This window comes from Anabas testudineus, chromosome 6 (genome assembly GCF_900324465.2).
Source record: "Anabas testudineus chromosome 6, fAnaTes1.2, whole genome shotgun sequence".
In the NCBI taxonomy this organism is placed as follows: domain Eukaryota; kingdom Metazoa; phylum Chordata; class Actinopteri; order Anabantiformes; family Anabantidae; genus Anabas; species Anabas testudineus.
Window position 1 is genome coordinate 5,578,120 of NC_046615.1, and position 129,976 is coordinate 5,708,095.

The following is a 129,976-nucleotide window of genomic DNA, read 5'->3' on the forward strand; positions in this document are numbered from 1 at the left end:
CCATTCTTCTGTGATCTCTTATTGCCTTTATCCTTTATTTGCTCCTTACTTTCAACTCCTTCCTTCCTCCTGCCTTGCTTTTATCCCATTTTATCCCTCTCTGCACCATCCCTCAGTCCATCCATACAAACCTCCCTCTCATTGATTGTGGTGCCCTCTTCACCCCATCTCTCTCATTCATAATTGAACAGCATTAACTGCCACTGAGGCCAAGCAGTCGTTTAATTAGCTGCCCAGCTTGCAGAGACTCGGCCTTTTCTGTGCTAAAAATCATACATTACACTGCTGCTCAGAATATTCAAAGTGCAGAGAATGGGCCCTTGGTGTGTTTGAACATGAGGATGCTGCTGTACAGTCAACAAAATGCCCACTAAAGTTCTTTTCACTCTAGGAAGATGGTTGCTTTAGTTGATTAATTTATCAGCATTGTAAGTATTTCTGTGTACTGTAGAGCTAATTGTTAACGTCAGTATGCATTAAGAACATGGGATGACTTTAGCTGGGAATTGGTCATAATGTGTAAACATAAATATGTAACAAATTTCACTGAGTATTTAATAGTTACTGAGATTTTTCCAGTACAACAAGCATAACAATGTCAATGCATTGGCGAAGCAATGTCTCATCGCCAAAGATCCATGAAAACAAGTTTATTTCCAAAACGATCAACAGTCAAACTGACAGAAAAACATTTTGATACTCCAGTGTGGTTTTGATCATTGATAAACTGTTTAGATTTGGGTGGCCAAAGGTCAAAGGGCACAGTCACCTCATGTTCACCCAATTCCTGTTGGGACTGTGATGTCTTGACGGAATCTCTTCAAATTTGGCACAAATTGTCACTTGGGGTCGTGAATGAATTGATTAGGTTTTGGTGGTCAAAGGTCAAGGTTACTGTGACCTCATGTATGTCCCGTTCTCAGTTAATGTTATATCTCAGAAACGCCTGGAAGGACTTTTATTACATCTGGCAGAAGCATGTGCTTGGACTCGTGCATAAATGTATTACAATATGAGTCTGGACACACATGTACGTAAACCACAATGTCACTGGTTAGAACAGGCGAACAGCCACAATCCTGTAATTTTAGTTAAATGTAATGTGATGTGGGAAATTATTATTTCCCCACTGACTTCATACGTGGAGTATTGTTACAACTAACATGAAAACGACTTTTTTTTAAACAAATTATTCGTAGACAGAAAGGAAAAAATAAGTATTAATCACTGCCAAAAAACATTCAAATTAGATAAGAAATGAGACTGAAGGAGTGATTCTGGTGAAAATGCAAAAAAAACCTCAGCCTGTTATTAACGTTTACAGTTAACCTGTGCATAACGTGGCTTGACGTAAGTGGTTTAAATTACAGTATATGTATAAAGAGGCTTTGAAACAAATGTATATATTATGAAGTTTAGTGCAAAATGAATTAAACTGAAACCAAAACAGAAATAAGTCCCTGAAAGATAAACTAAACTTAAATTATTTAAATTGCTGGTGAATGTATCAAAAACTGAAACTGAAATCAATGGTGAATCAAAAATATATATAATAATAATTATTATTATTGAATTATTTACTGTTAAAATAAAAATCTTAAAATGTAAAACATGCACAGTCTCGCTTCATAAAAGAAGCACAGACAAATGTACATATCAGCAAACATCTAAAGTGAATCGAATAACGAAATATTGCATATTGTGAATGTTGTATCGACCACCGCTCTCCATGAACTGGATTCAGTAATAGACATATTTTCAAATGACATATTCTCAGAAACTGATTTTCGAACCCTGCTAAGGTGCAATGCGTCTGCTCACAGCGCCAGGTTAAAACCTGGTTAAAAACAGGTTTATTTCTGCCTTCTGGCTCTTGCGGTTGGTTGCCACTCAACACTTGATCGCACATTCATTTTTCCTCATTATCGCTCTGGCTGAGGAGGTGAGACTCCAGATTCCCCTTGATTTCCTCACCTGTGTGAACTTGCATCTACTGATGGAGGTTTGGTTTGATTTAATAACTTCAAAAGCTGATGTGATGGCCAAGTGTCTAGATGGAGGCAGTCTACTGTAAGCCTGTAAATGTATTGTGCACAATACAAAAAAGGACGTTTTGCAAAGTTTGAAACAGACTCTGGGTACATTAACACATCGAGCTTCTTCTGCTTTGGGATTTTGAATTCTGTCTGTATTATTAGGTAGTATGTGTTAATATACCGTAGCTGCTTCCTCACCCAGTGCTGCTAACAGTAGAAGAATTACAGCCTCCTCGTTTGCGACTTATTTTTAGATCTTATTTAACATAAGTTGTGAAAAACAAGTGTTAAGTACTGTTTTATTATTATTTATCTCTTTCATTAACTAGTTTTGTTTTGGTGTTTACCTCTAACTGTGGTAATTGATGCATAATTTCAACAATATGTTGTTTTCAGACACCAGAGATTGATGTGCCATCCTGTGAAGACATCCAGGTTTCACCTCATGGTACCAGTACTGACACTGACCCTAAACCAGACCAAACTTAAAGCGTCTTCTTCAAAAGTGTAGCATGTGCAGCACGTAAAGTTGTCCCTCACACTACCTACCTCATGCTAAATGTGTGTTTGTGTCTACACCATGTAATGGAAGTGCTTTGTTCAAAAAGGTCAAACAAATAAGCCACAGGAAAACCTTGAAACTATTGGATGGAGCACTTTGCAAATCAATAGGTGATGGGCTATCACAAGGTTACTCTTGGGGGGCCACAGTCAGTTACAGAATGTGAAGTGGGATGGGTGTGACGTAAGGTGACAGTTTTTATTTGTCATGTCCGGTATCGGACTGTGACACTGTCGGCAGACTTGAAGAAAAACTAGCTTCAGGCCACAGTTGCGCGCACAGAGCATGAGACGCATGAAATGTACACTGATGTGTGTAGGACTACTCTAGGACTGCTACTGTCTTGAGTGCATCTGTGGCTGAAGCACATTATTTTAGGTCTATTTTAAAGCTCTTAAAACGCACTGTACAGTACCTGCCTCGACAGCTTGTCCTGCATTTCGAGTCGTTAAACTGTTCCTGCAGTTTCTGTCAGAGCATTTCTCCGTTGTCTGTCTTTAATAACATGCATTTATTTAATTATTTGATGGGAACCTCCCAGTGATGTTTACTCAAATCAAATTTAATTATTTTTTACTTTTGATTGTGTAGATTTGTAACAAGTAATTTTACCGTATCAACAATACTTTTGCTTAAGTAAAATATTTTACTTTATATATATTTTATTTTATTTTATTTACCTCTGTTTTGAAATATGCTCAGATCCTTACTATACAGGTGCATTGAATGTTCACATTATTTCTTTCTTTTGGTCTGTAGCTTCCCTTGAGTGGAGAATATATTATTCTAGAGTTATTTTGGTCTCATTGTAAAGGATTCATCTGCTTTCTGCTTGCTTCTGTGTGTACAAATAATTACTACACAGCCTGTAATGTATAACCACCATTACAACTCTCTGGTCTGTAACAAACCACACACTCACACACTGTCTGCCTCACCTTGCTGCACTGTGGTTTTAATCCAATAAATCTGACCCCACCATCAGATCAACAAGTAGTGGTTATTTACCCACAATACTCGGGGGAGCAGAAGGGTGAACTGCGTGATCTCTCATTAGGCTCGTAGGAGATGAACTGCACCTCGTCTGGAAAGCAGACGAGAGCAGGTGGCAGCAGCAGGGGGCAGAGGCAAAAAGCTGCAATCAAGACGGACAATATCCAACTTTTTCAACTGCATCAAGGCTACCATCTGGGCAGGAAGTCATTTTTATAAAATTCGTATTTTTCAAATTAAAATTTTTCTGTGTCATTAAATCAACATTGTCCCTCCAAGAATCTGTGACGTTGCTGTTTATTAAGTAAAAATCCAAATTAAGCAAATTCACTGCTAAAGCTAATGTTCTGCACGAAACTGGGGATAAATCATTTTGCACTACATGACAAACCACAAACCTGGCACGTTGGGCCGCAACAATCCCAGAATAGTCAGCAAAATCCTAAAGGGACTGCTAAGAATTTCTACACACACACTACTCCCTGGTACGAATTCTTGTTCTAAGGATAACTTTGGTAATTTCCTAGTTAAGCTGCAATAACTGTGGAAACCAACGTACATTATATAACATCATCATGTATGTCTTTAGAATGAGTTATGTGTTAAAACTATCGTCATAATATAAAAGTTATATACAAAAGTGTCAATAAAATTTAGTGTTAATGTTGACATGGAACCAACAAGAGAGCACCGAAGACCAAGCGCTCTGCCTGCTTTGGACTGCCTCTTTTCATGCATCTTACCACAGTAGATAAGTACTAATACTACTCTGCCAACTCTGATTAACCTAGAAATCTTTGATGCCACTGTCTTGGTAATGTGTCATTAGAGGTGGCAGCAGCAACACGTACTGTAAATCAGCCAGCGTGTGCACACAGGGTGTCTCTTTCTCAAATCTTCAGTGTGCAGTAGCTACTGTTGGCCATGGAAATGGAAGAAGATAGATCCAAACAGCACAGGGCTCTGACTAAATGTTGACAAGTTGGTGCAGATGTAGTTGTGATCACCTCAACAATAGCAGGCGTACTGTATGGCTGTTACCATGACAGTTTGAACTTTTGTACTGTACATCTCTTGTACTTGTACACTCACATTACCTTCAGTACACCCTTTGGTCGGCTTGTTACAGTGTTTGCTTTGTCACATCCCTCTAGGACACAGGTTTAAACTGATAATTGCTCCAATGAAAGGGACATTATTTGCTTGAAATTCTTATTCATGGCAACCTCATTCAATCTGTCATTGGTGACTAAATCACCTTGGATCCAACTAGACCCACTGATTCAGAAAAACCTGCCTGCACCCACACCCACCCACGCAATCCCTCCAGCTTCAGAGAAAAGTGAGCGAGACGAGGTTAAATGAAGACAAGAAGTATAACTGACACCTCCAGATCACGAAGGGGGATCAAAATAGACACACAAACACCCACGTAGTGACACCACCCACAGGGTGTCATAGTAGTAATAACCCCTCGAAGACACCAAACGGAAAATCCACTCCCAAAGACAAAAAAGAAATAATAAACGATGTGTGTGGTTCTAATAATTTAACAGATGACGCTGTGAGGGGAAAGTGATCCATTTCCCCATGAAACCCCCCGAGAGCATCTGTGTGGTCACTCCACATTCAGCAGTGTGAGCAGCTCTAGTATTTAATAATTTATCCCTTAATTGTAAATTCCACCGATAAATGCAACAAAAGCTAAGAAGTACAAGGTTTAGCATCTTCGTTTTCAGTTTTCAGCTGGACGTCCCTTTTGATTTTTCATTCTCAATCTACCTTTACTTGTTTCACGGTCATATGAGGCTGACAGTAAGTGGAATAAACAGACACTTACATCCAACAACGGCGAGTTTCAATGAACGTTGACATAAAATTGAGTTGATGCTTCGCTCGACTTACTGCACCAGTTCAGTCTCGAGTTCTTCTTGATTAAGTCACACAAATAAAGTAGACAACGAATATATTGTCAACAAAAGGTACAACTGAGGCTCGGGTTCATTAGAGGAGCAGACTTGTTTCACGCTGACACTTTTATAACTTTCTTTTATAACACAGGTTGCTTTACGTCATTGATCCGGGGTCTTTCACATCCAGAGAATGTAGTTTTACAAATTAATAAGTTAATTATTAGTTTAGCTGCAGCATGCAAACTCACCACGGGAACAGAGGGCTATGCTTCACAATTATTATTATGCCTGTAGCCAGTGCATTATACATTCAGACATATACATGTACATGTACCTGTGATTCGTTACACAGAACTTGCATATTGGGTAGAAGTGCTGCCTCTGTGTGTATGTCTTTGAATGGGTGTAGGTTGCACGGTGATGTGTGTGTGTGTGTGTGTTTGTGTGTGTGGGCGCGCCCGCGTGTCCTGTGAACACCTATGAAAAGAGTTTGTCCTTCATGCAAGGCAGACAAGGATAGAATTGAATCCTTCCTATTTCGTTGCCACTGAATGTTTGAATAGAGTAATATGCTTCGCTCTTTCTTTCCCTCTCCTCAGCACTACACCAAACAAAGGACTGCTTTCAGCCTTTAATTGAAATGCTGGGTTGTATAAAAGGTGATGCGCACACTCACACACACACACAAACACACGCAGACGAATGTATTCCAACATACAAAAAGCATGTCACAGACATTGAGCACACACACATTTAAAAACATATTCGGTGCAATCTCTCTAACGCGCACAAGAAAAGCATACCGAGATGTATCTTGCAGATGGGAAACACATATCCTCTGCTGCCTGCCCTGTCTTTGACCTGTTAAAATCAGTTGTGAATTCTCATATTTTCTCATATATACTGTCTCACCATTTTATATAAAATCTGCCCCCTGATCCAGCTTATTCTCTGCGTCTCTTTCCTTTACGCTCGGTTTTTGCCTCCCCTTCCTTCCTCTCTTCTTTCTCGTCTATCTGATACCTTGCTTCCTCTCTCCTCATTATCCTCCTCTGCCACAGTGGACATTAAGCAACGCTGGAATAAAAACGGAGCGAGGACACACTCAGTGACCCTCCTCTCCTCTTCATATGTCTCTCCTCCCATTCCCTATTCCTCCTACTGCTTGTCTTTTTTTAAGGATTTCTAAAGGGATTGCTAACTGTGCCCCTTTAGCTTCAGTGTGGCATTCTACTGATGCTAACAAGTCATTCTGAGGAAAGGGAAACTTTTTTCCCCAGTACAATATGACAAGTGTCTGGTGAAGAAAAATAACCAGGCAAAATTCAAAATGCCAAGGTGTAGCTTTAAGACGACAAGGCTAAATTGGCTATTATTTTTCCTTCCTGTCTGTGCTGTCCTGTCCTGTCTGTCCCTCTCTACCTCTCCTACTCCCAGTCATTTTCTTTATTAATGAATGTAGGCGACCACACATATGCTGTGTCTGTGTGTGTGTGTGTGTGTGTGTGTGTGTGAGGACTTGCGCTTTACATCTTAATCGGAGAGAGCTTCGATGCTGTAAGTATTCTGGAGAAAGTATTAAACTGATTATCATAACTTTAAATTGTTTTAAGTTCAACAACAAAGCAACATATCTTAAACTAAACGATAAGTTCATCATTCAGCATTTGAGAAAAAAACCTTTCATACTTGTCGACTTGCAAACAAAGTAATAAAATAAAGAATCTCACTGTTCTTGCACTTAGTGGCTGTCAGAGATGATCTCTGATGTTCTCACAAATACAGAGGGATAGTTGAAACCGTTGCAACTCATGGTCACTGGCACAATGCAGTTCATTGGCAGAAGGCACTCTGCTGTCATGGTTACAATAATAATCGTGTTAAAGTTACGGAAGAGTCACGCTTTGATTGGCTTTAGGCACAAGAACAACTTGGATACGTTCAGGGAAATGTGTGAGAAAGTAAGTCACTCATTAAGGATAGAGGACATTGAATGATTATGGATTGAAAACTGTTCAGTAGGGTCGCCTTTCACGAGGACACTATTTAGACATTTTCTTATAATTTACCTCTTTATGCCACAGATTTTACCACTTTTTTCAGGTTCCGTGGGTATTTCTTTATATTTTCAGCCCCTTGACAGAAACACATTAACACACATACTACATGAGCTCCTCTCCTTGTTAGTTTAGGACACCAGCATCCTTACAGTAAGACTGCCTCTAATTAACAAGCCCTGATGATGGCGGTGGAGAGCACTGTGAAGGCCACACACAAGATTCGCAGAGGATCGTCATTGTCATCAAATCACTTACTGACCTCCCGTGCCTTCTGAGGAGGGATCTTCTTTGAGTTTTTCCTTCAATTTGTTTATCGACGTGTGTGAATGGAGCATGTTCACACTCTGACCTCCGCACCCTTAACCCTTGACAGCTTGATGTTTGGCCTCAGCAGAGCTACGTCAATTTCAGAAGTCACAAAGAGCAAACCGAGGGATGACAGCAAACCCACGGGGGGAGGAGGTGGAGGGGGGCGTGGAGACGCGTAGAGAATGTGTCCATGTCACAGTCTGAGAACGGCTGTTCGGAGGAGAGAAGAGACACAAAACTTTCCTTAAGAGCAGATGGGTAACAGATGGATGTGTGTTTAATTACACTAGTCTAAACCAGTTCACAATTTAAGACAAAGTTAAATTAGGACATTTTATTAAATCCAATTTTTTTTCTTAAATAAAAATACCCTGCATACTTCTCTGTATCACAGTGTAATTACTGTCAAAATAGCCAAACTTCAAAGTGCCATTTTTTATGGATGAGATCATTCACGATCACTTATTGTGCTGTAACCATTTGGCCTGTTTCTCATATGACTTTGTCCGATTGTTTTCTAATCAGATTGCTGGTAATAATTCTATCTCCATGCCTGTCTATGTGTAGAATAACTAACATATTGGTTGAATTTCCTGGGAGAAGAAGAGGCTCAGCTTTGTTCCAACATCACAAATCATTCTTAATTATTATCCTGCAGATCCACAACAAAGAGAAAATATTGTAATGAGGTGCTTCGCTACTTTCCTCTGCACATTGCAACGGAGGTGAACACTCATTTTTCAGCCCTCCATTTGCATAAATTCTCTTCTTTTTTAAGTTGGTGCTGCCAAAAGTGATAAAGTGCATGCAGCACCAGGGAGGGGAATCAGGGAGAGGGAGGGGGTGGGACAAAGAAAGCAAAGGGGGAACGGGGTTATAGGTAGCAGGAGGGGAAAGGAAAGTAAGTTTAAAATAACAGAAAATGCAGAAAATCTGCAGAGACGGTCTGCAAAGAGACAAAAATAGGTGGGTAAGAAAAGTGGCTGGACCACGCGAGGTGGTGGGGACACAAGCAGCGAGACAAATAGAAAGACAAATGAAGAACCCATAGTCAAGCGATGGTGAAAGAACATCAAATCTGATTTTACCAATATAATGAAGAGAGAGATGAGAGTCAAAGGGAGCGGCAGAGATAATGTGAGTGGGACAGATAAACAGAGCACGCTGCAGGAAGGTGGCTATAATGGACTTTTGAGTAGAGAGAACGAGAGATAGATTTACAAGGAGAGAGGGATGAGTGTGGGGAAGTACAGAGATAGCGTGATAGAGTGCTAAGTGGAAGGAGTAAATCGTAGCCCTGCCTGTGTTCTGTTTTTACAAAGCCCGTCATAAAAGCAGTGTTTAAATTTAATAGGTGGCTGGAGCGAAACACACACTCGCACACACTGAAGCGCTCATACGACATACTGTGCACGATCCCACTGTGGTGCAGGTTGCATGTTCTGTTCCCAGACAGCTAAGCGTATAGAAGTAGCATTTTAGCACGAGAGGATATGAACACATTGCTTGGTGGAACAAATGTGCCCCCAAAAAATCCATTCTTTAAGTAAAAATACGTGAAATGAATAATAAAATTAAAGACAAATGAAATGAAAAAATGATGAAAGAAGAAAGAATGAAAGAGACCGTATATGTTTCATGTCACGTTGTCACCGTCTTACTGACCACAAACAAAAATGGACAACAGAAACACAAAGGAATCATCTTAATAATAAATGTTGCTATAAATAAACAGATCCATTTTATAAATCAGCATGAACCTTCGTCATTTGCATTGCTTTTATGGAATCTTAGGAGGTGTCAGTGTGAAAGGCAGGCATTTCAAGTACGGCTCCTGCAGGTTAAATAACACTTCATGCCAAGTGAAACAAAAACACCTCCCCACACCCCCCCCCTACACACAGCAGCACATCTCTCAACTTAAGCTCTCATGAGTTATCTCACAAACACTTAAAGGCTGGAAACACAACCACGCCATCCATTCTCATAAACATTCACGTGTAACACACACACACACACACACACACACATATACAGAGATACAGGCGAACTGAGAGCTTGGAGCTTGGCCTTGTCTGGTGCACTCATGGCTGCCTGTGGTCTAACAGAGATATATGAGAGAAGCAAGCTGTGTGGAGAACAGCATTTATCTGCAGCCCCCTTCCCTTTAGTATGCAAGGACACCTACCAACAGAAACACTTGAGACACACGGCTCTCTGTACCTTTTCTACTGTTAGCTCCATCAACTGCACGTCATTGTCAGAGAGATGCTGGCATCTCAATTGTTTTTTATATTTATTGTACAGTGTCTACACAAAATTATTCCCATCACTTTTTTATCTTTGTTAACACGTAGGATAAAATTGACTTGACTGCTTCAAGAGATTAGTTAGACAATCTACCTTTGGCATTGAGCCTGTGCATCCACCTGCTTTGCAAATCTACATACTGGAATTTCTTTCCAACTTTTCTTCTTCTAAACATTAAAGTTCATAACATTAACCATTTGTGTGCAGCTCTCCATGCATGCTAATCTCCTGTTTATGAGTATTATGACTAACTGGAGTTTGAAAGATCACATACCTGTGCTTTCATACCCTTATACTTTCATATCCTCTGTGTTTGTGTGTGTGGGCATGCATTTAAGGGTTTAACAAACACCTTTCAATTCCTTCATTTAAGCTCCCTGCTGTTCCCCTGTCACTCACACACACACTGACAGACACACACAAACACAGCGGTGCGCTCTCAGTGTGTGAGTGACCCAGACATTTGGCATCTTTTACGTCGGGGTGCAAAGCTCTCTTCTTCCCTCGCATTCTCTCATCGAACAGAGAGAAGAGCAGAATGGAGTGAGGAAGGAAAGCAGGGGAACGCAGAAGGTCAACAGAGGAGGGGGAGATGGATAGGGCGCAATGATGATCCAAAGAACAAAGTAACAAAGACAGATGACAAGCAGTGAGGGTGGTGGGAGAAGGCGGAAGCGCAATGAAGAAATATGGGAAGTAGAAAAGTGGGAATTGGGCAGGAGAAATATGGAGATGCACTGAAGCGGGCGAAGAAAGAGATTATAAAAGACAGATAAAGGAGCATCTTTTTTTTTTCTAAGTATTCTACTTAAGTGAAGCCCCCTAGTGGCTCAATTGTGCTATAGTTATTAATGCCTCAAACTTAAATACAGAAGGTTCAGTAGTTACAGTATTCCTCATCTGAAAGTTGTATCCTACTTCTGTTTCCTGAATAAAGGATATTTGATTTTCATCTTATCCACAGTCATGCGTGGATAAGGTTAACCTGTTAGTACAAAGACAGGCAGCAGGATCATGAGCCGTCTTATGGTTGTGTCACTGTAGCCGTTACAGCAGTCTGACTAAACTCTTATTCGGATTATTTTGAATTTGGCTTTCGATTTCTTCTGGCTGACTTAGCTTTTTTTTTTTTTTCTTTAAACTTCACTTGTACCTTGCTTTGGATAAAAGCATCTGCCAAAAGACTAAAATCTCCCACTGAACCCCTGTGTTTTTTAAGTATTTTTTAGTTTTTTCTTTTTCTCCAAACTGTTTTTCTCTTAACATCCGTTTAACTGTGTAGTGACAAATCAACTTTTAACATTGTTTAGAGTTTAACTTGTCACAGTTAAGGTCACTTGACAGCTTGTCAACATTTCCCAGTGAGAGGTTATCCAATAATCACAGGGTTGGTGGTCCAATCCCAGGTTCATCCCGTCCACATGTCAAGACAATCAACCTCAAGCTGCTCCCAGCAGGCAGGCCGGCCATTTGCATGGTAGCTGCCACAAATGGGAAGCAAATTGTAAAGCACTTTGGATAAAAGCACTGCTTGCAAACATGCAATAGTGTAGTGACAATTTGCAGGGCGTTTGAATTTGCTCTCATGTCTAAACTGACAGTGAGTAGAGGGAGCAGCAGCGTGACGGGTCGGCCAATGACGAGCCATTACAGAACCATGAATGAGCTGTGAATGTGCGTACCTAACAACCAATCACTGATCACTATGATTAGTTCCTGGAGCTTGGTTAACTTTAATGTTTTTTTTCTTGGACAACACAGATTTTGGTAAGAGTACATGTGATCCTCTCTATTCATGAACCCTCACTCTATACAACACCATCCTGCATAAAATGGTTTTGAAATTAGAGCTATTGCTATATGATACAGTAAATGTACATGTATTACCATATGGAAAAAAAAGACGTTTAATCTTTAAAGACTGATGAAATAAACCTTTTAAGAGTAAATCAATGTAGTTACAGAAGCTGGTGGTATTAAAACTAGAAAGAGCAGACTTACATTATTGTGCACAATGGATGATTTTACACTTTTAGTTAACTGTGTTTTCTCAATTTGTTTGAACAGGGTTGACCCAGATTCTGAAATAATGTGATAGCCTAGGAAAGTATGTACAAGGAGAAACGACTGCCTCTGTAGTGGAAGTACAATTACCACCTAACAGAAAATTCCTGTTGATAAACAATAACACCAAAATGCTCAGCTCCGTTAAAGTAATTGGAATAAATCTAGTTTAATTCTACCTGTACCTAGCAGTCTAAGTGAAGATTTCACACACACACACACACGTATATATACACACAAGGAATCAGGATTTAAGAAGAAAAAAAAAAATCCAGCTTTGAAGAGAGTTTTTCTCAGCTTTCTGGTGAGGCAGCAAGTTTATCTGTGCCTGTGAAACATGGACATTCATTAGAGCTGCTTCAAAGATGCTGGAGTCAAACACTCACTTTAAGAATCCCGCTTTAACTCTTCCCATTACACCAGAATGTGATTATGGTGCCTTATGGCTATAGACAGTTCACTCAACTGAGAATCAATGCTGAAACGATGAAGAGGCTCCGTTACTATATAAGAAACCTGCAGCTGAGTAGACATGGCAGGAGCGCCTGGTCCTTAGGCTGTGTTACTGTATTTCACTGAGTCCTCTCAGTACACTTTCTTTAAGCAGCTTGCAGGTCTATTTAATTGTACAGATCTAAGACCATAATAGATAGATCTTCTGAGATGTTGTTCAGGCAGGTTCTTCCATTTCTCTCATTCATCAACTCTTCATAGTACTGCTTCCACCTTCCCATCACCCTCCTGGCACGTGTCAATACACTTCCAACCCTATCTTTAATCACCCTGTCCTGCTCCACATCTTTCCCATCTGTACGTCTTTAAGCTCTACCTGTCTTCCTGAACGTCAGCACAAGATGTAGTCCACCTGACTACTTCTCCCTCTGCTCTTATATGTCACCCTATATTCCTGCCTCCTCTAGGAGAAAGTATTCTCTACAGCCATTTCCATGCTTTTTTCAAAGTCTACCACCATCTGTCCTTCCCGTCCTGAAGACCAAGCCTGTCCTTCACAATCTCATCACCTCTGTTCCCTTCACCAACATGTCAACCGAAATCTGCACCAATCACCACTCTCTCACTTCTGCAGATGCTCTGCATCACATCATCTAACTCACTCCTGAATTTCTCCTTTTCCTCTAACTCACTCTACCTGTAGGACATAACTACTAACAACATTGAACATCAAACCTTCAATTTCCAGCTCTAGACTCATCACCCTATCTGATACTCACCTCCAAAACGTTCCTGACACACTCCTCTTTCAGAATAATTCCTCCGCCATTTCTCTTCCCATCTACACCATAGTAAAACAACTTGAACCCTGATCCTAAGCTTGTAGCCTTGCTACCTTTCCACCTGGTCTCCTGGACACACAGTATGTCCACTTCCTTCTCTGTATCATCATCAACCAACTCTCCAACCTTTCCTGTCATAGTCTCCACATTCAAAGTCTCTACTGTCAGTCCTACACTCCTGCCGTTACTCTTCTCTCTCTTCCTTCAGTTTCCACCGGCACCCTGTCCGTCAGCAGCACCAGTGGCTGCTGACCGATGAAAGTCGTGCTGATGATTTGCACGTTTGGTTGAGTTTTTCGTCGGCTGCCCTTCGTGACACAACCCTCTGCATTTATCCAGACTTGAGACTGGCACAAGATGACACTGGATTTTCCCATTTTGTGGTTGCAATAGTTTTGGATGTTTAATAAGTTTCCTAGAACACTATTAATCTATCAATGTGGGCTGTATGGTGTAGACTGATGGTCAAAAATCTTATTAATATCAGTTTGAAATTTAAAATAACACAAATTGTGCAAAAAAGTCTGAGTACAGGTCTCTGTACATAGATGAATTGTCTTTTTCTCCCACAAACAACAATGGGTGGAAGCTAAATCCAAGGTGACATGCTGACTAAACCGCTCCCCGCTGTTGGCCAGCTACTGATCATGAGGTCAGAATATAAACATACACACACACACACACACACACACACACACACTGCGTGTTGTTTCCTGCCAACTGTTGGCTGCCATTCGCACACATCTGCAAACACAGAGACTCACACAGCTTCAGGTGACAGAGATTAATAGCCTTAGTGACTGACAGAGTAACTTCCACTTCTTTTGTGTCACTGTCAGCCCCCAGCTGCATGCGTGTGTCTCAGTGTGTGTATGTGTGTGAAGCCATTATTAGAAGTATAATTGCGGAGACATTTAAAGTGTTTCCCCTCAAGGGCTCTACCAGTATCCAATAAAGTTTTCATACCGCAGGAGAGACAGAGGGTGAGTGGAGACGGAGTGACAGGAAGGACAGGAGGAAGAAGGAGAGGAAAGAAAAACGGAAAGACAGAGGAGGTGTTGAGAAAGGTGCCTCACTGTACTCAGACTCCACTCTAACCTTGACATCGTTCATGTCTTTATATTCACAGTTCATTACATTTTGACGGAAGAATAACAGCTGCCTGTTATGTTCAGTGACACTTTTTTAACCAGACGTGTTAATGTTTTATCCCAAATTCATAAAGTTTCATCAAGGTCTGTTCATCTAACCACAATCCGTCTCCTTAATCAACAGTTTTGTTCAAATGAATTACTCTTACATTGTAATTTTATTCATAAAGCCTGATATCAGTAACTCAAGGGGCTTTACAATCTCTACAGCCAACCCTGTCTCCTAAAGACTGTGTCTCTAAGGCCCCAAACAACAACTGGAAATATGTTTTTATAGGAAACAAACATACAGTACAGCTAATGTCAATATCAATCAATCAACTATTGATGCTTCTTTTTCTGATTGCAATAAAATTGGTAAAATGACAGCTGATTTGTGAGTTCAGGTTCAGATTTGGCAAAACAACAGGGACAACAACATCACTGCATATTAAACTGAGAACAATGAATCCAAGTTAGGACCTGGAAATAGTTCTATTAGCACTTAAGCACATAGCAAACAGTTGTTAACAGTTAGATACATTGACACTGGAAACTTTTCCTTATTTTATTGGTAACACAAACTTTCTCGTGTCCTCTCAAAGTCATAGTTGCTGTTTAAGCTAGTCATGGCGAGACATGGCTTGCACAGGACATACATCAGCCGGGCTGACGTCTAAGCTGATGTGCAGAAATGAGTGGGATCAATTCCAAATCCATTTTACATTTTAATCAGACGCTCCTCTAGATTTTAGCTAGCATGCAATAATCAGCAATACTTTTATTTGCATGGTATTTCTGTGATAGAGACAAACAGTCGTCCTCAGGTGTCCTCTTCAGCTTAATTTCCGTGTTTGTAGAGTTAAGTGATGACTGTATACGTATCTTTAAATAAACTGCATTCAGATTTCAGTACAACCTATTGCTTAAAGGCAACAATCTCATCAAAAACAACTTCACAGCTTGACTCAAATTTGCTTTGCGTATATGAACCATCAGTGTTTATGCATTTCCGCTGCTCATAGTTAGATATAAAGTCAAAGTGGTGTGGAAGTTGAGAGACGGAGAGAAAAAAAAAGCCGAGGCAGAGGAAATGAGGAAGGGTGATTACTGGTGCAGTGAATCTCGGAGGATGAAGGGTTTTTATTAAAAACAGATGAGAAGAATGCATGACAACTACTCTCGCTCTCATTGCCTCCCTCTCATGCGTTTTTCTTTGTCTCTCGCCCGTCTCTCTCGCTCCCCCCTCCCCTCTGACTCTCGGTATGCCACCCACCTCAGGGATTTACATGTCATATTGAGACTGGATAGACTGTACCTGAGAAGTTTACCAAACTAAACATCGCATAGTACAGCTTGTCCATTTAGATGAGATGGTGCGAGAATGGGAAAGACGCACCGCCTCCCCTCGCCTGTCCAACTCTGCCTCTCCCCCTTTACAGAGAGCTGTGTTTTCACCCTGTAACTCTGGAAGAGCAGCTCCTACCTGCTTTACAGATTCAGCTCATTTTTTTCTTTCACGTTCACTTCTCTTGTGATGTCTTTTGCACAGACTGGAACATTATAGCATTTTGTGGAGCCTATCTCGGCTAAAGAGACAAATATTTGCCTGTTGTGATATGCTGTAGTGATCGCAGTAGATTGTACAGGGGTACAGATGATGTCATCTTGAGTAGTTCTAAAATTTAGAGTACTTTATTTTACATAATACTCTAAATAGACTAAAGAGTAAATAGTCATGAATAGAACACTTTCATACATTTACTTGAGTAAACAATTTGAATTGGTACCTCTCGTTGTAAGTGTTCCTTAAGCAGGTACATGACCATTGAGTTTCTGTACTCTTTAGTAGTTTTTTTTGGTACTTATTAATGTTGTAGTGGTGGAGATGTGGGGTTTCAGAAATAGCCCCACTGGCCTTCAGCCACAAAACCTAACATTTCAAAAGCGCAAACTGCTTTTTTCCTTTTTCTTTCATCAAGGTTTTGTGCATTTTATAAGATACTGTGGATCTAGTTATTTTTTTACAACAATAATTCAAATCAGCTAAATACTTGAAAATAAAAACTCCTTCCTGATATGACAATAAATTCCATTGTTTATATTGAAACTTTCTTTCTTATATATGTAAAATGAATAAGCCTCTTCCAAGTATAGAATAATAAATTGTTGTTTGCATTTTTTATATAATGTTCACATAATAATAATTCCTATGGTAGCATATATACAAAATTCACATGTTTTGTGTGCATAGAAATGTTTGCATCTTTGTATAGTAGTTAAATCCATTTAGGCTGTCTAAAAGCAATTTCTCATTTAAATTTCAAGGTCAGGCAAAGTCATGCACAGAATAATAAATAAAATAAGGAACCATTAAGGAAACACTGATTATGAATGCCCAGTTAGGGTTTAGTGTTTGTGTGTGTATGCATATGTGTGTCATGCATGTTAATGCATCCTTTCTGTTTCTGTTTTGTTACAACTGCAGATGTGTGTATGCAAATGTATACTGCATGTGTGAGTCTGTATTAAAGTCAAACTGAATTTTTAATTATCTATATCTTTCAAGTAACAGAACATAAACTGTAATGATGCTGCAGCTATTGAACATATTTTTCAATTTTTCAGAATGGGATAAAAAACTATTTTAGACATATTTGTGGAAAGCTTTAATCCTGTGTAAACACTTTCAATGCCAGCTATTGACTGATTTTGAGGGTCACAGTTCCTGGCAGTGTTTCCAAAGTCAAGTGACTTTCTGCAGTTAGAAACTTTCAAATTCAAACCCAGGTTCTTTTAGCTTCGAGGCAACAGTGCTAGCCACTGCACCACCCTGCCACCCTTAACTCGACAATATTAGGTTTATTTTTTCTCAAAATAGAGTTTACTAGAATAAGTTGTTTGTCCATCAGCTACATTATACCTACTGAATATTTAGCACTCAAAAAGTAAAAATCTGGTTCACTAATTTGATAACTTTTTAAATTTTACTAAACTTTGCATTTTGTCTATATTATCTGAGCACACTTTGTAAAAGCAGGGCTTTTCTTCAAAGATCGTACTGTGGTGGCGAACGGTCAGATTATCAATGCAGAATAAGACATAATTATACACTTTTGAATAGGAATATTAATCAAGTCTAAATGTAGCCTGCTGGTAAATTTAATAGAATGTCTTTTTCCACATGATGAAGGGTATTTTTCAAAGTTCTTTTTATTTTGTAAACACTGTCTTGTTATTTGTCTGTTATATAAAAATAAGTTTAGAAGTGTGCTGCCAGAGATTTTCATGTCATTATAATCTTTGGTCACACGGTGGCACTTGTACTTAATGAGTAAAACGTTATTCTGTCATTTGCATGTTGGCTAAATCTAGATTGAATGATAAAACTGATGATGGTTTGGATAAAATAGGAGCAGATGTCAGTAATATACAGTGTTGAGTTATGTTGTGGGCTTAGTGATGGACAGTGTGTTCATAGCCCTGCTAGTGTATTTTTTTTGCATATATCTATTTTGTTGACATTATTGTATCTCATATCTCAACTAATTTTACTACATAAACACTAATAATGCGGCAAATATCAGTTTAATATTAATTCAGTTAGCATGGTGAGCTACGTAAACTGTTGACATCTGTAAAGTGCACTCCATGCTCTTGCTTTTACATCAAGTTTCAATCTGATTTCTTTTACCACTACTGTGTTACATAATAAAATCGAATCTTCAGTCACCACTTTTTCCTACGCGGTGCAGGAAGGCTGCATCACAGGAGCACAACAATCTGACTTCCTTCTGCTGCAGCCACTGATCATTTTCAGTCAGGTTAGCTAAAACAAGAAAATGATGACTGTCATCCAGGTTATGACATAAAGACATGCAGCACAACACAAAAAAAAATGCAATTGCACATAAAGCACCTCACAAAATTAAAAACACCCATTGAGCCACACAGAACAACAGAGCAGCACCAGCAGGAGGTTGATCCCAACAGTCGGGATGACTGAACAGTACTTTAAATGATTTTTTACAACATTGAACAGCGCTTTTCTTTTGATTAGATATAAAGATATAATATCTGAACTACTTTTTTTCTTATTTTTAGCTGTAAACATTAACAATTGAGCTGAAGTCAACTTAGCTAATGTTTGTTTAATTATCTAGTCAGCTAAAGCTGAGTCGGATCAAATCAGTTGTTCTTACAGTCTGCACACCTGAGAAGCTTGTGATGGCTGATAGTGAAACACCCAGGTTTCAATCTGGTCAACACATGAATTGTGTTCAACCCATAACTGTTCAGGCCATTCTTTTCGGTTTCCAAACCCCCCACAGCACTTTCAGGTTAGCTGGCACCAGTCCACTCGTGGCCAGTGCTGGTTCAACACTCAAGAGTTTCAGTGTTTTTATCAGGTCAAGGTGCCTAATGGACGATTCTTTCACAACCAGCCCAAGCTGCATCACTTCTAGTTGTTACTAGGTGGTTACTGAAAGACGATGCTGTCTTAACCGTACCTGTGTTTCCAAATTCCATTTAGAAAATATGAATTAAAGCTATTTTCGGAAAGAAAAAAAACTGTTCCCTGTGTTTTGCCCTTCTTCAGGTCCAACTATTCTTTGTAGCCTGTGTCTATTGCTCAGTTCTTTTCTCGCATGTTGCCAGGTGATAAATTGGTTGACACCAGACATTTAGGCTGGCGATGGAAATATCACACCCAAATATCACGCTGACCCTCAGCAGCCCTCTCATCACCCACCGGACAACGTCCTTCTTTGTTCTTCACACACAGAGCACAAGACGCAAATACAGGAAGGAAGGGAAAGGTAGAGAGAGAGAGAGAGAGAGAGAGAGAGGAGTTGATTTGTTGAAAGAGGAGACCTGGACATACAGGTGGAGACAGCAGGAGAGGAGATTTCAAGGTAACAGAGCCAAACGATGTAAAAAAATAGGTATTTTATTATCGTAGTTTTCTCTTTTTTCTCTCTCTCTCTCTCTGAGGAATCCATACAACACATCATTAAAAGCTCATTTATACTTTCCCCAAACTCCTCCCGCTCTAGGTGTCTCATTGGTCCTCAGGTGATTAAGACAATGATTGTCATTCATTGGCACATTGACCTTTCAATCAGCACAGTTGTCCTGATGAGCAAACTTCTTCATATCCAAGTCCTCACATAGGATATAATTTAATGTGTATACATGTACAGATTCAAGCATCATGCCTTATCTCTTATTTCTTTTCTAATTCCTGCAGAATCCTGTGAGGCACAGAAATGTTGATTAGGCTTTATGCACTGGAAGCTTTAGTCACTGCTTGTGTTTTTCTTTTCCTTTATCCATCAAAATAAAAGGAAAGTGACAACAGATAATGATAATGTTTCATTAATTAGTTTTAAATTACACCTATATTAGATTAAACATGCAGTCAACATTACTTCATTATACTATCAACAACGTGAGAGAAAAAAGACGTAGTGTTGTACTTAATGTCTCAAAGTAAACTGTTACCTTAACAGCTGCTGAAGCCTTACACACAGTGTATGTAGCTACAAACCAGTGGACACTGGATGCACTGGAGGCTCCATTGCAAATGCCAAAGACATGTAAACAGAGCATTTCCCTCACAGGCACAGCTAAATTCTTATAACTTCAATATCCTCATGGTCTATTTTTACATATTTTTGTCGGAGCAGCAAATGCATCTACAGTTAATATGTGAACATAAACTTGGAAATTAATGTTAAAATAAAATACAACCACAAACCAAACACCTCATTTTAAAGCAAATGCATTTGAGCTTGAACGCTTTAGGCAAAGCCTCTATAATATATAACGGAAATATAACCGCTTCTGAAGAAGAGATGCTGCACTTCTGAAAGAACTTCAAGTGGAAACATGCACCACAGTGGAGAGGTGGAACAATCAAAACACAACTTGGGATTATCTAATGGATCCTGTGATTACCTGTTTCTTCCTTGCATGAGGGACACGTTATCAGTATAGCAGCTCTGTCTATGTCTAATATGTATAGTGTATGTACATATACAGGTATGTTTATGCAACATAATGATGAAAATAAACCTGTAAGCATAGAAATATGCTTAAGGTCATGGATACATTGATTTTCTGATAAATTGTGTGAAGGGGAAAGAGTTGATTGTGATGTAACACAATGCAATCATGATTTCGCAGAAGGCTGCAGAGGAACAAATTGTTTCTTTTCTTTTTTGCATTGCTTTGTGTTGCTGCATTTGATCTGTTTTGATTCCTTGACAGTTGGATTGAATCTGATGACAGCTCGGGGCCTGCGATGCTCTGTGTGTGTCTCCTGTAATTGGCGATGCTTGATTTTCCTGTTTGGGAGGCAGAAAACCAGAGAACCATTCTGTCTGTGCACCGGCAGTCAAACCAATAAGACAAGATGCAAGAAGTAAGAAGAGGGAGTATTGCCACTAATAGATCAAACCTGAGATCAATGAAGTCAGCTTGGGACAGAAATTCTCTCTCTCTATTACTCTGTAACACATGCACACAAGTACACGGGCTAATTAAAGCAAAGCCTGAGTGGAAGAGAATCAGACAGGCAGGTATGCCGTCGGGATGCAGGAGACTTTAGACTTCATAAAGGCAAGAGAGCAAATTGACCTCCTGAATGAGGGAACTGTTTCATTACACGTCCCTCGGGTGTGCAGGGTAATAAGGTTAAAGCTAGGGGCACGCAGTACAGGATTATAAGACACAAAGGCAGGATGGAGTGAAGATGGAGATGAAGCCATTGTAGCACGGTAATAACCATGTTGTAGAACACCCACAAACACATCCCTCACTCCCTCTAGTTGGATTTCAACTCTCAAGAATAACCAAAACTCAGATAAGACAGGTTGTAGACAAGAATCTGATTTTTGCAGCACAGGTTAGATAAGGTTATATAAATGTAGCACAAAACCTTTATTCGTCCCCTATGTCCTGTGGAAAGTTTAGCAGATTGAGTTCATTTGTTTGGAAGGAAAGAGAGTACTCTCCATGGACCCGGACAGGGTTGCAACAGTAAGTAAGATGTTTACAGTCTGATAATCACCTCAGAAAATGTCACAGTATCTCTATACTATTACAAAAATAGCAGCCAATTGAATGCAGTTGAAAGTCATCAGTTTCTTACGTGTTAACTGTTTTAGGTTATGAGCAGGACACAAACTTTGATCAGCACAGAGCCTGAAGACAGGCTGCAGGCAGCTGCTTAAATCATACGTTGTGAATTTGTTTTTATGTGTTTCCCATTTAGTTAAAAGCGTAAAAGAAACCAAATTAGAAGACAACACGACACAACCCAAAGAAAACTACTGATCTATAGGGGAGGTGTGGTCAACTATAAACGACAGTGCTGTGAAAGATGTGCTTCTCTTATTACTGGTTTATGTTTTAGATATTCAACAAAATCTAACATAAAACAAAGGCAACCTGTTTTAATTGATAGTTATAATTTTTTGAAGCAAAAAACGTGTCCACGTGAACATGCCACCTCCATGTAGGTATTTCTTTCTTATGGAATTCTGTGTTTGGTTTTCACCAGGACAGTCAGCGCAGTGTGGTAGGTTTTAAGATGTTGTAGGAGGCAATTAAAAAGCACCTCTGTACTTCAAAAAATATAAATAACAGATTAAAACGTGTATTTCGTGTTTGTTCAAGTCACTTTTTTATGTTGAAACAGTTCAGATACACACAAAAAGAGAAGAAAACATGACTTTACATAACAAAGCTTTCCTATAAACACTAGCAACTAGCAGAATAAAATTCACTGGTGCAAAATGTGAACTAGCCTAGATAGTGTAGTGACAGTACATCATATGTCCCCTGAGAGTTCCCGCTAATTGCATTAAGACAATGTCTCTGGTGGGAACTGCAGTTGTACAAACAACAACTACCGCATTTAATTTCCCATTTATTACAAATACACCTCAAAGCCTTGTGAATCTTGTTAAGCTCAGACACAGCTATGCATGCAAATACTCAAACATTAGCTGCTCAGATACAATGTACCGACACAAATTAACTTACTAACTAACTTATTTTGTTAGCTTCTCATGTTCCATAAAGATGTTTGCATCTTACAAACAAGTCCAGTGCAACCCTGCTTTTTTGTACTGCATTGATGGTTCGCCTCTACGCAGGGTGCAGTGAACAAAGAGAATTTTTGATGATGTGTTTTCTTTGTCCAAGCAAAGGTTAATAAAAAAAAAAAAAAAAAACACAAAGTCTCCCAAAAAAAGAAAGGCCATTTGAAAAAGTGAGAGCTTTTCAGTTGGCACAGGGTCATCAGTCAGTCCTGAATCTTTTATAGCACAGCTGAATGACCTACTGCTCTCACCACCACCATCTCCCTCTCACACACACACACACACACACACACACACACACACACACATACTGAAGACGGGCAGAAGCAGTAAATTGCACACACACTGGCCCACATGGGCAGTCCGTAAAGATGGGCATGCACACAGCAGCCTGCTGTTACCCCTGCACACATGCAGCCCCTGGCTAGATGGGCATTAAGAGTTCACCACACTCACACTCTCGGAAACACATACAGTATGCCCCCAGAGTGAATAGTATTGGTTTGAAGGGCAGAGGGGCGGGTTGAGAGGTGACCACTGTCCAGGTGTGCCTCTCCAATTATCTGCTGCCGCTGCCTCTAAAAAGCACCACACACACACACACACACACACACACACAGAAAAACATTCCCTCCCATCTCGTATTCCCTTCTCATCTCACCCCACCACACAATTAAAGCATCTCCCTGCTCCAGCACCTGGTCTCCTGCTGTAGAGCAGTGAGGGAGGCAGGTACAGGAGGAGAAAGATCAATTTGATATCCTGTTTGTATTGTATGCGCCTCTCTTGTCTGCATCACAGCCTGTGTCTTGTATTTCTTCTTTTTTTGTTTGAAGTGAGATGGCAACCTGCGAGAGTCGACCCGTGTGTGTCTGCGGTGCTATTTGGCATGCCAGCGACTGCTATTTGACTTTGAAAATATGAAATCTGTGAGGAACACTGGGATACGGCAGTGGAGGAGGAGGAGGATGGGGAAGGAGCGGGGAGAATAAGGCGAGATTGAGAAGAGAGAGAGAGAGGGGTCTAGATGAACACTGATGGGTTCGTGTGAAGAGGAGAAAGGAAAAAATGTGGAGGAGGTACGAGAGAGGAGAGGTGGAGGTGAGCGGGGAGAAAACTGTTAAACAAACAGAGAAAGTAATAACAGAAGCTGAATGTGAGAACGTTGTGGGGGATGAAAAGAAAAGAGGGGATAGGAGCAGATCAAAACGCCGGGGGGGCGACGAGTGAAATAGCGAGATGAAACAGGAGGCTGAAGAAAAAAAAAATGCGAGGAACATATAGCAGGAGAGGCAGCAGCATCCAGGAAAGAGAGCGTGGAGGGACGCCATCCACGGGGTCACAGGTTGAGAAAGCACACACACTTGATTGTAGGCTGCAGCCAGACTCATAGTCCAGAGTGGCCTGAGCCTCAGGAGCACTTACCGAGTTGTAAAAGGTTTTCTGTTAGTATATTTATATGGATGAAAATGTAATCAACAGTCAGTTTGTCTATGTTTGTGTTAAGCGCTCATTTATTTTATTTCTGAAATACTGTGAGGTTTCGTTTCCCCACCTGTGTCAGTTTGGTACTTTGTCGACTTCCCACATAAATGTGGAAACAGGGAGGGCGTCACTTCAACACTGGTCGTCTTTTGCGCCATCTGCTGCCCATCTGCTCGGACGAGGTCAGCGCGGACCGCACACCTGCGTTCAGCGATATTCTTGTCACCACAATTGGTTCCAGAGTCTTCTTTTATTTCTGTTTTGCTAAAGGAGCAGATACGCAAAAAAGATATTTGTTAAGATTATGACAAAAATGGCAGCAGGAGAAAACGAACGTGTGACTCTTGTCACTATCGCTCATGCACATTGTGCCACATGAAGATTTTTTCAAATACCTCGTTAGGCTTTCTTCAGCTCTAACACTCTAAAAAAGACTAAAAGTAGACACATTAGGCTCCGTCCCCTGTGTGCTTGTCTCAGTTTACAGTTAGCCTTTAGCTATTTAGCTATTTATTTCTAACTCTTATTGGGCTCCATTTTTTCATATATAACGATGGATGAAGCGCAGCTTGTCGTCACCCATTAGTTTGCATTGGAGTTGGATGCAAGCATTAGTATTATTACTCTGATATTTACTGTCACTAATTGTAATTCAACTTTTTAATTGTAAAGTTACTCTTTCTTTCTTGTCTGGCACTTACCAAAAAGCGCAAATGGAGCCTTGTGGTGATATCTACTGTCGAACTGCAGCTACACACAACAAATCCCCTGGTTAGTTGATTAAATGTTTTGCAGCCCCAGCACTAGACTGTTGCAAATTAACAACTCAACCGTGTGTCTCTGTGATTGATCATGAGTCACGAGTTGTCACAGTCGCCCAGTTTATGCAGTGCAAATTAACAGGAGTGTTCCAGGCAACAGGAGCAAGTTCACACAGAGTGGTGAAGAATCAGAAGACAGTTGAAACTTCTCTTAACGTCGCTGAAACGCATCAAGACTCTGAGATGTACTGTCTTATAGCGTGAAGAAATAAAAATCCACACCCTAAAAGCTCATAGCGTTTGGTCCCGTTTCGGCTCGGTACATATTCTCACCAGGAGGACCACACCAGAGTTCACTAGGTGATTGACGTTGCGGTTGTTTTGGTGAGCACTCAAGTGCGATTACCGTGTTCACACTAGACAAAACGAACTGCACGAAGAGGGAAAACGAACTTGACTTCGATTTAAACAAACTAAAGCCTGTAGGTGTGAAAGCACCCTTAGAGCTTTACCTGAGACTGTCAATAGTGCAGCACATCATCTGCATATATGAACTGCTGCAGCCTCCGTCTACTCTTTCTAGCTTCTAGGAGTAGCAGGCCTTGACATGGCTGTTGTGTATAACTTGACTGGCTCCCTTTGAATTGTCAGAAATACAGTGTTGGTTTATTTTATGAGTTAGTTTTCGATTTATAATCATTTCTTTGACTCTTTACCAGGCAGCTCTTTTGTGGAGAGCTGCTATTTCACTTCATTGTCTCTTCACTCATTGGGAGTTTAGATAGTGGTTGGTAGTTTTTCAGAACTGATCCTTTCACTTCTTTTCTTGGGCACTGTGGTTTTATTTCTAGCCAGAGCTGGCAGTCTTGTTATTTTGGCCTCGACTATCCCCGAAGTTCAGTTTAGACCTTTCAATCTGGCAATAAAAGATTGAGGAGCTGAACCAACATTAATTGATCCCACATTTCTTCATCTGGTTTTATGTTACTCCCCTCTCCTTAGACCAACGTGGGGTCGTAACAGTCGTGACATGAGAGCGATTGTTTTAAATTAGGTGAGAGAAGCTGACTTGATTGGTGATAACTCGTACACTGCGAACACAAACACACTCACATTCACCCTACTACAACCAGCCATAACAAAAGTGCACTGCCACTCTGAGTGGGCACAGCACACTTGACGGCATTTTTCACCTCGCATCTCGACTCCTGAAAATAACATCATAGCATATCAAGTGCATCTTGCTAACACAGGGGCATACTAAGTGTTATTCTGCGCTTTACCCATCTTCCTCGTATATATACGCGCAGCTGGTAGCTGCAGGTATGGTGATGTGTGTCTTGGTAATGCAGGTGTGATTACAGTGTAAATCAGCCTTCTGAAGTGGCACGGTCCTTGTCGCTTTAAGTTATTAATAACAGACCTTAATCTTGGTGCCATATGTGTGTGCACATATTTATTTGTCTTTATTTGTCTGCCATCTGCAGTGTGAGCGTGTAGGGGTGTGTGCGTGTGTGTCCATGCGTGCGTGTGTGTATGCGCATAACGTCATTAACAACGGCACCGTCGTCTCAGGCAAGTGAAGTGGTCCATCTCTGTCAGCTTAGCTTCTCACCTGCCCCCTCTCCACCTCCCAGCTCCCACTGCTACACACACACACACACACACACACACACACACATGCTGTACAGCATGGACACATTCATACATAAACAGCACTGAAAATGAAGCAGAGAAAACAGGATTAATGAAATGAATTGAAACCATGTGAATGGACAAATGCTGTACAGCCTCAATGACTATTTGGTTTTGTGTGTGTTCGGCTGCTGGTGCATTTCGGTGGCAGATAAAACATTAAACACAATTTCTTACACAATATGCTTCAAAATGCTTTTTCTTTATTTTTACATGCACGTGTTGAAAATGACATTGTCAGCTCTTATTGAGGTAGATTCTGTATCCCAGACTTCAATACATACTGCTCTGTATGTCTTTAATTACTGTACCCTAGCTGTTTTCCTCATGTTTGTGTGTTTCTCATCAATGTATGTGAAATGTGCATAATGTTTGTAATATTCTCTGTGAACTGTGTGCGTACACACGTGGTTTTTCCACCTACTAAATGTTCAGTGAGGAATAATGGACAAGGAAAACAAAGCCCACAGGGTAAAGAGCTTAATGTGAGGTGTAGACAAAAGACATGAATCATTTGATTCTGAGAGTGGTTTTAAATGTATTTTTGTTACAAGCTGATAAAACGCAATAGCTCAGCGGAGCTGCAACTTGGTGAACTGCTGCTAATGCAGAGGATCTGGTTTGTGGTATATTACTCTCTTACTCATCATCCACTGCTGCTCATCGAAACAAGGAAGCAGAAGCTCAGATCAAGAACAAAGAGAAAACTTGACAGGAAACGTAAAAACTCTGGAAAGTTATCTCAGCAGCAGTCACTGCTGGAAACCCTCAACAATTTTGCTGATGTGAATCATTTTGTCTAATTCAGTCCACCTCGGAGTTTGTTGAAATGCAGTTAGCGAGATTGTTCCATTGGGTTCAGGACGAAGCCAACAGTATAATCGCAGTTAACCAGGTAAGTAGCAGTTACCTGCAACACACCTATCACATCATAATTGTTTCTGAGGCCTTTTTGGTCTTTGAATGAGCTTCAAACCACAATGTAATGCGCTCTCAGTCACCAGGGAGGGAAGTTTGCTGCAAAAAGCTCACGGTTCAGTCACTCAGTGCAGTTTGAGGATTTTGTGTTATGCCAGGATCAGACTAAAGAGTGATTTCGGCTTTTGAGACAGCAGCTGTGTCATAGTCATAAATATTTGCTGTGGATGAGAGCGTCCCAGAGAACAGGCACACTGCATGATCAGAAGTTGCTCTCTTTACCATATGACAGGATCTGCAACATTAGTTCTTTGTGCTCTGTGCTCTCATGGGAACACGTCGTAGACACAAAACAGCCTGACGTCATGTGTTTTTGTTGCAACTTGATATGAATTTAACCCATATTGAATCATTTTGAACATGTCTGATGCCAACACACAATGAATGTGAATGAGTGTTAAGTCCAAGGTGGTTTCATAATGTTTTACAAAGACCATTTGCAGAATAATTATAATTGTTTCTAAAATGAAATAAAAAACTAAAATCTGTGATTTCTTCATTTATCTGACAAGAAGTATAAAGAAAACATTTTTAGTGTTTTTTACAGAACAAATTCTCGTATTTTGTAAACGGAAGCAAATTTAGAGTTTGAAGCCTTCAACACACAGTCAAAGCAGAGCGGGACAGAGTTTCCCACTGTGTTACATCAAATGTGCTTTTATTTGTACTATTACATGTTTTTTTTATCATGTGGGAACTGAGATTACTTGATAATTATTTGTTATTATTTGTATATTCTCACTGGAAATAGGACAGCAGCTGCTCTACACTCTATGATCACAGTTATCTGATTCCCCTCTTCACGGTACGCCATACATTATCAATGCATTTACATTTAGTCATTTGGAAGACGACTTTATCCAAAGTGTCTTACAACTGAGGCAAAAAGCAAACAAAAAAAGCGAAGTCAGGGTGAAGACATTTGAGGCGAACTCCCGTGAGAAGTGATGGTTCAGTTTCTTGAGTTAAAGCGCCAGGTGGGGGCACAGGAAGTTCTGTCTTTAATGTTTCTCTTTTACTTTCGGACGGATCTTAAAAGCCTTGCTCGGGATCTTCCAAATATTTCTGCTTCACGGCTAAGTTTTGTAGCCTCTTATTTATTGGGTATTTCATAAGGAGGGGAAGCAGATCAGGGAGAGGGAGGGCTGAGGTCTAGCCTGTTTCCCCCAGATCTGCATATTGTAGCTTTAAATTAACTTGCTAAAGTTTAGCCCAGAACCGACGACCTTGTGTCCTTTTGCTAGAGCCTGCTGTGTTGGGACTTAGGAGGTAGCAGTTCTCAAAGATTGTTAATCTTAATGCAGCTGCAACATGGTGGTTTTACATAACACACCAAGTCTCACCAGTTTCTAATTAAATGTATTACTGCACCTACTGTGGTAGTAGTGGTTTCAGAGCACATACCTGTAACAATGGCAACAAACAGACTTAGACGTAAAAATACATATTTATCCAACCATTATTTTCACCATTAATCAGGAACTGACTGTTTTGAAATGTCAGCCTTGATAGATTCTTTATAATAGATGTCACCCGGTATCTGTTTGTATGTCCTGCAGCAGGCACTGATATTAGAAGTTATATGTCATAAATTCTTAATGCATAAGGAGAAAGCAGACAGCCACAACGCGCACACACACACCACAGAGCTCTGTAGGTCTTTATTTAATGAGCTTCAAATGCAGCTCTCCCCTGCTGCGCTGAATAGGGGGAGAAAGATGGACGCATTAGAGAGGAGATGAGGGAGGAGGAGACCCAAAGATGGAGGAAGGGAGGGAGGGAGAGGTGTGGATGAGGCAAAATGGAGGAAGAATAGATGAGGGAAATAAGTAAGGGGGGGAAGGAGAGGGGAGAATGTGATGTCTGGATGAGTTATCACCATATTTATATTTGTTGGCCTTTCTGTTGTGTTGTTGAGAGCTGTTAAAAAGAGTTCTTTTCCTCTGTGTAATTTGAACTTCTCACGTGAATCTCCATGTGAAAGGGAAGTACACTGTGTACTGGAGTTCCTTTGATTGTTAACAAATACTACAGTTTTACATATACATGAGGCTGAAAGGTCCCAAAACCCTTAGAAAATCCAGGTAGCAGCAAAGCAACACTGAAACCGGATTACTGTTTTCAATCTCGAGTTATTTTCATATACACATGCATGTTATACTATACAGCCTTTACACTGATGAATGTGGATAAACTGTCTGACTGTGTAAATACGATGACAATCCTGGTTTCAAAGTAGGTTTGGACTGCAACAGTGACACTACATTACAAGTTGTTTTCCAGACAGCGTCCACTAATGACTGGTGCTCTAATTTACGGTGTAAGCCTGACGAGGCCTCAATATTTTACTCACACTAAAATATTAACTTAAGTTTATGAGAGTGATTCCCAAACAGCTTTTCTACATAGTCTTTAATTCAGCTGATGTTACAGTCTGACGCTTTCTATGTTTCAGTCGATGTCTACCTAATATGTCTCTGCAGTAAAAGCTGCTGCTGTGTCACTTTAATACTCCATGTTTCAACACAAAATGTTTTACAGTGTAAATAGCAGGATTTTTTCACACACATTCCACTCACAGATAAATTGTGAAACAAGGCAAACACAATCATTACTTAAATACTACTAGTTTTTAAAAAATGACTTTATCCACTTTATAAATAGGGTTTGTTTCACAAATCCCAAAGTGAATTGTCAATTAACTGATCACTAATGACAAACGATGAAATGAATAAACAAGCAGATGAAGACAGAGGATTGAATTATATCATGTTCCTGTGTTATAGTTAAGCAGATTTAAGTTTAAAAATTATCAGAGCATTATTATAAGAAAATAACTTAAAGGAGCAGAGGTTTCTTAGAACAAGTTTTGAGACAAAGTGTAACTGAATCAATTGATTAATTGATTACATTTTTAATCATTTCAGGCAGTTTTCTGTCAAAATTGCCACAGATTTGTTAATTCTGTCAAAATTTGCTCATTTCCTAATTGATTTTCCACAGTTAATATAAAAAATGCTAATTAAAGATGTCGCACTGGAACATTGCGACAGACACTTTCCACCTTTTTATAGATCAGATGATTAATCATTTTAATGAGAAGACTAATACTCTTATATTTTAATTACGCTAGAATGTCACAATAGTTTATTGTAAATATTTGCATTGATGTATTTATTTTGAATTTTTTAAATGTCACCAGCCTCGGTGTGTGTGTGTTATAAAAGTTGCTGCTCTGATTATTTGCTCTTTGTCGTCTGTAGCAGCTGACTAACATGTGAAAATCACGGTGGTGGGCCGTAGCAGCCTTGACATGCTCCAACACATGTGTGGTTAGGGTGCGTCTCTTCTTTTGTTTCTCCTCTGTCTCTTCTTTGCTCCTTCCCTCTGTTTTCTCTCTCTTCTCTCTTCTTTCGGCTCTGCGTGCACCAACAGACAAACACACACATACACACAAATATTTTCGACCCCCCTGTCCCGTGTTCTCTGTGCTGGTCCTGGCTTCAGCTCCAATTACCTGGTGACTACGGCAGCAGGGCCCTAAATGGGTTGTAGCACCGAAGAGGCATGTCTGCAACAGCTCGCCCAGTGGGAGGGGAGGGAGTGCAGGAGAGAGGGAGATGAAGAGGACAATGCTCGGGAGAGACTGGGCAGAAGATGAAGAGGAAGAAGCAAGGGGATGATAGACAGCAAGGTTGCAATGTAGAAAGAGGAAAGAAATGCTGGAGAAGAGGAGGAGAATCAGCAGCAAGGCAGAGGAAGAGGAGAAGAAACAGTGAGCTTGCAAAAAAACAACAATGGGCACAAGGAGGAGCAACAAGGCAAATCTATGTCAGTTCTGTTAAGTGTGTTTGATGCTTGTGCATTTGCTATTCCTCAGGTGTCCATTATGCTTATATCATTCTTAATTTTTCCTCTTGTCACGCACTTTCAAATATTTAATCTCTCTGTGTTTTCTGTCACATTTCGACCATCCAGCGTGTTTTTCACCAGTTTTTTCTCCTAATACCTCCTTTCTCATCCCTTTGGTCTTGTCTCTTTTCAGCTTGTGAGGAGAAGAAGGATAAGAGGAGGAGGAGGAGGAGGAGGAGGAAGAGGAGACAGAGGCGGAGGAAAGCAAGCAGAAGAAAGGCCGGGAGTGGGTGAGAATGAAAAGAAGCTGTCATTTCCTGCACAGCTTAAGAAATGATCTTACTGAGCTTAATGCAAGATACAATTTGTGTGATTTATACTACATAGAATTAAAAGCAAATGTGCATTATTGGTCTATTTTTGTATCCAGAGACAAAAATGATCAGACGTACAGCAGCTTGACAACCTGCTGGATACCATCAACAGTCTTAAGAAAACTGTAACATTGGATTAAGTCAAAATGACTAGCTTAAATAATGTGTTTTTAAAAACCATTAGCTTAGCACAATTTTATTAGTTTCTTTGATAATGTATTGATATAGCTCATTCTCACATATCCTCATTTAGCATTCATAAATATAGTATATAAACACTTAATAAATGTTTTAACCCATCATGTTGTTGCAGAGCAGGTATTTCAGTGATTACTGATGCATTCATTAAATATTATAACTTTCCTTTATGAAGTATCCATACTTACATACTTACATACATTTTATTTAAACTGAAGGTCCACTTGCTATGGTTTCACATGTTGCTTTTAGTCCCATCTCATGGCTCTCATCAACAGATAGTCATGAGAAGCAAGAAAATGGATTTTCAAATAAATAAATAAAGTTTCACAGTGAAAACACTCCCAATATTTTATTAATTCTGCTTTTTAAAGAAAAAAATCTAAATCTAAATCTAAAAGGCAAGTTTTGATTGGTGCCCAGAAGGACATGACATATATCTTTTTCATCTCTCATTTCAAACCAACAACACTTCAGATAAAAATAAAAGTAAATATTCCTTTAAGTGGGGTTAAACAGGGTTTTTTCAGCATGTTCTAAATTAAAAGACCTGGTCCAACACATTAGTTATCAATGAGTACAACTTATTCCAAGTTGTCAGTGTCACAACAACCTCTCGTTTTTAAAAAAAACAGCAGGTTCAAAGATCCAGGAGCTCATTATTCAGTGTTAGATCAATTCATGCAGCATCCAGTGAGAACTTTACTTGTTAACTGTTTAACACTGACATCCAACACTTTACTACTTCCTCCCCATAAGTTCTTATAAACTGAGGCATGTTAAGTGCTGTGGTGATTTGTCTTTTGTTTGTATTGTATTTATAGTGTTATTACCGCCTAACTTGTGTTTTGTGTTGCGTCTCCCAACCACACGTCTTTTACAAGCACAATAAAGTGCTGAATTAACCTGATGGATTCCTCCGGAAAATAAAAGTTGCTTTGACCCACAGATATTTCTCACCGCTTCTACAAACAGGACAAGAGCAAGAAAAATGTTGGCGTTATGTTAACGTCAGAGCGTAATACATTCAATTTGCATGTGTACAAACAAACACATAAGGCAGTTTATTGTAACACAGAGAACATAATGCGTCACTCAAGTTGTAGCTTTCATCACATCACATCTAAAGCAGCTTCATTCCTGGTGTGTGAACACGGTATATCTTTTTTTTTTTTTTTTTTTTTTATCGGCTCATTTCTGTTAGCTTCACATGCCTTTCAGTGCTTCTTTCATCCCATTACATATTAATTCAGTATATACATGATTTCAAATTTCACATGAAATTATACTAGAATAAATTATTGAGTAATCATCAAATTACAGCACAAGAAACAAATGTAATGTATTGAATGACACTGAGGAAATGAGCTCTAATTAGTTCAGTCAGATTCAGCCGCTTCGCACATGTCAAACGTACACCTGAGAAGAGAAGCTGTTTGGACTTTTTTCAAGGTCCTGAAGATTTGACATTTCGAACTTTACTAATCATTTATCATTTTCAAATCAGAATAATTAAAGCTGCCATCTGTATTTGTAAGTGTCTCAGAGACATGTTTTGTTATTTTTGTTCTGTCTTGTCAACCTTTTATTACATTTCTATTGAAAATTCATAATTGCTTAGTAATTCAACTGGACACTTCTAAATTAACCTTATTCTGCACATGTTTGCCGTCTCTGTTGTCTCCAGATACATTCACACGACGCAGCACCACACAGGCAGAGTAAGCGATTGGCCAGATGCATAACTTCAAGTGACTTCTAATGTTGCTCTGTCTTTTGAATATGTAAATAACTGTTTGCTAACATCTATCACATGACATCAAATGATGTAATAAAAATGGAATACTCATTCAATTTATTAAAAAAAACGCACATTTTTGTACAGGAAACTTTATGTGAAACTTATTATGAAACTTGAACCTGATCAACTTGATATAAAGCTCTTCCCGGTGTCACCGAAGTCACTGTGTAACTCATTAACTGGGTTTCCATCCAAATGTATTTCTTATTTTACCTCAGTATTTCATATTTTAGCTCAGAAAATGCAAATGTCTGCGCACTTCTATGAACTACCACTATGCAAAATTGTTGGTCTCTCGAGATAAAGAGATGGTGTGCCATGCTTTCTACTAAGGTACATTAAAACCACTGCAGAGGAGTATGGTGTGTGAAGTTACATGCCAGTCAAACCTCAAACTATACATAGAAAACACAATGGAAATGCTTTTCATTTAATGAAAATAAAAATTTCAAAATGTCTCCAAATTTCTGGCGCTGCTGAGATTACAAATGCAAACTGCTTGCTGGAAAACCTGCGTACTGCGTGTCCCTCTTTTTACAGCATGTCTTCTTGTTAATTAGTTCAGATTCAGTCAAGAAATTCTCGGAGGGTCTGTAGTTTTCTCCTGATATGTACCTCATCAGAAGTGAGAGGCTGTTATCACAGTTTGCTTTGTTTAGTCTCCGTCATTTCAGAAGAAGATGCACTGTTGCACTTTAGATCACTTTCCCAGTTCATGTTGTTTTTCTGTATCAACCTCGAACTGCGAGCATGAGGTCACGTGGCAGGAAGCTGCTCTAGTGACCTCTCACGCTGTGCACTGCTACAGATTAGTGATCTTCTCTATGAGCTCGGCCATCGTCTCCATCAGCCACACTGCCTCTGACTTCTCTCCGTCTTCTCACCCTCCGCTGAACCAGTGTGAGTGCCTGTTTTTCCACGTCTCCATATTTTCAGCATGAATCTCTTGTGTTCTTCTTTAGCACGAGTGGGTGGGTGTCTGTCTGGGTGTGTGTCCAACACCAGTCCCACGTTCTGCATCACCATTCATCTCAATTTAACAGTGCTCAATGTGTGACTCGCTGCCTCGGTGTGTGTGTGTGTGTGTGTGTGTGTGGCCATCAGAGACTGTAGATGTATAAATCATTGGTCGAGATTACGGCTGTTTTATTATTCATGATGCAGGCCTTTTATTGCCAGTGATATTTATCTCTTCCTATCTCCCATGACCTGCAAGAAAAAGAGGGATGAGGGAGGGAGGAGGAGAAAGAACGAAGGAGAAACAAGGAGGGAGGGAGAAACCAGTGTGTCTGTGGGCTCGGAGGGGGTGGGAGGCTTTAGCTGAGCCGTACATAAATAAATTTGTTAAGTGGGAGGGTGTGGTTGAGTATGTGTGTGTGTGTGTGAGCGTGTGTGTTACCTTCGATTCTCCCACCATGAGGTCTAGAGACTCCACCACATGCAGCAGTCCTGCCTAACACGTTTTGCTTCTCCCTCTCTTTGTCTTCTCTTGCTCTTCATTTATGCATCTTCTTCTCATTGCTTTGAGTTCATTTACCAGATTAGATTGAATGATTCTATAAAATAAAACGATATGTATATTTATTTATTAAAAACATAAGGCAACATAAGATCCAGTGGCAAAGTAATAATCTTGCTTTGTGCAGTATCTGGTTAAGGGTAGGAAAAGTCTGTGGTTCGTAACAACATAAGCATTACGACGTGCACAGGCGGGAAACTAAACCACCACTCCAACCTCCAACACACCATGACGCCTCTTCTTACCACTGTTCATACTACAGGACGCACTTCCTGTGTTGGCACTAAATGCAGGTTCTGCCATGCAACATAAATCGTGAGGCACACAATGGTCCAGTTTGGGCAGTGTCCACTTGATGCATGGGCCGAGCATCCGCTCCTTTTTGCTATCTTCTTGCACCGCATCTATTTTTGCTGGACTAGCTCGCAGCTAAAGTGTCACTTGTCAGTGTTTACTAATGACTCTGGTTCTCGCCAGTTGGCATCAAATGAACACTTTGTTTCAGTCAGAGACCCTTAAACGTTCGCTCATTATTTGAAGGAGCTCTTAAAGCGTATCAGCACACTGGGTGTCTGCCTGGTCCGTTTCATCCAAGGTATTTAAAAATGTGATGTGCAGACTAATCGTTGGGCACGTGCAGTAGTGGCTGGAGGGGCTGGTAGGGTAAATAACATGACAGTTATTTTTAATTATTTTATGACCCAAAATATTCTATTAACTCAAACCATGAAGTCAGTCCCAAATGCTTCCAGTGGACATCTGATCTGTGGTAGACACACGTTGGAAATGAATTCACCCAGAAAGCAACAAGGCCACAGTCGGTGGACGTGAATGATGAGGTTCCTGTGTTTTGCTTGAAGGTTGATTCGCATACAAATAAATAATGCCAGCTTCCTCTGGGCTCTCTTTAATGTTTTTCTCTTTCGTTATATTTGCTTTTTGATTCATTTTCAAGTGCAACCAAAATTTAAGCAATTATTTATTAAGATCTAAGACCCAATTCTGCCTAACGGCCGTTTGCTTGCATCTTCGTTTGGATATTCAAACCATCTCTCCAACATCCAACCCACAAGGATTCTGCTGGGTTTTCATTTCATGTGGCGAGGCCATTTCAACTAAGTGGTCCCCAAGATACTGTGTCAGTCTCTCTCTATCTCTATCACACACACTCGCGCACACACACACACACACAGTCATGCAGAACTAAAGAGGAGCATGTGTCGCAGGTCAATCTCCCTTTCACCTCACAGGTTGCAGTCACAGCTGTTCACACACACACACACACACACAAATGCGCACATACATACATACGTCTGTAGCTGCATTGTGGAGCCCCCTGGTGAAGCACTGACTCATTGGCTCATGTCCCGTTGGTGGTCCTATTTTTTACATTTTAAGAACGACACTGACACAATTTGTGTGACAACTTAACCTGAATCTGTTTTTTATTTTGATGCTGTAAAAAGCTTGTTTTTCAATGGGCCTTATGAATTATGATGAATAAACACACTTTTCTTTTGGGCTTTTGTATAACTCTAAAATAGAAAAGAGGATAATCTATTCAGCACAAATCCACTGGCTGCTTCTAAAAACTCCATGGACTTGCAGCACAACACAACACATCACTTACGCAGAACCAAGACTACAGTAAAACTCAACAGTACAGTACAGTCTGACTGTGGATATTGCTGTCACCTGCGTCTCTGTCTTTCTTCTCCCCCTTTCTCCACATAATAGAACACAATGAACTTTAATAAAGACTATATTCCTTTGCTGTGTGCGTCTGGATCTCAAATAATGAAAAATATTGATTTGAAACATCTTTAAGTCGATATTACTCTCTGTCATCAGGGAACACGGATAGAAGAGAGCCCAGTACCAAGCTGCCATTCTGAGGCTTACACCACCATCTAGTGGCTGTGAATGGTGGGGTTGTAGCCACAACTGCTTTAAGCCTGTTTTGCATGTTGAAACATTAAATGCATACATAATAACTGATTGTAGTATTTTTCAGTTACTTACCACATGTCAGATATGTACATTTACAAATCTATAAATTGTTCCTTAATAACAAATTATTTAATGTTAGATTGTTGTCTACCACTTTAAATGAGATCCCATCCTGTCCTCTTCCATAAATGTACACAAGTTCCGTCTTACATCCTCTTAAAATGCTGAGATCTAAAAGAATCACTCATATTAAGAACCAAAAATTCATATGGTTCTTCATTTAAATCCATCACGAAATCCATAAACCCATCTTTTATTTATCTAAAGGAAATATATCTTTTATTAGCCTTGTTCCCAAGGAGAGGGACTAAAAATAATTTAGCACTGTCTAAAAGCTTCATTTTCCATGAAGTCCTTTTTTAATGGAAGGGACTCATTTAACTCACCCAGATGGTTGCAGCTGGTTTATTCTGGTTTATTAAATAGTTAAGAAAGTGAACACAATCAAGCTTTATCTACAATTCACTGGTCTGCTGGCACTGAATAGCAGTGACGCAGCAGGTCACAGGTTCCTGGGAACACTGTAATGACAGCACATACAGAAATGAAAAATGTTCGACAGTGAAATAACATTTTGCTAAGCACAAGTAGTAAACATTACTATGACAACACTCCCACTTACCAGAAACATCAACAGTCCATTAAAAAAGAAATAATTTAAATACATTCAGTCTATTAACCTAACAGACTTAGGTAGGAATATTATTAATGTTGGCAGGGGGGCTGAACCTTGTTAATGGTCCAACACTCTCTTATTTGTACTTGACCATTCAGTTAAATTAGAGAAAAGTATTTTCAATATTATTAACATTATTAAGTTTGTAGTCGAGAATCACAGTTAAATTTGTTATACATTAATGAATAACAATTTTCACAGTAGCCCCCATGAATCAAAAAGACAACAGGAAATTATTTATGATTTCATTTATATGGAATGTGACAAAAGAAAATTTTATGTTCCGTTTTTCCAGAAGTTCTCTATTTCTGAGACACGACACTGAATGAAATGTTTTGTACTCTACGGGTGCTACCAAATGAATGAATCACAGACAAATATTCTGTTGATGTAATTACATTATGAAATGAATGAATGCTACATAATGCTACTGATTTTATATTATTTTCAGTAAAATATATACAACCACATAATCCTACTTGTACTCTGAACTCACCTCACCCCAATAAGTCCCTAGAAATATATTAATACCAGTCCCTTAGCTATGTTTGGGCTTTCTGGCTCACTGGTAAAAATAATAAAAGCTATTTTGATAGGAAATGTGCTGGCAAATAATAGATTTATAATAAAAGAATATTATGGCTGAATGCCTGCTGGTTCACTATTGTGCTTTTTTTGGGACAGTTGAATAGAAAAGACACCTATGTTTTCCCACTGTGACATGTCAAAATGTCTGATAAGAAAAACATCAGCTTTTTTAATCTTTTCGGGGTCAAATGCTCTCATAAAGCAGAAGTTTCAAGAGTGATGGTAAGGGTGGAAAAAGGTGGGTGACGCTTAGAACGTGTAGGTCTAAAGTGTAGGTGCATTGTCAGTGTGGAGATGATGAGCTTCTGAGCTCTGACTGTACTTAGTGGAGGATGTGGCTTTACAAAAAAAAAAGAAAAGAAAAGATTTTTCTATTCAACCTTTTGTACCTGACTGTTAAACCATGTGGGATGGCACATACTAGCCTGGCAACTGCACAGTTTCACTCACCTTCCTACCCTTTCCTTTAACTATTACTGTTTTCCTTTAAAGCTTGACAGTCTAACTTTTGAAAAAAAAAAAAAAAAAAAAACGTGCATGATCCGTATCTGTGTATTTGGTTTAGCACAGGTTGTGTTCACATTTATGTGGGCTTGGGAACAGCACTAGTGCGCTGTTTCATGTAGCCTCAGTGGCTGAGTTGTTTCTTTACTGAAATTATCATTAAGTTACTGAAAAACGTGTGCTATGTGGAGCTGGTGGAGTTGTAGTAGATCAGGAAATAGAGTGGGTCATCCAACTCCTCCCTTCAATGAAAGATTTTTGTTTTTCTTGCTTCAATATCTACTGCTGCTTTGCTATAGACAATATAAAAAAAGGTTTCAGCTAACAAATACGCTCTGTGTTGGCCCATGAATGCATAAGTATTAATAAAGTAAAGAACTTCATATGTATATGGGATATTTCGCTGCTCAATGTGCAATGTAGAATTTTGAATATCGCACTTGTCAAAGAGTATCACTGGTTCTATCTTAATGAAGTATAAGTTATAATCCTTTCAATTAACATCACTTCTTCTTCTTCTTTCCTTTTGGCTCCTCTCTTTCAGGGGTCACCACTGTGAATCATCGGCCTCCACTATTTATTATTTAGGCTGTACAACATCACTGGTCTCACCACCGTCTTGAACACCTTTCCTTTCATTCTCACTGATATTCTTTTATCACACAACACACTTTTCTCCACCCATTCCATCCTGCCTGCACAGCCTCTTCACTTCTTTTCCACACTCTCCATTGCTCTGAACTTAAGTACTAAAGTACTTAAAGTCCTGCACCTTCTTTACCTCTGCTCCCTGTAACTTAATCGTTCCACTTGGTTCCCTCTCATTCACACACATATATTCTGTCTTGCTGCGGTTAATCTTCAGTCCTCAACTTTCCACAGCACACCTCCACCTCTCTAGATTTTCCTCCACCTGCTCTCTGCTTTCGCCACAGATCACCATGTCATCTGTGAACATCATAGTCCATGGAGATTTCTGTCTAACCTCATCTGTCAGCCTGTACATTACCAGAGCAAACAAGAAGGGGCTCAGAGCTGATCCTTGATGTAGACCCACCTCCACCTTGAACTGTTCTGTCACACCTACAGTACACCTCACCACTGTCTTACAGCTCTCATACATGTCCTGCACTACTCTGACATACATCTGTGCCACTCCAGACTCCCTCATACAGTATGAGAAATTGTGTGCACAGACCAAATGATTTTTCACAGACGTAGGACATTAAGGCAATGTGTGAGGATCAGAGGAGAATGTCGGTTATAAGGGAAGTGCTTGCCTGTCCATTGCAGAAATACTACATTACTGCACAGTAGTGGATTCACTTTTATTACCAATGTCATTTATTAACTATTAAATGTTATACAGTTACTTTGATAAAAATAATTACATTAAATTAATAATTAAAACATGCAGTGCGAACGTGTTTGCAAATGTATTTAGCCCAAATAGGTTAGCCGAATAGGTACTATTGTCATATGGGTGAAACTGAAGTCAAGTACAGCTGCAGTTTTTATTACAATAATAGTGTAATAATACTTCAAAATCTGTCATAACATCGGTGCTATGATGTATGACGGTCTATTGTTGCGTTTGATACCCAAAATAATTGTAATGTTTGTATATGTACATGTCTGTGGGAATTTGGAGGGTTTCTCTCATTGACTAGACATAAACATCATCAGACCTTTATATAAGTCTACGTTTTTGAGAGGAGAGGAGAGTTTGGGAAATTATGAAAATAACTGAAAATCAAGAAAATACAGAGATGCTTTGGAGTTTGTGAACCTTTTAGACTTATTCTCTAATTCTGCATAAAACAGCAATAAAGTCCTTAAGGTTGATAAACCTCTAGGATTTTTTTGTTTAATTGGAAGGGGAAATTGAGAGTGACGTGTTTCAGTCAATGTGTGTTGACAGATCTTGACAAGGGATTTTTGAATCCCTTCTGAATCCCTTAGAAGATGACATGTTAATGCTCACCAGACTGGAATGGATTACAAAAGAAGAGATCTGACACCACCCGATTGTCAGAGTGTGTACAAATGGAGAACGTTCAACAACATTGTTACCCTCCCCAGGAAGAGCTGACCAACAAACATCACACCAACAGCAAAGCACATAATAGTCCAGGAGGTCACAACCCCAATATAACATCTAGAAATGCCTCTCTAGCAGCTACTAATGTCCATGTTCATGACTATACCATCAGAAGAACAACAATAACAATGGTGTGAGTGGCAGCGTAGGAAGAATATTGCTACTCATCTACATTTTGCACAAGGCCATGTTGACAAGACAGAAGTCAAGTGGAAGGACCAGGAGCACACAGTTCAGTAAAGAAATCCTGCTTATGTGCATATTTTCATGTGAACTAAAATGTTTAAGTTTAAGTTTATTTAATCAAATTATAAATACATGCAGTGAACCAGGAGCTTTTGGGGTACCCAGCAAGTCGCCGGCTTCTCCCAGCTGGCAATCCCCGCTAGTGAACACTAAATCTAAAAAGTTTATAGGGGGCTGTCCTAATTAAACTACTAAACATTTTAGAGTGACACAGCACAATTCGCAGTCTCATCTCACACAATCTGCATCAAAGCTTTGACGTCGTAGTATTAATGTCTCTCTACGTCTTTGTTTTCACAACAGATAACCATCTTCGGCTCGTAAATGAAAAGCGCACTTGACTGTCGTGTTTTGATGACGTCATCGCGGGGACTTTCCGGATACGTCACTCGGGGCTTCCGAATTCTTAAGCTAGCTCTACCTCTGTGTTCATGTTGTCAGACACCGTAAACGTCGCTGCGTTGCTGGGGAGTACACACCACAAGAGACCATGAAAACGCCAAAGACCCCCAACAGAGCCAAAAGGTCTGAATATTGAGGCGACGTTGTCAGAAGCGACAATCAGTCTGAGAGGCGGAATGTCAACAACGCGGCCCCTGCTCGGAATGAGACGAGTCACCGAGCTAACGTGCCCGGAGCAGCCGACCAGCAGGCTCCCTGCGTCGGCCGGCAGACAGCAGCAAGAGCCCCCCACCGTGGACGAGTTTACAGTCCTGGAGGACAAGGAAGAGGAGCTGAAATGTGCCAAGCCTCGAGTGGAGCAGGTTTTTAGGGTAACATTCACCATCATCGGTTTGTTGGACCACACAGGACAGTCGCACGGCAGCAAAACATCACGGCAGATATGGCTGCAGCTCAGAGGGAACAGAGACGACGTGTCAAAGGCAAAGGTAAAGTTTTGTCATACAGTTGTACTTGTATTTCCTACAAATGAATCAAAATACACTACGGCAGCGTCACGTTAGTCCAAAACTAAGAGCAAATAACCGCCGTGCAAACCGCTCATTGTGTGCGTCTGGTGGACAGGTGGAACAGGGCTGCGTGATTAGCTCTGCTCTCACAGGTCACACATCTCATCTCAATATCCAAGCTGCAGCTGGGAGCTGATACTGTGCTGAGATGAGATATGGGCCAAATATTTTATTGATCACTATGTAAAGGCCACACCTCTATGTGATAACTTCCTATAATATCACCCATTCCTAATTTTAATCAGATATGTTCTGAAAGTGACAGTAGTCATAACACGGCCGAAGCTTCACCACACTATTGACAATGTGGTGCGTAGTCACAAATGTCATGACATTTATTTTATCCAATTTATAGATGCCCTATGTCACAAACAGATAATTTCACTTTCAGAATGATTACTCGTCTGCCCTAGCTGTGCATTCAAATATCAACACATATTGTTATCAAGGGATCACAATTTATTAAGAAACATATTAGTCTGTAATTGGGGGAGGAAAATGGAAGCAAAACCACAACACAGGATAAATTGTATCACATTACAGACAGACTGTGGGAGGCTCTATTACTACACATTTCAAAGCATATCAAGATATGGAAGAATTAAGTTTGGTGCAAGTGCAAGAATACTTTTTATCTGAATTTTAAATGTCAAGCAACCATAAACACACACGGAACCTGGGAGTCAGAAACAAAGTACAGATCGCTTGTCTTCAGCGGGGTAAGCAAACATAATTCATAAATGAATGTCAAGCTATGGTTATGTATTTTGTAGATGATAACTTTAAACACTTGGAAATTTAATTTTACCAATTTGGGGATCCATGCACATGCATCTGATTATATCATGTGATTGGCTTTTTTTATTTCTCTCTCTTCACTCTTGCTGCAATGACAGATTTGTCAAGAGCAGTACGCAACTGTGTCTTCCAAATAACCATTTTCTGGCTATCGTATAGGATTTTTGCTAATGGGGATCTCCACACAGGAAGTTAAGTTGTTGCAATTTTGACACGAAACTGTACATGACTTCTATGAATCTGCGATTACAAGTTGTATGTTAGTAGTGAGACATGGAGTGGTTCAGAATTTCAGCTTTTATTAGTTGGTATTTACATCTAGATGTCCAACAAAGTAGAACATATCACCTAAATTTTAATTGAGCAAAACTATGGGAACAGATACTTTTAATGTCAATAAAATTAGCATTTGGTTATAAATCCCTTGTTTGCAATAATTTTGTCAAGCCTGTGATTAACTGGCATCATTTTAATCCTTGGTTGATTTTAAAGACTGTTGCTGCATGCACTGTTTGTTTTGGGGGGTTTCTCTTTAGTCTCCTATTCAGCAAGTAAAACATATGTTCAGTTGATCTGAAAGTTGAGTCATGGCAACAAGACTTCCTTCTTGTTAGGTCCAGTTTCCATGAGTCAACTTTCAGATAACTTCACCTGAATGACAGAGAATCATCACCGATGGTCAGTTGGGTTAAAGTCTGGTTATTGACTTTTGGATTGTTGTCTAATTGCATGATGGAGCTCCTTCTAAAAAAATATATAAAATGAAAGTGAAACAACAAAATGTTTATCTGAATTCATTCTGCTGCTTTGATCATGAATTATATTATCAATAAAGATTAGTTAGCTTAATCCAGAAGCAGCCATGTAAGCCCAAATCATGACACTGTGCTTCACAGATAAGCTTGTATCATTTGGATCTTGAGCAGATACATTCCCCCTACACACTTTGGTAGAGGATTCATTACTCCACCGAACCAGAACTGGTTCATCTCTGTACTTTTCTCCAAATGTCAACCCAGCTTTCTGATTCTTCCTGACAATGAGGGGTTTGTTTAATGTGGTATGGCCTCTGTATTTCTGCTCATGAAGGATTGTGATACCTTCATCACTGCCCATGTTGTTCATGATGTTGCTGACTGTTTTCTGCTTTTTCCTTCATAGCTCTCACAATGCTTTTGTAATCATCTTTTTTTTTTATGTGACTATGCTGTTTTATGTATGTTGCTCTGTACCCCGGTGTTTTGTTGCAAATCGTTTGCATTGGCTATGATTGATTTTCCATCTTTTCTCAGATTCCCAACAGCTTTTTTTTCTACCTTAGATGAGTAGCCATTTAGTAGCTGTTCATTGTTTGAACAATAAGTCTCACTGGACACACCTGGGTAACAAGAAACACTTTTGCTCACTTATAAATTGGGTGATCTTGGGTCAATTTATTCGCACATGCAAAGACAAGTGGTTTGAGAGAGGTGTGATAGCAGCTTTGCTTGTGCCAATAAACACCCCCTTATTTAACAGCGGTGGAGGCCTTGACACAACCTGTCTTCCATTTGTCATGCTGCCCTTTCATCCATTCCTGGAAAGGCCCAATTCACACATCCACCAGGTTGGCCACACTTAACAACCCGCTTTAGGGGGTAAGAGGTTGGCATAGGTGTTACATCCTCCCCCTGAAACATTTTGACCTAACAAGAAGGAAGTCCATTTGCCATGACTCAACTTCCAGATCAGCATGCGTTGTTTAAAGCCAGGCAAACACAAAATTAAAACAGCACATATACACGTCATCACAATGATGATATGACAAAATTCTTATAATGGGGAGGAATCATCACAATATATCATGGACCATATAATGTGGCACAGCCCTACGTCAGTGTACAGCAAACAAAAATGAATGAAAGACTTGTGTATCTATGGTTGATTAGATTATATACTGCACTGTATCACGCAAAATAACTGTTAACATCTGCAGCATTTTCTTTATTCCTGTGTGATTTCCCATTTAACAAAGTCTTTCACACTTCTGCATCTTGTGTCATGAGTCTCTCTTATGTGTGCTAGTTGCTCTGTCCGTAACCAGCTGTTCTGAGCTCTGCTAGTCAACCGAGAATGTCATGTGGAAATGGTAATTTCACTATTGGCCTGTTGAACTAATGATAAGAATGACACAGAAGCCACAAATATCTTTGTGAGTTGGCAGTAGTAATCACATGTACAGCTCGTGCTTCCTCCAGTTTGGGAAAACACTGCAGGTATTCCCATGACAACTTTTTAGTTGCAGTTTTACATGTCTTCACCTGTAGTTTCACAAGTTTACATGTAACCTGCATGGAATTCAACTGGTATTTCTCATACCATCAGCAATGTGAAGCTGTTTGCTTGACCTATAGAAGAGAAATTCAGTTTGTGACTGTGAATTGGTGAATGGGTGGCTGTTGCTTTTGAGTATATTTTGCTTTAGTTAAAAATGAAAGATTTTGATTGAATAGCATCTCACAGCTATATAGGAGCTAGAGCCAGAAGATGTTTAGCAATTAGCTGAGCTCAAACATTGAAAACACAGGTAACCAGCTACTCTTCCCAAAGTAAACACATCTCACCTCTAGGGCTTGCTTGTTAACACAAGCATTACATGCCCAACTATATCTTATCCAGAGGAATGACTCACTTAAATCTTTACTTGTTGTCTCCCAGCAGGTTCTGGCCAAAGGTATAAGAACTTGTTTTTCTCCCAAGATTTCCTCTCTGAAATCTTTGCCTTCACCCTATAACAATAGTAAATGGAATTTCATTGTGGGAATCTCAGCTATAGAAACTAAACTAAGTGTATCATCTCTCACCAGAAACATTAGCCACATTACTCTGGATAAACTGAATTCACTAGCAGCAGTTTTCCTTTCTAGAAATTAGTAATAGTATTATTTTCTGCTGAATGAAAACAGTACAGATTAACTTTATGTTCACAAAAGCAAAAGCTAAGTAGATATACAACTGAAAACTTTGCTGCCAAAATTAAAAAAAAAAAAAATCCTACATTATGTTGTTCTTTCCCATTTCATTATTGCACAGGGTGAGTCTCATTGAGAATCACCACTTATTTTATTTGCCACACCCAGACATTTACAGTTGGGTTCTTTCTGTCTGACATGCTCACACTTTCTTTTCACTCCCACTACGTCATTGCTGAGTCACTTTACATTGTAAGTAATGTGTTTTTGTGTTTGTTTATTTTATGCATTGACGATAAACCAATGTCATACAGTATCTGTGAGGAAGTAACCTCACCCACCTGCAGCTGATTCATCCAAGCATTTCCCATAGCCAGGAGATTCCCTGAATCAATGACAAGTGTTGAGTTTCATCACATGTCAACCCTGCCTTGAGCTATGAGAGTGTGTAAATGTCTGCTTCTTGTGTATAAAGCACACTAATTCTTAATTTTACCAAATTAAATAAATATGTGTATATAATTATCCTTAATGTGCTTCTTCCTTAGACATTAGATTTATTTAAGTGTCATGGGTGTTGATAAGTTTTGTAGTATGTAGGACTTGGCTAGTTAATGTGGTTTTATTAGGCATTTTAAAATTTAACATTTCCCACTGTCTTCAAAAACGCCACAGTTTATTAATCTACAAAATAAACATTTTCATTGTTTTATTAATGAGGGTTTGGTTCAGCGTCATGATGTAACAGCTTATCGTTTTGTTGTCTTGTAGGAATATGTTCGAGGACTGTGTGACCCAGAACTGCACAAAGAAGAGCGCTACCCAGTGGACATGCACTGTATCTTTTCTGGTGCCCGGGGCCTCTTTCTTGACAGGCTCATTCGGGACACAAGTGCAGAGGTTCTGGTGCTCGAGCCAGGTCGCCTGCGGCTGTTGGGCCAGGCTGAACCGGTAGTTATGGCCCAGAGCAGAGTTCAGCAGTTTGTTGCTCTTTTCCAGGTAAGCAGCCTGTCATGTTATCTGTCTTGTATTACACAGTAGTTTAGTCCAAAAATGGATGGACATTTTATGTAAGTGCCCATAGAAAACCCACTTAACTTAAATGACACAGGACTGTTTATCATCTGGATTCAAGCCTGCCAGCTGTCTGAGGCTTTTCTGCGTGGAGTTTTCTTGTTCTCTTCCTGCCTGTGTGGGTTTTCTCTGGGTAATCTGGTTTAGTCTCTTTCCTCTCTTACAGTACAAATACATGCAGAATGGGTTAATTGGTGATTCTGAGTGTGAGTGTGAGAGGTCCTATGATTGATTCACAGGACCTTTCACATGGTGTACCCTTTCCCTGGGTTATTATTGCACCATTTTTTAAAGGAAAGGAAAATATTCTCAGGTTTGCTGCCCTATTGAGTAGCACAATCTAATCTCACTGTGTGTTTTTTGTTGTATCCAGGAAAAGAGAAGTCTACCAAGTGACAGAGAGCCAGCAGTGAAACGAGCATTCAAGTCCTTTGTGGAGGAAAGAGATGACAAGTACACTATGGAGCTTCTACTGCTGCCCAGTGCACTGAAGGAAGAGTTACTAGGACTGGCTCATAGCCCCACTAGCACAAACACATCCTCCCTGGTTAGTGGACATCTTTTTTTAAATGTGGAACATTGCTGCAGTTGAAAATGTAGCAGTATGTTAAGTCCCTGGACGGTTGGCCACAGCTCAGTCAAAAAGGGAAAATATCTGTGTCATAAAAAGTCAAAATACTCAACAAAAGTTGAAAGCTTAATAATAAAATTAATTTACAATATCTTCTTTTATTAATTTTGTTCAAAAAGCTGCTACAAAACCAGTGTATCCCCTTCTGTACATACAGTGGTTAAACATAGAATGAGATGTCTCACCTTGACTGACAGGAATGAACTTCCTGCTTTGTTTGTCTTTACGTGTGTGTCCTTTGTATGTTTATAGTTATCATAGGACGTCTGGCTGTTAGGAATCATGTTCCACTAATCTGTATTGCTTTCTTTTTAACTTCGTTTTATTTACATTTTAGCCTAATCTCAGTCAGAAATATAATATATTTATTATTATTATATACTGAATAATCACATGATAGGTAGTTTAAACATAATGGCGTCCAAAGTTAATTCAACAAATCTGCTCATGCTAAAATGTTATTGATTGTAAATGGAACTTGTAGCTTTATAAAAGTCTTGCTGAAATTGAAACAAACATATGAAGAACATCCTAAATACTGAAAGCTGTGAAGTAAGTAAAAAAAACTCTGTCTTTATTTGTGACACCACTTCTGGTTTTATGAGGAGAACCACACAGGGCTCAAAGGGAAGTGCAGTCAGAGCCACAGTCATGCCAATAGTTCATGTTTAAAGGGAACCTGTACTTTCCTAACAGAGGTGATTGACTTTTGTTTCCTCCCCGAGGCTCAACCCAACCAGACACTGCCCCCGAGCGTGGCAGAGGTGGACCAGGACCGCTCACAAAGTAGCACCCCTGTGACAGAGCTCTCCAACCGGATCCTGGACACCAGCTTTGAGGAGAAAGGAGCCACAGCAATATCTGTCAGTGGAGGGGGTAAAACAGGAGGAGGGATAGGTTTAGGTCCCGAGGCTGTCCTGCTCAATGGCACTCGACCCTCACACAAGCGGCGCTCATCTGAGAGCGAGACTCGTGACACAAAGAGACAGTACTCTCTGGAACGAAGGGACGAATCACCAGAGAGAGCACGAGAGAGGGAGCGACAGAGGGACAAAGAGGGCCGGGGGGGCGGAAGCAGCTGTAGATCCAAAACCCCTTCTGCATCAGCATCCTTCTCTTCCTCAACGAAAGCAAACACAGTCGGTCCCATCATGCTAGACTCCAGCGAGGGCATCTCAGATGACGGAGAGGCTGTCAGTCCAGAAACCAACCTGCGCTGCTTGGTTAATTTCTTCAGGTAAAGGCCATAAGACTTAAAAATGTTTCCAATTTAATCTGTAGTCTGTAGGTTTATTAGAACCCATCTGTTTACTGAATTATAGTAATTATAGTAATATGGAAGGTTTGACTTGGTTTTGTATCATACAGGGTTTTATATAACTTCATTTGTGTTATCTAGAGCTGCATCAGTTGGACAATTAATTGGTTAGTCAGTAAACACAAAATAAATCTTCATCATTTATTTTACTGAATTAAGCTTCATTTAAAGTCCTTTTTCAAGAAGAGCGCCAAATAGTTTGTAGCTTTAAATACCTGCTTCTGGGAGTCACATTGTGCACAACAAATATTATTCCATTTTGAGCTCTACAATAAATGTATTATTTCATGGATTAAACAGATAACTAATGGAAAAACTATCAACAGGATGGAAATTGAAACTTCAAAGGATAGCCATTTTTGCCTATTAATCTACATTCAGTATCATATAATGACACAGTGAAAACATAGTTGTTCTTTTTTTAAATTTAGGGTGTCTTTATTGGTAATGTGTGTGTATGGCTATTAGACCAACACAATGAAGGGATTTGGGGGTTAAAACTAAACTAAACTTAGGGTTAGGGTTGGAGACCATTTGTGGCTAATTTAGTTGATTGGACATAGTTTAGAAGAGGGACGACCTCAACAGCACTCCTTCAATCAGGTCTGGAACACGTTAAATGAAATATTGTCAAAACTGACTTTCTTCAGAACCATGGGTTACCAGCAGGATGTGGTGGAGCGTGTTGTCAAGGAGACAGGGCAAACAGAAGATACCTTTCTTGTCTTGGAGAAGATTGTTGAAGAAACCAAGCGTTGTGAAGAAGGGTCCAAAGCAGGGGAAAAAAGTCATTTGAACTTTGTGCGCTCTCCGGACAACCTCTCTTCATCCTCCTCCTCCTCTACCGTCTCTCGGTTCAGAGAGAAAGATCGCGAGCTGAGCAGAGCACTGGTAGACCCAGGACGGTCTAAAGAGAACATTAAGCCCAACCAGCATGGAGGCAGTAGTAACGGTCTGGGACACCGGAGGCAGTGCAGTGGCAGTGAGACCAGCACTCAACAGGTATACTCTTCCATAAAAAAAAAGATTTTCACTTCCAAGTTTGACTTATTTTATTCTTCTTTGTAAAACTCTGGAACTCCTGGATTATGACGTTCCTAGCTTACTTTGAAGGTTTGAAATCTGCAGATCCAGTCTAGTTGCTTCATTGCATGATGTGTTTCAGATAATATGACAGGAAGTACTTAACCATCTGGTTCCCGTATCTCACCTGTGTCAACTTGTGTCACATTTACATTTCTCATATCTTTATTTCCATGAAACATTGCTTTCAGATCTCTTGATCTGTTCATCTCAAATCATTTCCAGTAAATATTTTTTTTGTGGCTCATGTTACAGCATCTAAAAGATTACTTTGTATTACATTTAAATTTGGAATTATCTATAATATACAACAACTGTATAATGAAAATGTAATTTCCAAATGGTCATTTCTTTCATTATTTGTAATGGTATTTGTTATATATCATTATTTAACACAATTGTAAAAAAATGTCACTTTGCATCTGCAATTTAAAAAAATATGGGCTCTGATTTCAGACCATCACTATAAAGAGAAGCTCCAGTGCTCAAGGTGGTGCGGGAAATTACGAGGTGATTACCATTGACGATGATGATGAAGTGATCCCTTCAGAAATCAAACCAGCAGACAGCAGGACATCCCAGATGATAACGATGGCACACCTCGACCAGTCTGGGTCCAGAACAGACTATTTGGCGCGGGGAGGGAACAGCGTCTCACAGAGGGACTACCTGTCGAGGGGTGGGACTCAGACTTTGGGAGCATCAGTCAAGGTTGAGAATGTGACAGCACTGCGCAGCACACCTCAGTGGCTCAGTGTAGGTATTACTGTAATATGCTGGGTTTCTTTGCATGTTGCCATGACTTCTGACTACTGTGCTGACTCACTGTGTTGATGATACCGTGTTTACGAGGTTTATAGAGTGTGTGTTTTCCAGGATAGCTAGTCCTGTAGAATATCCTACTGTTATATTGAATGTTGGGGAATTTAGCGAAGTGGTAGTAATGGTATTTTAGTTTAGCCTATATTCCTACAGATGGAAAAACCTCTGGTTGTCAACTACATGTTTAAAAAGTCGGTCTAACTGGATCTGGCTGAAACTGATAAACATTAAAATGCATTAGATGGAACCAAACTAAATGTTACTTTTAGTAAGGTTAATTGAGCTCATAGCACAAAAATGCCTTTAATATAGCCTGACAATATGGTTTGTCACCATATCACTTTCCCCCCCCCGAGAGGATCAATAAAGTATGTGATTATTTTCCACGCCCAAATTCTGGCTAATAGAGCTGGGAATATCCTTACATATCTGCACAAAGGAAGGACTTGAATTGGTTTTGTTCTCATTCATGCCAAAAATCAAATCCTTCACCTCTTTGTCTTTTTGTTACTTTACAGACTTTATTTTTGTTTTTTTTCTTTAGTCAACTCAGCCAGCCACACGGACCACTGCCTCTGCCTATCAGACCATTGGCCACATGGGGAGCACAGCCAGAACTCCTCCTGCAAACGACCCCCCAGTACCCCTGGTGACTGGTTTGGCTCGTTTCCATCAGTCACTAAGAACTCCTTATACTCTGAAGTTGCCAAATGAACCAGGACACCCAGAGCTCAGACACATCATCATAGATGGCAGCAATGTGGCCATGGCGTGAGTCTACACACCCGCACCCACATGCAAATAAGCGAAAATAAACTGTCTTGGTGTCATTGTGCACAAACGGTGTACTAAAGTAGGATCTGGCTTTAAATGGATGCATGAGATACCATGAGATTCCTTGTTATTAATTTTAAAAAGGTATTTAATGGTTGTGGTTGTTGTACATCAGTGATTTGAATATTGTCAGATCTAACAAATCAGATCTAAAGGTTGTCTTATTTAAATCATACTTGGAGTGAGTGTGCAGAAGTTTCCTTTTTCACTGAAGTGTTTTAGAACACCTTGACACCTGTAGTGAGAAAAAAAGGCAATGTGCGTAAAATAACTCCTACTTCTTCCGAAAAAAAAAAATCACAACCAAAATGAAAACTCAAAATCTTTCACATACATCTCAGATCAAGACTGAGACCTGAGACAGCCTTAAATTCAGCACCTTATCGATAGCAAAGTGTCAAGTTGTCTAAAGGTTAAAAGAAAACAGTCTTTGAACTTGGGCACTTATCACACTTCTTGATCAGGTGCCGTTCTGACAGCACCGTGGGTTTTGTTAGGGGATTTTAAAAGATTTTCACTTGCTGTGCGCATGCAGAGCATTGGTGTGTTTTACAATGTTACGACAGCTCTTAATCACTTTTTTTTGCAAAGCACATTTGGATCAACCTGTTTATGGACTTAAATATTCCTTTAGCTATCTGAATATCAACAGCAGTAAACAGACTCAGGCAAATAGTGGTTAGGTGCTTTGATATCAACATGCAAAGCACACAATGCCCCCTACAGCAGGACCTGTAACCATAGTAATGGCGCAACAGACAACAATACAGGTATAGACCGGCGTTTACTGGCACTTAATAACAAGGCTGCAATTATTTCCAGTGGCCTTGTTGTGACTGTAATCATTCACTGTTTTAAGTGAGATTTTTGATGAATGAATCATTCGTATGTTTCAGAGAATAAAACTATGTCAATTAAGTTACAAAACAGAATTTTCTTCAACTTACTGGCATTAGTGTAAAGACGGATATTCCCATAATAGGTCCTATAAAGACAATAACACTATGTGTTTTGGTTGGTGCCTCTTCCCACACCTGTCGTACATGCACCACGTTTTCCATTTATATACAAAAGTCATCGCCTTTCCCATAAACATCGCCATCACCAGTTAGGGTCACACACACACGCTCGCACTCTTTCACTCTCTTACACTCTCTCAGCAATACGTTCAAACTAAATGAGCCATCTGTTAAAAAGCGTAGGTCGCAGGCTACAACCTTTGTTGTGTAGGTGCACCAAAACCTTCCCACGCATTCACATAAGGTTGTTGCTCATCAGCTTTTGTGTGTGAGTGTGTTGTGTGTGCCTGGCAGAGCGAAAGCAGTTGTAGCGGCATGATATTAGTGTATGGGGGTGTACCACGGAGGTGTTTTTGAGAAGGAAGGCCTTTTCTAGTAATAATGTCTGTATCTGAAGTTTCAGCGATTCTGATTTATCCAGAACTTGCAATTATTGAGCTCTTTGCCATCGTTTGTGTGTATGTGTGTATCACACAATAGTGTATGGCGTAAATGGAGTAGAGGCTGTTGTATCCTCACTCTGTGTCAGAGTCTTCATCCCAGGGCGACCTTGGCTTGACTTCTCACTTCCTTTCATGTTGAGTGTTGCTCCCATATTCTCTCCCTCTTCCTTTTGCACTTCCCTCCTTCCTTACCAGAAGTATGCCTAAACAGAAGACTGACTCAACACCTATCACGCAGGGTGAATGACTGTTTTCTGAAAACTCTTAATCAGTACTGTATTGGGGCGGCAGTTGGCAGAGCAGTATCGCCTCCATGTACTGCAGCTCAATAATCAGATCAGTAAAGTATGTCATCATTATATTTTCTTAGGTCATACAAACTGAGACACAGAATGTTAAGAAAATGAAGAAGCAGTTATTAGTTTTAGTGAAGTTATTGCACTGAGCTCCTAGACGTCATCTAGTGTTCCCGGTTTCCACACTGATTTTACTAGTTGCGTAATGCCTTCTTGCTGTGATGTCACTCATCACTTTCTTTTTCAACACTTAGTGAAACTTCCTGTGAGTGTTTCACTGCGGCTCTGGCCATAAACTAAAAATGTTCTTGTTCTGTAGCGTGTGTAAGGTGTGTGTGATCCACCTTGTGTTTGTATACTTGTGAATGTATTGCTGTCACAGAAAACAAGTGTGGAATTAGATGGGCGTGCTATACAAGTCAGTGGACGTTGAGAGTGCAACAGGTCTGTGTAAACACCTCAGTGGTATGACTGTCAAAGAGTGTATTCAGGTCTCAGCAATATCAGACTTCCACAATTTTCCTTTTGTTGTCTAGAAAGAACTGCTCTAGATGTGAGTGATGAATGTCATTACTGCATTAATGTGTTACTGTTACTTAATATGTTATTAATGTGTTAAGATAAAAATGATCCTGTCCATGATTAGATTTACCTACCTTAAAAATAGGTTAAAAGATAATCATGAAAAAAGACAGATGTCAGCAGGTGTTCTGTCTGCAGGTGGTAATGATATCATTACATACGGTACTGAAATACACTAATTGAAAAAATTTAAACATACTTTAGAAGATTGCCCAAGGTCATCGAGGGGCATTTTGGGTTTGTGGCTCTCAGCAGCAGCTTCCTGCTCAGAAAGGCTGTCTGCTACCAGGGAGTTTCTCATCTGTGTTGCTTTTTGCTATTTGTGTTGTTTTGTGGTTTGTATCACAGCTGTCTGACGTTCGTGTAACAACGGTGCACGTCACTGTCAACAATCTGGGTCAGCTGGTGTTGTTACATACGTGTGTGTGTGTGTGTGTGTGTGTGTGTGTGTGTGTGTGTGTGTGTGTGTGTGTGTGTGTTTCAGTGAGGTTTTGTATAGACAGCTACACTAATTGCCAGATTTGTCATTACAACTAATGCCAGGGGAGAGCACAACCAGTTCTGCTGAAATTGGTAGGAAATTCTGTGCAAATAAAATATATATAATCATTCATTTAAAAGCTGTCCACATATGATTCTCTACTACTCATTTATTTATTGTGAAAAAATATCTAATTTATAAATATTTATTTTGCAAAAGAATGTCAAATATATCTTTTGTAACTGCTGTGCCCCCTGTGGCTAGCAGCAATAACTTAACCAACTAAATGTTTCCAGTAACTGTGTCTTATCAAGGGATGCTGTATGGTGTCCCCGTCTGTGATAATGATCCCTGAAATTTCTTTAAGTTGGGCAGGGCCTCCCAGACATCTGAATATCACCCCATTTATTGAAATTCCTGAATCTAATTTGTGACTTGATCATCTTTGAGGTTCACATGTTTGCCACATAAAAAAAATTATAATTTTCCAAAATGAATAAATTAATACTTTTTTGTCAGACTTTTGTAATTGGGTTACCTTTACTAGCTTTAGAACTGGTGAAAGTTGGCTAATATGTCATATTCATAAAAACAAAGTGTTCATAAACATTTAAAAACAACTTTATTTCCAATTAATCTTGATAATCCTTCTGTTCTCGCATCTCACTGTTTCACTCCTCCTCCCTTTGTCTCCAGACACGGCCTTCATCGGTTCTTCTCCTGTCGTGGCATTGCACTAGCTGTGGAGACATTTTGGAAGCGAGGTCACAGAGAGATCACAGTATTTGTCCCTCAGTGGCGTCAGAAGAGAGACAGACTCACAACAGGTACATTTATAGTGACATTTCCTCTCCGTACTCACCGTATTAAAATGAAACACTGACTAGCCAGTATAAATTGTAATAAAAAAGAATTAGGCAGCTGTTACATATACATCATATTGCATCAGTTTAAAAGCTTAGAAGTTTCCATCTCAAACCTCACGTGTGACCTTCAAATACATGTTGTTTGGATTTCTACCTTGTGTACATCCTTTGTAAGAAGATCAGAAGTAGTAAGAATAACAGAACTGTCCCTGAAGTTGGAAAAACATGGTGAAACAAACGTGTGAAGTGTGAAATGTTTGAATAAGAGAAACGAAACTAGATTTGAATCAAACTCTTAAAAAAATATACCCATCATGAGTATTCATGCAAGAAAAAAAAAGTCCACCAGCTCTGTTTGACATGAGTAATATCAGATAATAAGGGAACATCTAGTGCAGAAGTAGAAAACCAAACAAATCATTAGTTTTTAACTAAATATTTTAAATATAAGCTCCAACTGGAATATATTCATTATTTTCTTTAAGACATATGTAAATTGTGAAAACTACTGCCAGTGTTGGATATACCTACTTACTTATAAAGTAGTATTGTAATGATAAGCTCACCCAATCATATTAGAAAGCTGGGTCACCAAAAGGAGTACAAGGTCATGTGACCCTTCTCATGAGTGTCTCCCAGTTTGACCATGCAGGATCGAAACACGTTTTCTGTGTGTGTGTGTGTGTGTGTGTGTGTGTGTGTGTGTGTGTGTGTTCCATTGCTTTTTCATCTTACTGTCATGAAATAATCATCAAAATGTTGGTATGTTATTACAGAGCAGCATTTTCTAAACCAACTAGAAGACCTGAGGCTTCTCTCCTTCACTCCCTCCAGAGAGGTCTGTGGCCAGAGGATTTCCTCACATGACGACAGGTAATGTGAATGTTTTATAGGCAAAACGACCCGATTTTCAACACTTCAAAATAAAAGTAGTAGAGATTTCGTTTTAGAAAAGCAGGGGAACCGTGCACATCTGCAGTGCCAGAGACTTAACCACTCACTTATCTCTTTGGTTTCAATTATGAACGCACCTCCTCCCACACACATCTTTAACACTGTGTCCCTTACCCATTACCACTATAGTTATAGTGTGTTTTCATAATAGAGATGAGTAAGCTCACTAACCCGAAGACCGTATCAATAAAATGTGGTAGCTACAGTACATATGTCTGTGTGAATTTGTGTAGATGTTTGGGCTCAATAATGACTTTTAAAAGCAGAATTTCTCTGCGACTTGAAATGTGTTCACCATTGCTTTATGTCAGTCGTCACACATTTTAGGTCATTTTGCGTAAGACACAGCAAAAATAAATAAATAAACCCTGACTCAGAGCGGTATTCCTCTGGCGGTGGATTCCCCGCGGCCAGGCCAGGAACAAGCTTTTGACCTTTGACTACAGGGAAAATCCAGACACACACTCTCTCTTTATCTCTCATTCAGGTTCCTGCTCCACCTTGCTGAAAAAACAGATGGGATCATTGTAACTAATGACAACCTGAGAGACTTTGTCGATGCTTCGGATACCTGGCGGAAGATCATCCAAGAGAGGTGTGTGTGACGTACTGTAAACACAGCTCAGTTAGTCATTCAGTTATACCCAAAATGATACTGGAAAGTCCACGGAGGCAGCCTGCCAGCTAGAGGATAATTATTAGAGACAAGTTTGTACTCACTACTATTTGCCAACAACCTAATCTAATAACTAACTAAACCTGGAGAACACACTAACGTCTTTACCTTCGCTATTATTGACATAGAAATATGGGAATGTTTCTTGATGTCAAAACATAAAGATCGAAATTCAGGCCGAACAGTATATACTGTACCAGCAGGGGCCATATTAATGAAGAGTACAGGTAGTGTCTACTGTATAAGAAGGTGTCTCCCTCTGTTGGCTGCTGTGCAGCTCAACAATCTCTGCTCAAGTCAAGGGCTGTGGTCTTTCAGAGGTTAGAGCAGCGAGCTTGCGACCAAAAGATCACATGTCCAGTACCAAGATCAGCGGGATAAATGTGGGATGGGAAGGAAAGTGAAAAAGCTTGTGTGAGCGTTTACAGATTGCTGCTGCTGCTGCTCCTCTCTCTGTGTTATACCAGTTTTACTTGTTCAGTCTAGTTTTACCCTTTTGCCCTACAAGGCATTTTCTTATGCATTAAAATCTAGTCAAACCTTCCAGTGTTCTTGTAATTAAATCACACATTGAGACTTATAGGAGTTTGCATTAGGGGACTTGGTTGACAGAGAGAAGGTAGATAAAATTCAATATCTGGAATATATTGACAGGCATATTTTTACCTTTTTGTTTACAGGTTGCTTCAGTTCACTTTTGTGGAGGACCACTTCATGATCCCTGATGACCCTCTGGGGAAAAATGGACCTCACCTAAACATCTTCCTGCGCAAAGACACCAGGTGTGTTTTACAATAATTGTGGATTTCGAGTGATGTCTTCTAAGGAAATAAGTGGATGTGAAATAGTGAGGCAAGCAATAATCTAGATGAACACGAATGTCTGCTTTGCCAGTGAAAGTAATTTAAAGTTGGTTTTCTCTTGTTTTTCTGTCCTCCTCACTCTCAATTCTCCCCCCATGCCCATGTTTTTCTTACTCTCAGGAGAGCTCCAGCCACTCCTCCCCCTCTGAGACCCCCAGACTTCCGGCCATCCTCCCAGCAGCAGCAGCCGGTTTACGTCCAGGCCCTTCATTCTGCTCCTCGGGCCCCTGCCTCCACTCCCCGGCCTCCAACGTCCCTGATGCCCCACCCCACTGCACACTGGCCCCACTCAGGTCCCCCTGAATGGCACCCGCCCCGCCGTTCCCCGTCCCCCTCTCCCTCACCCCCTCCACAGCGGTCTCCAGGGGAGACGTCAGAGCTGAAGAAACAGCTGTACGTCATCTTTCCCGACCAAAAGCAGCGGATTGACCGGATCCTCAGTGACAACCCGTACATGAGAGACCTGAATGCCTTGTCTGGGTTGCTGCTGGGATGAAGAACTGGCTCAGCTATGTGAATCAGCAGACATACATAATATATACACACATGCAAGAATATATGTATATGCGTGAGCATAAATATAATTTATTTTACCATCTCATCCAGCCTGGAGGACATACGTTGTTTTTTTGTTTGTTTGTTTTGTTTTGTTTTGGTTTGTTTTTTACATGAAGACTAATAATCAAAGCAGCTGCTACTGGCAAAAGGTATTTTTGGGATGTTTTTGTCTTTCCCTTGTCCTTTGCTTTCAGAATAATTAAAGTGATGTTTAACATTACCAGTGTCTGCAGAAAGAAAAGTGTTAACTAATTACCATATTTGTTTAAGTAGTTTATATTGTTCAGTTTGTCCAAAGCGTCAGTAGCTCTAGCTCATCATGTGATAGGTTCCTTCTCCAAAATCCTGTTTACCATCAGACTTAAACACCTCTTCAAAGAGACAAGCTCAGGCAAGGGACATTGTCAGGGTTTTGCATAGCTTTACATCGTCAACATACCCTCGCTGGCCACTTTATTAGATACACCAGTACAATCTAATGCAATCCAACGTAGCAGGAGCTAGCTTTGCCGTTTTTCTAGTTTTACAATGATATAATCTCTCACTTTTTGAAACTAGTCTTTCAGCTTCTCCCCTCCCTCCCTGTTTATATAAATGAGGGAGTCGCATTAGAAACACCTCTTTATGCAATATACTTCAATACAACTCCACCATGACATATGATCACAATGATAAACACATACATATACACATACATACGTACAATTATCCACATTCTGAAAGTTTCAACAAAAAACTGAGGAAATTATAACCTTGAAGAATTCATGGATTACTGGATTGCAGTATATTGTGCACTTGTACCTAATAAAGAGGCCAATGAGTGTACTACTCATGTACACTTATGTTCTGCAACATAATATTTCAGTGAACAGTTTTAGCAGTTTGCAGTCATTTCACACCAGCAAGGAAATGTTCTACACTTTAACTCTAAGATTCCCAGTTGAGTTTTTAACCTCTAGTAGTACCACGGGGCTGTTTTCTGTGAGTGTGCCCCTTAGAAACACTTGACCAGGTACACAGTCTCACCAATGGTTCACACTGTTTCTGCAGTTGGTGGTAACAAACCAAGATATGCTTGCTAGTAAACATGTAAACAGATACGGCTTTAAAAATGCATCCTTGAAGGTACATTTAGTTTGCTCTAAAGGATACACACTATGCGAATGTATAGCTTTCATTTGTTGACGTGAAAACTCCACACGTCCTATTTGTGCCCTAGTTAATGTACTCACTGGAGTTCAGTTTTCTTCAAGATTGAGGTTGGAATATTGGACAGTCATAGTTAAGACAACAAAGTTACAAATACCTTTATTGTCACCTCACCACAGTAAAAGTTAGAGTTACAATATAACACATGTCATATAAACATTGACATTGTGCAGTTTTCTCATTATTTCAGATTTATTTCACTACATGTATATACACTTCAAGCAGTCCATGTCCGTATGCACTGTCCATCTGTATACAGAGGCAGCTTAATTAGGGAAATGTATTGCTCAAAATGAAGGTGAATCACCCTATTTGTAAAGTACACTTATAGTGACTTAATTCTGAAGTGTTTTCATGAGAAAAGCTGCTTGTAAAAACAGAATGTCATTTAAAAACTTCATCATAACACAATAGGATGTTGTAAAAAGGATTTTCTCTCTGAATTCTCGCAGCGAGAAATAAAGCAAATGTTTTTTTGTCAGGGTTGCAGCAACATGCTGCTGTAATATTAATTTAAAATATTACCTGTGGATCCTGGCCTTTTCTCCACATTATTGCCTGGCAGAAACCAGATGAGGCTTTTATACCCTACTCATTCTACCTAAAAACAAAATGAACATAAGGCATTGTTCTTTGTTACTAGAAAGATAACAAATGTTTTTCTGATCACATTACCAACACACATTACTCTGGATTTGAATTGTCAGAAATTAGCCTAATAATCAGAGGGAAATTAAAGTGGTGACTTCACATCACAGCTGTGACTTCCTGACCTCACGGTCTACATTGCAGACATGCTCTTTGGTAGCTCTGTGTTGCTTCTCAGACCTGATGATGTTTCTTAATGATTATTGAAAAGCTGTGGAAAAACTCAGGTGCTGAAACTGATGATCTGTGATTGAGACAAGAATTTGTGCTTTCATTGACTCTGTTCCCAGAATCAGTTGTTTCAGTTAAATACACTGCTAAACCCTGTTTTCAGGAGGATATAGTCACTAGTTGTACATCTGTTCATTTGTTCTGAGATGCTTTGTGAGTTATTGGTCTTGGTCTTTAGGCAACACACACTATGTCAGTCCATCTGACACTGGATGGAAACAAACACTACAAGAGTTTGGATTTTTCCTTTGTTGATTGATTTGAACCAAGCCACTTGGACACACCATACGTTTGTGCACCAGAGAAAACATCTTGCAAAGACAATTGATTTCCTTAAGTTATATTTGTAATTGATATTTAATATCTCTATTTAATGCACTGATGCTGACTAATGGTGTAGTGAGTCAAATATGGTTTCACTGATGAATCTTCAGAAAGCTTGTAGTGTTTTTTTAACCTCATACACACAGAATGTGGGCTGCAGTTTGCATATTGGATGTGCATCAGAGTTTTGTAATATACAGACACTTTAAATCTTAAGAAAAAGAATCTGCACAAAAACTTTACAAGGTGTCAAAAATAAGTTTTGTTCATATTTGCTATATTGTTGTTGTTGTAAGGCTTATTGAAGGATTCTTTTCTTTTATGTTGTATTATAATTTTTGTGTACAGTATAATAATTTCTTTTTTGTAAATACAAGCATTTTTGGCTACAGTGCACATAAGTTTTTATGTATGTGAAAAATAAAGGCAGCAGTCCCCATAAAACGTGTGTTGAAAGTTCAAAGTTCATGCTAAGCTAACTGCTGCTGTTGGTGATACCTTTATATTGAGCGTGCTGTTAAAAGAGTGCTATCCAAATGTTTAACTATTCCTGTACATTTATTGATCTACTGATTTATTTAATCTTCTATTTAGTCACAAATCATCACATTTTACTTTGGAGTCATCACCACCAGACACTTTCTATGAAACACGTGTAGCTGGCATGTTATTGAGTTCTCTTGTTGGTCCCTTCCTAGATGGACCTTTCAACATGTCAAAAACATGGCACAGCGAGAACTGTGTAAAGGAATGGTTTTAGTTATGTTAATGCAGATAACCACAGGAAAGTGGCGTCATCTACATGAGAAAAAGGAAATATGAATTATTAACAGCAGTAATCTTTTTCTAGAACTTTTGGAATGACAAAAAACATCTATGTTGCTCTGGTAAAAGCCCTTGCTGTCAAATAAGTGTACGTCTACAGACTGCAGAGCGTCAGAGGAGTTAAGAGAAGAATTTGTTGGATAAAGATTGTTGTTATTTTAGGACAATGCACAAGACGCCAGTGTTCTGTCTGCTGAACCTGGCTGATAACACAAACAACAGCAGAGATCTGTCTTTAGTCTTGCAGTGTGAAACACAATGTCAGCAGTGTGCCTGAGTTCTTATAAAAAAACCAAGTCGCCAATTGCTGTTCCCTCCATATATTTACCAAAGATTTAAAATGCACAAAGAAAACTTTGATGTACCTTTTCTAGTTAATACTTTTCAATATTAACATGCCATAAATGTGAAAAATAAAATGAGAAAAACATTGTTTGATTAGTAACTTAAATGTATTATTTTATAGGTACATTATTATTTGTTTTTATTACATCAAAGTGGTTTACAACACTATTATTCCTGTCACTCTGGGTTGTTGCCAGATGAAAATTCATACCCCTGATGCTACTGTGCAAGTTCACACGCTTATCTTCACTACCACTGTCTATTCACTAGGGGTCAGTGTGCATTAAGATATGGCCACAAGTTAAAGGTTTGTCAGTGAGCTTCACATCTTTTGGCTTCACCAGATGTCATCTATATCATCTCTGGCCACACTTAATGTAAAATAGTGCATGACTGTAGTGGCTGAACAGAGAGGATGGAACAGCACATAACATCACTTCGCTGCCATCATGTCCTAGCAGACATTTAATAATAACATCTCTACATTGTTTTTATAATTGTCACTGGAATACCTTTTTAGGAATACTTATTACAAACTAGTACAGTGTAATACAACCCTAAGGCAAATAATCCTCATAACGTTGTGCTTTTGTTGAATTTTGTTTGTAAAAACACCTTTTTCATGATCATACAGCTGTATCGACATCTTTCTAAAACAGTTTTGACAGAAAGATGCAATTTTAGCTACAACTTGGTAATGTACAGTACATGTGATTATGTATGGAGTCTTGAAACTGACAAAATGTAGTAAAAGTATCATTGTATAAGTATAATCTTTTAGATGAATGATTAAAATGGAATGTAAAGAAATACAATCCATTCATTTGCTGCTGCATTCATTCATTTTTATATTTTATCTTTATAACACAAAGCACCCACACATTTTCACATATTTTTCCTGATTAAACCTTTTCTTGGAATGTTGTGGGCGTGTTGTGTTCAAACTGTTATTGACTGATAATTCCCTGATTCTCCTGTTTGGTTTGTTGCACCTGTTAGGGCAGGGCCAGGACAACCTTCAACCCTTATTATTATACACGCTTAGTTTGTGTGACCTCATGAAACTTAGTTACGCCAAACTCCAACATAGGTAGAGCTCTGGAGAACCAGAATAATTGAAAACATCTGTTCCCTTGTGAAAACCTGTGGCATGTTGAAAACTTCAGGGTTAAAGGTTACGTTTTGACAGGACAGATGCTGAAGGGAAATCAGTCTAGCTGGGCTGAAACTTTATATTGTACTTCCTGATATTGAATATAGAGGGATTTTAAGGAGGGGCCCTGCTGGGGATCACACAGCTAAGGTAAATGGTTACATAAGGAGCACCCTCCTCTTAGTAACTTTGCCTTCATGCATATGTATGTGTTCAGCATTTGCTTGCTGAAAGTCAGTGTAACTCCTCTTATCCAACATTATCATCATATCCCTTATTTTGCGTGTTGATTTTCCAGGTAAGGTCCAGAGCCTAGAGATCACATCTCTGGTGCAAAAATACATGCAGCCTGGCTTTCATTATGCAAATACATGTGCCTTGTGTTTCAGGCAAAGTTACTTGCCAACATTGACGATGTGTGTGTCCAGAGACTATTCCTTGACTGCAATGGAAAATACTGATGCAAATCATATGCAGGTTTGCTGCAGCCAACGAATAGCTTCGAGAGAATTCCCTACAGACCGGGTGGTGTAATTTGGGACAGATTGGAGTGCCTTTGTTGCAGCAAGAGGCTTGTGCATGCAAAATACACTGATGGTCCAAAAAACTGTCACACTCTAATATTTCTTTGGACCTTAGCTTTGATTATGTCACTTATTCACAATGGCATCATTTCGACGGGCTTCTGCAATGTTTCAACATTTATTCTCGTACAGAGTTGCATTCATTTTTCACCAACATCTTGTACTTGATGATGGGAGAGTTGGACCACTGTATAAAGTCTTCTCCAGCAAATCCCAAAGATTCTCAGTGGGGTTAAGGTCTAGACTCTGTGGTGGCCAATCCATGTGTGAAAATCATGTGTCGTGCTCCCTCAACCACTCTTTTACTATTTGAGCCAGATGAATCCTGGTATTGTCATCTTGAAATATGCCCAGAAAAGCTGTTAGCTAGCAGCTTTAACTGACAATTAACTTGTGACCCATGAAGATCATTTTTGTTCCTATGCAGACATTCTCAAGAAACAGAGACAACTGAAAAGCAGAGAAGTAAAAAGCAGCGCTACCAATAGAACTGGGTATCTTTGATTGACACATCAAAAGTTCCTCAACAGTCACATTCAAAAATGACGTAAAATTTGAAATGTTCTGTACATTTCTAATATTTAGGTTCTTTAGTTTGAGGCGGTTAAACCAAATGTTGAATCTACAACCTAAATCAGTAATATCACAGGATCTCAACACATGAAAATGTATTGTACAGTTACAATGAAGCACATGGATGAAAACTGAACTGTTGAGGGGATGATTTGATCTGGGTGGTTACATAATGTTTATTTATATTTACATTAAAAGCAGTTTTCTAATGCCGTGATTTAAGAAGTAATTTGTCATCTTTTCTGTTTCTGTAGATTTGTCACTGTTAGATGTTCTATTTAAGAGAAATTGGACTCCCTAAGCCCTGTGGGCACAGGGTTTGATTGAGCCTCTTACTGTCACTTTCAACAGAAAAATGGGGAAATACCGGTACCCATTATAGACTTATGGTTTTTCCGCTCTTAATGAGGCCACGCAAATCCTAAATCCTGTGTGTGCCACTGTTTCCCTGTTCTTCTTAGTCACACTCTATCCTTAATTGCCTTTCTACTTGCTCTGTGGTCCTGTGTGTGTTATGATCAACCCTATAGTTATGGTTATAAAGGTACTGACAATACTGTTTGTGCGGCACTTGTACTTTGATCACTACCCACAGACCACAATTTAATGGTCAGGTTTCATAATCACATAATTACTTTAATCCATCGTAACGTTATTTGGTGACCAAACAACCTGAGGCTGCACAGTGAGCTGATGAGAGGAAATTCATGATGTTACTGTATCTAATGTGACATCCAGTCAAAGCAACAACCTCTGTCCTCTGTCATAATTGTTACCGAGAAGCTGTGTCATGTGATCCATTCTGAATAATTTTTTCACACGCTGTAGGTTTTGACTATCTTTAAATCTGAAGCAGGCAAAATGTCACAGTTAAAGCTACAATATGCAACAAGCATGAGCATGAAACTCCTTAATTTCCTCCCAACAGCTCTCACTCTAGCATTAGTATTATTAGTTTTGTCAGAATCTGCTGCAGGTTAAAAAGGGCGACCAGATTATATTATAAGCAAATCTGCACTGCTGCCACTGATGTTCAATGTGTCTGGGTCACAGGAGGCTTAAACAGCACCTCTCCACTTTAAAACAAAATTTCAGAAGACAAGAAATATTTGAAAAGACAACATAATCTCTATAGAAATAATGTGACATTTTGGAAAACACGCCAACATTTACAGTACATTAGAAGGTTTTTAGTGCTCCAGTGTGTGTTTGCTAAATACCAAGCTACCAGCAGCTGTTTATCTTAGCTTAGTAGGAAATGGAAAAACAGCCAGCCTAGCTTTATACAAAGGTAAAGACACCCAACTAATCAGTTTGATTTGGGTAATTCCTAGGGTAAAGTCTAATTTCTTTAGACTGCTAGTCTTTCTTCTAACTGTCCTCTCCTCTCTCTGTCTCTACTCCTCTCCCTGCTTCCTGACAGTACATCCATCACCCCCGTTCCTTCACTTCCTTCCTATCCTTCTCTCAAACTCTCAGCTCCGACCCCTCAATACTCTTAAAACCTTAAACGACCACTCACTTCCTATAAAGATTGCTTTTTCGCCTTTCTCCCTGTCTTTCTTGCATAATAATAAAACTATTAGGTAGAACATGTGTATGTTGTTATGTCTGACCAGAAAATCAAATTCCTCCAGCATACCAGCACAGCTTAACATTCTCTTGGGTTTGGATCTCCGCACTTCCTCTCCCTTCCCTCCCCCAACCCATCTCACACATACTATAGTCCTCCCTCTGCAGCTTCATTCCTTCTTTATTTTCCTACTGGATTCATCTCATTGCTGTAAGGAGGTGGGCTTGCTTCATCATTTCCTTTAATACATCCACAACTGAATATTGAAAGACTTTTCCTTGTTGATTGATGATAACATCTTTAGATTTAGTCCATACTGTCTGAATTCATGTACCTGTAATTACAGCAGTCTGCTGTAAAATCTTTCACTGTAAGTGTAGATTTAAAAAGAGTCCTGTGAATAGTAAACTATCTGAGTTTAGAACAACCAGGCCAGGTTTTTCTCCTACAACATTTCTGTATGAATTTTCTTTCATTCATTAATACTTCTGTTTTATTATTTTACTTTATAGCATATAGTACTTTCTTGTTTTCATTGGTTTTGATTCATTAAAGCACTGAATTTAGTAAAATGTTTGATTATTAGCCAGTTACTATTTTTCTATGTGCAACTGTCAAATGTTGAGAAGGTCTGTATGCTGTGATTTTAATATGAGATATAACTTATCCCAAGCCTGTGTTTTAGAAATAAACATGGTATTTGCTACGAACCATTCCGCAGTATGTAAGTAATTCAAATTATAATTATTAAAATCAATACATGATAAATTGAACAGCATGCACAGGAGTTAAAATATCAACATCTTTACCAGCGGCAACATTGAAATGGTGAACACGTGAATGCATCAATAATTAAACTCCAATAATATAACATTTATTCATGTTAAATGGCACATTATGCATAAAGAGTACTTCTACTTTTGGTATGTCCAGTATTTTCTAAGATAATACTTGTGTACGTTTTTGTTAAAAACATTTTGAATACATGATCCTAACTTGCTACAGAGTGTTTCTTCATTTTTTATTCATACTTTCAGTTAATTTTCTAAGTGCTTCCTCCACCATGTATACAGTACCTCTACTTAATGTATAAGACACTGAATATGTATATAGGAAGTGATACAAATTATATGCTGTAGCACTGTGCTATAGAATGTCATATATTGTAACGGCACACAATAAAGCTTTTCAAACATTTATACTCTATGTTCAGAGGAAGAAGTGCTGTACTTAATAGGTTTAGAGAGTAAACTTACACTTTACTGTACTGCACAGTACTCTCACAATGCCTAAAGCCATTGTTACAAGAGCAGGACAATAGGATTATATTTAGAAAAATCTGTTCTTGCTCTTACTTTTTCTCCTCTCTAGCCCTCCCATGCACTCAGGCTGCCGTTGGCCTGCTGGGACAATGCACTTACATAACCAATCCTTCTCTGTAATCCCAGCCTGTGTGGCCCCATACCAGCCCTGCCCCTTACTTCTTTCCTTTCCCTCCACTCCTCCCTTCCTCCCAATAGGGGGAGGGAGACGAGATTGGGTGGGTGGAGTGGGGGATTCCCTTTATGTCCAGATTACTGCGACCTCTCAATCTTAATCTTACCCAGTTACATGTGTTGCTATCATCGTCACATGGTCTCTTTGCTAAACCTCTCGTTTCGAGTTGGGAAGTGATTGGAAACCATCAGAGTTATCTTATTGTAATTGTCTGTTGTTCTGTGGATAGTTGCTTAAATTCTCCTGGATTGTTTTTAACACTTGAAAAGCTCCTCCTCTCCACTTTGACTAGTTAAAACTAGAGCAGTATGTCACACACTTGTGAAAAGTCAGTGAAGGCTATCAGTTGGCCAGGTCACAGGATATTTAGAGGCACTAATCTAATCTTAGTCTTCTTTCTGAAAACAATCGGTCACTCACTTGGTTACTTATTTAATCATCAAATCATTTGTCGGTTTAAATGTGTACACATCCCTTATTTGCAATCTAATACATGTAACACGTGCAGGTGAATGAAATGTCAATTATGATCAATTTACTACGAATTTAAGAGTTGGGAATAAAGATCAGACTGAATTGGCCCACCAGTTGGGAAAACACATAATTTTATTAAACTTCTATAGGCTTGTTTATCTCTATTGGGTTGTTATTTCAATTTCTACAGACTACAGCAGAAAACAAAGCTATACATTATCCCACAGCTTACTGTTGTCTCCTACCTATACTACCAGTGCTTGTACTAGACTCACCCAGAGCTGTGGTTCTGAACCCTTTCTGCTGTCTGCTAGATCTGCAACTATTTGAAGTAGGCTTTCTCGAATTTGTCTGAATTTTAAGTTATCTTCAGTCACTGCATTACATGTTTTAAAGTTTGTTATTTGTATAAAGTGAGGCAGCAGCAGCCCTATGCTGACTGCCTCATTGTTTAAACCATGTAGTTGACTGTCTGTGGCCACACTGAGCCCCAGTGTCGGGCTGATAACCACACTCAACCACATCTTTTGCGCCTTGTCTGCCACTCTCACTTTATGTCTGTCTCTGATTTAATTTTTTTACACATTCAGAGGCAGATCCAATTTGTGTGGTGGTCCACCGGGAGAAGTCCCGGTTGTTACACTTACTCTGCCTTTGCCTTGTAGCCTACCTTTGTATAAAAGGTAGGCTAAAAGGTTGGGTAAAAGCAGCTGCCAAACGACTAAATGTAAATGTAGATAGATGTGTGTGTGTGTGTTTCCTTTACCTTAAACTTAACCTAACCTAACCATTCATGCATCATGATGCCAACCTGCCCTAACCCTAACCTGCCTCCTCCCAAGCTGTGGGAACGAGCGTTTACAGATTGTTGAGGAGTGTGTTACGCTTTTATTTTATGAATTAATTAATTAGCAGTGGTTAAATATATATATTAAGCCGAAACTGGATTTTAAGGAAAGAAACTATGTGTAGCGTAATTTGCCATCTGGACCACTGTGTGGGAACTATCAGAGATTCGTGCAAAGCGCGCTCCCGAGCCAAACTTCAACAACTGTGCGCGTTCTCGAGCGGCTGGTACTTAACGCCTGGCGTCTAGTCTCTGTTTGAGGAGCAAGGCCAATGTGTATACCGGGCTTACGAATGAAACACGATAAACAGGGATATTGTGCCTATCGCCTCACCATATATTTAACCACATCTCTGCAGTGAACTTAAGGATATTTCATTCGAGGTAAGCGGGTGTGCCGTGGCGACTGAACATCGGATTTTCCAGTGGACTGTGTGTTGGGCAAAACAACAGCCCTGCTGTAGCAGACGTTAGCTTCCTTCATTAGCGCGGTGCTAATGTTGGCCGTTAGCTAGCTAACTATGCTTCGCAAAAGCTGGCTAGCCGTGTCGCTAGTTAGTTTGTTGGCTTGACATTTTAAATTGCACACTTGTCTGCAGTGTGCAGTCGAGTGACATGCCTATCGGACAAGCTGGGTTGTCAGAACTGTGCATTAATAATGTGAAGGTATCGGTTAGCTTGTTCATACACTCGCTAAGCTAACAAGTCACCAATTCGGCTAGCTAGCATGCTATGGGCTACTGCTCTACGGCAAGACAAGGCCTGTGTGTCTGTAACAGTTATGCCAGCTAGGCTATGCCGTTGTCTCCCTTGCCAGACAAGGCCATCTTGCCTTCAAAGCAGGTTAGTTTAGGTCAGCCGAAACCCATCATGGCATTGCTTTGTGTAGTAGTGTTACTGGCACAAACGGCTTTAGTGATGGCTGTAGAGGAAGTGATGACTTAATGTTTACTCAGAGTAACGACTGGCTACTGTCAGAGATCCGCCGTGACTTGTGTGTTTGACCTGTCTCGAAGGAGAGGACGACTGAATGTCAGCTTTTATTTGCTGTTGTTTCTTAAATGGCTGTGGTCTGTTTTATTACACGTAACCCTAAGCGTGCAGCAGTTAAACAGATCTTATTATCGTTAACATGGACACCTGTAGATGTGTTATCTTTGTTGTCTGAGAGAAAACTAATGGTCTCGGCTATGAAAGTGAATATTAGTTTGTATCCTTGTTTGTTGTTGTTGTAGGTAATATGGTCTCTGTTCCGGTTGAGTTGGGTTGTGCAGGGAGATACATGAGCTCAGCAAACTTAATTACCTCATACGCCAAAACAGTGAAGGACCTCAAATATGTAATAGAGATAAAGAAACGTTTGTACACGTTGAAGTCATGCTGATATCATCAATGCAGCTTCAAATGTAAAAATTCTGATAAAGGCACAAACTTTGATTATGTTACATGTCTGCAACCTATGGTGATGGGATGTGATTTGATCAGGAACATGTCCAAGCATTTCTTTTAGTATAATTGTATAGCGTTATAGGGCATAGTGGCGAGCCTGTTTGCTGATGTTTTGAATGACCACAAAAAAATGTGAATTTTTAAGTACAGTAGAGATTTGTAGTTTTTGTTTACTAAGCCGAAGTGATCAGCAAGTAAAGTCAGACATTTAAGTTGTGGTATGTAGGGAGCATGTAAGGTATTTAAATGTGATTTCAGCTCTCTAGTTGACTGTGTCATCAACAGAAAACGGACAAATGTTGGGAAACTTGCTTATAGAATAATAAAACAGAAGTGTATATAGTACCAGTCTTTGATTCGTCTCCTTTTCCCTGCCATTTGGTGTTTTGTATCTATTTTAATCATACTTTGTCGCTAGCTGACATTTATAAACAGTGTTTCATGCAGCACTCTGCATTTATAAATGCATTTCTATTTACCACCGCATTTATGTCAAATTACTTTTTTTTACGAATTTTTTATTTATTTTGGTATGTACAGTAATACTGTACTGGCCTGATGGCGTGCGTTGACAATTTCATTGACAAAAACAGATGCACATTGCACACTAGCAGTTTTGTCACTGGATAGGATGGCCATCATATACACAGCTGCAGTTGGCAGCATGGGCTGTGTTTGTATATGAAGCTGAATCCACAAATGCATCTTCATGCATTTGCATTTACAATTTGTCATTTGGCAGACACTTTTATCCAAAGCAGCTTACAAGTGAGATACAGGTACAAGGCAAAGGCAGGGTAAGCGTAAGGAGGTGCCAGGCGTAAAGACCCCTACCGGAGGTAGTTAATATCAGTTGATTAATATTCATTGCATGTTGCCAAACTACAGATGAATAATCTTGATCTCACCCCTGTGTTGCTGGTTTTGTGCCTTTTCTACTTTGATTACCATCACTGGATGACTTCTTTCATATTATAGAGCTTTTTGAAATGGGGCAAAGATATGAAGGCATCTTTGGGGGATATTTTGATTGGACATGCAGAGTCCAATTTGACCATCAATTAAGATGTCATTACACTGTTTGTTTGATTACAAAAATGACAACCATCAGTGTAGTTTTCCACAGTTAATGATAAAGATCATCTTGTCAGTCAAAAGGAAACAGTGATGTTTTTTGTAATGTAGATGTTTTCTTTTATTATTTCCGTGCTACTACAGTGTAGTATACCTTAGAACATTATAACTAACAGACTCATAGTTATGATTTATGTATGGCGTAGCAATGACTCATGCTTTGGTATGATATTGTTTCACTTTTTACAGTGACACAAGAGTGACACATTAGTCCTTATTAGGTCCTTATTACCTTATTGTTTAATTTAATAATGTTTCAAATATAATCTGGCCTTTTTTCTTTTTGGGGAAAAGTTCATATTTCATCCAGTTAAGTACTAGGGTGAGGTGATGGGATTACTAGAGGAGTTGTCCCATTTGTTGTTAATAAAGACTCGAATTTTCTCACAACCTGTATTAATTCTGACATATTTTACTGTGTCTTGTGCTACTTGGTAACTTAATTGCATCGTCCCCAGATGCAAATAAATCCCCAGATAACAAATGATATCCAGTAATGCTCTGGACGCATAGATATTTACAGTAAAACAGTTGTCTAGAGTTCTGTCATTTCCATACACTTAGCTGTATGCAGACATCATACTAGTATAACCAAGCACAAGCAAATACTAGCTTTCAGTTCCATGAATTCTGGCTAAAACCTTACTACAAAATCCCCAAAAACCTTTTCTTGTATACGTTTTGGACATCCATATATGTTTATATGTGTCTATCTATTACTCTTAACTAGTAAGGCCTCAGTTTAGCTTGAAGCTGGATGGTGAAATGTAGTTTAACAAAACAGGCAAGACAAGGTTGCCTGTGCAAGCGCCAATTTACACATACACTCAGCTTTTTAGAGTAAATCGGGTCAGTTAAAGTTAAATAACAAAAATAATAAAAAATAAATACATGCATATAGAACCCTTGGCAAAACAACTTGGCTTCTTGTGTTTTTGCTGAGTTTGCTGATTACAGTGTTGGTCGTCTGTGATGCAGCAGAGTTGAACTTGTTTTGACCTAAGGGTTAGCTTTTAGAGAGGCTTAGTCGCTTGATAATGTAGCTACCAGGGTGGTTTTCATATGGATGGATTTTGACAGATGCTAAGATGATGGGGATTTATGTCATGGATAGGACAGATTCATCCTCGTGAAATCCTCGTACTCAGTATAAAACCAGAAAATAAGGAGATTTTCTTTATAATGCTTTGTTTAGTCAAATAGACAAGACACTTTTGCAGTAATTGAATTACTAAGCTGTTCATAAGTATCGATATGCCGATCAGTGTTTATTAGACAGCTTCTGTTTGTTTATAGAACTTATTAGCCTGATGTTTGTGGTATACGCTGACTATCGTGCTGTCACAATGACACTGTATTTGCACATACATTACCAGTATGTTGAATTTTGCATGGCCATTGTCTCATTCTTCAACATTTTAAATTTTCCAATCGATGGAGGAAATTGGCTACTTGCCACTGATCCACATCAACCAGTAGGATGTTCTCCAGCTGATAGCTGTAGCTTCTGATGTTATGCAGGGTTGTTTTGCAATTGTTGTAAATTCGTGGTAAATCCCCCCACTTATTAATTTGAATTTCATTTGGCCCCTCTGAACTGTCAGTCTGCTACTGTTGCTGCTCATGTTGTCACCTGATAACCGTGCATGGTGTCACATGACATATTATGAGAGATGGTCTCCACTGGAAAAGTGCCTAGACCCTTTATAAGCATGGGGTTATTTCAAGATTTAATATACTGTACTTTGCTGTCTAAATATATCTATCGACGTCCCAACACAAATGTCAAAACATTAGCTTTCCTAAATATTTGCATAACGGACTGTTGGTCCTTTTTAGAAGATATTTAATCAATCAAGTGGGAGTAAGTCTTTTGTGTGTGTGTGTGTGTGTGTGCATCTCAGGGTCTGCAGCCTAGCTTGTCAGCAGTCCTTGGATTTATTTATTTATTTATCTTTAAGACATCAGCAGCACGTCTAGTGAATTGAGCTCTGCTCTTCCTCACAACAGAAGGTAGGTGTATGTCTTTATTTCTTTGTGTGGACAAATTTTGATCAATTAGCATTCCTGTGAGAACATTTTAACACAGGTCCTCACAAGTTCAAAGATCATTTTGGGTTACAATTAGCTTTTCGAGTTAGGATAAAATTTAGAGTTGGGCATTTTGTTGTGATGGTTAGGTTAAAGGGCTAGGGAATGCGTTATGTCAATGAGTGTCCTCAAAGGTATAGTGAGACACACTAGTGTGTGTGTGTGTGTGTGTGTGTGTGAGTGTGTGTGTGTGTGTGTGTGAGAGAGACAGTGACTCACTGCCTCTGTAACACTGAGGTAATTCTAGATCTGTTACTAATGCCAAAGGGAGTCCCTGCTTGCTTGATCTTTCTTTTTTTGTGTGTAGTGTGTGTGTAGTCCTGATGCATATCTGTGTCCATGTGTGAAGACATGAGGTGTGAGGCTATGTGTGCATGCAGAGTTGGGTTTTGCCTCTGCCCTGATATCCCAGCTCTGTGTGTCTTCTCCATGGTAACAAGCTCCTAAGCTGCACTGTTGATGAGTTGTTTTTCCTGCTGTGGAAAGAGGGGACTGCCAAAGTGAAAGAAGTTACAAGATCATCCCCTCAAGAAAATGTTTGTATGTTGTTTTTGTTTCATTCAGGGAATTAATGTGGGGCCTGTGCTGGTGGCTATTCACAGTCCGGATTATATTCCAGTACTTATAGTCTACAAGTGGTCCTGTGTTTGAATGCATAGTGTTGTTCTCTTTCTTTCTGTAATAATAAATGCATTTCACTTTCATCCTAAAACATTTTTATTACAGCTTAGTCAGGCTATGCAAAAGAGCATTGTGAGGTAGAGCATCAGTAGGTTAGTCATCAGAGCCACAGTCTGTGTGCCAACGACCAGCTCGGTTGTTCTAATGAGTTCTGTCATGAGCCAAGGACTAGTTCACAGTCTTAATGCAGCTACAAATTGGCCCCTGACTTAAAGGACATGTTTCTGTTACTTACGCATGAAAGTACTTTTAAAACAAAAAGCAAGACCTGATGCAAAATAGTCCAGATGGCAACCGCACCTGATCCAAACAAACTTCAATCCAGATATTGTAGTTAACGGTTGTTACATGCTGATGGTGTGCTTTCTGTTTGTGGATATGAGTGGTTTCCTCTGTTACCTTACCTTGGAGCCAGATGGGAGAACCTCTCATTAAAAATGAATTGGCTCCCAACTTGTACATCCAAAACTTCCACTGGCTCATTCACATTTGCTTTACACAGTGATGTAATTTTTCTTACTTGGAATACTAACATTGATTTCCTTTTAATTTTAAGCAGCAATACATATAAAGAACAAACCGTGGCAGGCTACTAAGAGGAACATTCAGTGGCCAGCATGGTATTTAGGCTGGAGAGTCATGTCGGAGGACTCTGGTTTTTGCGTGGTCATTCCTCCTGAGATATCTTCCACTTCAGAGTAAACTTGCCAAAAGGAAAGGATGATACGTCTCACATGGTCATTTACTTCTTCACGATTCACATGTTACAACTTTAGGTTTAGACTTTTGTGGGGACCATAAGCTTTGGGTCAAAGATTTTAAATGGACTTCATGTCCACTCTGGACTTATAATACAGGGGCCATTCTAAATTAGGTAAAGTATGACCTGGAGATTAAAAACAGATGTTACACTTACAGCAGAAGTAGTTGCACTGTACTGAAGTGATGGTGAACCAAGTTTTGTTGAGAGCAGTGACACACCAACTGTGATAATTAGATCTTACAAAGCACTGTTTATTCACACATCTTTTGCAGGTCAAGAAATATTTCCTAAATTTTATATAGAGAATGAACATAATGAAGGCCTGCTAGTTTTTGGCAGGTAACAGTAAAGAAAATATTACTTTGTTTTTCTTTTGGCACTAATTCATTGACTCACATCGGATTACTACAAGCTGGACTGTAAATGGAAATGACAGCAGGAGTCATTTCATATGGAAATGTGGGCTTGCGCTTGGCTCAACCCGAGTACATTTTACAACCACGTTACCACTGTGTGCTTTTTAAATCTCCTGCTCAGTGCTCTTGTTGTTTCCCTTACACTCTTAATTTCAATTTGGTGACTGTTTATTGGCATGACCTAATTCAGACTTCTGCATTGGCTGGTTTGAGATGTAAATAATCTCTCTCACCCCTTCTTCCCTTTCTCTGTCTTGCCCTCTGCAAAACCCTGTCTATTAGTGATGAAGTGGTTGAGTCTCTGGTAATGAACTGCTGCTTGGTCCAGATGGCTTATTGTTGTATCTGCTGCCATGCCCCTTTAATAACACGCTTTGGGCATTGACTTGTGTCACTGGTGTTGTTTTATAGCTCACAATGTGTATCCCAGCAGGTTCTTTGAGCTCTTATTTGTTGGGCTACTGAATTTCTTACTGCATTGTGTTAATATTGTGTACTGACGATGTGAACAGATGTGGTGTAACAATGGTGAAGAGAACACAGCAGTGTGCCTCTTCTTTTAAAGCTGAACACTCCTGAAGGTGTTTTCACACAGGTAGTTTAGCCAACGTGCAGAAGCTGTTCAGCCAAACATGCAACAAACTGTGGTATGGTCTGGGTGTGTAGGTCAGATAGTGTAAACACTGTATATCCATTATTATTGGCATTCACATCAAGAAAAAGGGAGAGATAAAGTGATTGATGTAGAGTCTATCTGAATAATCAGTAACTAGAACAGATAATTGATTGCCAATGAGTGCTGCACAGTTCTAGATAAAGTATTAATCACTTTTTCCCAACTCAGCATTATCATCATGGTTGCTAATAGAATTCTTGGGAAATGTGTTTCTCCGTTTTACTAATTTTATTTTTAGTTTCTTTTTAAATTGAATATTATTTTAGTCATGTAGCCTGCATTAACTTGGAGCGTTAGATTTGCACTTTGGAAAGAAATTAATACTATGCATATGTGAGATGCAATCCTGTAAGTAAGCGGTGGGGCAGTGTCAAACAAACTCAGGGATTATTAGGACCTAGTCTGCCCCCACGTGGCTAACCTTTTAAATCCTTAAATCCTCCAAAAATATACACCCACTACACAAAGACTTTTGTGTAGTGACACAGATGGAATTGCTGTTATCTCCATCTACACATTTGTAAATACAAGCTATTTCAGTCATGCCCAGCATTACATGCTTTCTATGCTGCCCCTGTCAACCAACAGTTGATGTTTTGGTTGATCAGTATAAGTAACTAATAATCATTCTTTGCATCTCTGTGGTGACATATGAGAAGGTATCTACTTTCAAGCATTAGTAATGCTATTTTATTTTTCCGAGAACATTAGTGAAGGACATTTGTTTTTACCTCTTTGCAGAAGTAGTCCTACTATGAGTTGTTTCAAAATCGGCACCTATAATGAAAAGCAGACCGAGCAAGTAAATCATAGATAAAAAACAACTGACAATTAAATTGAGCGAACAGGTGTTCTTGTAACCCCTTTTTATAAACATAAAAAGGGGTTACATGAACACATCTGTTAAAGTCAAGACTGAACAATACCATCTTTAAACTTTCTGGCTTTGTTGCACTTTAGTTGGATCAATTTGCTAACAATTTCAGGCAGCAGTTCTTTTTACTCACACTACAATGTCTATATGGCCAAATGTGTTTCTAAATTAGCTCCAGTGGCTGCTTAAACCACTGATTCCCAGTGTGTCATCAGCATGTTTTGGGGGCAGTTGCATCTGTGTTTTGATCAGTCCATATGTGACTGAATCACCCAAGATGCATTTCAGTGCTACGTGTGAATGGTGCCAATGTCTATCTCTCGATGTGCACCAAGCCAGCTATCATTTTCTCTCCTGTTGACAGACACATTCTGGCTCACTGTGATATTTTGGTTTCGCTTGGGCTCCTTTTCCTGGCTGGCTCAGTCATGTCTGTGTATGTGTGTGTGTTTGTGTGTTAAGAGAGCAAGAGCCAGCCAGAGTGTGTGCAGTGAGAGAAAGAGGGAGATTTTTTGTTAGAGAAAGGAGCTAAGGAGGGGTGAACATTTTACATACTTAGAATGATTGTGGAAAGTAACAAGTTAACAGTTAAACCCTTACACAGGATTCAGTACCACAATCTAAGAAACAAGTTGCATTGTTTTGATGTGCAAGCTGTGGGGGAAAATCTGTAATTTTCAAAAATTTTGTTTCTTCAAGTAAATGGTAACGCAACCACAAGTTCAAACTTTAAATTCTTATCAAATTCAGATGTGTACGTTCATTGGATGTGATCCATATGCTTGTTACATTGTGGCAATCTGTGTGAGAATTCAATACAAGGATAGAGAAAAGGCAGTGGGAAAGTGAGGTATGGAGTCAACGAGGGCAGCTGGTGGTACAGCCTGCAGTCAGACAAGGCTGAAATCTGAGACTTGCACAACCACAGAGCCGAGCAGAGAAAGAAACACTAGTGGGGAAAAGAGAGAGAGGGGGAAAGCGAGACAGAGAGAATGTTCATCGAGGAGAAAGAAGGTGAAATATGCAGGCTCGAGGCAGAGAGATAAAGTGCTGGTGAACACTGGAAATGTTTAAGGGTGAAGTTAAAGTCTGCATTACAGAGAGAGGGAGAGTGTGTGTATGTGTGTGGACAAGAAGGGGTTATGTGTTTTGGGTAGAGAAAGGGGAAGGGTGTGAGTGAGCATGCTCTGTTTGGACTGACATCGGATGCTGGTTTAGCTTCTCTGTCTCTTACACAAACTCACGCAGCAGCAGCAGCAGCAACACCTACTGTGTCCCCACACTCCAGGGGACACGGAAAACAAGGATTGAATAAAAGTGTAGAGGAGGAAAAACGTAGGGGGGAGACATTGCTTGGGACTTTCCCTTCATAAATTCTCACAAGCTACAACAGTCTTCCACCAGGAAACCAAAAGAGAGCACGGCTTTGTTGTCCAATCAGTAAAGGATTATTCTCCTACACCATACAAGATTTGTTTTCATCAAAACCAGCCCTGCTTTTCCTGAGGGAAGTGTGCTTTTGTGGTGTAAACCTGCAATCTGGAAAAATGGCTTTGGATGAGGATGTACCTTTTTTTTTTTTTTTTTCTTCTTCTTCTTTTTTTGAATGCTGCAGTTTTACAGCCTCTAAAAATCTGGTACCATGAAAAGTGGAACTTGTGAAAGGATAATTATCCACGGCTGATGTAAACCTATGGTGACTTTGCTAAACTGTCTCATGCCTTCTGTTCCTAGTGGCTGATTGGAAGCAGCCAGGGAGTGGCAGGTTGACCACACACTGCCAGACTGTGCTTGCTGACTTTTGACTACATTTGCAACGTTTTTAGTGAAAGAGAAAGCAGATCAGTGAGCAGTTTTTGCTCCCTGTTGCAGAATAAGCAGCCTGTTTGGTGTTCTTTTTTAGTTTGGCATTGAGTTTGACCTGATAGGCAGGTTTGATCGATGCCTGCTTCTCTAACAGGTTGTCGGTGGCTGGTCTATTTCCTGTAACTTAGTGGTTTCTGAGTTTTTTGGGGTTTTTTTTGTTTGTTTGTTTTGTTTTGCTTTTTTTTCTGTTTTTCTCTGTGAATTCCATGGGCATAGCATTGTCCCATTTCCTTATGGGCTGTAGCGTTCTTGGCCAATAAGGACCTCCATTTGTCTTTGTTTGGACACAGCCTGTTTTCTTTCATTACTGCTTGCCCTGGACCTTCATGAGCTCATGCCTCCTGAAGGGGGGAGCAAGAAAAGGAAATATGATCCCCCGTTCTATGGTGTGTTTAGGGTAGCAGCAGCAGTAACAGTGTGTGGTTTCTATGGAAAAGGCCAACAAAATATGGCAGTGAGGGGCTGCGTGAATTCTCTAGCCCTATGTCTCTGGTCCAGGTGAAATTGAAGCCGGCTAGTATAGCACTCCACGGTCCTCCCTGGAACTCCTTCTTCAGACTTTTTTCATGTGTAGCCACAAGGAACGGGCACAGGACTAAAGGTGAATGAGCTTTTAAGAGATAGTGCCCATGAAAGTGCACCGACCTCTGGAAACATTTACATGTCGTAAATTCCTGCACTCAGTCCATCTGTAGCTCTGTTTGTGTCAGGGTGATAAACTGATCCTTTGTGTACAGGGAGCTTGGTTAACAAAATTGCATATACTGTGACACAATCTAGGTTAAATAGCTTTGTGTGTGGGGGGGGGTTTACTGAAGATGCTTCAAGCAAGCATGCTCATTGTGATTGTATGTACCAGTATGTGTATAATGATGTACAGTGTGTGAGACTGAGAAAAGAGTGGGCTATGAGTTGAGAACAAAGAATGGCATGTTTGTGTTGAAGCCCTGCTTGTTTTCTGCCTCCCCCTCTACTCGTGCTCTCTTCATCTGTCTCTGTCTTGTGTCTCCATCCAGTTTCTTCCTTTCTTGTCTTTATCTTTTCCCCCCCAATTGGTTGCCACCCTTCCTTCTTTGTTATATATCTTTTTTCCCTTTTCTGTTTTATTCTCCAGTCTCTCTACATCCCTTAACATTTGCCTCTTTCCCCATTCATTTGTGGTTCAGTCTCTTGTGGCGTGTGAATGAATGTATGTGTTTGTGTTTTGTCTAAGGCAAGTTGGCGCCTGCTGCAGATTAACTTTGGCGACTTAAAGCAAAGGTCATTTCTCTAGCATAAAATGACTTAAAAGGATCTGCTTCAAGTGTTTTGTTTGCATCAATTGATGTTAGATCTTGCCACATCCCCGGAGATGTTTTTATTGATTGATTGATGTGATGACAAAATGTTTTACACACATTTTGTGTTTGAAAATTGTTGAAAATGGTATTTGTTTGGGTTTGATAAACAGAAACGTAGACACATAAAATCGATCTCACTTTCTCTCCAGCAGAGATACTCTAATGTGTGCTGTTATATTAGTAGGTACATCTAAATGCATTCAATAAACCAGTGTGCTCAGTACTTTATACATTGCTTCAAGCCATTCTGCTGATATTGGCTGTACAAAGATGTTTTTGCTTCCCAACTTTAGAATGTAGCTTAAACGGCAGGAAGTTTTGTAGCCTAGAGAGTGTTGATAAAAGATAAAACAATAGTGGAGAGAGACTATCTTCGGCATGTGTTGGCAAGCAGTTTGTTTACGGTGCATGTCACAGAGTGCAGTGGAAAAGCTGTTAGTCCTAGTTAGATAAAACCAAGGGTGCCTGTGATGTTACTAGAATAAAAATCCTCTACATATCCTTCTGGGAAGATGCTTACTATGAGCATATTTGCATTTACATAATGAGTGAAATGTTTACTGAGACTCCACCTTATTCCCACTGCTGCCTCAGTCACATGATGTGACTTTGTGCATGTAAACTTTGGTAGTTGTTGATTGAGTCAATAACTGAGGGAATGTCACAAGGCTTAAATCAATGTCCGTTTTTCCAAATGCTAAGTGATTTAAGAACACATGCAGGTACATGTTCAAAAATATACTGTCTGCTGGTTTTGCCTGCTGTGTTGAAAATGGGAGTCTCCTCCTGTTGATAGTGCACACGTATTACCATTTTGTATATTACTTTTTAATTTCAAAAACAATGATCATGTGCTGCTTACTGTCCATACCCTGAACACTAGGACCAAATTGAGACATTGTAATGTATCACATATTTACCACTTGAGGTTATTTAGGTGTTTCAGGGTGTCACCGTTGAAACAGAGTAGGTGTGTTTTCTTGACTTTAAATAATGATGTATGTTTGCTTTGCGGCTGCAACAATGGGGATAAACTTGACAATGTGCTAAAGCACACAAACACAGCAAATTAAGATTCCTGGTTGAAGTTATAGCATGAATAACATCAGGTTGATGGCTTCTATGTGAATAAAAGGTACAAGTGTGCACATTTGAACACTATGTTTTCTAATCAAAACTGTCTTTGATGGTGTATATAGTCTCAGTTTTAAACTTGCATGTCTTGAAGTGGAGCACTCAGCCTGTTGGTGGTCACTTCTTGAAAGTGATAGGTTCTGCATCAGCAAGTTGTGATCCAGACAGAGCCACAGACACAGATGGAGACCTATCTGCTTTATGAAATATAAATTAACAGTGCTGGGAAAACTGCGTGGAACAAGACATAGCACAGTAGGAATCGATGATGGTAGACATCTGTTTAAATGTACTTTGCATTAGTAGTGCAGTAAGTGGCTTAAATGCTCTGAATGAACCTCGTTCAGTCTGTGGAAGTGCACAAGATGGGCAGTGCCCTTAATGGTCTCTTACAGCCTGCTGGCACAGCAGAGATGACTGCCATAAAAATGAGACAATCTTCTTGAAAAACTCATGTGCCTCATATGTGAACTGACTTGAGCATGTGTAATACTTGCTGTCAGAACTGGCAGAACCAGGCTATCACTCTGCCCATCTATGTCAGCTCTGTTTTTTAACTCGCTTACTGTGCTCTTGATCTCTGTGCAATAGAATTGAAAGGGAGTTTTTTCTCTTCCTTATTGGATCTGAATTTTCCATACACACTTGCTCTATGGTGTTTTAAGTTTAAGTTGTGATAAATCTGTGATTCACCACCAGTAGTCTCTGTCTTTTGTTTCTCAGGGTTGTTTTATTTACCTTGTGTTTTATGTTATTGTCCTCTTGTTTCAGAGGTCCCCACATTTCAAGAGAAGACGAAAGCCTTATTGGGAAATCTTATGGACGAAGGTGAGTATTTACAGTATGTTTCTGTTGGTGTGTTTTCTGGCCCTCTGTTCACTTAGAACTGTGTTTGATGGCAGCATTACAACAAACTTGCACTGTAAACTTATTCTAATCCTAGCTTTTGGTTAAGTTGTTTCCTGGCTTTCGATTTGGAGCTCCCAGTTTACTACAGTCGGGCAGCACGAACAGCATTGTTTTTTTGTTTGTTTTTTTTTTGTTATTCAGCCTAAACAGCAAGGACTGTGTGCCGAGCCGAGTCATTGTTTATGTCTGCTCATCTTTTTATTATCACCCTTCCCTTCATCTCGACCGCTATGTGCTCACTGCTGTCTGTGTATTTGGTTAGGTGACTCACTCTTTCTGTCTCTTCAGCCCTTCCTAACCTCTTTTCACCTAATTCTCTCTCACCTTTTTACATTTACGTTTAGTTATTTGGCAGATGCTTTTATCCAAAGCGACTTCCAAGTGATTCCAAGGCAAGCAAATATCTAAGCCAATAAGATGAACTTTAAGGCAAAGTGTTCCAGAAAGTTTCAGTTTCATGAGGTATAAGTGCAGGATTTATTTTTTTTATTTGGAAGAGTTATGTTTTTGAAAAGTTGAGAGTGAGGCTCTTTACCTTTTTTTTGTTTTGGTGTTTATTTTGTTAATTGGAGAAATAAGTAGTTTTACCCTGCGATTTGATGTGAGGGTCTGTTGTTATAAAGCCCTCTGGGGATGTATCTACCTTATTGCACTTATTGCACTAAAACATAAAATGCAGAATCCCTGCAAACTGTAAATTCTGACCGTAAGGGCGTTTTGTAAGCCACTTCATAACAACAAAAGGGTGCTGGTCCTCGCTTGTCTGTACTATGGCTTTATCTTGGCGGTTTCGCTTCTTAGCATCACATGTGCCATGTGAGCAATTGATATGTTTATCTGGCTTGTGGCTGCTTGTTTAGAGTTGCATGCTGCTAAATGGGAATTGTGACTGTTATTACTGAAGCAAGCTTTGTGTCAAAAGTTAAGTTTAAACCTCTGATATATTGAAGAAAAGAATTCACTGTACCCTTCTTAAAGTACATCAAGCCTATTTTTAATGTTCCTACAGCCGTTCTGCCAAAGCCTGTCCTGCTATGTTGATGACAGTGTCTGGACCCAAGTCCCAGCCATGTTTATATAATTCAGCCAATAAGAAATGTTTTAATCACATTAAGCACAGCTGAGCTGGCAGAGAAAAGCAATGACTGATCAGAATTCAAGTCATAAGTTGAGCATATTAATATCATTTATAAGATAAATTAAAATGGAACCTTTATAATACAACAGTGCATTTAGTTCAGTCACACTAGGAGGTGGCAGCTCTCAGACATTTCACAGCCTTGCCCCCCTTCACTGGCCTCCTGGTTGAGGTCCAGTCTTGATCTATTTCAGTGAAGTATGTTAAGCCATACAGTCATTCTAATGACTAAACTGCAGTCAGTATTTTTCAAGTTAAATTAACTGCATGTCATCTCTACTACTTTAAGCTGATTACAGAGAAGTGTACTTTTTATTTCCTTTTAATATTATTGTGGATCCAGACGGTCTAGAAAGGTTGATTTGACACATGGACATTTTTCTTCTGCAGGCAGTGTTACAGGCCCAGCCACACCCAAACAAACCTCCTAAAATAAACAGTCAACTAATCATATGAGTTACTGGTACATCAAGTGACTTGTTCTTAAACAAAAGCCTTGAGTTTATTGGGCTTTCTACAGTAAATGTTCACCAAGAATACTGTATAACTTTTCAACTAGATTTTAGAAATACACAACACATTATTTACACTACAGAAATAATTTTAAATCTAATCTCTTGCCTAGTTTATTAGCATTAAAAGCGATCCCACAATTCATATTTATCTCATTAGGGTTCTGATGTTCAGTGTTGTTAAAACTCTTAACTTTTCATTTGTACATATCTGTTTTATTAGACTACATTAGTTTTAGCAGAGTGCACCTAATAAGCTAAGAACTGAATGTATTTTAGGAAAAGTGTTGTGACCTTAGAAAATTTACATTTATATTTGCTTCCATGAGGTTTGGACAACAAATAAGCTTTTTCTGATCACACCATTGTTCTGTTTGCCATTTTAGTTGCTGTCTGTACAGAACTACTTTAGCTATTTTAGATATTTCAGTCTTGCATCTAGCAGACTATGACGCTGGCCTTGGCCTAGCTCAAAATCCTGAGCTAATTTGGTCTCAATGCTCTTGCTGCTGCAAGCATGCTAGCAAGCTACAAAGTTCTATTAATAGTTTAAGGCATTATCTTCCTTGCAGCAGATGTGTTTACAGGCACTCAATGTTAGAGCTAGCTAATACTGTGTCTTATTAGCTTCTGTTCTTACCTCAGCAGAGAAGCTTACCCTGGCAGACATGCCTGCTGGCAGTGCCGCAAGCACCAAACTAAACATAAGCAGGAAGCTCACACACGTAGTCATGATGTAGTTAAAACTCCAAACTTGGTTTTCATTATTATTTGGTGGGGGAAAAAAACTGCAAATGGTCAAAATGTCAACAGGAAATCATAAATCAGTTAAAGACATGATGTTGTGTAAAATGTAAATTCTATTTTAGTATCAACATAACTTGTTGACAGTTCAAAAACTGATACTAAATAGCATTTCACTTTTAAATAAATGAATGATTTAAATGCTTTTTGTCATCCACAAAGATCCTAATTGCAACAGCCATGTATTTCTCTCTTTAAGACCTTTTCTTAAATTAGATGTCAGGTTATACAGATTGTACAACCATGACTTAATAGTTTGCGGCACTTTGATGATGGATTTTGTTTCACAGCTGTTGTACTGTCTACATATTGCTGCATTGTCTCACTTGTCTCACCACCTGATTGTCTTCTCTCGTCATCACCTCCCACACATACTTACTTCTCCTCTCCCCTACTTTTTCTCCTCTGCGTTCTGGGTCTCCCTGTGATGCGTCTGTATGTGGGTAGCTCTATTAAAACCCTGAACTGTGCCAGGTAGTGGAGTAGGTGGGCACACAGGCATGCATGGTCATCCCACCCAAACTCCTCTACTGCCCAGAAAAGACATGACCTGAGAAACCTCCTCCTCCACACCCTGCTGCTCACATTGTTATTTGCACATTATTCATTTGATGTTCCATTGTTGTTGTTTTTTATAAAGGCCACACACATTGTGTGACCACCTCAGATGTACTTGCCCTCCCTGAATCTAAACATTGTCTCATTCTTTCTCTCCCTTGCTCTTTTGTTATCTCCCCCACCCTTCCTCGTTCTTGTATCTGCACTTGCTCTCTTTCTGCCCCCGTTCCTTAACACACAGACTACCTGTTCCTCTGCCCATTGTTTTTTCTCTGCTCTTCTTTCCTCTGTTCCTCAGGCCGTCCCATATTTTACCACAGACATGTTACCAAGGCAACTGCACAGCACGACAGGAAACGGCAACACAACAGCACACACCACGTCTGAGTTGACTTTACTGTATTGTCCTTTTTATATATGTGGCCAAGAAAATGTGCAACTCTGACTTGTTGCTGAGACAATCATAGACATATTGTGCATGGTAGACCCTGGCGTGTTTAGTAAGATTTAGTAAGGTTTCAGTCAGCTGGAAAAGATGTGTATTCCTCCTAAATCCAAATGCCTGGACTTACCATTGTCTGAACTGCCAAAAGCAACAGTCATACTGGTTTGAAGTAGTGTGGTTACAGGCATTACGCAGTCTACTGTAGTCACACAGATTGGGATGTGTGGTAAGATGACTAGTGAGCAGAGTTTGAGACAAGTAGGCAGTCTGAAGCTGTTTGGTTTTGTATGATAATTGTTTTATAAATTAAGGTATACACTAAAGATTTGCCTAAATATAGCACAAACAGATAGGATAAATATAGTTTAGCTCAGCATGTATTTTAATTTGATCATATAAGGCAGTGGTCCCCAACCTTTTTTGCACCACAGACCGGTTTAATGACAGAAAATATTTTCACAGACCAGCCTTTAAAGTGTGGCAGATAAATACAACAAAAATAAAATGACACGACTAGCAAAAAAAACTGGTAAAAATGTATAGGGGTTTTTCAATCAAATTCGATTTTTGCTGATCAAAATGAAGTGACAAAGCAGTTTTGAAGGCTTCATTGCCTCGTTAGAGAGCCGGTTGCCGCATATTATGCAGAGCGGGTTTTGTGCGTGGGAACAACCTGTCGCAATAAATCCATATTTAAAGTAGGACTCCTAGTATTGTCTGTTAAATGTAGCTTTCTGTTTCTTTGAAGTCATAGGCAAAAAAACTTTCCAAAGACGTTTGTTTTTTTTGTTCATTTTGCCATCTTGGGGGTTTCAGAGCAGCCCCTTTAAGAAGGTAGTGGAGGAAGGAGAGAATCTGTTAATTTTCCATAATAAAACATTGTTCAGAATTGGATAATAAATAAAAAGGAAATAATGTAAGTTATGTATTCTTTCTGTGTGGCCCGGTATCAATTGACCCATGGAGCAGTGCCGGTCTGCAGCCCAGAGGTTGGGGACCACTGATATAAAGTGTGTGTGTGAGTGTGTGTGAGCATTTCTGTGCACCAGTTGTGAAGTTTGGTTTGGTTTTAAACTCAGTAAAATAAATACAGTATTTATTCAGGCAAAACAAAATATGTTTGTTGTCAGTCTCACACTATCATCCATTTGCCCTCATCCTCATAGCTTTGGTTTACAGATGTCAGATGCTAACAGCCAGCATCATAGCAGTCATAACTCATAGGTGTGCAGTAAATAAGGCGATACCGTCCTTTATTATAGGGATTTTGTGTCTGCAATACAGATTAATATCATTTGCTGATGCATGGAACCTTTCCTCCCTTTTATCAGAAATGAGTCGCCAGACTGCCACCGCGCTGCCCACAGGAACATCCAAGTGCGTCCCCTCCCAGCGCGTGCCCACCCTGTCAGGCACCACAGCCTCCAACAGTGACCTGGCCAGTCTGTTTGAGTGCCCTGTTTGCTTCGACTATGTCCTGCCCCCCATCCTGCAGTGCCAGTCTGGACATCTGGTACGTACAGTCCAGCATGGAAAGTAACTGAACTGTGCACCAGTCAAAAGGATTTTTGTATAGAGTGTATCTTTGTCTTTGAATTATATTTTAAATTATTAAGAGATGGGTATATACATATTTTAGTGTGTTGTACACAGTCCTTCATGTATACAAGACATCTTAAATTAATATTGTGCTAACCTTGCCACATGCAAAACAAAAGTCCTTTTACTAAGCTAGTTTCACCGTGCAACAAGTTGAACTAAGCTATATATTAACCAATGAGATCACAGAAAAGAGATATTGCTCAAGTGGGGTTGTTGGGTTTTCTATATAATTCCTTATATATACCTTATATAAGGTCTTAAACGTTAAACACTGTAAAGTGCCTTGAGATGACTTCAATTGTGATTTGGTGCTATACAAATAAAACTGAATTGAATAATACTATGAAGCTAGAACACGTTCAAAATCACTGACTCCTACGTGTCCTGTCCTAGGTATGCTCCAACTGCCGGCCCAAGCTCACCTGTTGTCCCACATGCAGAGGTCCCCTGGGTTCCATCAGGAACCTGGCCATGGAGAAAGTGGCCAACTCTGTCCTCTTCCCCTGCAAGTACGCCTCATCTGGCTGTGAAGTCACTCTGCCTCACACTGACAAGACGGAGCACGAAGAGCTGTGCGAGTTTCGGCCGTACTCCTGCCCTTGTCCTGGCGCCTCCTGCAAGTGGCAGGGCTCACTGGACGCTGTCATGCCTCACCTGATGCACCAGCACAAGTCCATCACTACACTGCAGGTCAGACACTGACCTTTGTTTTTAAAAATGTTCTGAATGGAGTAGTTTTAGACACGTTTATGCAAATATTCTGTTGCTGTATAACCTACTTTAAGGAAACACACATTATGTGGGTTCTTGTAGTGATTTATATTAGGGATAAAGTTCTGATTGTTTCAGCCTGATTGAAAAGGTAATTGTGTTAAGTAGTGGTATGCTTTTAGTTTTTATTTGTTTTCATTGAGTCTAAACCCACACACCACATATTGCTTTCACCATTGTTTGCAAATTCCAAGTTTGAATAACAATAGCTAGCTCCTTTAATTTAAAGTAACACTGCCTGCCAAGAATCACAAAGCATGTATTCATAATTTAGAATGAGAGGGGCAGTCCACTGATTCAGTTTCCGCCTAAGCTTTAGTCGTCCATAGTTCTGAAAGTAACGGGTTTCAATTTGTGTTTAAATAGAATTTCTGTTAATGAACTTTTTCTAGGAAAAACTGATTTGATCTGTGTTGGCTGTAAGAAATCATCTCTCAACCAAGTCTGAAGACACACTTCTCATTATTTCATGTTCCTATGAGATGATGTCTAAACCTGTGTGTCTGTGTGTGCAGGGCGAGGACATTGTCTTCCTGGCCACAGACATCAACCTGCCGGGCGCAGTGGACTGGGTGATGATGCAGTCCTGCTTCGGCTTCCACTTCATGCTGGTGCTGGAGAAGCAGGAGAAATACGACGGCCACCAGCAGTTTTTCGCCATCGTGCAGCTCATCGGGACCCGCAAGCAGGCAGAGAACTTTGCCTACCGGCTGGAGCTCAATGGGCACCGGCGCCGCCTGACCTGGGAGGCCACGCCACGCTCCATCCACGAAGGCATCGCCACGGCCATCATGAACAGCGACTGCCTGGTGTTCGACACTTCCATCGCACAGCTGTTCGCAGAGAATGGCAACCTAGGCATCAATGTCACCATCTCCATGTGCTAAAAACTTTGAAGAAAAGATGGTCAAAAAAAGTTCCAGATTGTCAGGAGGGGGCATTTATTTTAGGGGGTCAAATCATTTGTGACCTCACAGTGCCCTCCCCCTCTCTCCCTCACCCCATGAGACGTGTAACTGGACTGCCTGATAGGACAGCCGTGGAGGCCCCAGGGGGTGGGATAGATGGGTGGATGAATGAATGAATGGATGAGTGGAGGAATTTCTAAACACAAGGACATAACTGTGTAGTGATGGCTATAGACTCCTAAACACACATGAAAACATATGTGGGACTCGTGCAAGCACACGCAGTCTCTCCCAGCCCTCTCTTCGTCATTAACGCGGACACAAACTGAAAAAGCTGTTGAGTCAAACTTGTCATGTTTCTCGGTCATGTCTGTCTTTAAGCGGTTTTTCCTACCAGTCTCATTTTAGTGTTGCTCTTTCTTCCCTTTCCATCTCTCGATCCTCAGACATTTCAGACACTACAGCTCTCCAGCCTTCGCTCAGAGACACTGGAAGCTGGTCACCACTGAGCAGCCCCACGCTGCAACGGCCATGCAGCAAGGAAGGCTTAAGCTATATTTCAACTCAGACTCCTGATTAGTGCTAGGTAGCTAACCAGCTGTCTAGCTTTTCTTTTCTGTTTGGAATCCACCTCAGTAGCCGGCACACCTCCCGCAGATAGAACGGTTCACACGCTGCCGACTCTTGCAGGGCTAGGACTGCGGCCGTGGCTGGTCTTGACTTGCTCAAACTGGAAACCAGAGTCCATGAATTTTTATCTTTTGTTTTTTTGGAGATTTGAGTATTTATCTTCACCTGTGACTGACGTGGCTGGTAATAGCCAAGACCGGAAACCGTCACCCATTGGCATGGATGACTGTAGCACCATAAGCAAACAATTACATTCAAGACTGGATGTCCATCTACATCTGTGATCCAAAACCTCTGGTTTCCTTCCAGTCCACCGGTCCAGCCCAAAGCTAAAGATTGTGCATCAGATGCTCTTTACAGACTGTCATTGTTGATGGTTATTCGACTCTATCATACTGTATGAATTTAAGAAGACCCTCAGCTACTTCAGCTCTGGATTTTTTATTTTTATTTTTACACTTTATGTTCATGGACACAACAGTGGAGTTCTCTCACACACACACACACACACACAAATGCCTGTATCACAAGACGTGCGCAGGCGTAAGAGTGGTTGAGTGGTTAAGTGTCAGGTCAGTTTTTGTTTTGAAAATGTGGAAAAAAAGAAAAAAAACACACTGCATTTCAGCTGCGTCAGAGTTTTTGTTTGCAGTTTATTAAGTCTTTTAGTTGTCCTTTTTTTTTCTTTTTGTATGAGAAGAAGAACTCTGAGTGTGTGTTTGTGTGTCAAACGGACATGTGGCAAGAAGCCTGATCACCTTCTCCCTTCCCCCCTTCTTTCCTTGCTCTTCTCGCCTTTCTCCTCATCCTCCATCTCCCTCTGTCTGCCAGCGTCGGCCTCAGCCACTGATCGATCGCCCAACCAGGAATGAGGGACAGTTTGTACCATTATAATGTTGCTATTGTTATTATTAAATGGAGATTATCATAATTATCATTTTTTGTAATTACTTTTAAAAACAAATTAAAAGGCAGTTGTAAAACTTGTGGCTAAACTTCAGTGTTTGTAGTTAAACAGCAAGTTGTGTCGTTCTTCTGAAGGGTTGTGTTTTTCAGAGTTGGACTGTTTCTCCTCATGTATTTGTCTCTGTCCTCTTGTGTGGTAAGTCTTTTCTTTTTCCCTCCCCTGTTTTCTTTTCTTTCTTTTTTTTTTGTGTGTCTGAGGCGGGAGGGAGGTCAAGCCAATCATCTCTCCCTTTCTCTCTATGTGGAGTCTCAGTAATGTTGCTGCTCTCCCTCTACTCTATGACCTTTTTCTGTTTTAATTTGTCATTAAATAAATCTATCTTTTTCATACCTGGTGCCTTTTCTTTGTTTATTTCATGGTTTTCCTCAGATCCTGATCGTATCATTCGGTACTGAAAAAGGCCTCATGAATGTTTGAGTACAAGCAGCCCAGTGACCCCAGGTGTGAACGGGTGTATCTTTATTACTGGATCAGAGGGAAAGATGCAGTCTCTGCAAATCTTTGGTTAAATATGTTGACAATGCTAATTCATATTTCAAGGCCATTCATCATGAACCACATGCACTATTCCAGCTGCCTCCCAAGGTCATCCAGCTCAAGTTCAGATGGAGCTTTATATCCCTACATTGAACAGCAAGTACACTTTGTGAAAGATGTTCCAGCTGCCCGAAACTCTGACGCCTGAGCTGTGAAATGCATCCCAGTAATACTGTCCTCAATACATCTGTTGGTCTCCCAAGTTTATCATTGTTAACTAGGTCTGTGGATGTGGGGCAGCATGTGAGGTCAGATAGGTAAACCAGACAGGCTGCGAAGAACACAGGAATAGCTTTGAGAAGCCACTGGAGCACAAGGTATTTGTTCAAAACCAGGGTAACACTGAGCAGCAAGATGTACTGTGTATGTAGAGGTGCTGGTAGCAGTGTATCTGACAAAGGTCAGACCTGAGGTGCTCTATCACACCACGTGAAGGTGAGAGACTGTACACAAGTTATTTAGGAGAGGTTGTGTGACGAGAGGGGTGCTTAAAAAAAGCAGATATAAGGAATAGTTTACATTTTGGAAAACAAAATAACAAAAATGTGACCTGAGCAAACACAAAGTACAAGTTTTAATCGATTTAAAAGACTAAGACCAACAGTGAACTGTCCATGAAGAGTCTGAGCTTCCAAAATGAGTCGAAGTGCACGGTAACAAGAAAAAAAACACTGGAGGAACTGCAAACCTTTTTCACCTCACTCAGAACAGAAGAACAATATGGCTCATCGGTATTTTCCCACGGCACACCTGGTCCTGTACCAACACAGAGTTCCTCTAAAAGATCCTATTACCCTGCAGTCAGGCGTGGAGGTGGCAGTGTAATACTGTAGCGACGCTTTGCCGCTTCAGGGCCACTTGCCCAGTTGGGAGAAACATGAATTGTGCTCTCTAGCAGCAGCAAGAAGGAAGTGGCCTAGTCGAAATCTGGACCTGAACGAGCTATTAAGTTCAATTACGATTAGTCATTTAGATACTGGATAAAGTTTTCACTTGAAAATAAAAGTTAGGAATGTTGCTAATATGATGACTTCTCTCTCTCTCTCTCTATGTGGGGGGTCCAAACACACATTTCACAAGCCCTTCTATAGTTAGTCAAACTGTAACCAAGACATTTAGGCCTTGCAAAACAGTCCCTAATGTTTCTCCGACTCTTTAATAATAAAACAATCATGTGTGACTATGGAGAACTGTACAGTATCATGTGGAACTTGAATCCAGGTTTAAAGACAACTCCACATGTTGGGTCGAACGTTTCTATATTTCTACTTATGTGGTCCCAGGGGTCCAAGCCATCTGCAGGGGCCACGCCTAAATTTAGCTGATGTGAGCGCGTAGAGCATGAGCTCTGTCTGTGGGGGTGCTCTGCCATGAGTGTGGGCATGCTGCCAGTAAACTAAGCACACCCCAAGGGCCTCTGGGTAATTATGTTATAGGTTAAGGTCTTCCATTCACCAGAGGGGAAGTGCATGTTTGTGGCGAGGGGGGAATGTTGAATCCAGAGGGCTTAGAGAGGAGTCTTAATACTGGGGTTTAAATGAGACTGGGTGTGTCACTGTGACACACACACACACACACACACACACACACACAGTGTGCTGTACATACATGTACATTAGCATCATAAAAGAGCCACATAGAAACACTGTAATAGTCTGACATAAGTGTTTCTTCTTTTTATTTTAGAACCAAGCGGATGTGATGAATTAGAGCCTGGACATGCAGGTAACATATGTTGAAGTACAGGGAGACCAGCTGCCACTAAACAAGACTCCACACTCTGCAGAGCAGCTCCACAGATCATATAAGACTAAATAGCAGCTCCTAGAGGCTTTAATGTTTATTACACTCCAAAACCCAACATTTTAACGAAAGGATTATTTAATGACGACAGATGTGTTAAACAGTATGACCTGTATACTATACTAGGGGACATGAATGGGATGAATGTAATGAAAAAGAATCACTCAACTTACTTCTATGTTGGACAAACAGAGAAATAGATAATTAGCAAACAGTAATCCGATCACCAGTTATCATAGAGCTTATGTCTAATAGTTTCAGACACATTAGCAGCTTCAGAAAATGGTCATATTTACAGCTGAGCCTGTCTTGTTGGACGACGTTACTGAAGAGTAAGTGCTGATTATTCTGACTGCCCCTGCATATGATTCATTCAGGTCGTCTCCTGTGAGCAGCAGTATGCAGGCTGTGACTAATGAAGACCTATTCTATAGCACACGACAACATAAAAGACTATGAGTCAAAAATGCTCATCAAAGAGCAACAGAGGGAAAACGTGATACTTCTACAGAGACACATCATATGCAGGATAACCAGCTTGGTAAGAATTTATATGCAAAAAATATGTGATCCTTTGCCAACAGATCCACAGCAAACCGCCATATATTAAACTCTGAACACGGTCCAATGACGAGGCGGAGGACTGTGGACAGTGCAAGAACTACTGAACACGTAGAAGCTCTTTTGATGTCATTGGCTTTTTGTGAACGTGTCTGTCCAAAGCCTGGTCTGTTAATGTTTCATGGCTGTCTAAAAATGAGGAAAACACACACACACACACACACGCGCGCGCGTTTCACATTACATTGCTGATGAGTTAATCTTTGACAGTTTCTTTCTGCAGAGATGTCGTCAGATTTACTGATTCCACTTTATCCCTGTGTAGATGTATTAGTCACTGAAGGACAAGTACATCTTAGTTTAGCATGAAGCCTTAAGTGTTGTACTTAAGTCATTTAGTCATATTAGTAAGAGGAAATATAATCTACTCTTTAATCAGTCGTGCACAGATTTAATTCATTTCATTTTGTGTGCCGCTAACATCTGACTACTAAGGAGAGCAAATAGGTGTGTTTACTGCTTTCTGATACACCACAGGGTCCTGATGTACAGTGAAATATAGTCAATCAACATAAAAATTTAAAAATTACATTTTTTGTTTATTGCAAAAGATTTTTATGATGCTCAGAATTCAGACAAATCTAAAACATAATTACATACATCATTAAATAATAGTGCCGCAGCATCACTGTATAACAGTAGGCTAAGGATTTTTAGTGGGTCAGCTAATATTTACGTGTTTAGTTAACAAGCTAATGCGACTCTGTTTACGAACAACACGGTTCCATTTTCATATTAGTGCATTCAAATTTGACTGCAGTGTCCATGAAAACAAAGAGAGCTAATCAAAGTTATAGGACTTTATTTTGTAATACTTATTTCTACTTTATTATTTTTGTTGAATGATTAGAGGTTAAAACTTATTTATTACATAACATTTAACCAACAGTAGGATTCATTTAATCCAGCTCAATTTAATTTATTTTTATTTGTTGGTGTCATACCATCTCGGTCAACAGACGGACAAGATTCCACAAATTAATTATGTAGAAATGATGCAAAACTGCATTTTGGATTTAAATTTAGGCCATAAGAAGTTGCACCCTCAGCATGGCCACATACTGTAAACCTACAACATAAATTATCAAAATGTCGTTTTTTTTTGTTAACTGTGAACTAATTACTACACTAACTCGTACAGTAAATCATCCACCAATTAGCTTAAATCACGTTACTGCATGTGACTGATCACAGGGCTGCAGGTCTTCTCCATCTAAACAGCTTTTACATATCCCCTACACAAACTATTCACACTTTCCAGCACCAACTGTAAAAATCGACACATCAAATCAGGCTAAAGCGCCGTAGCATAGCCATAGCAGTGCTGCAGTGATCTACACTAGGTCAGGTCAACACGAGCTGAGAGAAGCTGTGCAAGTGCTGAAATGTGTTAATGACAAACAGACGTTACTTCATATCAACCGAGTCAAAATGCATGAACTGGCCTTTAGTCAAGGTTCAGGAGAATCTCGTCACTGTTTTAAAATGCTCAGTGTTACCGTCTGTACCTCACATCGTCACGGTGAGTGTGTGTTTTCATCAGTTGTGTTACAGTTTGCTGGTGAGCTGAGGGCGTGCGTGTGTGCTGGCCGTCCCTGGAAACCCTCCATCGAACGCGGCATTCAGAACCTCATCCAGGTTTCCGGCCGTGACAAAGTCGAGTTCAGCTCGGACGTTGGCTGGCAGCTCCTCCAGGTCTTTCTCGTTACGTTTTGGGAGAATGACTCGCTTCACTCCTGCCCTGTGGGCCGCCAGGACCTTGTCTTTGATCCCGCCCACCTGTGAAAGACAGACAGGTTAAGTCGCTGGAAACTGCGTCCTGCGTGTTTGGATCTCATTGTTGTGTGTTGAGTGAGCACTCACAGGCAGCACCAGCCCTCTTAATGTGATCTCTCCTGTCATGGCAACGTCTGATCTGACCAGTCGTCTGCTAAACAGTGAGGCTAGGCAGGTTACTATGGTAACGCCAGCAGAGGGCCCGTCCTTGGTGACAGCTCCAGCGGGGAAGTGGAGGTGGATGTCTGTGCCATCTAACGGATCTGGACCTCCAACCACTGTCCAAGCACAAACAAACAGCTTACATTCATGCATCTTCTGCAATTTACACGAATGCCTGTCCATGTAAAGGCAGGTACTGTACAGTTTCTGTGTGTGTGTACTTACTGTTGGTCAGCTGGTAGGTTTTAGCGTTCGCTCTGAGCCAGCTGATGGCCAGATGTGCAGATTCCTTCATAACGTCTCCCAGCTGACCCGTCAGAGTGAGCTGACCTTCTCCCTCCATGCGACTGGCCTCTACAAACATGATTTCCCCTCCAAGGGGGGTCCAGGCAAGGCCCAGGGCTACACCAGGCAGGGTGAGCCGCTCAGACACCTTCAACACACAAGAAAAAAGAAATCTTTATCTGGTGGAATAATGATAATGTAAAACCAGAGGCCAACAAGACCACAGAGGTAAACTAGTGTACAGGTCTGAACACTGCTAATTATCTGCAGGTGCTGCTCCGTCAGCTGCACCGAGCTCACCCCACTCTCTGTTGTTGTCCTGCTTACCTCCATTTCAAACAGCGGAGGTCCCAGAATGTCTTTGAGGGCGCTGTGGTCAATCACAATGGGCATCTCTGGGGGTGATACCTTGTCTGAACACACACAGACACACACACACACACACACACGTCAGGCCAATTCATTAAACAACACATCATGTGTTAAATCCATAAAATATAAACTTCCATCTTTCACGATATCAAGACCGCCGAATAGATTCAAGGAGGAATATCTGTCATTTACTGCTGTTTCTGGGATCAGGTGATGAGGCGAGAGAGAGGAAATAATTACATGACTGACGTATGCTTGGACTTAAATCTTACAGGCAGTGTAAATGAAACAGTACAGTAGAAAGACGTGACAGCAGCTGTAGCAGAGGCCCACACACGTGTTGAAGAGAAAACCAAACAGGTAGACAGACATCAAACACTGACACTACAAACAGTAAACAAGGACACATAACAACCCTTTGGAAATATGCAAAATACATACACAAGAACACATCATTTGCCTGCACACACACACATACACACACACACACCAGTGCTAGTGGTGCGTGGCGGTGGCATCGGTTACCTGGCAACACAGAGGGTTTACTACAAAGCAGCATCTCCATCTGCCACCACGCTCTTTCACTCGGCCACTCTAAATATATGCTTAATCTAACTAAATCTAATTTTATGGCTTTTATAGTGAAAACTCCAGCCTGACAGAATTTAGCTTTTACAGTGCAACATAATGTTTATCTGCTGCTGCACCACACTCACGATCATTGTTTTGCTTTTCATTTAATCAGCACCACTTCAGAGAAGGCTCCACTTGCTTCTGTAAAAGTTCCAACTAAGATTTGTGTTTGGTTATAGTTTTTAAAACCTAATACATCAACAGGACAATGTCGTTCGTGATTTAACAGGATGCAGCCGGAAGACTGTGCTCAGCAAAACCAGAACCTGTAGTACACTTAGACTCATACTCTAATGTGTTTGTGCCAGAATGAAATTCATTTAAGGTGTTTCTGATATATAGTATTGAAGAGAATGGGACAGACATGAGGTGACTGTGAAATTTGAACAGAAGTACAGCGTTCATAGAGACTTATTATTGGAGATATTCTGACTGGAAAAGTACGGATACAACATGTAGCAGTAGTACTTAAAGCGTAGTACTGTTCAGGTGTCCCAGTAAATTACAGTGAGATGTTGAAACTGAGGGCAGAAAAAGCACCGATGTATGGTTTTAATTTCACTCACTGTCACACTGACTGCCATTCTGTTGTGTGTTTTCATTCATTGTCTTCTCCAGAGTTTGAGCTGACATACAGACATTCTCACATTAGGCTGTAACATTTTTGATAGACTTCAACCCCCCCCCCCCCAATCACTGCAGGCTGTGATACAGCAAAGCACCTCCCTTGTGTTTCCTCCAGCATACTTGACGACTGGGATGATGTTTTCATGATGATGTGCAGAGCCCTTTTTAAGCCAGAGGTAGTGCTGTGTGTTCTTTCCAAATAGTTCAATATAGTTTGAAAGCAGAAAACTAAATTCCAAAAGGTTCACAAACGTTTTCTTGAGACTGTAATTAAATTTTCATTAATGGTTCTGTGGTGAATCTGACCCTTTACGGCTCCTTTAGAAGGCTTGATACTTGATTGATACTTGTGGGCCATCCCTTACGCACAATATGTGTCTCTCAAAAATTCAAACTACCCACTGGGGTGATGGTGTTGATGGAGATAACATGCAGGGACTGCAAGACTGGCTCCCTCCTTTATTACACATACATGTTTCTGATGTTGATGGAGTTTGTTGAAGTTAAGATCCAGTAGCTTCCTGCTTTTTGTTCATCTTTTATACTGATTACACTGAAAACCTTCCACCCACAGTTACTATTGCTATTACTATACTAGTTACATTACTATTAATGAGACAGAGCTAAATTATTGTGCATGTTAATCCAGTTCTATAGATCTATGTCTATAGATCCAGTTCTATAGATCTATGTGTGTAGCTCATCTTAATAATCTAGTCTGAAAACATATAGCACAGAGAGAGTCTAGCGTGAAGGTGATAAACAGACAAAATCTGACTTGCAACAAGCAAAAGCTTACCACTTACCATCCACTGCCTATAAAGTGTTAATCCCCCGTCCCAGCAGAGCAACACACAGATGCACAGAGAGCTCTGACTCTTACCCTGCTGTGCCGAATCCTCTGGGGTCGAGGCGTCTCTCTTTGTGACTTTGTGACCTTCAGCGACCTTCACGGCCACAGCTCGGCAGATGGCTCCTATCTTCCTCTCTAGAGAGCGTACACCTGCCTCACGGGTGTACCTAAAAAGAACAAGCACAAACAAACAACAGATGAATGCAATGATGGTGAGATGAGGTCTCGCTGCTGCTGTAACTTCTGTTGCCAGATGTAGAATAATGTGCCATCATAAACGTGTGTTTCAAAGACATGTCAGACATTCAAGTATTCACACTAGGCCACAAATCAACAGAATGAAGGGAGAGCTCCACAGTTTGACACTTTTGTTCCTCCGTCTGGATCTGCTGAGTCTTCACGCGTTTTGTGTTAGTTTAAAGAGATCTAGCAAATACAGTCACAAGAATTAACCGAAGAATGAGCACCAAGCTGAGTGATGTTGGCCGTTTCTATAGTAACCAGACGGGAGGGCAGCTAGTGCTGTGGAGAGACTCTGCAGGCCTGCAGGCATCATACTGCTTAGCAATTGAAAAGGACCCAGAGCCTCTGCCACAGTGGCTCCATGTAAATATACAGTTTGATCAGGCTGTTCAGTGGACTGAATTTAAAGATTATAATTAAAATCACACAAGTGTTGAAAACATCATGTGATAAATCAATTAGTCAGCTGACAGAAAATGTTTTTTTGTTGTTTTCTTTTTTGGTGAAAAAACAAAAACAAAGAAACTCCAGCACACTAAGGCAGATAGATGTTCACAGACAGAGGCGGCTGAACTCAGGTTCTTTCTAATCAAAAGGTCACTCTGCCAGAGATGTTCTGGTTTAACATTCAAAACAAATACCCACTGAACCACTTGACAACTTAATGATACACTCCACTGACCAGAAGTGGAATTTCATACTGGCCTTAGATGTGAGCTGCCAGCTGGCTGAGCGCTCTGCTCCACACAATACTCACAGTGGATCTGTGTGAGCTTCACAGGCTGAAAGTAGCAAGTAGTAGTCTGTGCAAATCTTTAATCCAGTATTTCTTACTGTAATTATTTCAGCCTGAGTTCGGCAGCGAACTGTGTTTAATAGAGCAGGAGGCAGCAGACGAATCTCAAAGTGGCAATTCATCTCTAATTCCCAGTAGCTTTACTGAATAAACAATCTACCTATAACAACCTATGGCTACAGATGTACGTGTACATTTGCCAAGTTGTATTAATTTCAAATCGCACAAGGTGTAAAATACACAACTGCACATGCCTAGAGGTTAGATGTAATGAGTCACATGAGTGTGAGTGAGTCTCACACAGGAGACAAAGAAGCTTCCCTCTTGTACAGTGCATCCAGAAATTAATCACAGTGCTTAACTTTTTCCACATTTTGTAATTTTACAGCCTTTTTCAAAAATATATTGAATTCATTATTTTCCTCAAAATTCTACAAACAATAGCCCATAATGTCAAAGTAAAACAAGTTTGTTTGAAAAATCGCTCAAACTTGAGCTCTGGTGAATCCTGTTTCCATTGACTATACTTGAGATGTTTCTCCAACTTGATTCCACCTGTGGGAAGTTCATTTGATTGGACATGATTTGGAAAGCCATACACCTGTCTGTATAGGGTCCCACAGTAACAGTGCATGTCAGAGCACAAACCAAGCCATGAATTCCAAGGAATTGTCTGTAGACTTCTGAGACAGGGTTGTATCGAGGCAGAGATGTGGGGAAAGGTACATAAAAACGTCTGCAGCATTGAAGGTCCCAATAAACCACCAGGACTCTTCCTAGAGGGGGTCACCTGGCCAAACTGAGTGATCAAGAGAGAAGGGCCTTAGTCAAGGAGGTGAGTGAGAGAGCTTCAGCGTTTCTCTGTGGAGAATGAAGAACAACCATCTCTGCAGCTCTCCACCAACAAGGCATGTATGGTAGAGTGGCCAGACAGAAACCACTCCTCAGTAAAGGTTTGCCAAAATGCACCTGAAGGACTCTCAGACCATGAGAAACAAGGTTCTCTGGTCTAATGAAACAAAGATTGAACTCTTAGGCCTGAATGCCAGGTGTCATGTCTGGATGAAACCCGGTACTGCTCAGCACCTGGTCAATACCATCCCTACAGTTAAGCATGGTGGTGGCAGCATCATGCTGTGGGGATGTTTTTCAGCAGCAGGAACTGGGAGACTAGTCAGGATTGAGGGAAAGATGAATGCAGCAACGTATAGAGACATTCTTAATGAAACCTGTTTCAGAGCACTCTGGACCTCAGACTGGGGCTACAGTTCATCTTTCAACAGGACAATGACCCTAAGCACACAGCCAAGATAACAAAAGAGTGGCTACGGGACAACTCTGTGAATGTCTTTGAGTGGTCCAGCTAGAGTCCAGACTTGAACCCGATTAAACATCTCTGGAGAAATCAGAAAATGCCTGTGCACCAACGCTCCCCATCCAACCTGATGGAGCTCGAGAGGTACTTCAAAGAAGAAAGGGGGCTGCAATTGGTGCTAAAGGTGCTTCAACAAAGTGTTGAGCATTTATATATATATATATATATATATATATATATATATATATATACACATAGGATATACATATCCAGTATTAAGACTGTGAATACTGTATATATGTAATTTGTCATTTTTTTAATACATTTGCAAAGATTTCAAACAAACGTCTTTTATTTTTATATTATGGGGTATTTGATGTAGAATTTTGAGAAAAAAAAATGAATTTAATCTATTAAGCCTGTAACATAGCAAAATAAGTTAAACACTGAATACTTTCTGTATTGTGTGATGCTGTTTGTATTAGGTTAAATGTGACCTGCAAGGACATGCTGCAGTCTGTCTACATGATGACTGCATTACTGTGCCATCTCCCCATCAAATGACAACCCTCAATTACCTGGCTTGAGTTAAACTGCTCCACTTGGCCTTCCTAAGCCATTATCTTTTGCAACCCAGAAGTATTCCTGGAGTGCAAAGCAACCAGCAGAGCCACAGCAGTTAACAGCAAACGCTTGTGTGGTGTCTTATTTACACAAGAATGAAATCTACAGTATCTTCTAAACCTGTCTAACTCTCCATTTAAAAAAGAAATTTGAGAAAATGTGAAATGATTCTTTTGTGGGAAAATGAAAGCAGAGAAAACATGTGGCTCTCTATAATTTGGCTGACCATAGGTTTAGAGTTTTGTGTTCATGTTGTTTGTGCTTGTGTTTTTGTTAACCTGCTGATTATATCCTGTGTACTCTCTTGTGGTATTTGAAGCTGTTGAGGTGTTAATCCATGCTGCTCCAGCTGGTTTGGGATCAGGTGACGGTGAGCTATCTCCACCTTCTCCTCCTGGGTGTAGCCTGGAACACACACACACACACACTCTTTATATTTAATAGTAATACATCTAATGATTGTTAACCTATGAATGACTCTATTGATAAACGATTTCAGGGTGCTAGTGGCTGGTTTTGTGTGTGTGGTTGTGTGTGTATATGTTCTTTGTTTGAAATTAGTAACAAGAGCTAGTGTTTGGCTTCAAGATTCAATGGAAACTGTGGAAATGATCCGTCTGTGTTCAGTGTCTCTGCAAGTAAACTCACCTGGTACCTGCAGCACCTCCATCCTGTCCAGCAGGGCTGGGGGAATGGTTGCTGTGGTATTTGCAGTGGCAATAAAAAGCACTTGGGAAAGGTCAAAGGCCACGTTTAGATAATGATCTGTGAAGCTGTGGTTCTGTTCTGGATCCAGGACCTAAGGGAACATACAGAGACAGTTTCAGTGTGTGTGTTTCTCAGTGTTTAACCACACTCAATTTAATTTAGCTTGGACGTTAGCTGAGCTTATCATGAACGGATTAAAAACAAACAGAAGAAGACAAACATTTACAGGAAAGTGAGAAAGCAGAACAAATGTTTGTGAGCTACTTTAGGACTACTTTTTTAAGATTAGCTGGCAGGTTTGATTCAGAGCATGAAAATGTCAAGGTTTTCTTTAGAGAGTGAATATAAAGAGATCTATAAATAAGTTTTGGGTAATTAGAGAGAGAAACAGATTGACCTCCAGCAGTGCAGCTGCAGGGTCTCCCTGCAGGCTCTTCCCCAGTTTGTCCACCTCGTCCAGGAGGAAGACAGGATTATTGACGCCTACAGTCTTCAATCCATTGATGATGCGACCAGGCATGCTCCCTACATATGTACGTCTGCAGACAAAGACAGGATGAGAAATACTGGTCCACTGTCTAAATGTTTTCTTTCCACTACAAACTAACTGAAGACTAGAACTAGATTACCAGATTTTGCACTGCTTAAGAGCAGAGACCCACATCAGAAGGTAATGAATACCTTCTTCATATTATCTTATCTTTAAGACTCCTTGGCTTAATCTATGTATAAGATATCATCTCCACCTGAGTTACTATCATAGCTCACCTGTGTCCTCGTATGTCGGACTGGTCACAGACGCCTCCTAAAGCGATGCGGTGAAACTCTCTGCCCAGAGTCCTGGCGATGGAGCGGCCCACGCTCGTCTTTCCAACTCCTGGGGGCCCCACAAAGCAGAGAATGGGGCCCTAAACACACAACAGCCGTATGAAGTTCACAATTTTTTAAATACTGGATTCTTGTCTAGGTTGACTTGTAACAGATTTTAGTCTGGAGCGATGTGTAAGAAGCACCTTCAGTGAAGTCTTCAGCTGTCGAACAGCCAGGTACTCCAGCACACGTCTCTTCAGCTTGTCCATCGCATAGTGATCGTTGTCCAATAGAGTACGGGCTGCTCGGATGTCCAAGCAGTCTGAGGAGTGTGTGTGTGTGTGTGTTGGGTGGAGTGAACATGGACAGAAACATTCAAAATAAATAATAAAGGTGAAGATAGTATGATGGGAAAGTGGCTGCGATTTGACAGAGTAAAAACAACAGAGTCTTGAGAGTTTTCCCAGGTAGCTGGGGAAACTTCGAATGCATCATGTTGTCTGCTCTCTCCACTACATCTATGTGTTGTAGAGGTCAGCATGCAGGGCAAAGCAGTGACTGGGTCCTCCACAATCAGATTCTGCTCAAACTAGCTACTACAGGCTGTTGGCCTTATAACAGGTTTGGCCAAGTTTGGTAGAGACAGAGATAGAGATAGAGATAGAGATAGGGCTTTATTGACCTTTGGTGCTTTTACTCCATGGCAACTCCACCATCAGATCCAAGTAGTTTCTGGTCAGGGCGTACTCAGGCATCGACTGGGGCATCTTCTTCAACCTGAACACAAATGAATGACATCAGTGACAATGTGTTCAAGTCAAAATCATATCAGAGTAAAGCTTTTAAAGGATCACAAGCCACAAAATTCACAAAGCTAGTAGCATGTGTGTTAATACAATTTATTCAAGACCAGACAGATTTTAAACTAGAAATGTCTGCAGACACATTTGCATCCTACTTTGGGAGTATTTTTTACTTACACATATAACTAAAAATCACCATGTTAAAGTTACTTGAGTCCATCCATGCAATTTACTAAACTGCATAGTGAAAGGAGTGTAAACTCCCAAAAGATTGTACATTACGATTTAAAAATGCAAGAAATTTACTGTTGCTATTCTACAAATTATATATTTTTTAATGTATTTCAAAATTTATTTCCGGGTTTTGTTTTTATTAATGATTAAATGGGTTTTGATTATACATGATTTTATAATTTTGATAATTTATTAAATGTTCATTTTCAGTTTTTCAGCATATTTGTTTTTAATTTGTAATTAATAAATAACTGTATTTTATCTGAAGCAGAGAGAAAAAATACATTTGTCATCAGTCAACTATTAATACAAGGTAGGTGGCAAAGGGAAGGCCAGAGATAATGAGTAATGAGTGAACGCAAACAAGTTGAGTTAGGAAAGAGAAGCTGCAGGTGAAAGTTGACCTCTTAAGTTCTTTAAGACAAATTCTGAGTGCAGCTTCAGGCATGTTGGCCCCGTGGACCTTCCTCTCAATGGCTGCTGTGTCATCTCCATCGTCATCTTCATCCTCCTCTTCCAGACTGAACTGTCGGCCTGGGAACACTCCACCTTTACGCACTGATAGGACCTGAATGGACAGCACCCAGACACATGAACGGGCATATAACTGCAGACATTTTTGAAAGAAAAGGGAAAAATGAAAATGCTTGTTACCCTATTCTCATGATCAGGACTCATCTTCCTGGTTTTCTGCAGCAGTTTCAGTCCCTCTATCTGTCTGGTCAACATGGGCAGAGCCTTCTTGAAGCGCTCCTCCAAGCTCACTGCATCCAGGACCTACACAGTCCATGAGTTGCAACAAGTTAATTTTACAGAAACTTTATAAAAAAAAATCTCAACCATCTTAAATGCCATTTGGTGTTCAACTCAATAAAGGCAAACACAGGTACACTGCTCCAAATCACATCAGGAGTGTTTCATTATAACTTCTATGATCTGAATAGGTACGTACATTAAAATGTTAAGGATCACATCCAGTTTTTATTTTAACTTTTTTGTATTTTATTTCAAATAGTTTGAAGTTTGACACTTGTTGGTCAACCCCACCTGTAGTTTCTCCTTGTTTGAGGTGCGGATCATGGAGGCAACCACATCAGGAAGAGTTTCCCTGGGCAGACTGTCCAACAGACGCCTGAACTTAGCCACCACCGGAACAGACATGTCCAACATGCCTAACAACTACACAGACACACACAGACACACACACACACACACACACACACACACACAGACACACACAGACACACAGACACACACAGACACACACAGACAGAGACAGACACAGACACACAGACACACACAGACACAGACACACACAGACACACACACACACAGGGATTAGATCTACTGACAAAATTGCTTTTAAAAATGTCTTATTCATCACATCCAGTAAATGTAAATTAAATTTCCCTGACGATACACTAATCAGCCACAACATTAAAACCACCAGATGGTTTTAATGCTGTAGACATGAGTCAGCAGGGGCACTCTAACTGGTCTGCAGATATGCAGCAAGCACCGTATGAACATTGGTGTGTAGTGCTTTCATAGTGAGGCACATGGAATCCGAGCTAAGTGGAAGTCTCAGAAGTCAAATTGTTAGTCTAAGCAGAGAGAAAGAGCTTTCTCAGCATCTATTCAGGCCTACAGTAGATTGAAGGTTTCTCTAAACCACCACTTGTACCTAAATTACCATTTATGCATTTTAAAGACTAAGGCTGTTGTCAAATCTATCATCTACAGCTCAGCAGATAAAAGGCACGACTGACCCCTGAAGTCCCAACAAAGGTTTATCTTCATAGTCATTAGTCAAAGCAGCAGGTCAGGATGTTCAGGACAGAACAAACACTGTTTTAAACTCATTTTTTACACTCAGAAAATACTGGAGGCAAATAGCTCCATCAGTCTCAATTAGCCGTGGATGTGTGAGAGGAACAACTTCACAAACAGCAGGATGCAGGCAGCGCTGCCAATCAAATACTCGACGTCTGATAATCACCAGCTGGACGCAGTGTTTCACATAAACAGTTCAATTACTCTCACAACAAAATATGACATGGTGGGTTATATTAAAAAAAGCTTGGTCGAATTATAACCACTCTAGACCTCCCACTGGCCTCAACTGCAGCTTAGTAATAGGAAGCATAAGGTTTTAAATGTAGGTACTTTTGCAACAGATAAGAAGAAATGACATGTTAGACAGGAGCGATTTATTTTGAAATTTTCTACTGGACTGAAGCTTCATAGACACATATACGCTCCCAACCACATAAATAGTCATCATACAGATAGTTTGTTAGCTATTAAACAAAAGCATCTCAAATGAGGGGATTTGCTGCTTCCTGTCACGTGACTGAACCTATGGGTTTTGTACTGTGCGTTTAAATAAACTTAAAACACATTTCTGAGCTAATGAATCTAATCTAGAAAGACTGATCTGTAGGAACCACAGCATGTAATATATTTTATTAATAAAAATGCAAGATTTTTAATCGATTCATCTTTTAACTGTGATAAAAAGTAAATAAAAGTAACAAAAAGAAACTTTTTTGTGGATAATAAATAGGGTTATGCAGATTTTTTTTGTTTTCCCTTGAATAAACAAAATACTTTAACTTAAGAGTACCCTCAGGATATTATATTATATTTCAAATACTTTCTCTACTTATGCACGTGCACACACACACACACACACACACACACACACACACACACACACACACACACACACACACACACACACACACACACACACACACCTGTACAGCAGCCTGGTAGAACTTCTGGGACAGCTCCCCCAACTCGCCATCTTCTGCTGTGACACCCTCTCTTGCTGGGGTCGTGTACTGTTCCAGTTTATCCAACTGCTTCACCTGCAATTTTATACATATACTGTATACATGTACGTATTTGGATTTTTGAAATACAGACTGTGGTCAAACCTTATTTAGTTTGTAAAACTACCAGTTTATGTGTCTGTCTGTCTGACAGACATATAAACTTTTATTCACAAGCTGTAAAAAATGAGCTAACTTGGAAGCATATTTGAACTGTTATTAGTATTTTTGGGCATTCTCTTAATATGCTGGATTATTATAGTGGTGGGTGCCATGTCACACAGCTTGCTACACAAACGGGTGAACAACGTGATGCCTCATGAGTATAACAACATCTTACCTCTGCCAGGACAAAAGGTCGTTCCTTCAGCAAACTCGACACACTAAAGCGGCACAGCCCGGTGATGAGGAGGGTGTAGTGGGGCTTTGGCCAATTACTGCCCACCACCTGCACCGCTATCCCTGCTGTACCGATTCTACAGGAAGAGAGAAAAAGGAGGTGAGAGAGAGTGTGAACTGAATGTCTTTTGAGTTTAGGGGAAAAGAAATCAGCTTGGGCTGCAAATGTTTTTCACATTTAGTAACTTCAACATATCAAATATTAAATCAGCCAATTAAAAAAAAAACAATTATCAGATTAAAACAAGCAGATGTAGGTAATGATTTTGTGAGATTTAACTATAATGCTTCAGACATTACATAGTATTAAACAGTAGCTGCTTAAATCTCACACACACACACACACACACACACTAAATATGTTTCCAATTACTAACGTAACACACAAAATATGTCTCTGAATACTAACTTGCAATGGCAAGCATATAAATTCCTGGATGTAATGAGAAGTTAAATGGTAGCCACCACATTGTTGATAATTAAAGTCATGTGTGGATGGCGGTTGATCTAAAATGCTTTCTGAAGGTGCTGTGGCTTTAAATCAAAAGACACCTGTATTCACTTATTTAAAAAAAAAAAAAAAGAAGCCAGATTGATGTGGTCTACCACAACAATTCAAGAAACATCAGATTCCTTTTCTTCCTTAAAAATTCATCCTCTGCATCCCAAATCTTTTGATCCAGCTAAAGAGAAGTTGTGAACACGCTTGCCTTTCTTTTTTTAGTGCAACATTATGTGCATCAGTGATTTTAGTTTAAGCTGAAGCAACAAATGAACTTTATTAACATTTTTCAGGAAGCAGCAGACATAACAGCTCCTTTGCCACCAGGCTGGACTGTGTACTACAGGAAGCTGATGAAAGGTTAAAGTCCTCTGATCTCAGATAGATCTGCAGACTTTTCTAGAAAAAAAATCACACAGTGCTGAAGTATTGTGTAACTCCTTAAATTAAATTAAAATGTTTAATGAAGTAAGCAGCTGTCTTAAATCTCAGTAACTTTTTTACTTAATTAAATCCTGCTAAACCGGTGAAAAGCAACAACAGCACTTACAATTAGTGCATGTCTACACCTAGCCTAGCCTAGCTAACTATAACTAACTCTAGCTAACTAGCTAACTGTAGTCACAACTAGTTTTTTTTTTTACTTTATGGGTGATTTTCCTTTTTCAATTTCTTGACTTTTAATCGTTTTAGAGGCCTGACAAGCTAAAAGTATTCAGTATGAGTTCTTCAGGTTTGGGGTCCAGGTGTTAACGTCATGTCACAACAACAACAACAACAACAACAACATATTGAGGTCAGGAGGTGTCGCAGCTGTCCACCCTGTGTTCAGACGTGCAGCTAAAGGTCTAGTACTTGTGTAAGGTGGGCAGCTCGTCGGAGTCTCGCTCTGGGTCTCTGGTGTTGGGAATCACCCCGATGATGGTGCTTTTCAGCGAGGTCCCCTTCAACAGCCGCTGACTGACCAGGTGCATGTTCCGCGGAGAGTCCACGCTGAACCTGACGGTGGAGCCCGGCAGGAGCACTCCTTCGTGGGTAAGCAGCAGTGGGAGACGGCTCGGTATCTGAATGCCACCGCCGGAGGTCATTGTCCGAGATTTGTCAGAAGACAAGTTGTGTCAGATAGAAGTCCTGCAAACAAATGTGCTCTCAGTCAAACAGGTCAAGTGCAAACATTTGATTTCCGTGTAGTACTTTCAAAATAAAAGTATCACTGACCACTTTAACACCTATTCACCATTTAGATTGTACGTAAACAAAGTACGTGTTTAAAGACAATGTCCCTTAAATGCAGTGTATTTTTCTCCGTCATTTCTGCGAAGTTTTAGCTGTGAAATTGCGTTTTTTCTCTCCGATTATTTCCTCGACTTCCGGTATTCGCTAAATTATCTACGGCAAGGACGGAAGGACAAATTACACCTTGTCGCTTGAGATTACAGCTGTACAGCTACACAACTGTACTACTGTATGTAAGTACAATGAAGTACTACTAGAGCATTTCATCTTCCACTACATCACATAAATATAGTATAGCATTTTTACTGCACTATATTTATTTTACAGCTACAAAACTGTAACATGAGACAACTAAATCCAAATATATATACTTATGCTGTATTAAGTTTGGTCCCTTCATGCAAACCTGTCTGTATGTGTTTTATCAAGAGCTCTCTTGGTTTCTAATTGATAGCCTAGTCTATGACTACAATAAGCCCTTTTTGTCTTGGTTGCAGGATCTAAATAGAGTCTATTAAACTTGCATTAGAATCATATTTTAATTGCCTACAGCTTTATTGTGCAAGATAATGGAATACATATAAATAACAATAGTTATAGTAGCTCCTCTAATAATGACTCTGTATGAAAGGTTAGTTGATAAAAATAGCAATTTAATCTTTATTTCTTTCATAAACGTATTGTCACATGGCATAATACATTTCCAAAAAATAAATAGCTTTAGTACCTTGCGTATAAAAAAATCTGTTTCTAAAATCTATCTTCAAACCATAGACAACAACAATCTATGTGATTGCAGTTTACATCTCTCTGTTGTAGCCAAATATCACTTTACACATCCTAATGTTCTTATGTATACAAAAGACAACAATACATTTACATATTATTGAATAATAATAAAGAATGTGGTGGCTATCAGGGGAATAATAAAAAATGCACATACTGTAATATTAACATTTATCATTCATCTGTTAGATCATTAAGGAGCATATGTAGCCCCTTTAAAAACATATAAAAGCCGTCAATGAGCTCCTTTCCAACTCAGGCTCAACCCATCGTTGTGTATACTGTTAAACATAAAAGATGAAGTGTAAACAGATTACATTGGCCAAATAAAAACTGTGTTGTGTCTACAGTACATGTGCAGACGGTGGTTATATCTAACAAATAAATTATAATCTCCAGATATTAAAACTAATAGCATAGGTAAAGCCTTTTCCACCATAAGCACATCAAAGGCCTTACATACTTCAGTCGAGATCATCTGATAAAATTTAGCCATCCAACAGAGAGACTGAATGTGATGGGCTGAACCTGTTGAAATGAAGTGCGTTTTTAGAAGAACTTTGCTGATGTGGGCCTCTAAGTCTCACTGACATTGCATGTGATGTTATTTTATGTAAGATGACTTGCCTTCATTCTTTTTTTAAGTTTTACATTATTTTTATCATCACTAATAGAGTGCCTTCTGATCTCTGTAAAAACACGTTTCTCCTAAATCTGCAAAGCATGATACATCATAATGACAACAAGATAACCTTAAGAAAAGAAAAAAATAAAACAGTCCAGCTGACCTAACCTGAAGTTATCTATCAGAACAGGATTTTCTTTTAAATATAATCTCAAAGTCAGAATTCATTCCAAACTTTGAAATAGCTCAAATTAACCCACATTTCTTAAAACTATATGATCTTACACATCATGATGGCAGCGTAATAATTTTAGATAATTTATCTGTGCATCCAGAAACCTAGATTTGGGGTGTGATTAAAAAGAACACAATCTGACTGTGATATTACTTCATTGAAATGCATTTGAAATGCTACTGGTCACTCTTAAAGCTTTGCTCAGTTGCTTTGCAGAAAAGAAAAAAACAAACAAACTCCATACCAGCATGGAGTAAATACTTAAATCCAAAAGCTTGGACAGAGCGGGAATGATATCTTTGCACATGATAAACATATATAGTGAGAAAAAGCTTTTTACAGCTTTTGATGCTATTTGAACCTGTAGCAGACTTGCAAAATACCACTTTAAATGCTGGTTTGAAATATGCATAGACATCAACTGAAAAGTAATGAGAACAACAGAAAAACAGCAGCTCTCAGTTTGCCTTTAGGCTCAATGTTCAGTTCGTGTACATTGTCTGAAAGAGGCATTGACAGATCAGAAAGTCTGGCTTTGGTACAAAGTCAGATGAAGTTTCTCAACATAATTACATTCCTGTGTTTAGTTCCTCTTGCTGCTTCTTGTTTGTTTCTGAGTTGAGTCATGCAGGTCCACGGCATCGCAGGCTTCCTGGGCAGAGGTTTGGCAAAGCGATGTCCTCACTCGAGGTGCAGTTAACCGCTTGCTGACAAGAATCCGTCTCGAAAATATATGATCCAACATATTAATCATGAATCAATTTAGCCGATATATGTGAATAGAAACAAATCTCTTTCAAAAGTAGTAACCCGAGCAGCAAAACACCAGTCTGAGATGCCACCAAGTCTGAAACATGTGGAGCTGGAAAATCTGTTTCGTGTCTGCATAAAGTTCGTATACATATAAAAACACCATAAATACTCTTTGTGTGCCTACAAATTTTGCTGCTTTGGGTAATGGAGCCAGGCCAGGGTTTGTGTCTCTTTATCGTATCATCAAGACAACTGGGGCTTTGGTAGATTTTGGGACGACTTATTGTTGCTCCAAAAGTTATTGAACTGGACTTTCTTGTTTCGGTGCGAATTGTTCTTTTGCTCCTCTCCCTACAGCTCAAGGTAGATAATAATACCAATCCTAGATCAGTATCACAAGAGAAAACTTCACTCCACTGGCTTCTTCTCAGCTTTCAGGCTGTAAGTCTTTCTTCCTGCCTTTTCTCCAATATGAAATGGCACAGTCTGAAAAATAAACGAGGAGAAAAGAGATCAACATTTACAGCTTAGTTTCTGAGGTTTTACTTGATTCACACCTATAATTATTATTTACCAAACATTTACAGTCCCACCACTATGACAGCTGTGACGCTGCTCAACTCAAGCGCAGTAGCTGCAGCTGTACTTGTAAAACTGCACTATATTGGTGGGATATACAGGATAACATTATAGCTAAGCCACAGCATCATGCCAGACTATAATAGTGTCCTTCCAAACCACAGACAGTCTTTCTAAAAAGAAAAACATATGTTTCTGGACACTCCAAATGCTCCTCTTACTGAAAGACAGATGACAGTATTGAGCCCATTCTCATGGCTCTACGCTAAATATGAAACAACCGCCAGCAGCTGAGTAGCTTAGTTTAGCACAAAGACCGTAAATAAGAGGAAACTGCAAGAAAGGATCTGTCCGAAACCATAGGTTTTCATATACAGAGGAGGTTTTCTTTTATTATCTTCTTCTTTATTTCTTCCAGGACTTAGGCTGCTTCAGTCAAGGCCTGTGAGGTCTGTGGTTCTTCTCAGAGCTGTTACATTCTCACTTTTAACTATGCATTTGCCTGTTCATAATAGCTACTGCCTTATTTGCACTGTCCAAGTGCGGGTGTATGTACAAAGAAAAAGAAAGAGAATAAGTAAAAACAACGTTTCCATCTCTGTGACAGTGGCGTCATATGAATGGGTTAAAAGCACAGTGGAATTTGACCGCGTTACTAATGTGCTCAGAGAGCAGTGCCACTCTGTGGAGAATCAAGTGGATCACATGTGCAGAAAACAGAACCACTAATTTCCACTAATTTACTACTAGAGAAGCAGCAGATTTTCAAGGCTTAGGACCAAACCTCGATTACAGAAAAAATCAACAACAGGCCACTCATCAGCTGCTCATCACTTCGCCATCTGCTGCAGAAACGCGTCGGGTGTTGGCTGCTGTACTTGGCAGTCTGTGCTGCTGCAACGTGATACTAACAAGCTCCACACTTTTGACGCCACTTGACACGAGGAAATGAAACATGAAATATATATTACATGGTTTTAGATGCTGACTGCAACACTGAATCCTTCCTGCAGGGATTTAGTGGCACACACACAGGACTCGACTGACTACTCAATGTGCGCTTTAAGTGAACATAGTCAACACATGGATCTGCTTTCTTCCTCGTTATACACATGGGTGCTACAAAGGCTAGGTCAGAGTGGTTTATCATTTTGTTACCTGGAGATTTACACATTTACATCACTTTGATATGTTCTATGTCTGTATCAGTATGATGTCATGTGTGAGTCATTTTTTGCTGTGTGCAAATCTGCTTTTGGAAATCACTTTATGGAAATTTGGGGCCATGAGAATTTGTCCCAATGTCATGAATAAAGATATAGCATGACATTGTCTGTGGCCAGGTTAAAAGACAAAATAGTGATGCATACGGGCCATCCTGACTTTTAACTAAAGTCTGTTTGTGTCAAACTTGAGATTCCTAACCTCAAATAAAAATTCTGGCTGATCTAAAACAAAGATGAATAACAAATGGTAATGGACCCTTTGATATTAGGACTCCAACTTACTGGAATGTCCTGTCTGGGAAATGTATTCCAGTGTATCACTATAAATTGGCTTTCTTTGCTTTCAATGACTGTTCTTTCCACAGCCTGATGTTTGTCCGCTAGTTTCTCTTGATATATTTCAATCACATTAGCAAATAGTGGTCAAACATCTGCACATTCACACATTTCCTGTGGTATACTCACAGTCCTCCTCTGCCTCTTGGCTTGCAAAGCACTCACTGAAGAGGCAGTGCATGGTGTGGCAGAAGTTATCCAGGAGGGATTTTGGAGAAGCAAATCGCCAGCTCGTCTCTGGCACTCTGTCAGGCTCTTCTGTTAAACTATCCCAGATGGCCTGGACCGCCTCTGGAAGCTCCTGCTGGAGCACCTGGACACACAGAAGAAAACAAAAAAACGCGCATGAGTGAGGGGCAACCAAGCAAGAAATGGTAATAGGGACTCTGAATAAAGATTTATCACCCAACCATTACTTTGGTTATTTTATCTTTCATCAATTTACATGCTGAGAACTGTCCAGCATGACCAGAGACCATAATTAAATGGCTGTGAGGACAAAAAACTGAACTTCCTCTTGCTGCTTCGGATGATGATGATGATGATGATGATGCATCATATGTGTCCCTTAGTCAACAACACAGACCAATCCTATGTGTAAATGGGCATAGCTAGAAACGTTTCTCATGTGTTTTGCCATTTCTAGCAGCTAACTTCACTGTTTCTCTTATGTTCAAAGGATCTCACTTCCTTAACTGGTAACAGTTGGAATGAGTTTCAAATACTCAGTTTTACTGTAAAAGGAAACTTTTAAATAGTAACATTCAACATTAGCTACAGGCATTATTGTTATCACTCACGATGATAAGATAAAATACTTGGCCTGAATGTGGTCTTTGGATTCTGAGTTGAGCTGAGAGGTCAAACCGACCGGCTGAGGAAATCTGGCGTAACTGTTTACCCGTACTTGGGAAGTCCCCTGCTTTGCATATTTATTTTAAAAATTATTTTGTAGAAATTAGAAAACAGGATGCACCTTTAACTGCAAACTACACAAAGAAAATAAACTGGACATATGTGAAAACAAATGCCTTGCCTGTCACCACAGTGACCTGTGGTGGTGATGCTTGATAAGACAGATGTATGTAAATATACATGGATGATGCTGTGGTTCATGCCTGGACTTTACAAACTGGTCCCAAAAGTGTTTGACTTGCTGCTACTGAGCAAACATGGTTTAACACAGAGGTTAACGACTCAAACTAAGAATTCATGCTGCACAGCATCCTTCTTCAGCACCTTACTGAATGATCAGGGCCTGTAAGTTCACCTTTGACAAAATCTATCTGGATTCAATCATTCATTCCCAGTGAGGATAAATAGAATGAATGTGACATTTGTCTCCTGCTAAAAATCCTCTGATCCTTACAGTCTGAGGGAAACTGAAGGAATATAGCCATGATACAGATACGTGACCTCCGTCTTACCTTAGGGGGATGCGACTGCACGAAGACTCCCTCGAGGTCCCTGAAGCGTCTTTCCAACTCAGCAGTGTATGGACGCGAAGGATGTCTCTCTGGCAAAACTCGGATGATCTGGAATTTCAATTTAAAATAATACATATCAACATCAAACACTTCTAAAATGAAATATGCTAGTTGTGCAGGATTTCATTGAAATTGAAATGTTATTGGATCATATAATTATTTCAGTTGTAAACATTTTAGTTGGGAGGAACTTTTTCTATTATGTAACTATGAAACTCATCCCATGAAACTGATATAAACACCATTACTGAAAGTGAGAAAAGACTTTGCAAGTAGTCAAGTGTCTGCTTGTCTGTAATTGTCAACAACATGTCCTAGCTAAGCTTATAAGCATGTAAGGAATTTTAGAACAGTCTTTTATTTTGTTAGATTTGGGTGTGTGTGGGAAGAAATGCAATGATCAGAACTGACCTCACACACTGAGCGGTTGAGGGGAGGGGGCAGAGGGATGTTATTCACCTTTTACCTATATTATCAAACCTGGAGCTAGAGCCACTAACCCCCCAACCATTCTTGTAGGAGAGACTAACATAGGTGGCTTAGATAATTACAGTTTCTCTGTAAGTCTGCCCAATGTTTGCACCCTTTATAAAACTTAACAAAATAAAATCATCAGTGTTGAGGCCCCCTAGTTGGTACAGATATAAAACAAGGGCTAGTGGCACTTGATCAATCATTTGAGAGGGACTACTCCTAAATCTTTAGTAAGAAGTAATCTCATCATGTCAAAAAGTAAAGAATTTTGGCTTCATAGCACCTATTGTCAAAATTCACCTGCTTTTTCTTTCCTTTTGGTGTTTAATATTCATTTCACCAGACGGCGTTTATAAAGACCACCACATGTGTTCTGGCATGGCGCCTGCAACAGACGTGTCAACCTAATCAGGAACTTCTATAAGTGGTTGTTGTCAGCTCTGACTCAGAATTGTCACACTATTGACCATTCATTGTTAAAAGGCTAAATTTCTAAATCAGCACGTAGATTTTATCATTGTTCTTTGGTCATTTCCAAGAAAGGGTTAAGGGTTTTGTTAGATTTCATAAAGATGGCATTGCTGTTAAATTGCTGTGCCCCAGTAGAGTGGAACAAATTGTGCAACTCACTTAACTCATATCACTTAGGTTAACAGTGCATTAAGTCTGCTTAAGAGTGTTGAAATCTTTTAAAAGTAGGTCACGCTTGTTGAAAAAACTGGGGATGCGTGAATGCTTATGTACTATGCTATAATGTATGATTGAAATCAACTCAGATGGCCTTTGACCTCGCCAAAAAAGATTTGAACTAGGACCCATCTCTGACACAGAAATGACATAATGAGTTAAAAAAGTAAAACTTACTAAGAAATCAATAATAAATTAACATCATGATACTTCCATGAACAAATACTGAGATGTGACCAACTGTGTGACTGCATATGATATGTGTGTGTTTGTGTGTGTGTGTGTGTGTGTGTGTGTGTGTGTGTGTGTGTGTGTGTGTGTGTGTGTGTGTGTATGTATATATATATAGAATTGTTAACCAGTCGTTTACTTGTGACATATCCTGCCTCACTCTACAACCCTTGACACACATAAGGGCAGCATGAAACAGTCTTTATAACTCTATAGACCTTCAGTGAATTTAAGTAACCTTTTTATAGCAGTCAGGTGTCAAAAGAGATGACGCATGTTTTATGGTACATGCAAAAGTGACACATAGAATATAAACTGCAAAATTTTTGCAGTAGCAAAACCCCCCAAAGAAAAAAGTCCCTACTTCGCACATGTTTAGACATTTAAAGGTGAATGATTACATCATGTCATGGACATGTGGGCAGACACTTGACAGCTGGCTTAGATGTTATCTCAACAGACATGAAAATGCAAATGTAATGTTAGCTGGAAAGTAGTGAAGACAGTGACACAAGTGCTCAGGTACAGGAGCCGGGATTTGAACAAGCAAATAAAAACAGCATTAAATTTGTTTCTAAGCTTTTTCTCGTATTTCTACCTTTTTTAACACTCCTTGGTTGACCTGGAACCACAACCTCTGGAGCATGAAGTCATCAATCTCCTTCATATGTAACCTCTGAGGAGAGGAGAGGAGAGGAGAGGAGAGGAGAGGAGAGGAGAGGAGAGGAGAGGAGAGGAGAGGAGAGGAGAGGAGAGGAGAGGAGAGGAGAGATAGGAGAGGAGAAACAAAACACCACGTTATACAGAATATAAAGTGCAGTTCTTGAAGGAACAGGAAAAGGAAATTAGTTCATAAATCAAGCTTTACTAAAAAGAAATGCATGTGAGAGTCATAACGTTTACCATTCTGCTGATGTTCTTCAGCCTAAAAATTTCCTTTTGATGAACCCGGATGGTGTAGTTGATGGGGAAGTTGTGCTTCTGTGGCGCAAAGGGTAAAAAAGAGAGGGGAGACAAATTAGCAAATGCAAACTCTCTCATTAAAACATTAAAACAATGTTTTTGAGAAAGTGGTTGTGACTTTTAAAAAACTGTTTAGTAACACATATAGGAGCTGTAAATACTGTATGTCATGTACAGTTAGTCATTTAAGTTTCTATCTAGGACACTCTTTCACAGATGAGATTTCCCCCAATAATTCTTTTTTTCAAAGTCAGTAGCAGTTGTTTCTGTTATGCACATCAGAACTCATCATCACATATCATCACATCAGCCCACTTGGCCTTGAAGGACCTCAAATATTGCTGCAGCGTAAAATAATTACATTGAACATTAAATGCAATTGTCTGTTGCAAGTGTACTTGCAGTTGCATTTGTTGAAAGTGTACAAGCCCCTGTAGAACAGCTCATCTTGTTGTCTCCTTATTGGCCTGTTGGCATTGATTTGTTGTAAGTTGTACTTTCTAAATGATCCCTTAAATCGACTAGATAATACAGACAATATACATCTTCATTAGGGAACTGCTCACACAGTTCCACATTCACAGAGAACATGTCTGCAAACAAGCCACCACTCCCTCACCATGTACCGTCGCCTGTAGCTGAGGCTGTCGTTGAGCGTCTTCAGAGGGGTACACATCCTGGCTGGCGTCGGGGCCGCGAGAACGGGTGCTAGCAGAAACAGGCCTAAAGAAACAGGGGCAACAGAGCAGGAGGTTAACTTGGAGAAAAGCCGCTGAGCACAACTACCAGCATTTTGTAGCGCCAGAGAGCTGTCGTCTGCACAGACGCTGCTTTCATCTGTTCATCTGTTTCATGCCCACATGATGAACAGATACACGTCTGTTGCAATCAATCCAGCTGTGCTCACACGGGGCTCGTCAGTCACGCAATTTTCCTGTAAATGGTAAATGAGCCCATGTAACCACAGTGTGTTTCAAAACACAGGGGACCTACACTCAAAACCGTGACTGGGAAAAATGTCCACCTTGGAGATAAGCTTTATCCTAATTCTGAAACTTCCCAGCAGGGAGTCCCAGACCATTAGATACGCCATACAACCATCCTGCACGGTCACATTAAAACCCACTGAACAGCAGCTGAACAGGTAAAAGAGACTTTTGTCATGTGATATGTTTCTGTGTCTCAATGTGTTTGTCAGTACATGTTCGAACACATACAAAAGCCTGAGACTGTGTGTGTGTGTGTGTGTGTGTGTGTGTGAAATTGAATGGCTTCATTGGTACTGTATAACCCAACATTACTTTCAGTCAATTGAGCGAAAGCTTTTCATAGCGTGATTTAGTCAATTTGATCCGATTGCGCCACCAGCACAGACACGAGTGCTTCATTTGCCAAACAGGTTTTTTATAGTGTTGCACATCGAAATAAAGCATTGATTATTCAACACTTGTGTAGCCAGAGCGGCAGCATTTAGTTAATGCTCTCCATTAACTGTAATGATTATCAGAAAGCTGACAGCTTTCACGCAGTGCCACGTGTTTGTCTTCCTTTCCTGAACCACAATAACTTGAACACATGGAAGGATTAAACCTACTGCAGTTTGAAACCTACTGCAGAAAGTTACAATACAGCGTTTATGGTCATTGTGCTCCTTGCAGTGACTCCATCGTTTTACTCTTTAAGGGTGTTAACCTCTGTCAGTACACAAGGGGGACAGTCCTTTTAGACCTTTCCTCTGAAGAATGAGTCTCATTGTGTGTCAAGCCAAGTTTGAAGAACGGATGATATGAGTCACTGTTGCTGCTAAAAGAACCTCACATTCCAAGAGAAAGCACGCAGACACCAAACTTCCTCTATGTCAGTGAGATTTCAGATTATCTGCACTAGACTACCATGTTGATGTACTCATTCCTGGGGTGTGTTAGTGTGCAGCTCTATAGGCTATAAAAAGTGAACAGCACGGCAGCTTGTGCCCTCTTCGGCCATCTTAGCTTGCCACTTGCTGGACAGGAATGAATATAATCCTCTCATTAACTAACATAGTGTGTGATCTGTGCCGGTCAGCTACGAACACAACTCACAAACAGCAGCCATCATCAGTTTGTGCACACACTGAAAAAATGCACCTCAAGGTGCACATATCCACAGTTACATCAGTCAGTGAGCTTTTATCATGTTAAACGTCATGTGACGGAGCAGAGAAGGGTTTGTTCTTTAATATAGGAATATATAAACACCCACAGAAACCAAAAGCAGCGGGATAAAACATATGCATTACCACAGCTGCTCAGCAGTCCTCAGTTCCCATGCATGTGGCTCTGCAGTGTAAACATCTTATGCTGAACAAACATACTTGCGCCACACTGTGTCCTAAAGTCATTTGTCTTCTGCTCTTAGTCTTTTCTTGGTCTTTTCAAAACACAAAGTAACCCCCGCACATACAATAAACGTGGCATTAGGCAATTTCTGCCATGACGTGGAAAGTATTCAGCGTAAAGTGGCTGGAAATATGGGAGAGTGACACAGTGCTTCATTTTGTGTTTGCTGTACAACATCTAAAACTTTTAAACAGATGAACCACCTCCCTATTCTGCCCTAAAATAAATATTAGTTTTCATAGCTCCCTCTCGATTTCTGGTCTCCACACACAAAAGTTTCCTGATACAAAATGTGCAGCAGACTTCAGTGCACGTTCCAAGTGACACAGAATGAAACCGAAAGTGTACGACTGACAGAACTTGAGATGCTCAAAGCTTTATGTAAGACCCCCAAAATGAATGAGCTGCAGTAGTCGGTTTAAGAAAGGGTCAGCTACAAGATACAGTCTCCACTTTAGCATTTTGCTGGCACATGTTCTCAAGCAGTGTCCTGAATGTTCTCCTCCCACCTATCCAGTTTAGGGTCGCTGCCCAGCTGGATCCTATCACACACTGCATAAAAACAAATGCATGTAACACAATGGACAGTGCACAAGTGTATTAGAGTTTCAAGTTCACCTGACCTGTATGACTTTATACTACTGATTATGGATGACTGACTCATTTGGTTGCTTCCTTATTAGGGGTTAAACTGGGTCGCAGCCAACCACAGCTGAACCAGAGCTCCTAAAGTATCACAGTATTGGCAACTCTCACACTTTTACTTTGGCCAAGGTTTAATTTCTTTATGTTACTGGTTTTACAAAAGCCTTTAGAAATGTGTAGCCTTTCATTTCAAGAGAAACTCAGTCAAGATATTTTACCTGAGGGTTTTTATTCCTATCTAGACATGAAAAAAACAAAATGCAATTAACACATTCACAAATTCTAATACTTTTCCAAAATGTTGAATCTAGCCGCTGACTGATTTTCAAAAAAAAAAGATGAGAAGAGAAATATTGTCCCTGGCTCTACTGACCCTAACCTTAACCCATGCATATACAAGAGAATAGCTGTAGTGACCACTGTGCATGAAAGAATTCAATCACTTGCAGCAGATGAGGATGATGGTGGAGATGGGTAGAGGTAGAGTCATCTAGCATGGCAAAAGCAGACGCATCTACATTTAGCAGGTTGACTTTTGGGTGATGGATGCAGTAAGTCTTATTGTACAACCTGCTAGATGTAATTATATAATAATAATAATAATAATAATAATAATAATAATAATAATAATAATAATAATAATAATAATAATAATAATAATAATATATTTCTCTAATTTAATGAGTGAATTGTTTGTCACTTGGCTGGTTGACATTACCACTTATGACCAACTCCTACACTTCTGCAAACCTATGTAGAAAATACACAGCGCTATTATTTTAAAAAAGACTGTGTGGTTATTCTGCAACTGTTACCACATCAGATACAGCGTGTACGCTGCACCGAGCTTTGATGCAGACGCTGTGAAAGGTGTACACACACACATTGCTCCAGCTGCCTGCATGTGGCTGCAGGGAATCAAACATGCTTCCTAAAAAAGTAATAGTGTAAACTATTTATACACATTATCAGCTATGTCATATTTAAACTAGATTTTGCATGCACTGGTTAAATAATGCACTCAGTGTGAACACTGGAATAACTAACCAACGGCAGTTGATGTGATTGTGTATAATCAGGCTAGTTGGCTACAAAGTAGACAACTAAACTGCAATTTGCTACTAAATTAGTCCAACAAATATAAGTTAGACTAATTTAAACACTGACAAAAGCCACTGTTTAAGTTTCATTTCACAGGTTTCACACAATCATCACATCTCTTCCACATCCTTACACACACACATTAGCTCAGCAAGAAATACTGACACACACACACACACACACACACACACACACACACACACACACACACACACACACACACACACACTGATGTCTCTTACCCAAAAGGCCTCCTAGAAGGCAGGCTGAGGTGAACAGTTGGACCATACTCCTTGTCCTCAACTCCACGGTGCTTTAAACTCAGTCTGGTGTGTATAGACACACACACACACACAAACAATGCTACAACACTAGGGTGTATGCAAGTCTTCAGCAGGACACACACATCCGGGTGGCGAGTTTCAGGACGGCATTGTGGAGCATCTCTGGAGCAGAAGACACAGGCCTTGGCAGCTATGTGCTTGTTCCTCTGTTGCTCCCTGCTGTTGACGATCTGAAAACAAACGACAAAGATGTGTTAGAGAGCTAAATGTTGGAGGATTTCAACGCTTGGGTTCAGATAAATAAACAGGCACAAAAATAAAAATAAATAAATAAATAAATAAAAACAGAGCAGAAGGAACGTTGAACAACCAGTTGATTGACTACCACCAATAACAACCCCTCAGTTTTCTTTTACAAGAAATGAAACCAAGCAAGTTGTAGATGAATGGGCCTTTTATACTCATCAGTGCGTGCTGCTGCCTTTAACTGTAACATTAATAGTACTGGTTAATGTAACTCCACCATCACTGTGCTCCGCTATACTTCCCTCTGAACGTAGTCAGCAAGTAATCGTTTTGTTGTTGCTGACATCTGGTTCTGCCAAAGACTAAAAAGCTGTAATTATGTAGACATAAAATATATTTGTCTGTGGGACGTTTTAAATTAGGACACCAGCCACCAATGGATTCGAGTGTAGCTCACTTTAATCAAGGCAGTGGATTCAAGTCTCCTGCTGCCTTGAACTTTACTTTTGTTATTTAAAACTCAGACTCTCAGTATGTACGAGTAGTTAACACAGTAATAATACAACAATTAAACCTAAATTAAAAAAAAATAGCTGCATTGATGACCACCCAGGTTTACTGTAATACAGGCACCTTTGGGATCAATTACAGCTCATGGTTCTTCTAACAGTACGGGGTGAGTCTTGAGAGTGCAGGTGAACTGACACTCGGGACAACAGTTGTTTTTCAGCCAGAAAAAAAGAAAAGCCAAAGTTAAAGCCAACGCTCAACAAGTAACAACAGAAGTGGTAATGCTCAGGAGGGACAGTTCAGAGTTTACTCACAGTCCCAATGCAACTTTTTTCTGAAGAAGAAGAAGGAAATGATGCCGCGTCCAGATGTGCACAGCTGACCTATCTCCAATGACTCAAGGCTTGCAAAACAAAAATTGTAGGTGGTAAGTAGCCATTTTTATGTTTTAATGTTTTTTTTTTTTTTTTAAGATTTAATATTTGCTCGGGGATCAGCTAAATCATTACACTTCATCCTCGTGAACGTGCATTAGCTGGTACAGGAGGTAAAGGGGAAACATGAGGACCTCTACCTCACAAGCAAAGAGTTGTTGTTGACAATGTTTCACTGTGGTCCATTCAATCCATTTAACACAAGTATCCACTGTGATTCAGTGCTGTATACAACAGCATGAAGGGGCTGGAGGTGGGACTGAATAGGAATAGGTACCATAGCACTGCCATAGTATCAAACACATCATATCATCCTTTGCATACACTAACAGCATGTTTAGATACATGCACTGTCCAAAATACATGCTGGTGATCCTTTAGCTAGGTGTGCTTCAAATACCACATGTAAAGAGCATGCACATCCATTTATACTGAGACCAGAAGGAGCACTGTGGTTCAGCTTCAACCTCTGATATCACAGGACTAGCTAAACTGGACTTCCACTGGAAGGCTCACATCAGCATCAGCTAACATCATATAGATATTTATGGAGAGCAGAGGGCTTCAACATCATCAGTACAGTCACGTCTTCCCCGTAGATACTAAGATCTATTTGCAACTCAGAGAGACCCTGGATCTCAGCATATCTTGGACCTCTCTTCGGGCAGCATCTTCATATAGAGTTAACAGATGTGACCCTGAAATAACCAGTGTGTTTGTCTTTTCACACACACACACACACACAAAATCTCATACCTTGTGATGTATGAAAAGCAAAGATCAGACCAGCCTCACAGTAAGCTGTTGAAAGCATATCAAAACAGCAGCCATGGCAAAAAAACAAGTTAATAAATTCCTTGCTGTCAAGAAAGCTTCTGAATAAATCTTATGGAGGGTGTAGTATGGAAGGAAGGTTTTTCTAATACATATCCAACACAACACGTGTCCCCTTTTGATTCAGAGATGCTCAGAGCAACACGTCCACTGCAAACTTTCTGTGTCTCGTCAATAAAATGTTCCAATCTCGAGTAAACTCCAGCAGGGCTCAGGAATGAGCTGTATAATCACCGGTGACAGTCCCCTATTTATCACTGAGAAGAACACGCTGATGCACTTGTGTGCGTTTACTGTATCTTAGGACAGAGCAGCTTTACAACACTTCAACATAAAATAATAATGATCAAATTCTTCCCTCAATATTTACATGTTCTATTTTATTTAAACAATTTTCATTGTGTCCTTCCTTCTCTCCTCTGCCCCACTCCTTGTTTCTTCCTCTTCGTCTCTCTGTCTCATCCTCGTCGTCAAGCTTTTGCGAGATTTATTCCACCGCCTCCCAGCTGCTCCTCACACGTCCCTGAGCCGCCTGCTAATGACCACCAGTGTGGCCGCCTGCCAACCTGTTGCTGCATCAACAACCAAGCTTTCGTTTTCCCACCCTGCTGATGTTCGACACCGTTTTTAAAGGCAGCAAAAAAAAAATCAAGTCAAATATTCACTAAGTAAATAAATTCCAGTTAGTGTGTGAAGATTGACCACAATATAAACTAACAATAAGGAGTGTACCATAAGTGAGGGAGAGAAGTTACTGGGAGTGTCTCCACTCTCCACGCCATCCCTTAAAGCAGATGCACATGTAATTTTATTTAAAAAAACAAAAGTCAAAGCAACAGCAACTGACGTTTAATGGATGACAAGAGTAGTGTTTCTGGAAAGGCGAGAGCGGTGACTCACAATCTCTGGTTTGTCATAACATGCTCAGTAACTAGGCCTACAGCCTAAAAATGATTTATGTCAAAAGCCTTGACCTTGGGATATCGCATGCTGTTGTATAATATCTCTAGGTTTTAATGAAACTGTTCCCCACTCCAGGCATCACCACAGTCTGTATTTATATACTGGAGGTGACTGCACTGTCCGTCAGACCAGCTCAGCTTTAACTGTGTAACAGAGCGGTCGTCTTCCTGTCCAGCACAGCAGAAGAACGAGTGTTAAAATAGGTGTGTTTTCATGTTGGACCTTTCTCACCTGTGCAGGCAACGATGCATAAAAGCTGCATCGCTAAGCTGCTTTCAGGTAGCACTCTGATAATTACAGCGTGTGAATTCTCTCCTCTGCTAGGACACGCCGCATGACCCTGAGTGTGCGAGCATGCCCCTGCCCTCCATCCCTACCTGTTTGATTGTCACATTCCTTTGCCTGTAAGACTGATCGACAAACACATTCACTCTGCATTCACTCACTCTCTCTGCACCTCTTTCAAATGTTAAACCTGAGCCTAAACCCAAGCTCACCTCTAACAGCCCGTCTTATCATAAGAGTGGATCTGAATGATCTCACACAGAAACACAGCGCAGGAAATTAGTCCTCAAAGAGCGTAGGAGCACACACACACACACACTCTCTCACACACACAATAAATTGATAGTTTGAGTTGACCATGATCTCCAACACCTTCCCTGTTGGTGAATGTGTAACGATGAGGAGGTCCATTGTTGGATGGTCCCACAAGTGCAAACAAACACACAGACAGAGAGATGACTCACTGCAGCTTTCTCTCCTCGCTCTCTGACCCTTCTCTGTCCCCTCTCACTCTGACTTTGCTCTTTCCCTCAGCTCGCCATGATCATATCCAGTACTTCTCTGATGCCCTTTAGCTGTAGAAAACCAGCAGTTGGTCAAAAGCTCTACCTGCACAGCAAAGTGATTGCTGAGTAATTACCAACCTGCTACTGGGTTTGCACATAGTGGACAAAAATACTCATCCAAGTGCTTCAAAAAGGAGTTCCCACATGTTCTTTGTAGATTCGTCTGACTGACAGTCTGACCTCTGACCTGAACCTCAGAGAGAAAGGGTCCATATGGTCACTTTCTATCCCCATGATGATGATGATGATGATGATGAAGACCCACTTGAGTAATAACTACGCACCTGACGAAAGTGAAAGTATGGGCAGCAAGGGGCTCCAGCACAACTCCATGCAGGAACACACACACACACACACACACACACAGGAGGACATCTGTGTATCCACAACTAAAGTTTGAGGAAACAAAAATCTATATCCTAGAGCGCACGGGCACACGCACACAAACACACACGCGTACGGAGACACTGGCACACACGCACCTCGAGTTCCTTTTTTCCTTTATCACCGGGATGCGTGAAGTCGGTATCCGGTCAGAGGTGGCACGCAGCAGCGAGTCCTTGTTAAATTAGAAGAAAGGTCGATGTGATCAGTATCCAGTCCTAAAAGAAGTCATTAAGGGAAGTCCACTGCTGCCTCCGTCCATTCACGTCGCTGCCGTGCGTCCTGTCTGCTTGTGTCGCCAAGTGCGCAACAGACTGGTCTGTAGCAGCTGCTTCAAGCCACTGACATGCGCCTATTTGAAATTTCAAAATAAAAGTGTCTCTCTCTCTCTCCCCCCCACTCTCTCTCTCTCTCTCTCTGTTTCTCCTTTCTCTCTCACTCACCCCCTTTATCTAAATTACACTGATCGACCATTACCATTACATTTACATAAACTATGATCCGCCCCTAAAGCAAAAAAAAAAAAAAAGGTCCTTCACACACGAATCTAGCGCGTAATCAAATCATCTCACTAACTAAAAAATAATTTATTAAAAACAAGTCATTATTTAATCTATCTTCACCATGATATACGCACCTCAACAATGCTGCCTTTGACGGTCTGGTTTTATTTCAATAAAGTCAACACGGGTGTTGGCCCCGCACCTCAAGTGTGGAGTGGTCTCTCACTGAGTGTGTTTTACTTTGAAAGATGATAAACGCGTTTACCGGATTTGCTGGTACCTAACATGTGTCTAGACAGTGGAGTTAGACCGTTGTGGGGTTGTGCTCTCGTCCTCCAGCAGATAACAGGCGCCACATGGACTCGTGTGGACCGTCCTCCGTTCTTCATTCATGTTGACGCACCGCTGCTGCTGCGCCCGTGTTGTCTCCATCCTGCCCCGGATTCAGTTAGAAAATCCAGTGGTTTTCAAATCAAGTCAGTTCGCACTGTAACGCAGCTCCAACGCTGCTTACAACCCATTAAATACATTTAAATATGAATACCTCTTTAACCGTTTTTGCTATATCTGCTGTGAAGTGCGTGATTTTGCGGGCAACAACGCACTCGACGCGTAATTGTGCTGTAAAGTGCAGTGGGTTTTAAAAAAAGGTTATGTATGCATGTGTTGATTTGCACACACTATTTGACTACACAGTGTGACAGTGATATTAACAAATAAATACAGTCCATACAAACATGTGGAGTGTAACTTGCTGACTATCATATTATTGCGTCTTTGTAAACCAGAACCAGATCACACCAAACCTCCACCACAACCGCGTGTGGTGGAGGTTTCCAGACTGGCTGCTGAGCTCAGGGGGGAAAAGCCCGCAGCAGCAGAGCGCAGCGCACTGCCCGGCAGGGTTTATTAGAGTTTCCATTTGGTCACAGCAGGTCGCCTCTGATATTGGACACAACTAGGATTATTATGAAATGCTTTTGAAGAAGCAGACTGGTCAGCAAGTAAGACATCATCACAACAACTGCACAATAAGTTGTATTGGCATCCATCTAAAGTACAATGAGCTGTAGACCATAGGTCAGATCGGGCCAGGCTTCATTCTTCATCATAGTTTTATAAGCTTTATAATCAACAGCCTTTAATAAATCATTTACCAGTAGCTCATGGAGCTATTTCATTAATGGGGAAATATTTGTGTTACCAGCTTAAGAAAAATCCCTTCAACATTTAAGTTTGACAATGCAGAGATCAGGAGCAGCTGGTTTGAGGTCATGGTTGACTGGGTTCAGCCAGGACTGTAGAAATACCGACTGTAACGTGTCCAGCTCCTCCTCCCCCCCACTCACAGAAGATTTTGGACATACACCATTTGTTGTTTGGATTTGGATTTAATGCATTTTCTCTAGGTTTAAGGTCACAAGGCTGCGTCCGCACTGCGATGAACACAGTTTCCGTGGGAAGAAGACTCAGAACCTTTTTATTTATCCAGCCTGAAAGTTTTTACATTGAAGCAAAAAAGACAGCACATGTTTTTTTTATTGTGAGACATTTTTAGACGTATCTATTTGTGCTACATAAAACCTTTAAAAACACCAAATGTAGTGGAAAAAAAACTCACAAATCTGAACACAAAAAGCAAATTGTTAGTGAAGAAATAGAAATGCTCTTCCCTCGGCCAACAGTAGTGATTCAGCTCTGGTAGAAACGCTTAGTGACCAACAGCAGAGGACTCTGTGGTGTACTTGGATCCGTTGTTGTGTCCAAGTCTCACTTTCCATTGTTCATGGCAGCATAAGAGTCAGTGAAGCTTGGTTAATGATACAGCTACTAATGAAAATCACCATAAGTTAGACACTTGACAGTGGAGACCTTGTTTGACCCCGGTAATGGTCGCATGTCTTGTCCAGAGACAAACTCCTGTGGTGTGATTGTTTGAAACGTCTCTTTGGGACAGTGTATATTTAGCTTTCCGCCTTCATACCGAGACAACGATGATAAATCTATGAAACTGACAGTGAAATGAAAAATAGGAGAGTCTCCAATCAAGCGTGCCACATTGCATTGTGTTATGCACATACAAACATGTTATATACATGTTCAACAAAATGGACACATTTCAATTTTTCTCACATCAGCATGCCTGATTTTTGTGACAAGAAACAGCCTGACGCGAACTCTAAGTTTGGCACTGGGACAAACATCCCTTCAATAAAGGGAGCACTGGAGTATTTTAAAATAAAAGCATGCGATTCATGATTTTAAAACCAAAGGTGTCCAGTGGGAATGGAAGTGAAAGCACGTTCAAGTAAATAAGTGACTCAGCTGGAAACACTTATTGGATTTATAGTTGTACAAGTGAGGAGCCTCTGTGTGGCTGACCCCTCCACTTAAACGCCTTTATAAGTGTTAGAGAACACGCTAAACAACACTCATAAACAGTCTGCTTCTACCTTTTAACACATTTGAGTGTGAAAGTTTTTGAAAGTCCCTTTTAAGGGTTGAATCCTTCCAGCAGTCACACTTGCCCTGGCCAGGATTTCCTAACATGTCACCCTGGACATCTGTGGCCTCCGGATGAGCTCATACAAGGACAGGATGAAAGAATTTTACATCCCTGCAGAGTTTGGGGTGTAAAAGCTAAGTGGAAAATCCTGCAGAGTGTAAATATAGCAGGAATTTCCTGTGACAACGAACAGTGGTCTCTGACTGGACTCTCTTCAGGCTGTTAACAGCACAGACAGCTCCATTATGTCACACTGTTGACAGATTACTAATACTGGAGCGTGACAGGTTTTTTATTTTCTCAGTTTATCAGATGTCAAAGCTGAGATGGCACCTACAGGGACAGCGTCATTTGTTTACGCCACGCTTTGTGCTCTGCTTTAAACAGTTTTGTCATTCAAAACTGTCATCGAGGTGACACTCCAGCTGTTTGGTATTGCACCACCATAAAGTTAAGGAAGTCATTGGAGAACAAGAATAGTCACATTCGAAGAAACAACGGTTGCTAGGTAGTTATAGGTAATCTAGGTGGAGTTACAAAACACTACAGTTCCCCATGATGCAACTCCACAACATTTTTCACTTTCAGTCAGGTGCTGATTCTGAGGTAAACAGATAGGACTCAGGTTGTAGCTGACGCATCATGTTAGAAAGTATGTCTCACTAACAGTTTGGGACTTTACACAGCCTTCAGATTATTTACTGACTAATCTTAATTCTCTGCAGCTATGAACTTCAGCCAGGTTAGCCACGGTAAGCATTGATGTGTTTTATTGTACTCTTTTAACAAAATGAGAGGTTTGTTAATCCATGGAGTCCAAAACTCTGGGCTTCTGCTCTGAAATGAAAAAAACGCACCTGGTGCTCTAGCTGATTTTCATATACGTAAAGTTTGCTGTGTTATCGCATAATGAAATTCCAATTATCAGAATACAGATTAAATAACTGTAGAATTCAAAGCAAGGTGATAAGAAAAAAAGAACATGGACATTTATGCTCCACTTGCCAGAGTCGCCCTGCCCTGGACCTGTCTGACCG

At 40.1% G+C, this 129,976-nt stretch overlaps 4 protein-coding genes across 6 annotated transcripts; 2 read left to right on the forward strand and 2 right to left on the reverse strand.

Annotated features, from left to right (window-relative positions):
• The first annotated feature begins 41,934 nt into the window (after nt 1–41,934).
• Nucleotides 41,935–62,021, forward strand: n4bp1 (nedd4 binding protein 1). The gene is made up of 12 exons (XM_026365371.1): nt 41,935–42,461; nt 47,063–47,290; nt 47,739–47,912; nt 48,722–49,233; nt 49,965–50,316; nt 50,854–51,153; nt 51,764–51,990; nt 55,571–55,701; nt 56,517–56,613; nt 57,182–57,289; nt 58,051–58,152; nt 58,354–62,021. Exons 1-12 carry the CDS (start codon nt 42,150–42,152, stop codon nt 58,727–58,729), a joined length of 2,919 nt encoding a protein of 972 aa, XP_026221156.1. The 5' UTR covers nt 41,935–42,149; the 3' UTR covers nt 58,730–62,021.
• Nucleotides 62,022–69,294: 7,273 nt separating this feature from the next.
• siah1 (siah E3 ubiquitin protein ligase 1) lies at nt 69,295–91,071 on the forward strand. Of its 2 annotated transcripts, none has more exons than XM_026365256.1 (5): nt 69,295–69,458; nt 82,270–82,326; nt 87,196–87,377; nt 87,860–88,156; nt 88,753–91,071. In XM_026365256.1, the coding sequence occupies exons 2-5, from the start codon at nt 82,317–82,319 to the stop codon at nt 89,122–89,124; spliced, it is 861 nt and encodes a 286-aa protein (XP_026221041.1). In that variant the 5' UTR covers nt 69,295–69,458; nt 82,270–82,316; the 3' UTR covers nt 89,125–91,071. The 2 variants fall into 2 exon arrangements, with proteins under 2 accessions (XP_026221041.1, XP_026221040.1); XM_026365255.1 differs by lacking the exon at nt 69,295–69,458 and adding an exon at nt 77,947–79,625.
• Nucleotides 91,072–91,462: 391 nt separating this feature from the next.
• Nucleotides 91,463–109,019, reverse strand: lonp2 (lon peptidase 2, peroxisomal). Of its 2 annotated transcripts, XM_026365898.1 has the most exons (18): nt 108,901–109,019; nt 108,538–108,813; nt 107,122–107,257; nt 106,704–106,817; nt 104,992–105,123; nt 104,599–104,721; nt 104,349–104,512; nt 103,590–103,684; nt 103,111–103,229; nt 102,866–103,005; nt 102,495–102,636; nt 102,038–102,188; nt 101,668–101,794; nt 98,442–98,578; nt 96,254–96,339; nt 95,867–96,074; nt 95,567–95,757; nt 91,463–95,482 (listed from the first exon to the last, which is right to left on the reverse strand). In XM_026365898.1, exons 2-18 carry the CDS (start codon nt 108,768–108,770, stop codon nt 95,252–95,254), a joined length of 2,529 nt encoding a protein of 842 aa, XP_026221683.1. In that variant the 5' UTR covers nt 108,771–108,813; nt 108,901–109,019; the 3' UTR covers nt 91,463–95,251. The 2 variants fall into 2 exon arrangements, with proteins under 2 accessions (XP_026221683.1, XP_026221684.1); XM_026365899.1 differs by lacking the exon at nt 108,901–109,019 and having other exon boundaries at nt 108,538–108,862.
• Nucleotides 109,020–110,417: 1,398 nt separating this feature from the next.
• On the reverse strand, nt 110,418–126,275 carry il34 (interleukin 34). The gene is made up of 8 exons (XM_026365570.1): nt 126,029–126,275; nt 121,667–121,938; nt 117,920–118,023; nt 117,241–117,318; nt 116,936–117,013; nt 114,886–114,993; nt 113,588–113,771; nt 110,418–111,803 (listed from the first exon to the last, which is right to left on the reverse strand). The coding sequence occupies exons 2-8, from the start codon at nt 121,710–121,712 to the stop codon at nt 111,745–111,747; spliced, it is 657 nt and encodes a 218-aa protein (XP_026221355.1). The 5' UTR covers nt 121,713–121,938; nt 126,029–126,275; the 3' UTR covers nt 110,418–111,744.
• Nucleotides 126,276–129,976: the final 3,701 nt, after the last annotated feature.

Coding starts and splice junctions, on each gene's coding strand:
- n4bp1 (XM_026365371.1), top strand. CDS start 42,150: ATGTCAACAACGCGGCCCCTGCTCGGAATGAGACGAGTCACCGAGCTA. Junction 51,154..51,763: donor GCACACCTCAGTGGCTCAGT/GTAGGTATTACT, acceptor TTTTTTCTTTAG/TCAACTCAGCCAGCCACACG. Junction 51,991..55,570: donor GGCAGCAATGTGGCCATGGC/GTGAGTCTACAC, acceptor CTTTGTCTCCAG/ACACGGCCTTCATCGGTTCT.
- siah1 (XM_026365255.1), top strand. CDS start 79,508: ATGTCTCTGGTCCAGGTGAAATTGAAGCCGGCTAGTATAGCACTCCAC. Junction 82,327..87,195: donor GGGAAATCTTATGGACGAAG/GTGAGTATTTAC, acceptor CCCTTTTATCAG/AAATGAGTCGCCAGACTGCC. Junction 87,378..87,859: donor AGTGCCAGTCTGGACATCTG/GTACGTACAGTC, acceptor GTCCTGTCCTAG/GTATGCTCCAACTGCCGGCC.
- lonp2 (XM_026365898.1), bottom strand. CDS start 108,770: ATGACCTCCGGCGGTGGCATTCAGATACCGAGCCGTCTCCCACTGCTG. Junction 104,513..104,598: donor GTCCTGATCATGAGAATAGG/GTAACAAGCATT, acceptor CTGTCCATTCAG/GTCCTATCAGTGCGTAAAGG. Junction 102,637..102,865: donor TCCGACATACGAGGACACAG/GTGAGCTATGAT, acceptor CTTTGTCTGCAG/ACGTACATATGTAGGGAGCA.
- il34 (XM_026365570.1), bottom strand. CDS start 121,712: ATGGTCCAACTGTTCACCTCAGCCTGCCTTCTAGGAGGCCTTTTGG. Junction 117,014..117,240: donor TGAAGAACATCAGCAGAATG/GTAAACGTTATG, acceptor TCCTCTCCTCAG/AGGTTACATATGAAGGAGAT. Junction 111,804..113,587: donor CCAAGAGGCAGAGGAGGACT/GTGAGTATACCA, acceptor TTTATTTTTCAG/ACTGTGCCATTTCATATTGG.